Genomic DNA, 144,179 nt, shown 5'->3' with positions numbered 1-144,179 from the left:
ATGGTGAAAAAGCGATCCGACAGTATTTTGATGCCATTCAATTCGAATAATTATTCAGCGTTTTCGTAGTACCATGTGACATTACCTAAGTGATAATCTCGACTATTTACTTAGCGACATATTATTCGATAAAGACATTCTTATTATCATTCACGTTTGTTACGTAATTGAGAGACAAAGGAGTGACCCCACATAGCATGGCATCGAATCTTTTATTTAAGAGAACGTGTTAGGCTCCGTTCCAGAACTCCAAAAAAGCTCTTATTTTTTAAGAAGGCAATTTCAAGTTCAAAAATGAGAGGCTTATTGAAATATAAAAATATGCACTATGCATCTTGTTTGAAAGATCTCATTGAGATCTTTTATACGATGCAAAAAAAATTGAAAAATTATTTTTTATTTACATTATTTTTGAGTTTGAAAATATGAAATAAGCTGCTTATTTTTTAAGAGGTTTCTAGAACGGGGCCTTAGTCATTCAATTTCAATACCTAGGTACTCTATAACACATGTCGTTGAGATGAATCATTGCAATGGAGAAGTTAAGTCAGCTCCACCCATAATTAATGGCATGAATCGTGTCAAGTAACTATAGGGTTGTAGCTAGCCCTTAAATGTGGGACCGGACTGAGAGAATCATGTCACTTGAATTTTGGAGGGATTTTTTTTTTCACTCGATATATAGATGTCTAACCTACTCTTAAGAAGATAGAGAAGGAGTACCGCTAATTAAGCGGTATACTAGTAGGGAAGAAAGCTCAAAAAGTATCAATTAACCACCACACAAATAACTTGCGGTCCTAACGAGAATCGAACCATCACTTTCCTTGTAGAGTTAGATGAGCGAGGCATGCTTGATCATCAATATCATGAACAACCCATAATATGCCAATCCAATTACTTATAAATGAATTCTAATTCATGAAAAATGATTGTCGTAAACAGTCACTTTCAATTCAGGCAAATGTTCAGTATGACAATGACTGTGGAATTGCAAAGTTACTGAAGAAGCAGACTCATGACCAACCTCCCTCCAATAACAAGCTGCTTTCGCATCAAAGCTGTTACCTTATCAATGAAGAATACTGATGTATTATTAGTAACGTAAAATCGAGGAGATCAGTGGACTAAGATATGGACGAAGCAGCCGATCTTTATATTCCTCGTCAGCTCAATATGCATGTCTTTTAATTTGGTTTACCAGAGGGTTTGCACCGTTCGCCGATTGTTGTTAATTTGAAGTTTCCGAAATTAGTTGAAAGTGTGCGCAAATTAACTGGCCTGGACATTCAATTATTTAAAAAAAAAAATGTGTTTGGGTCTGGGATACTTATCGTCTTAAAGAAGCCATTAATATATCAACAAACAACAGTACTACTACATATAATTACGCCTGTAAAATTAAACTAACTTATTTTCTGGAAAATTACATAAACAAACGCTGCTCGATCTGGTACGTACGTGCTAGCTAGCTAGCTAGAGGAGTACATGAAAAACACTATATATCCTCAAATCCGAATGAAACACGAATTTCCCATGACAACAAAACGAACATTAATTGTCACGATCGAGCTACAAACAAAATTAAACTAACGTCCAAGAGTACTACGAAATGAAGAAGAAGAAAAAAAAAAAAAAAAGGTTTAATTCCACATACATAGGAAATTACTCGATAACACGATAAAGTACGTGATCGGACCAGGACCGCTTGATTCCCCCTTTCTTCGCATATCCACGAGACCTCCATCCATCGATCTCATGGCGCTTGGCTTTCGGATAGACAGGCCTCCAAATTCACCAGTGAATAACTTGATGAAGAGCCTGCTGCTCCCATCGCATTCGCATCACATAGAGAGGAGAGTACTATAAGCCTCGATACCGGCTTACGTTGCATAGCAGCTCTCGGTATTGATATTGTTGCAGATTTAAGTGCAAAAATACTCATCTTGTGAGACAAGTGAAGATCAAACTTAAAAGCAATATGCTCTACTACAACAATATCGATCTCAACTCTTAAGCTGCATAGATATATATATATATATATATATATATATATATATATAGAGAGAGAGAGAGAGAGAGAGAGAGAGAGAGAGAGAGAGAGAGAGAGAGAGAGAGAGAATGCAGTAGCAAAATTGTGGTGCACGCATATACAGAGTGGAGGAGGAGGAAGATGTTAATCTTTATATTCCCGCATGCAAAGAGAGAGGGCACGTTTCCACAGGAGAAAATGAAAGTGGGTGGGGTGAGGTGGGGTGAAAGAAAGTGGAATATACGAACCCGGGGGGTTTGGCCAAGTGGGAAAAAACAAATAAACGCTTGTTCTTCGTGAGTTTGCATAATCGATCGAATCTCACGGAGGCCAAAAAGTTCATCCGAAAAAATCGTTCGATCGTTAACTTCAAAACCCTTGAGTTAGTTGGAGCGCACAAGCTGGCCCGGATGAATAGTGGATTTGTGGAGGGGTGGTGTGGTGTTTTTTTTTTTTTCCCCGTGTGAAGGCAAGTTAAAGCGTGGTGCCCTAAAGCTGGGACGCTTTTGTGGAAAAAAGAATATATTCTCTCCCCCCCTCCAAAAGGGTCTTTATTTGTGGGTTTGAATTTTTTTTTTTCCGGATCTTGATTGTTTTCTTTTTTGCTAGCTCAAAGCTGTTTCAAAAGGGTTAGGCTGGCCAGCATGCTTGTTTGTATTGGTATTCACACACACACACAGACTAGCTTGTGCATATGGAGGAGCTAACAGATATTGTTAGACATCTTTTGGGATCGATCTTATTGTCCAATGATATCTTGACTTGTTTGGCAGATCACCAAACCAATCTCTCTTTCTTTCGACATTAACAACTTGGACTCATCATTTCGGATTTTGTGTAATGCAATAGCCAGCTAGTAGTACACTATACAAAGTATAGTACTAGCGTTTTGCCTGTTCGATGTATAAGAACAGAAAAAAAATATCAATGAGAACTTTTTTTTGACGCAGCAGAATTCACAAGAAACTAGTTGCGTACTAATCAAACGAATGATAGAACTCGAATCCACGAGCAAACCTTACGCACAAAGAAAAAAGAGAAAAACTATGGATATTGTTGATGTAAAAGTTGAATAATTGAATAGGTTACAACCCTTATTTATACTAATAGAGAAATCCTATCTTAGGTAGGAATCTAGTAAGACAATTTCTTGCTAGAAAAGAAATTATAAAGAAGAAAATAAAATAAAAGACTTATAAAATCCTAAAAGGAAAGAAAATAAAATTCCTAGAAGAAATTCTAAATCATGCCAAAACAAGAAGATTAAAAACGTGCAAAACATGTAGCACAAGTAAGATTTTCTAATAATATAATTTCAAAAATAAAATTCTAATTCTAAATAAGATTTTAGATTCTTATTTTTATAATTCTGAAATCATAAAAATAAGAATAAAATTTTTTAGAATCTTCTCCTACATCCTTTTTTTTTTTTCCTTATTGTTCTGTACATCAATGGAACGATGTGTATGACTCATGGAATTTATTCCATTTTTCTCACAAAATAATTTAGAAAATTCCACAACAATACAAAAAACAAAGAAATGAAGAAAAGAGATAGGTATAGAGGAGTATTTGTTATGTTATTGATTGAGCTTAGTTTCTTTTCCAAGCAAAATAAAGTATATTACATTTTATAAAAGTATAGAACAATTAATAAAAAAAGACGAAAAAAATGAGAAAATTCCATGTAGAAGAGAGAGTTAATGAGAAAGCTCCGTTTTATTTTAAGTAACTATATTCTTATAGTATATGTATAGTATACAAGTTCCTTGCTCCTGCTCTTATATATATGTCCAATTTTAGGCGAGTAAAAGCACATCAAAATATCTCTACAGAATCCATTTGTTTCAAACTTGTATATCAATTATCAAACTGAATATTACTTCAAAGTTTTACTCAGGTGTTTGGCCTAAATTAATTATTGGACTCTTTTTTTCATAATATTTCCATCTTATATAAATGGTTGTTATTTTTACGCGAAAGTTTCGTAAATTACTGGTTCATCTCGATGAAAGAAATTTAAAAATTAGAAGTTACAGGAAAAAAAAAACTTCAAACTGTTCACTAAACACAAAATAGTTTACCAAGCTTTAATTCTCATGACAAAATAGTAAATAATGAGTTAGTGAACTTCAAATAAGTACTTATTTTTTATTATCAAAAAAAGTAAGTACTTATTTTTTGAATTAAAAGTGATGTATTATGATAGAATAACCTATCTCGTAAAAGCGAAAAATAAGTACTTAAAAAATAAGAATCTTAACAGAACGGGACTTATTATTGTATCTTTTCAAGTGCTAGCTTGACAAAATAACCTAATAGCTTCTTGCTTAAATTAAACCCTTGACGTAATTTTACTCGAGTTTGAGTGTGCCTAATCAAGTACAGTAAAGAAAATTTAAAAAGAAAATGTTAGGTACAAAGAAAATTTATCCCGAAAGTACCCCGAAAACAGCAATCAATGATTGTGAATCACTTTGATAATTGTGTTACACATATCAAAGTGAATCTCAACCACTAGTTGATCTTTTCGGGGTAGTTTCGGGGTAATTTTTCTTTGTCCCTAGCATTTCTGGTTCTAATAAAATACTTCAAAAAAACCGTTAACCAAATGAGTAGGCCCAACGTTCTTAATATATAGTTTGTCAATAAGATGAAAATTAATGCTTGATTCCGGTCAAATTACTTGATTCCATGCTAGATTTTCAATGGTTTTTTTTAAAAATAAGATATGAAAAGACTTGTGAGCCAAAAGAAAACAGAACCCTATAATTAGAACTTTGTCCAAACCAGTGGAGGTCTAAAAACCCACACTTCTTGGTTGCAAATACGGTGCCACGTGGTACATTTCGTGCACATTCGGGCCATCCAATTATGCAATCTGATCGACAGTCTAGATTGAATACCGAACGGATTTAAAATAAGAAAAAAGTGTATTTCAATATGGACCGTCGGTTGCATTGTTAGACCGTCCGAATGTGCGCAAAGAATACCACGTCAGCCGTACTCTATTTGCAACAAAGAATTTCTCCACATTTAGACATATAATCTTCCAGTAAAGCCCTTCGCTTTCAATTATTGTTTTGCACTGGCGTTCACAATCCCCATTCTTTTGAATTTTACTCCCTCTCTTCCACAATGTAGGTTCTCTATTCCACTATGTGGGACCAACATTAAAGTCTTTCAATCAAACGGACCATTCCATTGGAGAACCACCGGAAACACACTGCGCAAGCTACACCGAAGCATTTCACCCGATATATTTGCGGGACCAAATAGGCCAGCTAGCCTTACCGGAACCGACACGTGTACCGAGAAGCACGCCCCCAACTGTTTTTTTGGGGAACACTAAAGTGCGGGCGGGACCACCGCCTTTTTCCAAATCGAAAGAAGGAAACGTCGCGTCGCGTGGAAGACAATCAAGGTGGGCCCCGGTTTACAAAAAGGATTCTTTTTACTTGCACTTTGCCCCCTCCTTTTTTCTTTTCCCCCCTTATCATACGTAGCCCCTTAAAAAAAGGAACTCCCTTTTGTGAGGAAAATTACCAAGGAAAATGCAACCTCAACTATTAGGGCACTTCCGTCCTACAGGATCCCAGGACCGTAGGCAGTTATGCAAAAAAAATATTTATATTTTTGAAAGGTGTATAACAGTATAAGTATTCAAAAAAATGCATTGAAATACGTGGGTAAGTACATTTAAACTCTTTAACTTCTTTTAAATTGAATGTAGATTATCCACTGACTAGTGAGCTGATGTTAGCAATATTGAATTACTAAAAGTCAACATTCTCTTACTAATGTTTGCTTTTTCTTTCCCCTCCAAACGGTGGGCTTCGAATTTAGATTCTCAACTTTTGTCATGTGGACGCCCACAGAGTAAAATGCCATTGAGTTTCAATCAAAGTAGTAATACGTTAAGCAGTAGTAATGACTAATAAGCTACAATTTCTGATTATGCGAAAGTTAGTTGCTTTCGGCTTTAATGTATAATAATAAGCTTCAAAGACAGGAAACATGCAAAGCAAATTCAGAGAATTAAATTACCTAAAAGTTCTGGATTAATTATTATTATTATTATTATTATTATTATTGCAAGTGATATGTCTTGTTAGCATAAATTTCACTGACCTCTCTGAAGTTTCTGATAAATACAAACACCTCCCCTAAAGTTTATGAATGGTTGTTGCCCCTTGCTTTTGAAATTATTATTAAGATCCCTCTGCACTTAAATTATGGTTGGATAGCATTAAATCTGGTCACTAAGGCCCGTTCTCTTGAACTTAACTTCAATTTGAGAATTTTGTCCTTATTTGAATTTTTTTCACATTTGTTGATTTTGCACCAAACTTTTATGAGTTATTAATTCGTCTCGACGAAATGAATCAGAAAAGTAAATTTTTTTTTACTTTTACTAAAATATTTTGAAAAATAACCACTTTTTAGCAACATCAGTTACCATGACTACATACTACTCAGCCATGCCTTGGAATTTGGTATTACTAAATTGTATGCATTTGAATTTCAAGATCCGTTACCAAAAAAAAAAAAAAAAAACCTTGAGGGCTACACCCTTCACTTCTCTCTGTTACTGACACTGTTACAACTTACAACTACCTGCGGCCAAAATTACATGCGTTGGCCAGGGCTTCTTGCACTAACGAAAGCTATTTGTCCGATCATCGAGTCAACCCTCCGATCATAATTCATTGGATATGAACAATACACCAGATTTTGCGAAATTTGCGTCCAGATCATTACTCAGGCAGCTCCGAACGTTCTCTTCTAGCAGTATCTACCATTGCACACAAGAATTTGGCAGGGTCACAGTTGTAAGGACTGGCAAAAGCCCCGTGTGCTAAGAACGGAAGCTTTCTTAATGATCTGCCACTCATCCCCTGGAAATGAAAAAAACAAAAACAAAAATAACCTCCAGTTTAACACATTTTCAATTCCTCTTTGGTAACTAAAAATTGTTCAGTTCACTGCTCATAAGGATAGGGAAAAGAATCTTGGTCTCGGACCTCACAGGCTTCCGCGGCTTCAATGAGTTGTTTTGAAAGATCTGTTGGGGCTTGAGTGTCATGTGTCGGCATATTTAACTTCTCTTTTGAGCTAGCATAATTAGGAAGAATGAGATCATTGCAATCCTACACGATCTGAGATTTGTCAGTAACGTAAAAAGTTCAAGTATTAAAGCATTCATTGTTGGTGAGAAAAAAATATGTTCCAGTTTCCTGCACAATCTTTACCGACACAAGGAACATCACCTGGGAATTTGATAAGATTCCTGTTCTTAACAGCTCCTGCAAGCAGGACCTTAGTATTTCATAACGCGCTTGAAGAGTTGGAGGACCTACATACGCTTTGATATCGGCACGATCCACAAAAGCTATATCTGCAACACAACAAATAGCACTGTGAATGATACATTCTTTCTTTTTTTTGATCGGCATGAATGATGCATTCTAGATGTGCTCATGCGCCAATATTAGCAAGATGACCTTGTCCCTCCATTCATTCATCCACGTTACGTCCAATCATCTACCAATACTGAAGGAAAATCTCTGTGTGGATATAGCAGACATTTACTATCACTGGATTTTGCAGTCCAAATGTCCAAGAAATCAGTCTTGCTTCCACATGCTGGCATCTGCAGCAATTGTACAGCTCAATAGAGCCAAAAATGGGTAACATAGGCAAACTCTGGTTGATGTATGTGCCAATGACCTGTTTCCATTGCTGCTGGTTCACAGCAGAGAGAGATTCGGGGAGCTATGTTACATGAACTCTAAAATGGTGAAGTTCTCGTGTCCCACATTAGACAATTGTGTCTGATATGCCTAGTAGGACATACATCATACTGTCTTTGGTCAAGACTTCCATTCAATTCAAACGCTCTTCTTTAGTACACTTGTATCCGAGCCTCTGTATCAAATCTGATGTATGTGCCAATGACCTGTTTCCATTGCTGCAGGTTCACAGCAGAGAGAGATTCAGGGAGCTATGTTACATGAACTCTAAAATGGTGAAGTTCTCGTGTCCCGCATTAGACAATTGTGTCTGATATGCCTAGTAGGACATACATCATACTGTCTTTGGTCAAGACTTCCATTCAATTCAAACGCTCTTCTTTAGTACACTTGTATCCGAGCCTATGTATCAAATCTGATGTATGTGCCAATGACCTGTTTCCATTGCTGCAGGTTCACAGCAGAGAGAGATTCAGGGAGCTATGTTACATGAACTCTAAAATGGTGAAGTTCTCGTGTCCCACATTAGACAATTGTGTCTGATATGCCTAGTAGGACATACATCATACTGTCTTTGGTCAAGACTTCCATTCAATTCAAACGCTCTTCTTTAGTACACTTGTATCCGAGCCTATGTATCAAATCTAAGGAGAAATGCGAATAATACAAGAATAGCCAATTTGCAACCCGAAAACCCTCAATGGAGAGCTAGTCAAATTTAAACATCTGGAGTTCAATTTAACTTATATAAACAGTATATCTGATATTCATGGACCTACCAATAGCAGCAGTGATATTGGACGTTGTGAGAATAATCACATTTGGTGAGGATTTCAATTTGTCCATCTGGGTAAGTAGAGCATTCACAACCTAAGAACCACATACCGTTTCAAGTGTTAAAAAGGTAAGCAAGTACATGGCACTCATGAAACAAATTGTTAATTCATATTTCAATGTTCAACGTTATCTCGAGTAAGCAAAGGCAAACCCGTATAGAGTCTGAAGGTTCAGAACCAGACAAGGCAGCCTTTCTAGCAGCAGCAAGGCTTTCGACTTCATCTGCAGAGTCGCCACAAATAAGTGATTGCACTTTAAGATAGGAAAGAATAGAGAAAAAATGACCACCCATGACAGTTCATACTCACCAATCAAAACAAATACCAGATTATTTTCTTCCTCAACCATTTCCTGAATTTTTTGGAAAAGCTTTGCAACCTAAGATTGAGAATTACAAGTGAAACAATAAGCAACAGGAACTGAACTCTGGTAATGCAGGTGATCAGGCCACAATGCCCAACATATATATTGACTCGGCTACACAAGAACACACATGGCATCAACGCTTGATTGGACAGTGGACTTCTAGGTCATAAGGATGCGAATAACTATTGCATTAAATAATTCCCTATCATATCTTCTGTTGTTTAAATTGCGTTAGAGTATGCAATTAAAAGTTAATTAAAAATAACTGAAAGAACTTCTCAAATAATTGAGTGCAATTGTACCTACCAACTTGCCACTTTCAGAAAACCATTTACTGAACAAAGAATGCGCATTAACTTCAACCAGTTGACATTGTGGGTATCTGATATTGGAAAGATGTAATCCAGAGCTGAATTAGCATCAGATAAATGTCATGGATGCTAACCACAGAATTCTAAAAACATACAGGAAACAAAAAGAAGGATTCAACGAATAACCTGGAGCTGAAGCGTATAGATAGTTTCTGAGCAAGTGCTTTGCACAAAGATGTCTTTCCTGTACCAGGAGGTCCATGTAGAAGAATAATGCTGCAAATGAGATGAACAAAAAGTGAAACACATTCCATGGTCAATTGAACTAGGACCTGAAAGGTAGGTATCTTTCATCCTTGAAAATGAGAAAAGTGAAGAATAGAGAAAGGAACAAATTTTTCAAGTGAACTGAGATGGACGCTCTTGTTAACAGGATTGTGATTTAGAGATACCCTTGGAGAGGATATCAAAGATGGACACATAAGGACCTTTATTTAACTTAGGAAAGAGTTTTCTTTTTGTTCTTGTCGTATGCGGTAGCTACACTTGAATAAAATTCCACCCTTATCGTACATCTAAGTGCTTCCTCACTGGATAAGCCTACTCTTCACATGATTTATCACATGTGGGACACTACGATTGAGAAAGTGTAAGCATGCCATTTACAAACACGAAAAGATGCAATTAGAAGATGAGTCGGAGTTTTATAAAGTTGTTCATAAAATGCTTGTGGGTGGGTACAAGAACAATACACCAGTTCATTGCTTGGCGCATGCACTAAATCCAAGGTAGTTACAACTTACAACATAATTGACCATATTCACTAAGTTAGTCTTTATTCCATTAACCCTCTTAATTACTCCCTCCATCCCAAATTGTTGTGCATGTTTCCTTTTTGGGACCTCTCAAAAATTTGTCTATTTCTTTTAATTTATAATATTTCTTATATTCAATATGGATCTTGTTTGATAGATCTAAATTAATTTTGTTAAACAAAGATTTTGAAATCGTAAATAACATTATATGGATCTTGTTTGTTTGATAGATCTCAATTAATTTTGTTGAACAAAGATTTCAAAAATATTATAGATTGTGAAATATAGACAAATTTTTGAGAGGTCCCAAAAAAGAAACAGGAACAACAATTTGGGAAGGAGGGAGTATTGATTTACTTTGCAATTTATGTATGATAGTGGCATATGGCTTCAAGAGGATCCAAAGCGAGTTCCTCCACACAAAGATGAGGAGGTAACAAATGAGAGAAAAAATTGCTTGAAAAGGTACTTTGATGATTCCACGGAATGCACCAAAGCAAATATGGAGAATGCCAACTTCTCAACCAAGGAGGGGCCATTTGCCAACGTTAATCTATTGAAGATAGATGGAATATAGATGCTCATAGTTGGTGGGTTGCTCATGGTGCATCCGCCCCGACTCTTCAAAGTTTGGCCTTGAAGATTGTCATTCAACCTTCTTCTTCTTTATGTTGTGAGAGAAATTGGAGTATATACTCCTTCATCCATTCATTGAAAAGGAACAAAATGACCCCCAAATGGGCGGAGGACTTGGTGTATAGCAATATACATCTTTTATCAAGGAGAAGCCCACAATATTGTCAAGGGTACACTAAGATGTGGGATATTACCGGAGACCAATTTGGCTCACTTGATGATGGTTTTTTACTTATCAGCCTCACTTGATGATGTTGGGATGCTTGAGGTTGCAAACCTCTCACTTGATCAACCCAACATGGAGGTTATAGTATTTAGACTCTTTACGGATGATGGAGATGGTGACCACGCCAATAGTGATGATGAAGTGATGGAAGTTGGGTATAGTTGAAATTTGGAGACAGTTATTTAGTTAGTTCTTTGGCTTATTAGTATGATACTATGGATGTTTTCTTTGCAATTGAGTTGCATTGAATATATGGATGTTTTGTTTTGTTTGAAGAGTATCGCTTCTCATCCATTATATTAAAACTACTTATGGTTACTGTTTATGGTTACTGTTTATGGTGACTGTTAATTGTTTACATTTTACAATTTAAGCATGAAAAAAATGTTATAGCACCATGTTCCCTGCCGAATGCGGATCCCCATTTTTTTAGAATTATCGTTTCCTGTGGCCTGGCTACACAGCATACAATGAATACTTGTGCTTACGCAAATCTAAATACCTAGACAGTTTCTTCATCAAAAAGTTACATCTGCTAAATGTCAAGCTTAAGATTTTTGAGGAGGTTTTTCCCTATTAATACCAATTCTTGATAATACACATAAAAGTCTAAAACAAGATAATCACTGTTACCGAGATTAATCACAATAACGAGTTGATGACCAAAAATTTTATCAGAACCTAGCATGGAAGTTCCCAAAGCCAAATACAGAGGGAACAGGAAAAATATGAACGAGAAGGAACAGAAAATTCTAGCAACTGAACCATAGATCTTTAACCCTTACTTCTGCAGAACATGTCCTTTAACAGCAAAGGATATCTAGTTTGCAAATACTCATCGAATCAGCAGAAAGTTCCTCACCGGTTCCATGATATAAGAAAAGGATCAACACCTTTTTCACTAAAGAGCAAAGCACTTGCTGCGTACCGCAACAACCTCTGCTTGAGACCAGATTCGTATATCAGGCTGCAAAAAGAAAACGGGACGAATCAAGCTTCTAAACTGCTCCGTTCCTATGGGAAGATAAAGAGTAAATGCAAAGCAAACCTGTCCCACATTCCGTCGAATTCTTTTGCAGGAAGAATCCATTCATTAAAGGTAGAATGTTGTCCATCTTCACTAAGTTCTTCACATGGTCCTTCCTCGCTAAGCTGAGATGGAAACAATCAATTAGGACTTAACCTAAAATGTAGCAAAAAACTTGCACAGAAAGCTCATACAACTGCTACATTTCAGGAAAACCAAGCACCTTATCAATACCTAATTGTTTTAGTTTACAAAGTCAAATACTCTAGCCACTAATCATTGGCACATGGATCGAAATATGACGAAGGATAATATGTAGTATCCTGTTCTATGTTCCTTTGGACTGGATTGGACTGCAATCATCGTAAGCTTGGTAATTCTGTCAGTAGAATTTTCTTCTCTCCCACCTCCTCCATTCAACTTAGTTATCACATGTTAAATGAACTTGGCCACACATATCAAGAGCTGGTGTGGGTGCAGGTTGCAGGGGCAAGTGTTAAGTCCTTTCTAAACTTAAATCCTAGATTCTGGTAAGTGCTTCAGACAAACACCACTGACACACCGATGTCAAATCAGTTGGACATTGGTACAGTGGGAGAAATAGGAGAGTACATGTAATTCTCAAGCTATCCTACCTTCATGGTGCCACACTATCTCATTATCAAACTGTTCGACAAAATGTGGTATAAACGGGTCCGATAGACAACAAATTGAATCCCACCTCTTTTATCCAGCAAACAAACATGCCCTTAAAGTCTAATTCGGCATGCTACAGTTTTCCTTTAAGCAAGTTAGCGGAGATCCACCATTCTGAAAGGATCCATGACTGAAAATGGTCAACATCCACCAAAGTAGATGGAAATTTTCATCATTTTGAGAACCTAGAAAGCTGATTCCTTTCTACCACATCTGATTAAAAAATTCCTTTTATTTCCAAATCCACTATAACAAGTTTTCTCAATTAATGCTATTAAAAAACATAGTGCATATAATAATGACTCATACATCATATGATTACACTCAAGGGTGCACCAACGGAAAAAGAAAACCACCTGAAAGACATGTACAACAGGTTTGACTTGCCAAAACAGAAGAATATCATGGTTCTCCACCCATTCATCTACAATGAGCAACAATTAAGACTTGTCAAACAAAGAGGAGCAACAATGAAGAATCAAACCACGGAAAATCAATAACATATGAAAGAAAAACTGTAGTTTTATGGAGAGTAATTGCATACCCGTGTCACAAATGCAGATTCTTTGTACATTCTCCACGAGGAATGAATCGTCCAGAGGGACTGGTACTGGACCGTCCACATAACTTAAACTCCGATTTTCAAGCATTCTACACAGCAATAAATCCTATTTGTCAGAACTCTTCATCAAGTACCTAATGTGTCAGAAATCAATGCAATAATCCCAGAACCAACCCATGGGACAATCCAATACTGACTATAATCATCAACTCAAAGTGACATTAACAGGGGCAGATCCCTGAAGGGACCAGGGAGTCCCGCGTACCCCTGGATTTTCAACTAGTCCCTTAAGAAAAATTACATTAGAATTCACCCCACTACAATCTTCAAAAATTATACTTTCGTGTGTAGAATGTTCTAGTTTCCGTGATCGCATTTCCAATTTTTTGTAAAAGAGTGCACTAAATTTTTTTATGCATAGTGAAAAATGTTTAAATTTGGTAATACTGAGCATTTGGTTGTGCTCTACCTGTAAAAATTTTTTTCGAGATTATAATTGAAAAGTGCCCCCTACGTCAATTTTTCAGAATCCGCCACTGCTGCACATATATGTAAGTATTCCGTACCTCTCAACAGATGAGCGAACATCTTCAATTCGAGCTGTGCTAGAGGGCTTTAAGCAAACTTCAACTGCAATTGAAATTCAAAAATATGTCAAAAAGTTCAACCTTCAAAGCATCATGAGATGATTCGACAAAAGAGTAAAAACTGAGGGGTCGTATTGTGTGTGACCTGAGACGAGAAATTTGTCTTCGCTGAAAATAGGAGAGGGAACTGCCGCCTCCGTGACGGCGCCGTTTTGCTCGGAGGCGTTGCCGCCGTTATGCTCCGAAATGTCGCCGCCGGTGGTGGGGTTCTGCAGAGAGATCTCCATTGGAGTGCTCATCGAATCAGAGTCAAAAGGGATAAATGGAGAGAGAGAGGAACCCTAGGCAGGGAGACGGGAAAGGGGGTTTCTTTGAAATTGAGCGGGAAGATGGCACCAGGGTTTTTGTCTTGTTTTGTTTAGACCATCCGCAGGGGAGAGAAGCTATAGAATATGTGTACTAAGGGCCCGCTTGAATGCTGGTAAAAAAATTGGGGTAAAAAATATGAATGGGATATTAATTTTGATAGTTTATGGAGGGAGGATAAAATAATATGTAGTTTGGATAGAATATTAAATAGGAGGATAAAATTTGATATTGTTTGGATGGTTTATAGAATGGAGGATAAGAATGGTGGATGGTGGGAAAAGCTGTCAAATAACTATTTTGTCCATATGCAGTGTTAAATTTGATTACGTATTAAAATAAGTATATAAATTCAACTTTCAATATTAAAAAATGTCTATTCTAAAAAATTTATAATAAAAAACGTTTTTACACCATTTATATATTAAAAAATATAGTTAAAAAATTAAGTGTTTCGATTTTCAATCCGTTTGAACCAGTGCGAATATCTTATTTTTCTGATAATTTTATCTTAGATGGCCATTATGAATTTTTGGTTCTAAGGCCTTTCAATGAGCATCTTAAGAGAGCTCTGAAACTAAATGAGGAATTTTCGGGTGCTCGTTGAAAGGCTTTAGAGGCAAAAATCCATTATGACCATTTAAGATAAATGATTAAAAAAATATGATTTTCGCACCGTCTCAAACGGATTGAAAATTGGAACACTTAATTTTTTAACTATATTTTTTAATATATAAATGGTGTAAAAAAATAAGTGTTCCAATTTTCAATCCGTTTGAACCGGTACGAAGATCTTATTTTTCTGATCATTTTATCTTAAATGGTCATAATGGATTTTTTGTTCTAAGACATTTTAATGAGCACCATAAGAGAGTCTTGAAACTAAATAAAGAGTTTTTCGGGTTGGAGAAAGGGCATAAGCAATAGTGATTCCGTCCAAATTCCTCCCTCTAAAGCCGGATTAAATTTGGAGAGGTCAAGGGGTGCCCAAAAATTATACCCGAGAATCTCTGAAATTGGTGAAAGAGATGAAGGGGTGAAAACTAAGACCCCTCTAATTTTCGTTCCCAAACACCGGCTTAACAGTGAGCCCCATTCCATTCACCCCCTCTTATTTTTGCCTCATGTTTTCACTCCATCCAAACAGGCCCTGAAAGAACAAGTACACTAAATGAGCTTAAATGCATTTTTTTTTATTTTATCTAAGAGAAATATAGAAAAATAGTTTGCACTAGATGAAGTAAAAGAGAAGCTAAAATGAATTTATGAACAGTTGTACTCTATTTTTACCTATTTTTATCTATGCACTATTCATACTCCTTTCTTTTTTTATTGTTTCTTTCTCTTTCTCCTCCCTTCTTTCTCCTCTCTTTAAACAATAAAGATAATAGAAAATGAGTGCAAAAATATATTTTTTAATTGGTGTCATGTAAAATAGATAGTATTGATGTAGTATTGAAAGAGATGTGAGTAGGTAAAATGAAAAAAATGCACTGTTGACCAGCATTTTTACATTTTCATTGATGTACATGCTCTAATCTCAGTTGTGCTCACGCTTTCAATCTCCGCTCTGTACTTCGACTCTCGTTCTTCGCTTTCACGAATTTTTACGTTTTAAAATACTTTTGAATACTGGCTAAAATGGTAAAGACCAATATGGATCATTTACATCCTTCCAATACTGGCTAAAATGGTAAAGATTGAAGGGTATCAAAACATTGACCTTTTAGTATTAATCGAGATGTGCGTAAACTAACCCAAATGGCTGATTATAAAAAAAAAAAAAAAAACTCAACACACATGTTTCCATAACAGTTTAAATTAGGAAGTTTTTGTTGGTTTCTTTCATGTTTAATTTTGTAGCCTTAGCTTCAAGGTTTCCCTTTTAATTAATGTATTCTTTTTTTTTCTTTCAAACTAACAATTTGGTCTCATTAGCTTGACAAATATAAGTGGAAAAAGAATATTAAAAACCTCAGGTTACCAAACAATACCTCGGGCTTTAGTTCACGCAAGCTGCTCCCAACATTTGATTATAAAAATAAAAAAAGTTTTAGTTTGGCAATTATGTGGAAATGATTCTGGGAGGTATGTTGAAAAAAAATACTAACGCACAACAAAGACAATCATGAATAAGTATGAATTATAGGTATTCTCTCTAGGAACACACGATAATGAGAAAACTATCCATTTTCATTAATAGAACCTCTAGGAACACACAATAATGAGAAAACTATCCATTTTCATTAATAGAATCATAAAACAACCCCCTTGCCCTAATGGCTACAATCTTATTATGTAATAATAGTAGCCACCTTGGAATTAAAAAGGAATAAAATATTAAGAAGCAATCCTAATTCTTGTAAAACAAGAAAACATAAAATAGGAAACTGACTCAACCTAAATTAAGAAACTATTCCTTGTTTGGATTCAAACTTGAAAAAAAAATTCCAACTCAAAAAACACTAATTACCTCTAATTTTAATCATTACTCTTATTTCTCACTCATCTCTTCAATCATTATTCTCATTTCTCTCTATCTCTCTCCACCCATCACCCATATTTCTAATCATTACTCTAATTTCTCTCTCTACTCATTACCTAAAAGCAAACCCAAAAATTTTCAAAAACTCATCCAAACAAGGCATAATAATTCTATGTTAACAATCCTACATTATAAGATTTCTAACAAAATACTAAAACTAAAGCCATAAAATAAAATACTAGTAATAAATTACTTTTTTTTTTCTAAAATCTAATATGCATCAGGAAAGAATATTAGAAACCTCATTTTGGTATGTCTAAACATTTTGAACTCCACTTTCAAAACATTAGTTCTGTTTAACAAATCAAATTAATTTTAGTCATTGAAATACTGTTAGCTGCTGCTTCTTTTTTTGGGTCAAGCAGAAATTAAGGACAAAGCTATGGTACACATGGTATACCGTATGTCTAAATTATGACAATTTGTGATTTTCATTATGACTATTTTTGGTTTTCTAATGCATATTTTTTATGCTAGTTACGACTTCTACTTTAAAATTTACCTGTTGAACAAGTCATTAGCAAGTTACCCATAGTTAAAAAATATTATTATTATGTAACCATAATTATTCGTACCAGAAACCATAATACTTGTACCCCAACTAAATATATGTGTACAATATCACAAATTAAATAATGCTAACCACAAATATTATGACAATACCATAAATTTGCATTATTTTACCACAATGAGTCGTACCAAAAATTCTTTGACACATATGGTATTCCGTAAAAAAATCAAAATATATCGTACCAGAATCAACAATTGTTATACCCAAACAAAATACATGTGTAAAATACCACAAATTCAGTAAAATAACCAAATTTGTTATGACAACACCTAAAATTGTCATTTTCTTACCACAACATGCCATATAAAAAAAATCATATTTAAATACTACAAATTATATAACAAACCATAATTGTTATGACAATACCATAATTTGGCATTTTCATGCCAACAACTGTCATAGCAAAGGAAATTGATTAAAATATTTCGTAACAAGACCAAAATACCACAAATTCAGTAATACGATCAAATTTGTTATGACAACACTATAAATTGACGTTTTCATACTCACAACGTGTCATATAAAAAAAATTCAATCGGAATGTTCAGTTAACGATAGTTATAATTAGCAAAATACCAAACCACAAATTCAGTAATATAACCAAATTTATTATGACAACACCATAAATTGACGTTTTCATACCCACAACGTGTCTTATAAAAAAATTCAATCGAAATGTTCAATTAACGATAGTTATAATTAGCAAATCATCATACCACAAATTCAGTAATATAACCAAATTTGTTATGACAATATCATAAATTGACGTTTTCATACCCACAACGTGTCGTATGAAAAAAATTCAATCGGAATGTTCAGTTAACGATAGTTATAATCAACAAAATACCAAACCATAAATCTACCTAATAAAACACAAGGGTGTGGGCCTCCACACAAGACAAGTTGATCCAAGGGCTGAAATTCATTTGATCCAAGGGTTGAGGTGAGATTTCCCTTTTATTAAACTGTCCAGACTCTTTAATTTAATTACAAAATTGCCATCAATGTGAAACTGTCCGTCAGACTCCCTCAAATCCTTCCTTCGGATCTCCAACTGCCGTCCACGATCATTACTCCCATAGGGACGCGGGGGGCACAGCAGCGTGCTGCTGTCCCAATTTTGGGGCCCACCTTGGTCTCGCTCCGATGATCTGAATCGTTCACTTTGTAGACCTCGTCGAGTAGAACAACTATGCAAAAAATCAGTTTAATTGGACATCATTAAGTACCTGATCGGAGCCCATATAACTCTCAGTCCATGGGTTACAGTGGATTTGATCTAGTGTTTCGGATCCATTCTTTTTAAGATAAAAAGGTTCCGATCAGGTACTTAATGATATCCAATTAAGCTGATTTTTTGCATAGTTGTTCTACTCGACGAGCTCTACAAAGTGAACGATTCAGATCATCGGAGCGAGATCGGAATGGACCCCAAAATGAGGTACAGCAGCATGCTGCTGTCCCCTTGGGGACAGCAGTCCCCCTCCCTCCCTCCCATAGCCCACGATTATTACTCCCACCGCTGTCCACCACCAGCTCCATCAGACTCCCTCAAACACCGTTGTCCTTTAAGCACCGCCGTTGCTACCGACAATCTCAGGTTAGTGCCCAATTGGGGTTTTGTTCTTCTGTTTCAAAACTCAAACGGTTGGTGTTTTGTTCTTCACGTACACATACCCCCCTCTCTCCTCCACATACACATACCACTAGACTTTGTCGGTTGGTGCTTTTTTTGGGGTGCTTTTATGGTTTTATTTCATTTGGGTTCTCTTCGGTTTGAAATTTATGCCCGCAACATGCAATTTTTTTTTTTTTTTGTGCTTGGGGTTCCGATACCACACATACCCATGTGGTGATTCTGGTGAATGACGCTCTTTGATTTAGGAATAGGTTTCTTGCTCAGCCCACCAAATACCACCATTGACTTACCAAAGGCAATAGCAACCCATCAACGAAATTGGGATTCTAAAAGAGAAATGGGTTAGGAACCCATTAACTTGGAAAGATGCTCTAAAAGAGAAATGGGTTTTGAGAGAAGGAAACTCTGTTGTTTGTGGGAATTGAGTGGGTGCGAGTGTGGGAGTGATTCTCAATTGGAGAGAGAGAAACAGAGAGCTTTTTTTTTTTTTTAAGTGGGAATGATGGGTTTATAGTGTTAACTTTTTATCTGCTATTTACTGGAATTCCATAAGCAAATTGATAATTCTTTGTAGCTAGCTTAAATGTATAGTTGGGGAAGTGACGGAGTGTCATAAGCACGGGTAATTCTCTTTCGTGCTATTAAGAAGAGGATCACATATTACACACTAATGTTTGAGCCACTAGCTAGCAAGTGGCGTAGGCACGGACAATTCTAACCGGGATGCGTAGTGCCGTAGGCACGGACAAACATTAGTTCAGTAATATAACCAAATTTGTTATGACAACACCATAAATTAACGTTTTCATACTCATAATGTGTCGTATAAAAAAATTCAATCAGAATATTCAGTTAACGATAGTTATAATCGGCAAAATACCATACCATAACTAAACATCGTTAGCGAGTATATTTTAAAATGATCGATCATAACTGTTAGAATATCAAGTCATACGATATTCAGCATTGTCACTAAAATTAGATATCGACAACTGCGTAATCGAAAAAATTCAATGTATCCGGATACAAGAATGAAGTTGATCTCTTATCATTAGATCCTTAATCAGACAAAAAAAAATCCTTTTACTATTGAACTTGGGTGCCGATGAAAGGGCTAGCCAAAAAATTACGTGGATTATTTAATCAACAAATATGATGAAATCAATGATTTTGATCGTCATTATTGTGTTGCGGTTGTAAGTCAACTATACATTCAGTTACAATAGAGAAATTGGTTTTATTTCAAGTATATTGAATACACAATTCTAAATGTTCTTTTGGTACGATACATTATGGTAAGAAAATGTCAATTTTTTTTGTTGTCATAACAATATGGTTATATTATATAACTAGTGCTTGCCCGTGCCTACGGCACTACGCATCCCGGTTAGAATTGTCCGTGCCTACGCCACTTGCTAGCTAGTGGCTTAAACATTAGTGTGTAATATGTGATCCTCTTCTTAATAGCACGAAAGAGAATTACCCATGCTTATGACACTCCGTCACTTCCCCAACTATACATTTAAGCTAGTTACAAAGAATTATCAATTTGCTTATGAAATTTCAGTAAATAGCAGATAAAAAGTTAACACTATAAACCCATCATTCCCACTTAAAAAAAAAAAAGCTCTCTGTTTCTCTCTCTCCAATTGAGAATCACTCCCACACTCGCACCCACTCAATTCCCACAAACAACAGAGTTTCCTTCTCTCAAAACCCATTTATCTTTTAGAGCATCTTTCCAAGTTAATGGGTTCCTAACCCATTTCTCTTTTAGAATCCCAATTTCGTTGATGGGTTGCTGTTGCCTTTGGTAAGTCAGTGGTGGTATTTGGTGGGCTGAGCAAGAAACCTATTCCTAAATCAAAGAGCGTCATTCACCACATGGGTATGTGTGGTATCGGAACCCCAAGCACAAAAAAAAAAAAAATGCATGTTGCGGGCATAAATTTCGAACCGAAGAGAACCCAAATGAAATAAAACCATAAAAGCACCCCAAAAAAAACACCAACCGACAAAGTCTAGCGGTATGTGTATGTGGAGGAGAGAGGGGGGTATGTGTACGTGAAGAACAAAACACCAACCGTTTGAGTTTTGAAACAGAAGAACAAAACCCCAATTGGGCACTAACCTGAGATTGTCGGTAGCAACGGCGGTGCTTTAAGGACAACGGTGTTTGAGGGAGTCTGATGGAGCTGGTGGTGGACGGCGGTGGGAGTAATAATCGTGGGCTATGGGAGGGAGGGAGGGGGGCTGCTGTCCCCTTGGGGACAGCAGCATGCTGCTGTACTTCATTTTGGGGTTCATCCCGATCTCGCTCCGATGATCTGAATCGTTCACTTTGTAGAGCTCGTCGAGTAGAACAACTATGCAAAAAATCAGCTTAATTGGATATCATTAAGTACCTGATCGGAACCTTTTTATCTTAAAAAGAATGAATCCGAAACACTGGATCAAATCCACTGTAACCCATGGACTGAGAGTTATATGGGCTCCGATCAGGTACTTAATGATGTCCAATTAAGCTGATTTTTTGCATAGTTGTTCTACTCGACGAGGTCTACAAAGTGAACGATTTAGATCATCGGAGCGAGACCAAGGTGGGCCCAAAAATTGGGACAGCAGCACGCTGCTGTGCCCCCCGCGTCCCTATGGGAGTTATGATCGTGGACGGCAGTTGGAGATCCGAAGGAAGGATTTGAGGGAGTCTGACGGACAGTTTCACATTGACGGCAATTTTGTAATTAAATTAAAGAGCCTGGACAGTTTAATAAAAGGGAAATCTCACCTCAACCTTTGGATCAAATGAATTTCAGCCCTTGGATCAACTTGTCTTGTGTGGATGCCCACACCCTTGTGTTTTATTAGGTAGATTTGCAGTATTTTAAAAATGAGGGAGTGGGAGAGAGAGTCAAGGAAGAGAAAATAACCTATTACCTGCTAAGCCATTTTTTTTATTTTATTAATTGATTTAATAAATGGGTGGTCTGGATTATTTACTTTTAAATCCAAGGGTATAAAATCATGATGCATATGATATACCTCATAATAAGGGGTGTGTACCATTGGACTACCCAGAAATTAAATACTGTTAGCTGCTTTGTCTACTAACCAACAACCCAAAATGCAACCTCTATCCCATTCCAGTCCAGCCCTATTCCAAGTTTCCAGTATATCTAGTACACGAAAAAGACAGGATGGTCTGGAAACAGCTATACAAAATAGCCAGAAAAAACCTTAACCTTAACCACAGCAGTATTGTGAGGCTCTCATTTGCCTAAGATAAGATGGCCCATTCACTACTTCTCCCTTTCAATCTCCGAAAGAATTACCCATGAAGAATAAGCTAGAGGTTGAAGAGAATGTCCACGACCACGACCTCGAAATCCTCAAGGCCGTGGCGCAGGCATGGTACGGGCATTCGGGCAATCCAAGGACTACGTCCAATGAATTCGATGCCCTGCGGTTAAACTTCAAGAGGAAGCCCACTCGGTTCAAGCTCGAGGCCATGAACAAGCCCAAGGACGTGACCGTGCCCAACCACAGGGTCCACTGGGACTTTGGGCAGTCGCTGCTGGACTCTTACGAGATCGTTAGCCTTTCGAAAAGGCTAGAAACAGGGTTGGTGATGGACCATGATCAGTTGGCTGAGTTGGAGAATTCGAGATTGAGCCGGAAGAGGCGGAAGGAGAGTAAGAATAGCTTGAGGAAGTTGTTTGGCAGGATGTCTTCGGGTAGGTTTAGTGATGCTGAGGTTCCACAAGAGGAGACTACTTGAATTTTGATCCATTTTTGGTTCGTCACTGCAACTTTATGCTGATTCATGTTAAATCAATTTTCACACACTTACGAGTTAAAAGTTAAAACATTCCTTCTTTCTTTTCTTTTCTTTTCTTTTTTTCCCTTTTTGGGTTTCCCCCCTTGAAAAATGATTCAAAATCAATCAATAACGCAAAATGTATTACGCTTTTGAGCCTACTCCAAGCACTTTTTCGAAATTCTTGACCCTACGACGAAAAAGTTCTGGCTCCCCCGGCCTCTTGTGCTGTCAAAATCATAAGAGAGATTCGCTTCAAGTTCTTAACAGCTGATCGAAAATTATTCGGTCATGATACCAAGTCTTGGAAAGGATATTATATATTAAAGGTTCGATTATTTGTAAAGTGTTTTGGTAGATCCCATGTAATGCTATTGAAATGTGCTTCGAAAAAGTTGCTCCAAGTATGTGATAGAAACTGTTGAGCCTGTTAACACACACACACACAAAGACAGCCATATTTATATCACAGAGAGGAAGAAAGCCAAACAAAAATATGTTTAGAGTTCAACTGCGGATAAAACCCTTGTCTGATACTGATGTATGCCTTCGAAACTTTGATAGCCTCTTGCATTCTTGCTCATGTCTTGGCACAAAAATGTGAGACCAAAATATTAGGAGCAATTCAGTTTTTCTGCCATAGAAAGCACGCGCAGGTTATGGAAGTCCTAAAAAAACAGAATCTCCAAAAGATTTTGTCAATCTCGAATGGTTTTTATGATGGTTTGGTTTTGAAATCGTTACCAAGTTCCAGTGCTAGTATCTTCAAGGGCAAACAATAGGTGGCAATTGCAGAGAAGTTTACAACTACCCGCGCTGAGACCTCACCAATTAAACCTCATCAATATCACACTGAAACTGTCCACAATGGCAAAGAAGTTGGATTTTCATGAAGATATCAAACCTTTGGTTCAAGCATTTTTTTGGATGGCACGATACTTTATGAAATCAAAATTATGTAGATTTGAGCTAATAAAAATTGAAACATATTTGGCGTGAGAGGAACACTCGAATTTTTCAAGGCATTATCTCTCTTGCTACTCAAGTGGTGACAAGAGTGGAGAATGATATTAGAGGTGTCATTAGCTCCTGGAGATCTATAAGAAGAAACTGATGCTAATAGAATAATTTGTAGTACTTGTTGGGCCATTAGCAGTAGAGTCTTTGGTCCAAGGTGTTAGGCTTTGTTTTGATGTTGCTCTTTGTTGTGCTCTCTGTTTGTTAGGGAGCCTGTTTAGTAGTTGTTGGTTCTTGTTTTTCTGGCGTATGACCTTAGATCTTGTATTCCCAGATTTGTTCAATAAATCTTTAACTTACCCAAAAAAAAAAAATTGAACCATTTGAATGGTTGCCGGATCGTTGGATGTCACTGGTATACTTCTGCTCATTTTTAGAAGAGGGCTATGCAAAAACTAGGATTGATGCTTTGAAACATCGAGGTTCGGTTTAGAGGCAGTGTTTTTATCGCGTCGACGTGAGAGAGATGGAATTCAGTTGAAGTTAATTGGTGGGTAAAATTTTTTACAGGTAGAAATCAATACCATGGTCACCAAAACAAGAAACAAAGAGATTGAGATTGACATAGTACATCTAAATATATACTTTTCATTGATAATATACGAGATTCCATTTGTTTATTACAAACACCATTTCAAGGAACTTGATTGAGCAAATACAACCAAGACAGGCAGTTTTATTTAACTAAACACACACTTGTAATATTATTTCATCAAGATACTAAACAATTGCCTGCCCATAACCGAGTACTCTAAATCTTTATAAGCTCTCAAGGTTTAAAGGTAGCCCACTTGCAAAGCTCGAAGTTCTTGCGCCTCTGCTGGATGAACCCCTCGACATCCTCGTCCATGCTCTTCTTACAAACTTCACGCTTTGCTCCGTCCTTCTCTATCTCGACCGTTTGCTCGACAAACTTAACTTTCTTATGAGCCTCCGTAGCAGGAGGTTCTTGCTGTCGTTGTTGTTGTTGGTTTCCGTTAATCCTGTTCTCTTCCTCGTACGTGGCCACCTTGGGTCTGGTGTTGAAGATCATGTGAATGTTCGGGTAGTGCGGGACGTCGGGCAGGATGCTCGGCATCCTCTCCATTCTTGAAACATGAGAGTGATAGTCAGAGGAGGTGGTGTCCCAGCCCTGCTGGCGATTGAAGTAGTCAGAGCCTCCGTACATTGTTTTTGGTTTCTGGTTTTTGCTCTTTGCTCAGTTGTTTGCACTCACTTGTAACTGGGCTTTGCATATTTATAGGGAAGGCCTTCATTTTTCCCTTTTTTCATGTATTCTCTAAGAGATAAGATTTGCATCTAATTCTCTATCTTTATGTCAACAATCGAATAGGGAATTCTTTATGATTAGTGGAGAAGAATTAAAGGAGCAAAAGAGTGGAGGGATCCCTTGATTCTTGTACAAGTTGTCACAAGGACATTTATTATTGTTTTCAATTTTGGTTTTGTATGCTCCATAATTGCCAAAAGCCATGATGTAAGGGAATCTTTAGATGCTTAAGCGTGATGGTAATATGACTCATGTGGTCTCAAGAGTTGTTGAGAAGGGAAATCGAACCAGAGGCCTTAGAAAGAAACAAAATCTCATTTAGAACTTAAGGAAATGGGAGAAAAATGGAAAGAAAATTTTACTATTCACAAAAGTTAAGTTTTATTTTCTCTCATCTTTCGCTCCCATTCAAACAATAGGAGCGGAACTTTTTTAACTTTCCCTTTTTTTTTCTCCCACTTTTCCTAAGTTCCAAACAAACGTCCTAAGTCAAGACAATCTCCTTGAATGCTTGACACAAAGAGGCATGAAGTAATGTCGAAAATAAGCTGGAATTTGAGCAGAAAAATTATCCCAGTTATGTTGATAGAAAAAAGATTACGTCATGGAGAATAAAAATTCTCTCCGCCAGGGTTGGAGAATTCCACTTTTCCTCCAATACAATACCCTGCCGCCACGGCATCAACGGTACCAAACCAAATGACAGAAGGAAAATTCTAACATCACACCCACTTACACATTCATATTCACAATAAGGGTGGGCCCACATACACTGGGTGTGTAGTGTGTGCAGGCTCCACCCTTGTTGTGAGCACCACACCCACTTACACACTCATTCACACACTCATACTCACACTCACACTCACAATAAGGGTGGGGCCCACACACACTGGGTGTGTAGTGTGCGGGCTCCACCCTTGTTGTAAGTATGGGTCTGTGAATGGGTGTATAAGTGGGTGTGATGGTAGAATGATTGATGACAGAATCACGTGCATGTGCTGTCTAACTTGGGTTAACCCTTCTACTTCTCCAGTAAAAACATAACCCTTGAAGGTTTTAAAAATTACTCACATGCCACACGTTTCACATTTTAATAGGGACAAAGGAAGTGTATGTGTTAGTCGCATGTTTCTCACTTTTTAATAGGCGAGATATAATGGGGGTGTTGTGGCATGTGGATAATTTTTGAAACCTTCAAAGGTTTACTGGAGGAATAGAATGGTTAACTCAAGTTAAACAGCACACGCCACACATGATTCTTCATTCGGTTTGGTACCGTTGATGACGTGGGGGCAGGGCATTGTATTGGAGGAAAAAACGGACTTCTCCTCTCCCTTGGCGGAGAGAATTTATTCTCACATTTGCGACATGAAATGAGGCTTAAAAAGTATCTTAAGGAGCAAATGGTGAAAATCTTTTGAGTAGAAGACAACTTTAAATACTTTTTTGTTTTTTCAAATTTTAAGAAAAAGAAGGTTGCCTCTTTCGAGGATAAAATCCCCCGAAGAAACTTGAGAACCACTGTCCACTGTCCAAATTGCTCTTTTATATTACTCCTATTTGATTTATTTCTTTGATTTAATTCAAATATTCCATTATTAACTAGTACTAATTTTTAACCAATTAAAAATTTTCATGGAGTTCGTCACTAAAGAACTTAGCTAAGGGGTTCATCCCCCAGCTCAAAAGGTCGAATCTCACCACTGCCTGGAAAAGGGGGCAAAAAAAAATACTAACTTCATGCAGTCACTAAAAGTTTTTTTTTAAATTTTTTTTTATCGTTTAAAGCCTTTTTTTTTTTGGCAAAAGGTGAGAAAATTGTTATTCATCTGATAGATAAAGCCTAAACATCAGGGAGATGAGAACCCCATGGGGGTAAAATGGATGTCCACAGACCGGACATGCCATTGGAAATGGCTTTTTGAGCACAACAGTGCGCAGCCCTATTACATTCACGTTTAACAAAGCCAAAAACACAAGAAGTGAAAGAATTCTTTAAGACTAAACAATCATGGATAACTACTGCTATATCGGAGGGAGGATTTTGATCATCACTGCAACTCCTCACAATCGCCTCCGCGTCCGATTCAATATGCACCTTAGGATACTTTAGAGCAGTCCCCAGTTTTAACCCATTGCGAATGGCAAAAGCTTCAGCAATTCTGGAAGAGTTGATCCCCTCATGAATAGCTAGAAAAATACCAATAACCTGACCATTATCCCTTCGAGCCACTGCCCTTGTGCCAATAGAATTTGAGCTCCTGCAGACCGCCGCATCGACGTTTATCTTCAGCACATTCATTTCGGATCGCTGCCACACCAAGGTCCCCATCAGAGAGGAATTCAAAGGAGGATGGGGGACCTTAGTGTTAGCGTCCTGAAACTCGTAAAAATCACCTTGCGCTTTCCTACTAACAGCATCCGTTGCCCATACTATTCCATTGAAAATAAAATCATTCCTTGCTCGCCATATCCACCAATAATAAAGTAAAGCCATACCTAGGAAGGGAGAGGGCAAACGACTTTGTGTTATACGATCATAGCTGCATTCCCACCAATCAACCATGTGTCTACAATCGAGCAGTTCTTCAGGTCTTAGCCGAAATGGAGAGTGGATCCAGACTTTGATTGCAGCCTCACACTGAAAAAGAATATGTGCGATTGATTCGTCCGCTTTACCACAACAAGTGCAAACTGGGTCAGCTCTGACTTTGCGTGATACCAATGCTGAATTTGTTGCCACCGCATTATTAAAACATTTCCAGATAAATATCTTCACCTTCCGATGGATTGAAAGTCCCCATAGCTTCTTCTACACTGTTGGTGAGACGCTTGAGGAGCTTGTTTGGCCTTCCTGAAAGTTGCGATGAGAACTTGAACTTTCCTTCGCTAGACGGTAAGCCGACTTGACTGAGAAGGTCCCATTCGGGGATAGGTGCCAAATTTTACGATCTCTTTGGCTGGTATAACTTATAGGAATAGAGAGAATCGCATCTGCATCCTCTTGATTGAAGGTCTCACGGATTAGAGAAATCTTTCAGGATTTCGTATCAGAATCAATAAGATCAGCAACTTTCTTAATGTCCTCTCTTTTGGGTGTGGTTCCATTAATTCTGAAATCAGTATTCTTGGACAACCAAAGGTCTTCCCAAACACGTATATCTTTCCTGGATCGGACTTGCCACATCCATCCCTTATCAATTAGTTCTCGGGCCCAGACTATGCTCTTCCAAGCCCATGAGGATTGGCTACTAGCGTTGGCATGCCAGAATGATGCACGAGGGAAATACCTTCCTTTAAAGATCTGTCTAAATAGAGAAAATGTACCAGAAATTAGTTTTCAGCCTTGTTTAGCTAATAAAGCTTGATTAAAAGTCTCCAAATCACGTAGCCCCAATCCACCATCACCTTTACACCTGCTCAGTTTTCCCCACTTAATCCAATGAATTTTCCGTTCCCCTTCCTTAGAGCCCCACCAGAATCTTGCAATTTCAGATGAAATTTGTTGCAAAAGAGTTTCAGGCAACCGAAAACAGGACATAGCATAATTTGGATGCGACAAAAGAACTGATTTTAACAAAACCTCACGCCCTGCATGATTAATCTTGGATTCCTTGTAGCTCCGCAGCCGCTTTGTTGTTCTATCCTTGATGTATTGAAATAGATCACGCTTGGAGCGACCAAGGAATACTGGTAACCCCAAATATTTTGCACCGTACGCCTCCATCGATATGCCCACCGTTGCTGATAAAAGATTCCGAGCCTGGACTGGAGTATTGGGACTGAAGAACACTGAGGATTTGTCTTTGTTGATCTTTTGGCCAGAGGCAGCTTCATAGGAAGCAAGGATCTGAGACAAAGCCTCGCAATCTTGAATTGTGGCACGACAAAATACAATAGAATCATCCGCAAACAATAAATGAGAGATAATAGGACAATGATTGTTAATCCGAAATCCCTGTAAAAGTCTTTTGCTTAAAAAATCATGAAACAGGGCTGTGAAGCCTTCTCCGCACAAGAGGAATAAATACGGAGAGAGAGGGCACCCCTGGCGGATCCCTCGGCTTGGATAGAAAGTATCCCCTGCTTCCCCATTGACTGTGATAGAAAAAGAAACCGTCTTCACACACTCCATCACCCATCCAATCCATTTCTAATGAAAGGCCAACTGTGTCATCACCATCTCCAAATAGCTCCACTCTATCCGATCGTATGCCTTTGCCATATCTAATTTGAATGCAGCCACCCCATGAGAACCAGAACGTTTGTGCTTAATGTAGTGTAGTGTGTGAGTTCGTGAGCAATAAGAACATTATCCGTTATTTGGCGACCCCCTACAAAAGCACTTTGGTTTTCGGAGACAATCGAAGGAAGGAAAAGCTTGAGCTGATTAGCCAAAACCTTTGCAATAATTTTGTAACTTATGGTGCATAGACTAATAGGGCGAAATTGGCTTACCTTTGTAGGAGTTTGAACCTTTGGAATGAGAACAATCTGAGTGCGGTTCACACTCCTAAGCATTCTGCCATCGTGGAAGAAACTATGCACTGCTCGACAAACATCAACACCAACTATTCCCCAATACCACTGGAAAAAACCAGCCGTCATTCCGTCATAGCCAGGTGCTTTATTTGGGTGCATCTCGAACAAAGCAGCTTTGATTTCCCTTGATGTAAACGGTTTCAGCAAGCTATTATTCATTGTAGTAGAAACTCGATAAGGAATAAAATTAGTAACCTGCTGGATGTTTTGAACTCCTTCACTGACATACAAATGCTGAAAGAAACTCTGGAATTCATTCACAATGCCTTGCTGATCCGATATCCAAGCCCCATACACATTTTCGATCCCCGAAATGTGATTACGCCTTTGTCGTTCAACTGTACTTGCGTGAAAATAAGAAGTATTGCGATCCCCAGATTGTAGCCATTTATGGTGGGATTCTGTTGCCAGTACAATTCCTCTTTCGCCCATTCATTCGCCATCTGGTTCTCTAAATTCGTGAGCCTATCATGATGGAGCTCACGGCCCTCCGATTCAAGCACCTTTATCTCCTCGCACGCTTGGTCAATCTTCTTCCTGGAATTGAGACTTTGTTTAACTCGCCATGATTTCAAAGCCAGCCTACACTTCCTAATTTTTTGATTCAAACAGAAGAGGCGAGATCCCGTAACCCCTTGCTCCCACTGGTTCTTTACAAGTGTTTGGACCTCCTCATTCTCGCACCACCGTGCATCAAAACGGAATGGTGTCACACGTCTCCTAACCTCCGTTGTAGTCTTCAAAAGTAAGGCTTTATGATCAGACCCTATACAATCAAGATGCTCCATTGAGGCTTGGTTATAATGAGTCACCCATTGAGAAGAGACCAAGGTCCTATCCAATCGAGATTCAACAAAATCTTTGCCCCTCCGGTTATTCTTCCATGTGAACGGGTACCCTCTGAAGCCCAAATCTGCCAAGCCACATTCCTCGATAAAAGATTGAAACCGCACAAAACTCCAACAGTCACGCAACACACCACCACGCTTTTCCCCTGGATCTAAAATATCATTGAAGTCCCCCCAGATTACCACTTCCGAATGCAGGTTCCGCACATGTTCAGATAAAGAATTAAATTGCTGGTAACGAATACTATCCACAGGACTCAAATACACATTAATCAAGTGCCATGAGGAAGAAGAGTTCACACACTTAACTTGCATATCAATGAAAAAACTACCAAATTTGAAAACTTCAAACACAACAGAATCATTCCAAAAAATCCCCAATCCTCCTGAGAGGCCGATTGGGTCAACCCAAAAACCATTCTGCATACGAATACTTCTACGAACAGACTCTAATTTTTTTGGTTTATTTTTGGTTTCAGAAAGAAAAACAAGATCGGGAGAGTGGAATTGTACCATCGACCTGAGTTGATGGCATGTCCAAGGCCTCCCTAAACCCCGACAATTCCACGATACGAGCTTCATGTACCCCTTTGGGGCCAATCTCGGCTGGTGTCCTCCACCGTTTCAGTAGAAATTGGGTCATCCATAATACTATCCGGATCAGCCATAACATTACCTGTAATCCGATGTCGTTTCGCAAGCGAGCAAACCTCCTTGCTATCAAGATCAGAGCTTTTTGTTTGGCCCATACTACTCGACCGTTTCTCTCCCACGCGGGGAGCTGGTGCTGTACCGGATTGATCATCAATTGGCGCGGCCGAGACACTTCTTTGAATTGTTACCCCTTTGCTCCTATCCGTTTTGGATTTATTGCCGATAGGCCGACCACGCTTCTTGTGTTGGGGGACGGAATCCTTACTTTGGGATGAAACAGGACGAACTTCCCCTCCAGCTAAGATATGCCCTTCTGACGAGGCGGAGAAGGCAAAATTATGGGTTTGGTTTTGGCTAACAGAGATGGGAAGAGTAGGACACGCCTCTCGGAAGGGGGCTAGAAGGTTAGTGATTGGATTGTCTGTGGGTGGAATGGACCGAGAAGAAGTAGACGAGGAAAAGGGATTGGTAGTATTATGGGCTGAGAGGCTGGTGTTTGGGCTGTTGAAAGGGTTGGGTTTTTTAGTAAGGGAGTGACTATTGGGGAATGGAGGAGAGAGGGGGCTGTATGGGTTAACGTGGGAGAATTTTGGGCTGTGTTTTTTGTGGTACTATCAAGCAAAGGCCCAATGCACTTTGAGGGCCCACCACTCTCGACCCCAAGGATAGAATCAAGAGATTTGGGTTTTAAAATCCCAGTCGATACGGAACTAGGAAGAGAAAGCAAAGTCTTCTGCGAATTATTCGGTAACAACATTCCATCTACACCCGTATCACCAGTCTACTCCTGCACATACGCTAAAATCAAATCTCCCGCTCCTAATCTTTCCGTCATATCCGGATTCCGATAAGAAACTCCTCCACGATATCCTTCGTGATTATCGGGCTTACTATTCCCAGACTTCACTGGCGACGCCGGCGTCCCCCGGTTCCCACCAGGTCCATACTTCCTCCAACCAGAAGATTTGCCCGGAGACGCTCGTAGCCAATTCCCATACTGTGACTCGACAGCAAATATTCCATTCCCCATATCCTTTGATTGCTTGATACAACTTTTCTGTTCATGACCAATAAAACCACAATAACAACAAAACATGGGAAGTTTTTCATATCGAAACTCCACCCAAAAAGGTTGACCATCGTCAAGTTTCAGCTTCATTCCCCGACGAATAGGGATCGTACTATCAACATTAACCAGGATTCTCATCAAACGGCCTTCGCGGTGATCGGAAAAGGGCATGTCAATCTCCAAAAACTCTCCCATGCTTCTGCCAATTTTGGTGCCAACCTCAACAGAATAAAACTGAAGGGGAAGGCCCCAAACTTGAACCCAAATCGGAGAGTGCTTAAACACCAATTGTTGTACCTTCATCTCCGCATGCCATTTAGTGAGGATCAGGAAACTATTGTTAAAGAATCAAGGTTTGCCAGCGAACACACGAACCAGATCTTCTTCCAATCCGAAAACGAACTGGTATAAGTTATCCCCAATCTCCACAACTTTAAATCCAGTCGGATTACCCCAAAGAGGGCCCATGGTGTTTCTGATACCATGCAGATTTGCCATCTTTGAGGACACCACCTTTCCAATCAGGCTTCGCCGGCATTCGGCCTCACTAAGTTTGATATCGTCCTCCACAATCGTGACTTCTGTAGATTCTGAATTCGTGAGATGAAAAAGTTTGAACCGAAGAGACAGATCGTCCCCCGGCGAGCTAGTATCATCAGACATGCTAGAAGGGTAGTATTAGAGAATAACTGTGATCTGTAAATGTTAAAAAGAAAGGTAAGTGATGGAGAAGAGAGGGTGACAGTGGACGAGAGGAGAGAGGGAAGGGGGGAAAGGAGATAACACCACTCCGCCGCCAAGGCTAAACGGAGACTGAACTTGCAGAGCAAGACGAAACCTCTCCTAGAGAGGACTTTTTATGATAGTCATCATTCATAATATGAAAACACCAAACATGCCTGAAGTGTGCTCAAATTCTTAGAATGTGCTAAAGTGTGCTCAAACTGATCCGAATACAAACACATATAGCTTATCAATTTAAAGTACGGTATGTTTCAAAACCTTTTTGTGGTAATGTTTTTGAAGTACCCAAATAGAGATTGGATCCTCTCCGATCTCTTTGTGATTGAATGATCAAGTCTGACCATTTGCAAGCTCTTTTCAAGTCAATGATTTAGATAGTTCACTTTTTAGATTTTATCCAGAACATACATCACACCCAAAATTATGTTAATCAGATATCATCTGATTCTTTTCAAAACACAATTTTTACTTTTATTTTTGAGAAAAATGAATCTCCATCCAATGTTACAATGCTTTTGGAATTCATTTTTCCTGAAAAAAATGTGTTTGTGGAAACATATTCAACATGATATAAGTGAACATGAACTTTGAAAGTGGTTATTCTATTCAACAAGGTCTAAAATATGAATGATCCTTGTCACTGGGCTCAGCTCGTAAAGTGCCAGTAAATGGGTCCGATTGAATTGTCCGGTTCCAAGAGATAGGAGATAGGAGATGATCCATTTCCAACCGAATAAAGCGTAGAATCACAACCAAATAAAGCGTAGGATTTGGGGAAAATGACAGTCAATGACGTATTTTGATAATTAATACCTATCAACAAATGTCTTTGACAGATATTAATTATCAAAACTTTGTCGTGGACCGTCATTTTCCCTAGGATTTGCCCTTACAAATTTCAAATCCTTGAGAGTGAGAGTCTACTCCGCTCACAGGCCACAACCAAATGGCCTTAACTGCTCCAACCGCAATCACCCAGTTCCCAGATAACCCTAAAACCCTAATCCTCAAACAATGCAAGAACATCAAAGACCTCAACCAAATCCACGCTCACCTCATCAAAACCCGCCTCATCCACAACCCGAGAGTGGCCGAAAACCTCCTCGAATCCGCCGCCATACTCATCCCAAAACTACCTATGGACTATCCTATCTCCATCTTCAAAAAACTCGAAGAACCCGATTCGGCTGCTTATAATCTCATGATCAGGTTCTTCACATTGAAGCAATCACCCAATGAAGCCATTCTTTTGTTCAACGAAATGCGCGAAAGATCGGTTCATCCCGATGAATTCACCTTCCCCTGCATTTTGAAAGCTTGTTCTAAGCTACATGCTTTGAAAGAGGGAGAGCAAATCCATGCCCTGATTATGAAATATGGATTTGCGTTTGATGGGTTTGCGGTGAATGCTTTGCTTGGTTTGTTTGCTAGTTGTGGCAAAGTAGAGGTTGCCCGCCACTTGTTTGATGGAATGCCTGAGAGGAGTGTTGTCACATGGAATTCGATGTTTTCAGGGTACACTGGGAGTGGTTGTTGGGAAGAGGTTGTGGGGTTGTTTCGGAAAATGCTGGAAATGGAAGTTGGGTTTGATGAGGTTACGTTGTTTTGTGTTTTGAAAGCCTGTGGAAGGTTGGCTGAAATTGAACTGGGTGAGTGGATCCATGAGTACGTGGAGGCAAATGGGTTAAAGGGAAATCCCTCTTTGGTCACCTCGCTCGTGGATATGTATTCAAAGTGCGGTCATGTGGATACAGCTCGAAGGCTATTTGATGAGATGCCTCGAAGGGATTTTGTTGCATGGAGTGCTATGATATCCGGATATGGCCAAGCAAGCCGACATAGAGAGGCACTTGAACTGGTTCACGTGATGCAAAAAACCAATATAGAGCCCACTGAGGTGACTATGGTTAGCATACTTTTTTCTTGTGCTGTTCTTGGAGCTCTAGAAACGGGCAAATGGGTGCATTCTTATGTAATGAAGAAGAGGATGAAGCTCACGGTCACTCTTGGAACTGCGCTGATGGATTTGTATCTGAAATGCGGGTCCGTTGGCAGTGCAATCGAAGTGTTTAGAAACATGCCTTCAAAGAATGTCTTCTCTTGGACAGTGTTAATTCAAGGCCTTGCAAATAATGGACAAGGGAAAAAGGCTATTGGGTTCTTCCATGCAATGGTGGAAAGGAACATTGCACCGAACAATGTAACTTTCGTGGCTGTTCTTTGTGCTTGTAGCCATGCAGGTTTGGTGGATGAGGGTAGGGGATTCTTTGTTAGTATGAGTAGAGATTTTGGTATTGAACCGATGATTGAGCATTATGGTTGCATGGTTGATATCCTTGGTAGAGCAGGCTGCATAGAAGAGGCTTATGAGTTTATAAACAACATGCCCATCCAACCCAATGCAGTTATTTGGAGAACATTGTTGGCTTCGTGCAGAGTTTATAAAAACGTTGAAATTGGTGAAAGGTCGCTCAAAAATGTGGTCAGATTGGAGTCTGCGCATAGCGGTGATTACATACTTCTGTCAAATATTTATGCTTCTGTGGGTAGGTTAGAGGATGCGGTAAGAGCGAGGAATCAGATCAAAGAGAAAGGAATAAAGAAAATGCCAGGCTGTAGTGTGATTGAGATGGATGGAATCATTCATGAGTTTTTTTCTGAAGACAATATACACCCTGATTCGGAAGAGGTTTATAATGCAACTGAAAACATGATGAAGAAGATCAAATTGGCTGGATATGTGCCCAACACCACGGGGGCAAGGCTAGATGCAGAGGAAGATGACAAGGAATCTTCAATATCTCACCATAGTGAGAAGCTGGCAATTGCCTTTGGCCTTATTCGGACTTCTCCAGGTACTACAATCAGAATAACGAAAAATCTCAGAGTGTGTATGGACTGTCACAACGCTACGAAGATGATATCGAAGGTTTTTGATAGAGAAATTGTTGTTAGGGATAGAAACCGTTTTCACCATTTCAAGGACGGGTCTTGTTCGTGTAACGATTACTGGTGAACCCTTCGCAGCCTGTCATATATATTGATATATGCAAGTGAATTCGTTTTATATTTATATATAGGTATATCCTTCACATAAATTAGACATGAAAGGATGTTTAGATCCTCATTCCAACGTGAGTCCGAAATTAAAGCCAGGTATTGTGGAAGGTCATCCAAGCTAGGTCGCATGTTCTGAATAGGAAAAAAGACATTTTAGTGTAGCTTTTTCGAACTTGGTTTACTTTTTACATGAATTTTACGATTACTTCTTGACAATAAAAAAATAAAAAAATCCTGGTAGTGTGTTTTTCCTAACATGGTCCAGATGTTATTCTGTCATTGTTTTCCTCATCAAGATCACCGAGAAATATTGAAATTTTTTTTGTTTAAATCTCAGATTTGTAGAGAACAAAATTAGATAAGAAAGTAAGATAAAATCTTGTCTTTAAGTTACTCATTTTTGGTCTCAAACAAAATTCATTACCATTTCGATTTTTGTATAGATGAGGAGAATGAATGAGAAATACGTACTGGAGTAGTAAATATCTGGTCCAGCAAAAGAATGTACACCAACGATAAAGAAAACACAAAAAAATGTCTGAATTTTCAGTATTGCTTCTATTACTTTTGCATTTGAACAATGAAATTAATTTTATACTTACGATATGTTAATAGAGAAAATTACCTTTAAGGATAGAAAAGTGCATGTTATTAATACTAGTACAATACGTGTTAATATAAAGAAAGGGTAGGTCAATACAATTTGAACTATAATTAGTGAGGGTGTAATGGTCTTTTTAGTTATCGAATTTAACATCGCTAGTGCATTATTAACCTTAGCAAAGTTCTATGAGCACGTAGAGATTTAACTTAGAATAATACAATGCCGTTACTGACATAAATAAACTTCTAAATGCGAATGAATGACTCGAGCAAAGATTTATCCATGAATCAATAACTTTTCTTGTTTCATATTTTATTTACTTTTTTTGAATTCCTATATAAATTATTTATTATTCCTCGTATATTCCGTGAATAATTCTTATAAATAAAAACTCAAAGGTGTGGGTTGTATACGAACTTAACAAGAAGGGATTTATTCTCCAAGCTCGCATCCATTCTCATTGTCAACCAAAAAAATAATAATAATGGAATCACACTAAACGTTTATATCTATCACTCACTTTGAGCTCTAAGATTAGTACGCGCAAGCTGCTATCGATGTCCAGTTATACAAAAAAAAAAAAAAAAAAACTCTATCAATTAAAATACGTATGTTTCAAACTTTTAACCACATTTTGTAGGGTTGAGAAAGAAGAATCATCAAACCGTGAAGTCAGTCCAAGCTGAATGGTTTAGTTTGATTTTGTAGTGGTGTAGTTTGGTCTCGGTGTTAGGGCTTGTTTGATAATTTAAATTCAGCATTTAAAACTGAATCAATTAAGTAATAAGTAATTCAGTAGGTTTGATAACCACATTTTACATTGCTTAACAAATTAAGTACCAACTTAAAATATAGTCCAAAAAGTTGAAAAAAATTAAGTAGCTTTGAGCTACTTAATTTTGACTGAATTTTTATATATTTACATTCAACTATCAAACTACCACCACAACCACTCAAACCAACACCTCCACCATTCCACCACCACCATTACCACCACCTCCACCACTCCACCACCATCACCACCACCACTACACCACCACACCACCACCACTACCCCTCCACCACCACTCCTCCACCACCACCACCACCACTCCACCACTACCACCACCCCCACATCACCACCACCAACTCCACCACTCCACCACCATCACCACTTCCTCCACTACTACCACCACCACCAGCTTCACCACTCCACCACGACCGCTCCACCAACACCACCATCATCATTACACCACCACCACCGCTCCTACCACCATTTCACCACCACCACCACCACCACCTACACCACTCCACCACCACCACTTCCACTTCTCCACCACCACCACCACATCACCACCACCACTCCACCACCACCACCACCATTCCACCACAACCATCACCACTACTATCACTACACCACCACCACCGCTCCTACCACCACTTCACCACCTCCACCGCCATCATCACCACTACCATCACTACACTACCACCACCACCACTCCAACACACCACACCACTCCTCCACCACCACCACTACCAGCACTACACCACCGCTCCACCACCACCACCACCACTACCAGCACTACACCACCGCTCCTACCACCGCTCCTACCACCACCACCTCCACCAGCACTACACCACCGCTCCTACCACCACCACGACCACCTCCACTACCAGCACTACACCACCGCTCCTACCACCACCTCCACCATTACTAGAAGTATATTATGACTGTTAGTAAATTAAGAGAGAATTGGAACAAAATTAATTCATCATTTTTTTAATTCAGTACTTAATATATTTATCAAACAACTTTTTAGCTTAAAATTTTCAACATTCAGTCTCCAGTACTTAATTTTTCAGCTTTCAGTTTTCAGTTTTATCAAACAGCCCCTTAGTATATTAAAAACCAAATTTAATAGTTTGGTTTGTCTATTTACGTTAAGGGCAAATTTCACTTACCTCCCCTGAGGTTTCTGACAATTACAGACACCTCTCCTCAAGTTACTGAAATTGCACTTACCTCCCCTCTGGTTTAGCTGTCGGCTGCAGTTCAGCCCATCCGTTTGTTTGACGTAACGGAAAAGCAATAAAGGTGATGATGTCAGCATAAAGACATTTTTCCATGACAAATCTACCCTTGGCTCAACTTTGAGAAATTATTCGTTGCCCCAAGGGCAACACGTGGAATTTGCCAGGTGGTGCCGTGCCTCCCACCAATAAAAATTTGCCCCACTGACACACGCTTCTTCTCTCTTCGGACACAGCTTTCTCTCTAAAATCAAGTGTTCCAAATTACAATCCGTTTGAATGGGTGAGAAGATTTTATTTTATTTATCATTTAATTCTAAAGGGTCACAATTAAATTTTGACTATAGGGCTCTCGTTAATTAACCCTAAGAAATCGTAGAATCAAATATCTCTTAGGACTAACCAACGAGAGCCTTAGAGTCAAAATTTAATTATGACCTTTTAGAATTAAATGATCAGAAAAATAAAATCTTCTCACCCATTCAAATGAATTGAAATTTGGAACACTTAATTTTTCAACCTGCAGTTTATATATTAAAAAATATGGTTAAAAAATTAAGTGTTCTAAATATCAATTCGTTTGAACCGATAGAAAGATTTTAGTTTTCTGATCATTTTATTCTAAAAGGTCATAATTAAATTTTGACAATAGGGCTCTCGTTGATTAACCCTAAGAAAATCGTTGAATCAAATATCTCTTAGGACTTACCAACAAGAGTCCTATAGTCAAAATTTAATTATGACCCTTTAGAATTAAATGATCAGAAACATAAAATCTTCCCACCCATTCAAACGGATTGAAATTCGAAACACTTAATTTATTTTCGTTAAATTTGGTTAAGTGTTCCAAATTTCAATCTGTTTGAATGGGTGAGAAGATTTTATTTTTTTTATCATTTAATTCTAAAAGGTCATAATTAAATTTTGACTCTAGGGCTCTCATTGGTTAGTCCTAAGAGATATTTGATTCTACGATTTTCTTAGAGTTAATCAACGAGAGCCCTATAGTCAAAATTTAATTATGACCATTTAGAATAAATGATTAGAAAACTAAAATCTTTCTATCGGTTCAAACGAATTGAAATTTGGAACACTTAATTTTTTAACCATATTTTTTAATATATAAACTGCAGATTGAAAAATTAAGTGTTCCAAATTTCAATCCATTTGAATGGGTGAGAAGATTTTTTTTTTCTGATCATTTAATTCTAAAGGGTCATAATTAAATTTTGACTCTAAGGCTCTCGTTGGTTAGTCCTAAGAGATATTTGATTCTACAATTTCTTAGGGTTAATTAACGAGAGCCCTATAGTCAAAATTTAATTATGACCATTTAGAATTAAATGATAAATAAAATAAAATCTTCTCACCCATTCAAACGGATTGTAATTTGGAACACTTGATTTTAGAGAGAAAGTTGTGTCCAGAGAGAAAAGAAGCGTGTGTCAATGGGGCAAAAACAAGAGTTCTGAAAAAAGAATGGGCTGAAACAGAGTTTTCTACGAAAAGTTATAAGCGAAACAAAAATAGTCCAAAAACGATTCAAAGGCTCGTTTGGAGGCCCAAACGGTCTCAAAAAGCTAAAAAACACGCGGCACATGTAAACTTTTCCCTTACACATCACAACCCTACACTTCACGTGGTGGGTAGGTAGCTGAAACACTGTATACTTTTCCCTTTTATTTTTTGCATTTTCTTTATTCTTCCTTCTTCTTTTATCCGGCTTTCTTTATTCAGTATAAGACCATGGGCAAATAAGTATTTTTGCTTCCCCCGTTAGGTTCTGTAACGCCCCGAATTTTGGGTACGTTAAGAAGACAATTTATTGATAAAAATCTATAACGCCCTGAATTTTGGGTACGTTAAGAAGACAATTTATTGATACAATCAAATGGAGTCTGGCTCTTATTACAACAACTACTCTCACAAGAGTTCAATATTTTACACCAATGGAGGGGGATTCTAGGGTTCCTAACTACAGCTCCTCAGCTCCTCTATTCTTGCCAGCTCCTCAGCTCCAAAGCCTCCACGGTGATCTGCTAACCCTGATTATCTACAAAATCTGACACATTATACCAGCGTCGCCACCGATATAATATGTCAGGGTCACCAAAAGGCAACACCGTGAGCTACAAAGCTCAGCAGAGTAATCCCATACCCGCTAACCCATAACTTATAAACAAGCTATAATACAACATCAATTTCCACATGATAAGTATATACACAGTTAATCAATGACACATCCACATTCATTAATCAACTATCGTTGGTGTCCAAGATTTCAGAGTTTCTCCTACGCGACTCATCGTAGACCGTGTCAACATTTTCATTTACAAAACAACCTTTCAAAAATCATTTGTTTACACAAAACATTTGCATTGGCTCCGTACCGCGGATAACCAAGCTACACACTTTCAAAATCATTTGCATTGGCTCCGTACCGCGGATAACCAAGCTACACACCCAACCTTTTTAAAATCATTAGCATTGGCTCCATACCGCAGATAACCAAGCCACACACTTTACAAAATCGTTTGCATTGGCTCCGTACCGCGGATAACCAAGCTACACACCCAACCTTTTTAAAATCATTAGCATTGGCTCCATACCGCAGATAACCAAGCCACACACTTTACAAAATCATTTGCATTGGCTCCGTACCGCGGATAACCAAGCTACACACCCAACCTTGGTTCCGCCGCGCCGGGTTCCCATTGGCACACAAAAATATTTGCATTGGCTCCGTACCGCGGATAACCAAGCATACACACCCAACCTTGGTTCCGCCGCGCCGGGTTCCCATTGGCACACAAAAATATTTGCATTGGCTCCGTACCGCGGATAACCAAGCTACACACACCCTACCTCGGTTCCGCCGCGCCGGGTTCCCGAGTATCCTCACAATGGTTCCGCCGCGCCGGGTTCCCATTGGCACACAAAAATATTTGCATTGGCTCCGTACCGCGGATAACCAAGCATACACACACCCTACCTCGGTTCCGCCGCGCCGGGTTCCCGAGTATCCTCACAATGGTTCCGCCGCGCCGGGTTCCCATTGGCACACAAAAATATTTGCATTGGCTCCGTACCGCGGATAACCAAGCATACACACCCAACCTTGGTTCCGCCGCGCCGGGTTCCCAAGTATCCTCACAATGGTTCCGCCGCGCCGGGTTCCCATTGGCACACAAAAATATTTGCATTAGCTCCGTACCGCGGATAACCAAGCTACACACACCCTACCTTGGTTCCGCCGCGCCGGGTTCCCAAGTATCCTCACAATGGTTCCGCCGCGCCGGGTTCCCATTGGCACACAAAAATATTTGCATTGGCTCCGTACCGCGGATAACCAAGCTACACACACCCTACCTCGGTTCCGCCGCGCCGGGTTCCCGAGTATCCTCACAATGGTTCCGCCGCGCCGGGTTCCCATTGGCACACAACCTCACAATGGTTCCGTTTTTCCCGGATCCCATTGGAACACACACAAAACACACACCACACAATGGGCTACCATGTCCGGCCACATTGTGGTTTTCACAATCCACGCAATGGGCTTCCAAGTCCGGCCACATTATGAGTTTTCATACACAACGGGCTACCAAGTCCGGCCACGTTGCGGTTTTCATAACAGTTCAACCTTTTCAAACGTTTCTTTTACACACGACTCACATAATGTCTCCCAAAATCGGTCATTATGTAGTTTCAAAAATATTTCCTTCCTCGGAAAACATTTCTTTTAATTAACCACACCCTAGGTGTCATGTTTCTATTTTCTCGGTTATCGTGTCTCGTTTACATACAAAGACTCCGCGGTAGGACAAACGTAAGCAAGAATCATCCTAACAAGATCATCCAATTCTATATTACTATTCACGCTCAATCATTATTTATAGCATAACGCCACATGTACGGACGCCTTTGGAGTGTATCACTTATGCTTTATTCAAAGCACAACGCCACATGTACGGACGTCTTTGGAGTGAAATCACTTATGCTTTATCACATACCACAAGTAATACAAGCAATTCATGTACGCATACTCATAACTATCTTAAAGATCAAAATACGAATACTTCTAATTCAAACGATAAGTACGTAAATAAAGATAACCTACTTTATATCATACGGTTCTATACGTAGAGTTAGGGTCAAGGGGTTCTACATTATACTTTCCAACATACAGTTCTACGTTATACGTTGAGTTAGTGGACGAGGGACTCTACCTTACTTCTTGGCGATAGTCGGCTACGGAAAGTACGTCGGTGGTCGGACGGAGTAACTTCCTACGGTGGTCTCCGGTAGCTTCGAAAGAGAAAGGTTTCTCTCGAAACTTCTACTTGACTAACACTACTACTACTTTTGGATCGATAGGGTGGTCGAGTGGCGGTTTAGTGGCGGCTTAGGTTGAGTTTCTCGAAGAACACAAGAACACTCAAGAACAAAGGAAGAACTAACAAGAACAAAGAAAGAAACAAAGAATTCTAGAGAGAAGGAAGAGCAAAGCTTGAAGGTGTGAGTTGAATGAGAAACATGGGGTGCTATTTATAGGCAAAACCTTAGCTGTCCCCCTCTCTCTATGGCCGGCCCTCTCTCTCTCTGTATCTCCCATGGATTTTGCTCCATCAAGTCATCAAATCAACCTTTCAACCAAGTCATAGCTTGTCCAATCTAAATCTTAGGTGTAAGGCTATGTAATCAACTAAGATCTTAGGCTTTTTAGGTAGTCATAACCTAGGTTTAGCTTGTAGTCAAGGTCTAAGGCTAATAAAAGCTAGGATTATGTCATAAAGGTCCATCATAGGTTGTCATTAGGCATAAAAAGACTAAGGCCTAATATGGTAGCTTGCAAGGCTAGTTTAGTCCTTGGATTGAACTATGGGAGATTTGTTGGAAGGATAGGAGACAAGGGGTACAAGATTTGTCTTGAACAAATCCTAGAAGTACAAATGGAAGTTAAGTTTGGTTAGGAAAGAAAGATTCACCAAGGATTGGAGAAAGATCAAGGAAGGATCATGGAAGTACAACAAAATCTCTCCCTCTCTCTCTCCTATCTCTCTCTCCTCTCCCTCTCTCTCGGCCTCTCTCTCCTCTCTCCCTCTCTCGGCCTCTCTCTCCTCTCAAGTACACTCACACACACACACACACACACACACACACACATATATATATATATATATATATATATATATATATATATATATAAACAAGGAAGAATAAGAAAGTACAAGATTCACAAAATCAAATATCAAATAAAGAATTACAATTTAGGCACATGTTGATTAAATAAATAAACTAGGGTACTTTGTAATCTAGGTAGATCACACTTCCCAATAAATTAATCCAATTGGGTACAAAACCCCAATATAAAATAATATAGGAGTACTTAGGAAAAAGATTTGGGCTTTTACCCAATGGATAATAAATCCCCTAACTTTTATTGTCCAATGGACAATAGCTACAAGGAAAACTTTTATATTAAAATAATCGAGGAGTACTTTTTAAAGTATGTGACAAAAGCCCTATATTAAATATGGGTGTGGTACCAAGTACCCCAATTAAATAAAAATGCTAGGATTCTCCCCATTAAAATAATAATAAAGTACAAGTCAAATCAACTTTATTTGGAAGGTTCACTAGTCACATCGGTACTTTGTTTTGGTCAAAAGAGTTATTACCCAATGGTTACTAACTTCCCTAATGGTTATTACCCAATGGATAATGATTTCCCTTGCGGTTAATAACCATTGGACAAAAGAGTACAAGTACCTTTCATTAAAATAATATTTAAAAAAAAAGACTACATGTACTTTTTGGAATAAAAAGTTTATTATCCAATGGACAAAAATTACCCTTGTGGTTATTAACCAATGGATAATGGAGGGGTGGAAGAATCCCCAATAAATAAAGCATACAAGTACTAGCACATGTTTTATAAACCATTAAAATACTATATTTTGTACTTTACCAAAATATTTAAATGGGGGGCCTATTGTCCAATGGACAAAGATTACCCTAACCATCATGGACCAATGGGCAAAGGCAAAAGGTTCAAAAGGTTCATCTAGTAACTAGGTAAGTCGGTTGCTTGGTTCCTCCAAGTAGTCGGTTGGAAATTAACCAAATTGGCCAAGTAGGGTTTCTAGTTGAGACCAAAATCTAACTACAACGAATTTTACAAGAAAACATATAGTCACTCAAAAGAAAATAAGTAAATTAAATAAAATTCAAATTTTTAACGAAATTTTTATAGACCAAAATTCAGGGTCGTTACAGGTTCTGTTACCTGTTAACCCTGACAAGGGAGGTAAGTGCAATTTCAGTAACCTGAGGGGAGGTGTCTGTAATTGTCAGAAACCTCAGGGGAGGTAAGTGAAATTTGCCCTTACGTTAATGATTTCGATTCCAAACAGATCTAAGCTATTAGCCATATGTGGGGGCAAGCCATACTCAATTAACCTAAGAGCATCTCCAAGAGAACCTTTAAATAAAGTCCCCTTTGGCTTAAGTAGCTAGTAAAGACTTCATTTTGGCACCCCAAGAGACTCTATTCTCCGGACTTTGAGTTGGTATCGTGCTGCACACCTTCGAGCCATCGGATAATGCATTCGACGGCTCGGATCTCATTTCTGCAATCAACGATTAAGAGTCGTTCATTGTTGAGATGAAATCAGAACTGTCAGATACACAATCTGGCGGCTCGGAGGTGCGTAGCACGGTGCTACGCACATCACTGCACAGCACCATCCCTAGTTGCTATTCTCCACTATCTTTTTTTACCTTGGGCTATTTTCCACATTTTAATGAATCCATGCTCGCCCCTAAAGTTATTTCCCTTTTTTTTAGATAACCAAATAAAGACTAGGAATGGACCAATGTAAGCAAGTGAGACTCCCTTGTGGCAAAACGAAATTTTGTTGAGTAAAGAATTGTTGTTTAATAAAGGGAAAATTTCACTCAGATCCCCTGAGGTATCTGACAATGACAGAAAGTACCTCTAAGTTTTCAAAAATGATAGAAACCTCCCCTATTTCACAGTTTGGGTTTCATTCCGTTAGTTCCGTTAGTAAAGTGGACGGAAAATGTACAGAAAATGAAATCTTCAATTTTATTTAGTTCTACAGCTATCTTAGGGCTCTCATTGAAAGTCCTAGAGCTAAAAATTAATTATGACCATTTAGGATAAAATAATTAAAAAAATAAAATCTTCGTACCGATTCAAACGAATTAAAATTTGGAGCATTTAAAATTTTGCTCTTTATTAGATTTTAGGGCTTTCAATGAAGAGCAAATACTTAAAGTGCTCCAATTTTCAATCCATTTGAATCGGTGCGAAAATCTTATTTTTCTGATTATTTTATCCTAAAGTGCAATAATTAATTTTTAGTTCTAAGATTTTCAATGAGAGACTTAAGATAGCCGTAGAACTAAACGAAGAGGAGATACTTAAGTGCTCCAATTTTTAATTCGTTTGAATCGGTGCAAAGATTTTTATTTTTTATCATTTTATCCTAAATGGTTATAGTTAATTTTTGGCTTCAAAGCTTTCAATGAGAGCCCTAAGAGAGCCATAGAACCAAATGAAGAGAAGATACTTAAGTGCTCTAATTTTTAATCCGTTTGAATCGGTGCAAAGATCTTATTTTTCTGATCATTTTATCCAAAAGGGTCATAATTAATTTTTTGCTCTAGGACGTTCAATAAGAGCCCTAAGATAGCTGTAGAACTAAATAAAATTGAAAATTTCATTTTCCGTACGTTTTCCGTCCATTTCACTAACGGAACTAACGGAATGAAACTCAAACTGTGAAATAGGGGAGGTTTCTATCATTTTTGAAAACTGAGAGGTACTTTATGTCATTGTCAGATACCTCAGGAGGTCTGAGTGAAATTTGCCCTTTAATAAAATATATCATTCGTCCCGATTTGTTTGTCTCATATTTTACTTATACAAATTCTAAATTAACTGTCCAATTTCAAAATCATTAGATTCTTATATAAATTTTCAAATCAATAAACCAGTCTTTAAATTGAAAACTCGAGATTGAACAAACAGAAAATTATATGTTGAGACAACAAAATATAAATAATTAAATATATAAATCATCCCTTTAGCAAGGCCACAACAAAGAGAATAAATTCCCTCCGCCAGAGGAGGAAATGTGGCCTTTTCCTCCAAACTAATAACTTCCTGCCATGTCATCGAAAGTACAAACCCAATGGATTACGTGCTGTGCTTAACTTGGGTTACTTCTCCAAGCCAAAACTTAATCCTTAAAGGTTTCAAGAATTACCAACATGCACACCCTATTATTGGAAAATTGCTGCTATGTGAGTTTCGGAGGAAATTTGTTTCTCCCATGCAAAATTAAGTGTTCTAAATTTCAATCCATTTGAACCGGTGAAATTTTTTTAATTTTTTGATTATTTTATTTTAAATGGCCATAATTAAATTTTGACTATAAAGCTCACGTTAATTAGCCCTAAAAAAGTCATAGAACTAAATATCTCTTAGGGCTAACCAACGAGAGTTTTAAAGCCAAAAATTAATTATGACCCTTTAGGATAAAATGATCAGAGAAATATGATTTTTTTACCGATTCAAACAAATTGAAAATTAGAGCACTTAGTTTTTTAACTATATTTTTTAATATATAATTGTAGGTTGAAAAAAAGTGTTCCAAATTTCAATCCGTTTGGATGGGTGAAAAGATTTTATTTCTCTGATCATTTTATCCTAAAGGGTCAGAATTAGTTTTTGGCTTTAGGGCTCTCGTTGGTTAGCCCTAAGAGATATTTGGTTCTACGACTTTTTTAGGGCTAATCAACGAGAGTCCTAGAGTCAAAATTTAATTATGACCATTAAGAATTAAATGATCAGAAAAATAAAATCTTCCCACTCATTCAAATGGATTGAAATTTGGAACAATTAATTTTTTAACCTACAGTTATATATTAAAAAATATGGTTAAAAAATTATGTGCTATAATTTTCAATCCGCTTGAACCGGTACAAAAATCCTATTTCTCTAATCATTTTAACCTAAATGGTCATAATTAATTTTTGGCTTTAAGGCTTTCATTGGTTAGCCCTAAGAAATATTTGGTTCTACGGCTTTCTTAGTGCTAAATCAACAAGCGCCCTATAGTCAAAATTTAATTATGATCATTTAGGATAAAATGAACAGAAAATTAAATTTTTTTTCAATTTAAACATATTGAAATTTGGAACACTGAATTTTGCATGCGAGAAACAAATTTCCTCCGAAACTCACAGATGAGCAATTTATCAATAATAGGGTGTTGTGGCACGTGGGTAATTCTTGAAACCTTTAGGGATTAAGTTTTGGCTTGGAGAAGTAAGTTAAGCACAACACGTAATCCATTGGGTTTGTACTATCGATGACGTGGCAGGAAGTTATTAGTTTGGAGGAAAAGGCCACATTTCCTCCTCTGGCGGAGGGAATTTATTCTCCACAACAAATGCCCTTCTCTCTTTCCCTCGTCCCAGCTAAAACCCTAACTGCTCCGACTACCATCCCCCAGTTCCCAGAGAACACTAGAATAATTCTTGAACAATGCAAGACCATCAAAGACCTCAACCAAATCCACGCCCATCTCATCAAAACCCGCCTTATCCACAACAGGAGAATGGCCAGAAACCTCCTCGAATCCGCAGCCATACTTATTCCAGATATACCCATGGACTATCCTATCTCCATCTTCGAAAAACTCTAAGAACCCGATTCGGCATCTTATAATCTCATGATCAGAGGCTTCACATTGAAGAAATCACCCAATGAAGCAATTCTTTTGTTCAACGAAATGTGCGAAAGATCGGTTCGACCCGATGAATTCACCTTCCCATGTATTTTGAAAGCTTGTGCAAGGCTACATGCTTTGAAGGAGGGAGAGCAAATCCATGCCCTGGTTATGAAATATGGACTTGGGTCCAATGGGTTTGTGTTGAATGCCTTGATTGGTTTGTATGCGGGTTGTGGTGAAGTAGACGTTGCCCGCCACATGTTTGATGGAATGAATGAGAGGAGTGTTTCTGCGTGGAGTTGGATAGTTGCAGGGTACTATGAGATTCGCTGTTGGGAAGAGGTCGTGGGGTTTTTTAGGAAAATGCTGGCAATGGAAGTTGGGTTTAATAAGGTCACGTTGGGTTGTGTTTTGACGGCCTGCGGAAGGTTAAATGACGTAGAAGTGGGTGAGTGGATCCATGAGTACGTGGAGGCAAATGGGTTAAAGGGAAATCCCACTCTGGTCACCTCCCTCGTGGATATGTATTCAAAGTGCGGTCGTGTGGATACAGCACGAAGGCTATTTGATGAGATGCCTCGAAGGGATGTTGTCACGTGGAATGCGATGATCTCCGGTTATAGCCAAGCAAGCCGACATAAAGAGGCACTTGAACTGTTCCACGAGATGCAAAAGGCTGATGTAGAGCCTGATGCGGGGACGATGGTTCCCATACTTTCTTCTTGTGCAGTCCTCGGAGCTCTAGAAACCGGCAAATGGGTGCATTCTTATGTAATGAAGAAGAGGATGCAGCTCACTGTTACTCTTGGAACTGCACTTATGGATTCATATCTAAAATGCGGGTCCGTGGCCAATGCAATCGAAGTGTTCAGAAAATGCCTTCAAAAGATGTCTTCTCTTGGGCAGTGTTAATTCAAGGCCTTTCATATAATGGACAAGGGAGAAAGGCTATTGAGTTCTTCAATTTGATGGTGGAAGAGAACATTGCACCGAACAATGTAACTTTCGTGGCTGTTCTTTGTGCATGTAGGCATGCAGGTTTGGTGGATGAGGGTATTGGATTCTTTGTTAGTATGAGTAGAGATTTTGGTATTGAGCCGATGATTGAGCATTATGGTTGCATGGTTGATATCCTTGGTAGAGCAGGCTTCATAGAGGAGGCTTATCAGTTTATAAACATCATGCCCATCCAACCCAACGCAATTATTTGGAGAACATTGTTGGCTTCATGCAGAGTTCATAAAAATGTGGAAATTGGTGAAGAATCGCTAAAAAATGTGGTCAGATTGGAGCCTATGGATAGTGGTGATTACATAATTCTGTCAAATATTTATGCTTCTGTGGGTAGGTTGGAGGATGCATTAAGAGTGAGAAATCAGTTGAAAGAGAAAGGGATTAAGCAAATGCCAAGTTGTAGTGTGATTGAGATGGATGGAGTCATTCATGAGTTTTTTTCTTAAGACAATATCCACCCTGATTCGGATGAGGTTTATAATTCAACTGAAAACATGACGAAGAAGATCAAGCTGGCTGGATATGCGCCCAGCACCACAGGGGCAAGCCTAGAGGCAGAGGAAGATGACGAGGAATCTTCAATATCTCACCATAGTGAGAAGCTGGCAATTGCTTTTGGCCTTATTCGGACTTCTCCGGGTACTATAATCAGAATAACAAAAAATGTCAGAGTGTGTATGGACTGTCACAATGCTTCGAAACTGCTTCCACCATTTCAAGGATGGGTCTTGTTCGTGTAATGATTATTGGTGAACCCTTCGCAGTCTGTCATGTACTGTAATGTTTTGAGGGATGTAGCCTTTTAGCGGTTAAGGTTATTTAGCAAAAGAAAGCTTGGCATGATTATCTAGTTTGATTTGTACTTACGTTTGGATGTCTAGAATAAAGAGACGAATGCAAAGGAAGTTCATTTGCTTTGGTACGTCGGGGACAATTTGTTCACCTAAAGTATTGAGACTGGCATCCATGATTGATTGACATATTTTAAGTGCGGTGGAACCGCTAGATCACCCATCAGTTTGTATTTTCTACATTTACCGTATAATTCATCTTAAATTTTATTCTTCAACTGAAACCCTTAAAGCTTTTTTCCCCTTCTGGTTTTGGCATCTCTAAACACTTTTCAATTTTTTAATTCAGCAGTGTAGAGGTAGCTTTACTGATGAATGTAGTAGTACTTCAATCTGTTGAGATACGGCGAGAAATGAAGATTGGAAAGTTCTAGCATGATGGGGTCAAAGAATTTCATGGAGGATTTGTATGTGAAGCACCTCTATGTTACTGCACACACACACCCACAAACACACCCCCTCCCCCCCCAGAGAGAGAGAGAGAGAGAGACATTTTGTTTGGTTCCCGTCACTGGTCACAAAGGTTCCTGTGGAGGTGGTTCTTGCAGGTCAGGATGTGTAAATGGGTTCGGGTGTTCCCATCTTTCTGGTCTTTTCGTGCACTGGAACTCAACACCCATCTAACAAGCTCCAATCCAACAGAACAACAAAAAGGCAACCTCAAAAGTACAGAGTAGAAATTATTTGATTATAGAACCATGCCATTAGAACTAAGGTCCTACAACTGATTTAATTTGGAGAAACAAGACTGCAAGCATCTCATCTCGCAAATTGAAGTGAATAAAAGAAAAAGAACGTGGTAATTTTACATTTAACGTGTTACCAAAAAGTACATGCGGACTAAAGCCTATTTTTGCACCGAGCTTCATTTGCAGTACTAGTATACCCCTTGGGTGGACAGAACCTCTCCATCTCCCAACTCTCATTTGTCATTGAACAGTTAATAGCACTGGCTGAAGCATAAGAAGATACCTTTTGGTTTGTTTTCCATCTCTCCTCTGGGGGTATCCCCAGAGTTATTACATAGAGCAATCAAAGAGCTTGTGCCTGGAGATTCTGGAGGCAAGACTGCATTCTCAGACATGAAAACACGGGAAGGGATCATGGGCTCGGGAGGCGAGATGATCGAAAGATAATGTAGGAGCATCTGTACTATTTGGCTGAAGTTGGGGCGAGCATTTGGATCCTCATTCCAACATGAATCCAAAATTAAAGCCAGGTCTTGCGGGAGGTCATCCAAGCTAGGTCGTGTGTTCTGAATAGAAAAAAAGACATGAGTTCACAATAGATAGAAGAAGACTCGGTAGAACTTTCCTGTATTAGATCGACCCAAGAAGAAATTATGGATGTATCTGGATTAAGGAATGGTCAAGGAAAAGGAAATAAAAATTTAGATTGATCTAGCCGTTTGTGAGCTGCTAGATCCTTTCCCTTATTTCCTTTTTGTTTTCCAAATTCTCTATCCAAATACAGCATAGTAATGTTGCAGGGAAATGAGGAAGATTACTACCTTAAAGGCAGCTGCATATGCTGCTTGCAGATTTGACATGCCTTCAAATGGCAACTTGTTGTGTAAGAGCTCCCACAGCACAATGGCAAAGCTATATGCATCTACTTTATGGTTGTAGTGCTTCTTCTCTCCATGCCTCAAGGTAACAGTGCTGTACAACTATCACCATACAACAAGCCAAGTATGTACATAGTGGTCACACACACATATACCAAAGAGCAGCAGATTGGAGAGAGGATTATGTAGTCTCAATGAAATACCTCAGGTGCCATCCATCGGTACGTCCCTGTTTCAGCAGTCATCATCTCCGTTAATGACTCTTCTCTTGCTAAACCAAAATCCACGAGCTTAACTGTTTTTTGGTCTGCTGTCAAGATCAAGTTTTCTGCAATAATATGTTCAATCTTCGGTGTCAGTACTTTCTCCCTTTTATGTAAAGCATTATATTTTCCTCAGTCGAAACTCCAAGGAAAAGGATAGAGGTGCCTTTATTCGTACATTATTTCCCAACAACAACGCCATTTCTGTTATGTAGACAATAGAAATACCATAAAATATGTTGAAAGATGGGAACAAGATAATTCAAGCCAGAATGGAGAGGGAACCGTTAGGATTTTGATGGGGCAAACCAAACTAGAGCACAAAATGGCATTTTAGTCCTCCCTTTATTGAAGTACTAGCTTACTTTGCAGATGAGTACTGCATGTAGTTGGAAAACGTTCCATAACATCACCATAATGTGGTCTGAACACGATTATGAGTCCACTGTTGATAATCTATTCTCATATAGAAAGGAAATCTCCCTTTTGTTTTGAACATTTTTGTGAAGCTGTGTCACACAAGTGATTTTCTAAATAAAAAAAGTTCTGAGAACTAGTATACTTTTGATGTAGCATAAATTACCTGTTGGGTAAAAAATTTACAAGGAACACTATCACATGCTAGGCCCTGCCCAAAGAGTTTTCAGGAATCAAAATTCTCATCGGAGGGCTCAGCAATCCTAATCCTACATAAAGTGTCAAGATACAGATACATATGCTCCCGTGAGGCCGTTCTAGCTTTCCATAAGCAGGAGTGCCAATAGGGATTATTTTGTGATCGGAAAGCTTGTTCAGCAAAACCGTGAACAATAGTACAGACATGACGTGAAGCGGAGATGTTCCATGTTCCTCTTATAACATCTAGATTTCAGGAATCTTAACAACTTGAGACATAAAAGCATGTAAACCATCACTTTGTACCCTCAAGACAGAACCAAATGGCAACCAGCCAACCACTGCCCAAGAATTTTAATCACCAGATCTCTGAACCAAACCCATACACATAATGATGGAAGTCTGCGACTCTGCATTCTAATTAGGCAGAAATCATCATTTCATCTGACTATTAGCTTTAAAATACTTTGACAAAGGAACACCAAAGTTTCTTCACTAAATAACGTTCCATAACTTCCAAACAGTTTGTATTTTCATAACCATGCTTCAGCACATTATTCTTTTACCTATAAAACTAGGAGAAAAGAGACTCTACAAATTTGGAGTCCAAAGGATCAGGAGCTGAGGGGCGAGCGAAATGGCCCAGGGCCTCTACAAATTTCCAGTAAATAGCACAGGTGCGCTAGATTTTGCTTCTTAATCCTCCAAGGTAAAGAAACTACTCAACCCCAAAATTCTAGTAAGGTGGCCCTTGCAAGGACCATAAGACCTTCAACACTCACACTAGCCTTCCTCTTTCGTATGTTTAGATAGGAAAATTAAGTCCACTTCTCTTTTGCTATGGCATACTTGTAAGAAGCCTGTGGTGTACGTGCAAGACTCGAACCAAGTAATTAAGTAACAGTTGGAGAACCAAAGATAGAAATAATCAACAGAATTGAACCAACATCTAGAGAAATAAAATCTCCCATTTTCAGAAATACAGACTCTTGCACTAGGTATTCAGACTAAATGCTATCCAACACCCTGACTCATGTGCAACTGCACGTACCCTGCACGTGGATATGTGAAGTCCCAAAATTATGTGAATAACTCACTACTTGGTTTAACTAGGCTTGTTCCCAACCCTGTCAAAGTGAAGTGGTGAATTCAAATAGTAAGGTGATTCAAGAGGAATAGAATATCAGCACAACATATGGTTATGTCAATACGTAAATATGGCACGGCCTATGCTGTATCCCAGGTTAAGGACACAAGAAAGAACGCTCAATGCAGAAAGAAAGAAAAACAGCACTACGTACTAGATCTTGCTCCAAAACCCAATCACTACTGCAAATATATCCTCATTCACAAAACGCCTTCAGACTTATGGATTTAGTAATCTTCATATTCTTTTTGGGGAAGCCTATAGATAATTACTTACTCATTCAACTAAATTATGGTCCAAAAGCGAAGTAATGTTTTCTTCAACAGCAAGCTTATGAAGATACAGAACAATCTGTAATAAAAAGAATTGCATTCACTCCTTGGATGTTTTCCTCGTGACTCATGCACCAAGTATCCAAAATGTACCAAACCCTAAAAATTTGTTGACCTCTTTGGCAAAAGGTTCTACCTAAGGTTGGACTGCCTACGAATATTGGCCCACCGATAACAAAAGAATCGGCAATTACCAAAGGTTTAAAGTGTGTATACTTGCAAGGACTAGGAATATGAGACATGAGAAAAGAAAGATTTCAAACCCAGAAAAAATATTTCCATTCAACTGTAGTTACTCTGAAGGGCCATATTGTGCAAGATAAATTCTTATCATATGACAAATTCTATCCAGTAGGAATGGTGACCAGGGGTGATCACTTCTAACTGAAATGGCAAGAGTTATGCACAAATACAAGAACCAAAAGCAGCGCATTAATGGCCTAGAGAGGAATTGATGGCTGAAAACTTGTGCTTGTGAATTAAAGAAGTTTAGGCTACCAAATTGTTGGAAACCAAGCTGGAAAATCGTGTTAACAACCCCAAACATGTAGGTCACTAAATAAATAAATGATTGGTGCATAATAAGTAAGGAAACGCCCACGGCATATATCATGACCAGAAATTTGGAAAGTGCGTCCTCTAAACAAGGTGTGTAGCCATAACAATTCGATAATGATTCAATTACATGAAGATTCGAACACCCCTTATCTTTCTGCGGGTTATATCTGCTTCAGACTTCAGTCATAAACTACGTAGACAACTTTTCAATATGCAGTAAAGTACAAATTTCAACTGTAAGAATTACCGGGCTTTAGATCGCGATGTATGATCCCATGAGAGTGCAAACACTCAACCGCACGAGCAATGTCAAGTGCAAAACCAACTGCAACACGTGTATCCAAGCACCTCGGACGCATGTTCAGCAAATATTTACGCAATGTGCCCCCCAATAAGAGCTCAGTGACTATCACCATCACAGGCTTGTTGCACGCACCAATAAACTGTTGCACAACAATGGAATAATCATCATCAGATGATATAACTACGTTGTTGCAATCAAATGCATGAAAGATCCAGCAGTGAACAATCGTAACAAGCTCAGAATCACAACCCACCTTTGCCAAGTTTTTATGTTGAACTCTGGATAACATGGCGACCTCCCTTGCAAAACGTCCTTCCCTCTTAGCAATTTCCTCCTGCGTATCTCCTCTATGAACAATTTTAACAGCGACACTATGATTCCTATATCTGAGGGAAAGCCAATAAATCAAATTGTGAGACAACTGCACGAAAACTAGACAAAAAACCTGTCAATGGAAATCCTGTCCCCAATCAGTAATACACCACTTTGAAGGACATATTCCCAACATTATTCATCAGGAAATCAGGCTCTAAATGCCCATAAAATGAAATCTAAATCCCCAAGGAACAGAAACCTAATTGACCCAATTAAAGATTGGGAATGCAGCACAAACAAAGATAGGGCTTCTGTATCCTTGCATAGTGAACACCAGAATTGGAAACCTGAAGTTTAACAAATAATAAATCCAAATACAGTAATGGTATTGCTATCCATAACTGACATGACCTAAGAAAATGAAAAAGCAAAACATAGTTTTTGGTAAGTTAAAATAAACCTGAAATTAACAAAGTCGAAGTATTAGGGCTTACTTTCCCTCGTAGACTTTGGCATGAGCTCCCTCTCCAATCCTTGGCCCAACAAATAGATACTTGGGATCAATTAGCCACTTGGCATCTAACCTAAACTCATCAATAGAGTAAAACCCATCTCCAGATTCCATCTTTATATGACAGGAAAGAGATCACAATCAAATTCACAAACAAACCCTAGTACCCATAAAGATCATTCACAGTAAAAACATCTGATTCAGAATTCTTAAAACAAATTGAATAGCTTTAATCACTCTCTAGGGTAAATGGATAAGCTGACATTTTTAAGGCAGAACTATAAAAGGACAGGCCATGTACTCTCTTGTACTGGTACAATGGTAAGCTACCCAACACAACCACTTCTCAAAATTATGACCCAGAGATCAAAACTAGCAGTGGAGGAGGCAGAAGCATGAAGCCCCACATGCTCTGGAGAGAGAGAGAGAGAGAGAGAGAGAGAGAGAGAGAGAGAGAGACGAAATAGCTCAAAGCCCAAGAAAGGTGAGTTGATAAATTTATTGGGGTCAGAGCCAAATCCCCAGAAAGGTGAACACAGGAAAGGGAACCAATCAGCAGCAAAAACTCTGAATAAGTTTTTTTTTGAACTGAACAAGACCTGAAATTTGAAGATCAAGAAATTCCAAGAAAAATCAGCCCAACCCTTTTTGGAGTTTTTTTTGTTTTTTTGATCGGTCTTTTTGGAGTTGTATTGAACAAGTGATGGGTCTGGGTTTATTTTAATCTCCGAATTCGGGAACCCACTCTTGATCTGCAGACAAAATAATTGAAGGGATTCAGTTTCTGTTTCTAGAGAGAGATGGGGGAGGAGAGAGAGATATTTGAGATGAATAGGAGTATAATTGAACTCAATAAAGATTGTGGGAGCCATATAAATAGTAATGAGATGCACATGGTAAACTGATATTGTCAACATGGGGGAGGGGTACTTGAGGACAAATCCCACTCCCACTTGTTTAAAGAAGAGAAGAGAAATGCCTTGGACAAGTTCCTACCCTTTTCCTACTTGTATTTATTTTCTCTTCTCAAAAAAGTCTTCAACTAAAAGCCTTAACCCTATCTTTCTAGGTATATCCACCTTCTGAATAAGTTAGCAGACTCATTTTGCGGTTTGACCTTTTGAAAGGTTATCTTGTTTTTTAAGGGTAGCCCTAATCTCTGTTGACTTTGACAAGAGTAGTACTCAATATAAGTTAGACAGAAGATAGTGTATACCATTGAAGTTCTGAGCATTTTTGTGAAGATCGAAGAACAATATGTGGTTAAAAATATTTTCTTGAAATGTTTTTGAATCACGTTTGTTCTTTCGTTTCCTTTTCTATATTGAGAAAATATAAAATTAAATGACAAATGAATTTTTCATCCTATTTTCCTTTTTAATTGTAGAATAATTCTAGAAAATTGATTTTTGCATTCTACTTTTAGTCATTGAAACTCTACTTTTTGTCTTTTTCCTATTTGAAGTTACAACAATACTCTTTAAAATAGATGAACACTAACAAAATAAAGAATAATTTGGTAATTGATTACACATGGGATAAAGACAAAAAATGGAGTGCCAATGATTAAATGTGAAGTGCCAAAATCAATTTTTATAATCCTAGATTGGGTCTAAAAACTATCGAGCCTATCAACACGAATAGTAATACACTAATATTGTGTGTAGATGTGGATAGTTCTGGTGACTGGTGAGGTCAACATTATAACTCTTCCTCCATCCAAAGGCACAGGATTTATTTCTTTTCGTTAACTAGTTACCATTAGGAGGAGGGTATTTTTTTTAGAGTCGTGCTATTTGCACCGACACTAACCTACCGACGGTGTACCGACGGCCGCGCGCGGTACACTTTTGGTCGGTACACATAGGATTTCTGTTTTTTTTACATAGATATCTAGCTTACTTCTAAAGTGACGAGAAAGGAGTACTGCTAAGTGGCATATGAGTGGGAAAAGTCTAAAGGCCATCAACTACCACACTAAGCACTAGTACTTTTGGCGAAAATCGAACCCTCACATTTCATGTGTAAGAGGTAAGAAAGTGTCATTGAACATTTGAACTACAAATCCGTTGGCTAGAAGAGGGGCATATGAAAAGAAAAAGTTGCAACTCATAATGTGAGCATCTCATCTGACTAGACGAACTCTAGCATAAATAACTGTCTTATAATTTTTTTTTTTTTACGTGACTGTCTTATAATTTGAGTGGAGTGATTTTTGTACTCTCCTAATTGTTAACTGCACTCTCAAAGGGAGTGAAAAATCAATTCCGTATTGATTTTTGTATTTCTGTTAAAGGTACAGTTAATCGTTAATAATTTGACGAGTGCAAAAATCACTCCCTAGATTTGAATGAAGAAAAAGTGGAAGTAGTATATGGACAAAAGAGAACTCCAAGAAATGCGGAAGCGGGGGGCTGCTCAGCCGCGTGCTGCTGTGACCCATTTGCGGGTCCACTCCGGTCTCGCTCCGATAATTGGAAATGTTCATTTTGTAGAGCTCGTTGAGTAAAACAATTATGCAAAAAATCAGCTTAATTGGATATCATTAAGTGCCTAATCGAAACCTTTTTATCTTGAAAAAAATGGATCCGAAACACTGGATCAAATCCATTGTAACCCATGGACCGAGAGTTATATGGGCTCCGATCAGGCACTTAATGATATTCAAATAAGTTGATTTTTTGCATAGTTGTTCTACTCGACGAGCTCTACAAAGTGAACGTTTCCGATCATCGGAGCGAGACTGGAATGGGCCCGCAAACGGGTCACAGCAGCACGCTGCTGCCCCCTTGGGGCAGCAGCCCCCCCGCTTCCAAGAAATGCAGACTCTTCTATCATCCAGCTGTTTTAGGTATTGACAAGAGAGAGCTCCCATTACAAGGACTTCAATTCTGTCCAAAAAAACACTCATAGAAGGAGAAATCACTTGTCTTATTGGAAATTCGCAAAAGACAAAGATGAAGTAAAATGGGCCTTCATATTGAAAGGCCCGTTCCAGAACGTGAATAAAAATTTATTTTTTATTCAATAATAAGATTTGTTCCACAAAATAAGAAGAAGGTACTTATTTTTTCAGAATTTATATAGGTACTAATGGGCGCCGGGGAGGGAAATCGTACCGATGGCCGCACCGGGCCGTCTCCGGCTACCGGACGGCCGATCCGAGTCGTCCAAAAATTCTATAAAAAAAAAACCAAGAGGGCCGATGCGGAAATCAACGGCATCCGAGGTGTGTAGGATGCTTGATCCGAGCACCCCTTTTTCGTGTATATGATTTCACACGAAAAAGGGCTGCTCGGATCAAGCATCCTACACACCTCAGATGCCATTGATTCCCGCGAATGCTCCCTCGGTTTTTTTTTTTTTTAGAATTTTTGGATGGCTCGGATCAGCCGTCCGGTGCCCGGAGATGGCCCGGCGCTCCATCGGTACGATTTCCCTCCTCGGCACCCATTATTCATAGCACAACTCCTTATTTTTTAAGAAGGCAATTTCAAACTCAAAAATCATATGTTTACGTAAATAATTTTCTTATCAATATAGATCTTGTTTGATAGATCTTATTAAGATCTTTAATACGGTACAAAAAAAAATTGAATTTTTTTTTCATTTACATTATTTTTGAGTTTGAAAATGTGAAATAAACTTTTTATTTGAGTTTTGTGGAATGACCCTTTTTATTTTTCTTTGAGAAGTTTCAAAATAAGTACTCATTTTTTAAGAAGGTTTCCGGAACGGGGCCTAAATCATTTGATTAAGACGTTCTTCCGTATTGCTTTTCACTTACACGAGTTTCGTCTAATTCTGGAGATCAATCTCATTGTCTACTAGCAGGGTTCCATTTTAAGTTAGAGCAAAACTCTTTATGAGGTGACCCAAATTCTGGAAATCAATTTCACTGTCTATTAGCAGAGGCTCCATTTAAAGTCAAAGCAAAACTGTATATAAAGGTAACCCAAAAGAGTTAGTAACGTATGAGAAATTTCGAACTTGAGATGCTATATAAATGAGCAAACCACTCCCAAATTTGACCACCAGGGAAATCCCATGGGGTTGACCTTACAGATTGTACACTAAAAATATGGAGTATTATAGTTGATCTACTTGTGTGTTTGTATTTGGCTTTTGGCGGTTTGGCCACACTTGAAATGGTTTCTTTAGGGCGGAGAGAATCTCCTGATCTTTCTCTCCAAGTTTTAAAACTCAAGTTTACTTTTTCTAATTGCATGAGAAGATAATAAATTATACTCCTATTTTCTAATGTCGTACTTCATCTACAAATTATATTTTCTAATGTAATACTTCATCTACAAGAAATAGTATTGTTTTTATTGGCTAGCTGAATTAATAAATGATGATACGTGCACACTACTAGTGTCATTTGTTGTAGAGTTCTGTAACCTCTCTTTCATCTTCTTATTTGATTTACAAATATTCTCATGTTATTTGCTCGACGACTCAGTTAACTACTTTCATTTTGATGCATTTTTCGAAACTTGTGAAAGATTAGTCAAATCTCAAACTCTTAATCAAACACATCTTTGATTTTTGCTTGGTTGATACTATGAATGATATCTGCCTTGTGACGTACATTTATATGTCAGTAGAATAACAAAGCAGTAAAAACCATGTGTATATTTTTATAGAAAGCATTCTAAAACAATTTTTGGTTAACATCGTGCATAGCACGGGTTATATGCTAGTAGTATTTTACATAAATAGCTTTATAATATTGTAATTCCACCATACCAACAGTGATATTATATTTGGTTAAGAGTTCTTATTCAACCACCCCCCCCCCCCCCCCCCCCTTCAATTCCATTGCAAAATTTGTATCCTGGTCCATAACCTCTAGAATTTTTTGTTTCAGCTACATAGCTGAGTTTGTTTGTTTCAGAAGTATGCCTGCCTTTGTACAGAGTATTATGCAAGATTGATCTTGTCACAATAATTCTTTGGGGGAGGGCAAGAAGATAATTCCACGTACCAACTCATCTAGGCAATTGCTTCGCAAGAATTCTTATTCACACTAAATGAGACTAATTTCCCAGCTCATCTATAACCTGTGCCCAGAATTGTGGCGATCGCCATCAATAGTCTAAATTGCAATCTTCTGAAACTAGTAAACCAATCTCATGCCTAACAAGTAGACACAAGTGACTTCAATCATCATACTTCTCCAAAGCACCTGATGCATTAAACATATAAACAAAGCTCTTTATGCATATAGGTCCATAAGCCACAAGTTCACCATTTTGTGATCTATGATGAAGTACCCAGAAAAACACAAGAAAACCAAAACGTTTCATAGTTTCTGCTACCCTTTGATTTTATTTAGCATATACCATCTACTATATATAATATTGATCATAAATAAGACACTCTCAGGCTATGCCTTCTCTCCAGTAATGAGGTCCATGACCACACGCTTGATGCTTCCAAAGTTCTTCTTCAGCAGCTTCTTGTTCATTTCTTTATCACAGAAACCCTGGAAACAACAAAGCGAAAATCTTTAACACTGTGATCCAATGGTAAGAAAAGATCTAATGCTGGAGAGAGAGAGAGAGAGAGAGAGAGAGAGAGAGAGAGAGACTCGTGCATCTCAAATGTGTAAAGCGTAATGCTAGACAAACATGGCTTAAGTGCTATTGGAGCATCTCTGGCCCTTATCCACAAATTTACTCAATTAACTAAAAGCTCCATGTGATATGAAGCAGCCAAATGAAAGAAAAACTCAAAATGAATTAATTTGAGTAAGAGCTTCATTAATAACACAGTTGTGAACTTGACGTTCTTACTCAGTAGTAGAGATTTAAGTCTTTAGTGCGAATAAGTTGTAGATTTGTTTGTCCAATAATGAGTTCCAGAGTTAGTAAAAAAGGGTGAAGGCTAGAGATGCTTTTACGTGTTGAACTAAGGAGTAAGCAACTATTGGCCTCGGAGTGCTGACGCAAAACCCACTTTATGTCCCAATCATACAGAAGTTCCGGAAAGTAGTCGAGTTGAGATCGGCAAAGATCGGGAAAAACACTCACTATTTCAACTCATAAATTATGTGGCTTTTCTGAAGTGTTATTTTATCGTAAAGGAAAACACTCACTTTCAAAAAAAAAAATTGCCACGTTATCCTCTGGAGTTTAAGTTTCCACACAATTTATATTTGTAAATCATTTCCAATCTCAAAATCATTAATCAACAACTTACCATCTCCCGCAGCTCCTCAAGGATAGGATTCCACTCAGCAATACCACAGAGATCATCCAAAGACCGCTCCAAGTTATATCCATTCAACCTCAAAATCTCCTTATTTAGATCAATCTGCTTGAAACCCATCTCCTCAAGTTCCTTAAGGAGGCTCTGCTCAACATCATTGTTTTCACTAGTCCCTTGAACTGTTTTAGGCACAATTGTACTTGGTGATGACACATATGTCCCAGAAGGCACTGCTGATGCTATCTGAGTGATGGGAAACGAAACTGATGTACAAGCCTCTGGAAGAACAGTGTTTGAGACACCACTACCACTACCAACTAGCAAAGTATCATTTGTGGGGAAATCCAGCTCCTGGTTCTTATATGGGTGTGCATCAACTAAAGGCTCCACCATCATGGGTTCCACATTTCCATTTACACTTTCGGGGTCTGCAATACCACTGTCTTGAGGTGGCAAATTTAAGTTCAGACCCCGAAAGCTCACAAACGAGTCTTTCAAAGAGGTATCAACCTGCAAAGATGAGGAAAAATTAACAGAGAAGAGGGTCAATATTATTTCAATGTAATAGATACATAACGTACATGCAATAATTCCACCAAGAAGGGACAGAGAGATGTTAGAATATACAAAATAAAAAAGAAAGATATACGTAATGAAAAGAGAGACCTGGATAAGAACCCAAACACGTTGCCCAAACTTTTGGCCAGATGGTGAGGCCATCCTCCAGTATGAGACATAGCGACCAGGAAGCTCAGGAGCGGTAAAATCAGCGGAAATATCAAGCTCATTTTCCAGGGGTATACCATCAGCTGAGATCTACCATGGTTTAAGAAGCATTACAACAAAATTCCTCAAAGAAGGAAGACAAATAGATGTGACTAATGACAAATAAGAAGATATCCAAGCAATGAATGAAATCAATCAGGAATTCGAAATAAGCACCTGCAAATCAATGGAGAGTGAAGCGCTCAATTTATCTCCACCGATCCACGATAATTTTGTACCCTGAGGCCACACAATGGTTCCACTGTTCCTTAACCGCCAAATCTTAGTGAATAGGGTTGACGGAGCCATAAGAGTACCATCCATGACATTAACATCCATAATGAAGCGACTGTCCAACTTCAGTTGTCTCGGTTTCATCTCAAAACCTCTCATGTTATCTGGTAGTGTGGAAGAACGCGCCCAGGGTTGCTGCATATGGCAAAATAACATTAGGTAATGAAAGCTTGTATAACAAGCATCTAAATGAAAGAGGTCAATAAAAAGACATAATAGACATGCTGGGAAACCACATACAGGATCACACAACCCCTTGAAAGACTGCGGCTGTTGAGAAGGTGCTGGACGGTCAAGTCTGACGTAATCAGTTGCTACTCCCATACATGAGAAGCAGACGCTGCATAGGTCATAGTCCTCTTTCCTGCATGAAAAGAATACAAAGTTACATAAATCTATTTGACAGCTAAAGACCAGATATTTTGCAAATTTGTATACTTCATATTTTATCTTACACTATGGACTTAAAGCGGAATCCAACTATGGGATGAACACCACAGCCATCACACTGAACACCTCTATGGAATGCAAAGCCCATGCCATCATTATGAGTATAGGTCCTTTTAAATGGATGCACACGCAAATCATTATGGGTATATGACACCGCTGAATCATATGCTACAGGAAATGGACATTTGCTGGCAAGCTTCATTGGAGGCACTTTGGCATCTACCCTGCCACCCAAATTAGCAGTAGTACCCATGACAGAATGCCCCGTAGTATCAGAAGTACTTGGGAAAGAATCATTACTGGCGGAATTCCAGCCTTTGCTTGACTCCTTAACATCTTTAGTATTGTCACAAGTAGGGACGCTAGAAAAGAGTGCCTTAGGGTCCACGCATCCTGAGTTAACAGCCTTCTCAAATGTACGACAATCAACAAATTTCTTCAACCATCCCTTGTTGTCACCAACGCTGTTGTGAGATGCAGCCGGAGCAAGAATTTCAGATACATATTCAGAGAGGGAAGAATCACTTGGGAGTTCAGCATCGAGATTTAGGGAACCCAAACCTCCTACGCTTTTTACACTATCCACCTTCTGATCGGCTTTGGAGGATGGCTCTTCAACTTTGGCATTTGGAAACGCATATGATGTGAGCCCAGCATCCCTCGAAGTCTCTGCTTTTTTACTGGTCATTGATGCACCCATTGCGCTTCCTGAAGCCACACTCTGTGAGCTAGATTCAGTGCCAGCCTGGAACTCGGAAACAGGATTTGCATGGGATAGTCCCATCTTTGAGAAACAGTCAGCAACTTCTGCGAGCACTGAAGATGGGGATGCATTAGAGGCCATGTCAACCCCCATCTTAGAGAGTGTTTCACGGAGAGGCTCGAGAACAGGTATCAAGTATCCAGAAACACTGCTATTCAAGTTTGGCAATGGATACTGAAGTCTAGGTGATGATCTCATAGGAGTAGAATTTCCGCTTGACCTAGCATGAAATCTACCACCACTTTCAGCTTTCAACTTAACAGTGATCCTCAAAGGATTCAGGGATTGCCTCACCACGTCACATAGATCCTCCTCATCAACAAGTGTCACCACGTCACCATCTTCATCGATGTACGTGAGTGAAAGATCAGCATCAGGGGCAAAATTGAAGAACCCAATAACCTTGCCCCTCAATCCGCCAATGTCAAGGTCAAGTTGTCCAACTTCATTAACTCGTGCATTGAAGCGGCGAAGAGTTTCTCCATACTTAACCTGAAGTGTTTAGAAAAAATAATGATATAAAGGGGATCTATAGCACCAGCTGAGATCATAGTAAAAGGGATTCAAATGATTAAATCATATTAAAAAAACCCCAATAAAATGCAAAGGTGATGCACAGATATGAAGGCGAAATTTAGCATGCAAGTTATAACAAGAGATTTTATTCTCTATGTAACCACAAAATTGTAGCCACAACTAGCAACAACCATGGCCCTCAAATCTACACCCTTCCCCACCAACCTAAGCAAAAGGGAATAACTATTATTCTTTACATCTTAAGGAAGTTACTGCTCCATCTATAAGAAAAGCAAGGCCACGTCTATCTTAAGACTTCACATTCTAAGCTTCTTTTGCTAAATTTTCCTTTTCTTACTACTGATGCAAGTGAATCAAGAATCATAGAACATTAAAACCCTGTCCAGCAAATCTTAAGCAGCATGGGGCAGAAAGTGCACATTGCGACAGATTTCAAACACAAATCTTGTCACAACAGCTTAAAAAACTAAAATTTGTTGATAAATTCATAGGTTAGCAAAAATAACTACCAAAACAATGTGTATGAATCATATTTTTGCCAAGATGATCTCAACTGATCACATCCATAACCAGAGAAGTAAATTGAGAACGTCACAGGTTTCACAAGCAAGTAACCGAGTAAATGAGCCTGTTCATAACCCAATCGATTCTTACAAAACAAACTTATGAAGGTAATAGCTTAACAGATTACCCATATATATCCAGTAAAATGAGAGAATTCAAATGTAGATGCTCACAACTCACCAAATGTATCTTATCAAATTCCTAACGCAAATACCAGAATAAGTACGTTTATACAGTCAATGCTACATTGATACATTTTACTCTACACACCAGAAAGAAAGCATTCATAACACGTAGCCTAAGATTTACAGTGCAAAGTTATGTAGCAACATCTAAGCAGGAATGCCCAAAATTGTGATGGTGAAAAAGTCTGCCACGACAAAAAAGCCTAATGATCTACACCATGGCGGGGAAAAAAACTCTACATTTCCACTTGCCCTAAAATGTCATAACCCAGAGACTATTTATAGCACAGAAGGAAAAATAATCATAGTAAAGCTCAACCCGTATCACAAATTTGGGGCTTGTAACACTTGATAACAGAGAAACCCAAATGCAGGAACCACTTTTGCCGTAAAGTACCGTCGCGTCAAAAGTGTGTCTTTTTCCCTGCTCGCTCTCGGATAGACTTTTCGATGTTCACTTCCTTGTTTTTTTTTTTTTAACGAAATTGTTTACAACTGATCCCGTTTTACCAATTTAAGGAGACTGTTTGCCGTTGGTAATTCCCTCAACTTTCTAGTCAAATCACGACATAATTATCAGGCTAAGATGGATTTAAACCAACCCAGAATTGACATCAGTCGATCGTCTCATAAACCAAAAATCCATATCAAGAAAACAAAAAATCATTTCACACACGCACGAACACACACACACACAAATAATAACAATCCTTTTCATATCGTAACCTAAAAAACACGTTGAATAAACAGATGAAGGATTGGACTAGAAAAAAATCGAACCTTGATCACTATAGTGGATTCCATGTCAGTAAACCAAACCCTAACCCTCGAAAGAAGAATTGGTCAATGTTGAGAACGATTTTTTCGATCGGTTGATAATGATTTCTGGAGATGAAAACTAACGCAACGATATTCACGCACCCCAGGCGTCGCCGTGAGCCGCGATCGTTTCTGATTCTCTCTCTGCAGTGCTGTGTGGGTGTATATATACGTACAGCTGTGGATGGGATAGGGGAATTGAAAGGGTCTGTTTGGGTCGACGTGTTTTCTTGTTTGCAAAGAAAACTAACTGGGTTAATTTCACTGACCCACCCCGTGGTTTCTGACAATTTCAGGAACCTCCCCTGAGGTTTCTGAAATGTCACTGAGCTCCCTTACTTTTAAAAGTATTATCATGATTCCCCCTCCTACTAACATCCGTTAGTTGAATGGATGGGAATTGATGATGTCACCTGTTTTTGACCTTTTGATGCCCATATTACCCCTAAAGCATTTGTAATTCTTTCCAATAACAAATTATCCTTGTAAACAGAGATCCCTCATCACCTCTTGTTACCATTAAGAAAACCAGTTATAAGTTATAGGATTATAAACCATTCTCTCCAACTTTAGTTTGCTATATTTGTCTTCACAAGCACAAATATGCTAACCATACCAGTTTAATTAATGACTCATTCCTATTTTGGTATTTTTTGTCTTTTCTGAATTTCATTTTAGATACACGTTATTTTTTGGATTTATCATTCATCTCAATGAAATGAGTTTACAAAGTAAAATTTTTTGACCAAAAGCAAAAAAAATACGAAATACAAAAATGATTGAAATAGTCGGTATTTTTTTCTTTAGTATTGTCCTATCTATTTTTTTTTAAATTTCGGCCTACATAGTTATTCTTTTTTAAATTCCTCTCATCGAGACAAATTATATATTAATCCAAAAAACTATGAAAAAAAGCTAAACAACAAATTACGCAAGGTAAATAACACGAGAAAATGCATTTTCATCACATATCTTCCAAACACTACTCCTGTTGCATATCTCCCAAAAACTAAGTTATAATTCATTTTCATCACATATCTTCCAAATACTACTCTTGTTATAAAATGCATCATATACATATCATTCAAATACTCTGTCGATCTCAAAATACATTCTGTCCATAATTCAAAAAGCTAAAAAGTACGCTCCCAAACACCCATAATAGTCGCCCATGCTACCAACCCCACCCATCGCGGCCGACGACTCCAAAAACCAAAAGCTCACCCACGCCAAACATCACTATGTAAAGTGGGAAAGAATTGGTGCTTAAGAGAGAAATAGAGGGGAATTTTTGTGTACGCTATTTTTCCAAAGAAATCGCCCATGCACCCCGACATATCACCATGGAAGCTATGTTGTGGTGAATCCGACCCAAAAAAATGGAGGATTGTCTTGCCGATCAAAAATAAAAAGTGGAGGTTTCGTCCATTTTTGTTGGGTCTTTAGTGGTAGATGGAGGAGGGTTTGTTTTTTGTCAAGTGATGTGCCTCCATTGTGAAAATTGGAAAGAAAAGTTCACAAAAATCAGAGAAATAAATTCGGAATACCGAAAACCATCCCGATCAACCAATACCGTGATTTGTTTCATTACTTTCTGTAATTGAGGTGTGAAATTGGTAATTAAAAGAAAAAAAAAAACCTTGAACTGGATGGGTTTTGTGCAAAAATTAGTTGTTGTTTTTTGAGGCTTTCGTATTGGGGTGGCGGTGTAAACGGCGATCACCGGCGAGGGCAGAAATAGGGTCAAAGGGGAAGCACTCAAAACGGTTTTTATTGTGAAAAACGAACATTAAAAAGGGTATTCAAGTCTTTTACTCCTAAAAACTAACATCGTTTAAACTACAGTGATGGACTGGGGGAATCGGGATAATATTTTCAAAAGTAGGGGAGGTCAATGATATTTCAGAAACGTCAAGGGAGGTTCTTGAATATGTCAGAAACCAGAGGGGAGGTCAGTGAAATTAACCCACGAACTGGACGAAGGAAACAAAAGGTCGCGGGTCTTGCCCGAGTTCAAGTCAAACCCGTGGATCTCCGGCGGGAGGCAGGATGTTCTGTGCCAAAAAACTTGTGCCAATGGATAAAAAAATCACATAATCCAATAGTTGGAATATCCTTCGGCACAGAGACACAAGAGTTTTTGGAATAGGAAAGATCAGACCCGCTTTTCGGGCAATGATTTTCACACTCCTTTATTTTGCATGGACTCCTTTTCTTATCTTTTACCGGAAGAATTCCATACTCTCACGATTTTGATAGTCTCCTACGAGCAAGGCTGTAAATAAACTGAGCCGTTCGCCAACTATTTGAATCAACTCGGTAAAGACTCGTTCGAATTCGATTCGTATACTAAATGAACCGAACCCAAACATCAATTTTAGGCTCGTTAATTTCATAAATGAACCGAACATGAATGTAGCAGTATTCGGCTCTATTAGGCTCCCAAATTTGGAGTATATGTATATCATGAGAATTTTAGATAGTTACATAGTGAAAATTTAAAAACTTGTACAAGTCTAAACGTTTACAATTACTAAAAACTTACTTTTGTATATGTTTTTATCATTTTATATGTCTATATGAATGTATTTATGTACATGCTAAAAATTTTAATTGCAGTTTTAGATCTGCATGAGAGTATAAATATATGATATTATTGGGTCAGTAAGTTCGATCCAAACCTAGGCAAGCTCAGTTTGAGTTCGGCTCGAGCTTGAGTTCACTAAAAAATATAATGAACGAATCTGAACATTCTAATATTCGACTCGATTCGGTTCGTTTACAACCCTACCTACAAGAAGATATGCATAAAAAATGGAGTGTAAAAATTATTTTCCTTGAATCAAAGGAATAACCCATAATAATTACTTAGCTCATCAAGAAAATAAAAATCAAAACAAATACAAACTCTGAGGGGAAAATAAATAATCAATCTTTGCTTTGGATAAGTATCAATTGAGCTAACCTCAATTAATTTTTAATAGTTTTTTTTTTTTGATCCGCAATTAATTTTTAATAGTTTCTTACTTGAAAAGTTGTGCATGGAAAACTGTGTCTTTAATTTCTTTGGGATAGGAAAAATATAAATTATAAGTCTTTTCTTTTGGTAGGATTTATTTCTCTAGTAATTTACTACGGCATTAATTCCATCCAAGTTTCTAAATACTATATCGATAACATTATCATTTTTTATTGGTACGATAAATATCGTTATAGTTGTAATTTTGGTTATCATTTCTGATTTTGCGCGATTAATAAAATATATTTATATGTATGCTTAAATAGCTCAAAACATTGATTATTTATGAAGATATCTATAGTAAAAATAGTGATGGTATCAATAATTATGAAGATCGTGTATTATGAGACAAAAATATACTGTAATTTCTAGTACAAAACTACTAATTATGGAATTACCTCCTAAAAAACGAAAAAAAGAAAAAGAAAATATAATACAATTGAGATTGTCCAATATATAGTCACCTGGTATCTACCGATACCGGCCAGTTTAATGTATCGATATTGTGCTAAAACGGTATGTACATACCGACTAGTATGAAACGATACTCAAAACGTTGATTCCAACTCTTCAATAAATCTTTTTATGTTGAAGCATAGAATTAGGGAAATGATATTGGCACTCCCAAAATTGATGCAGGCACTCCAAAATCAGTGTAACTCCAAAACCACTTTTCTTTGTTTTTTGGAGTGCCTGCATCAATTTTTGGAATGCCAATATCATTTTCTTAGAATTAATTCTAACTCTTTATTAGCGGGATGTATAGAAGTATATATATGCTAAATGTAGTCGAACGCTTGTATAATTAGGCTGAATACATATGAGTATGAAGTATAGTAACGGAACTTTTAAAGAAAAAACATCTCTTTCAACAAATTCTCGAGGGTCATATTGAGTACATAAATATATAAAAAAAAACATGTTACGTAATCAATCATTATCATTATTAGAAAAAGAAAGCGAATCCTCTCCGTTTAGAGATTGCATATCATTTTTGGGGGTCCCACCCTGCAACCTTCATTTTTAATAGTTATTGTCGAGGACATAGGCTATGTAAAAAATATGTTGATCACTAAGATCAAATATCGATCAATATTTTTTGAATACATTTATCATGAATAAAAAAAATAAAAGGGACATCTTTGGTCAAAACCTTATTATCTCATAATAGATATGCTTGCGATCATGTATGTATGGATAACATCGAATTAACTTATTTTTGGTATGGTGGATGTAATAGAAGAACTCTAAAGCACGGAAAGATTTGATTACCAAAGTGGGTTTGGAAAAAGCCCACAAACATATGTTATGCCTCCTCGAAGCTTAGCCGAAGCTTCTTCAACCTTTTCTTCAGCGAGATAAGTTTGACTGTTAGGTTTTAGATATTTTTGGATATTTAAAATTGGAAATCTGTGGACTTGTTAAACGAAAGAGAACAGAGACACGATCAAGATAAAAGTCATGAAGCTAAAAATTATTGAGTGCTCCTTGTGATGCCGTCCCAACGCCCTTGGTCAGCACATGTAAGGTCGTGAAAAATAATTATGTGGTCGTTAAAAATATTGGAGTGTCAAAATGACCGTTTCTCTTAATAATTCCTGAAGATCTCAAAGAGAGCTCTACTAAATCCAATTTTATTTGGAAAAATGATAGTCAATGACGTGTTTTGATAATTAATACCTGCTAAGGATATTTTCAGTATTAACAAATATTCTCGGCAGGTATTAATTATCAAAACACGTCATGGGTTGTCATTTTCCTGTTTTATTTCAGGAATCGAAATAGATTTTTTGTAAATGTTTTGATGAAAACTTGGATGTGGCTGTCAATTTTAATTGAAACTTTGGACAGTTTTCTACTCCAATTTGGTGAATGGAAGATCCATCAGGCTATGTGGGCCATCTTCCTGAAAAAGGTTTCCCATCGTTGTTGGGCTTAAAAACAAAAGGCTAAAGGTTAAAAACCTCTAGCATCCACAGTTGACTCTTAAAAAAAATGTTAAAAATGAGACCCAAAAATTGTGTTAGAGAGTTAGGTATAGAGGGGAAAAAAAAGGCCCATTTGACGTTTTTAAGGATTTTGTTAGTGTCAAATGTGGGCCTTTTTAAGGATAAGGAACACCAATTCCAAAAATTCTAAGGTTTCGTTTGTTTGAACGTAAAATATTTTTGGATAAAATATTTTTACCTATTTTTTAGTATTTGGTTGCACAAAATATGAGTATATTTTCCATCAATTGATGTAAAACGATTTACCGGCAAAACCTTCGTAAGTCATTTTACCGTTTCCGTTGATCTCCTCTCTGAAACCCAGCAGTTAACAACTCCTCTCCCTCTCTCTCCAATTTCGTTCCTCTCCCCCCTTACATGAATTACCTCTCTCCGATCCTTTCACTCTTTCTTCACCTGAAGCCAATCAGAGATAAGTTCTCTCTCTCTCTCTCTCTCTCTCTCTCTCTCTCTCTCTCTCTCTCTCTCTCTCTCTCTCTCTCATATGTACACCCATATCCTTTACTGAAGAGTATGGATTAAAAAACTACTCCAAACCCTCCCATTAATCGATTGGAGTAAAAATAATTGTATTCAAAAAGTATTTACAACTACCAACCAAACATTGAAAAACACATACGAAAACTTTATTTTTGTAAAAATCATTTTACATGGAAAATATTTTTAAGCATAAAACATTTTCCGTTGAAACAAACAGAGTCTAAATGGAAGAAGATTTCACCAGCAGTCGCTTAGAAAACCATGTTCGCAATGATTGATATGTTCTCAGTGCGTTTATGTTGCAAAGAATAAGTTCCGACCCAGTATTTCAAATTTTAATTTTCTCAATTTTGCATCATAAATATATTTTGAAATACATTATCCGATGAATGAATATTTTTGAAATGATTTATGGTCTTAATGAGTTTTAAAAATAAACGATTTCGACTTCGAAATTACCTTGAGAAGGGCCCACAAAGGACTTGGACAGATAAATGGTTTCGACTTTGGAATTACCCTGAGGAGGGCCCACAAAGGACTTGGACAGGTCCGTTGGAGAGGATCCCTTCCTTTACCAGCAGGCAACATCAACGGAATCGGAAACCTTGCAAAGCAGCTCCATATGGAGTGCATTTGCAGGGTGCATCCGGATCATCCATCTCGATAATTAATAGTTCGGATTAAAAACAAACTCTTCCAAAAAAGAGTAAACTTTTCCTGAAAGAGTTCATTTTTAAACCCGTAGAACATGCCGCTCTACAGGATCTCCAGATCCAGCACCAACAACACCACACTATAAGTACGTATGTGCTGCAAAATCTTACAATCCAGAGTAATGGTAGTAATAATGGTAGTATTATGTTTCCTGATATAAGTACATCATAGTCCACAGTTCACACAAAACAGACAGTCAGAGAGGGACCAAAAAGTCACCCAAAAAAAAAAAAAGAAGGGAAAATCCCAGCAAATGAGAAGGAAAATAACTAACAAAAAAAGATCTCTATATTTGTCAATCTAGTCTAGTATAACTGTAGGACCAATATACCATGCATTTCTGAGGAACCTCATGGCCATTAAGCTTATGACAGTGGCACAAGCAACGGCAGCCACACCAGACCTTTCTTTGATCACAACCTTAACCAAATACATAGCAACTTCAGTGGTGATTTTCCTCCCCTGAGCAACAAGTACCCGGCGACGGTTCCCCGCGAAGGCCAGGAGCACCAGCACCGTGATCCAAGCCACCACGGTGGCGCGTGCGGCCACGACTACCAATGCAACCAAGAAGAAAGCACCGGCGACCTGTACAAGGGATGTTATGACGACAGACGACCAGTCGGTGGACCGGCCGATGTAGGAGATGAGGATGGAGGAGGAGATCAAGAGGGAGAAGAAGAATGTTTTGGCTTTGGATCTGGTCAGGTTCAAATGTAGGAACCTCATTTGAGTGTGAGGGGGAGATTTGAAGGGGAAAAGGAGGAGATGGTGGTTTGAGGTTGTGGGGGTCTTGTTTGGTTCATTGAATCGGTTGGTTGAATGGATTGAGGCTTGGGTATGGGAAAAAGAATGAGAAGCCACGTGCTGCACATGGGTTTGTCTGCAGTTTTACTGAACCTTAAATATTATATGTTATTCTGGGATGTTTGGGATGATCATAATGTATGAATCTCCTTGTTTTGTTTTTAAAATGTTAAAAACTACTTACCAGTAGATTAGGATCACAATTTTCAAACTGTAAAACTCACTAATCATTGACCACAAAAAGTCTAGGAACACAACTTCGAGACACAGCTCCAGACATAATTGCGTTCGGAGCTGTCCGATGTATAGGGATCCGCATGCATTAAATGGTTCCAATTTTAAAGTTGTGGTCCTAGCATTGCTCAACTCACTAAGCTTGTACTGTAAAAAAGAAGAAGAAGAAAGAAAAATCAAGTACTCGAGCACCTCGAGTAAGGCTTGTGATTGGCTCAACTGAATTTCATTTGATATTTGATTGAAAGATGAACAACCCAAGCTTTTTACAATATTTGAAACTCGATAAGTTTTCGAAACCAAATTCGAATAAGCAACTCTGCCTTTTTTGGTTAACCTATGAAGACCGAGTTAGAGATTTTGCTTTGCATCATTGCATGCAAAATTATTAAGCTTCAAATGGTCTTTCACTTGAGAAAGTAGCGTTGGATAAACTTGTTTGCAACTCCATCCCTAGCCTTTCTTGCCTGAAAAACAACAAAGACATGATCAGTCAATGGAAACCAGATCCATGTAACTCTTCATAGTGGGTCAGTTAGAAAGATTGCTTTAGTTAACCTATGGGTTGGCCTAACTTAGGGGTTTGCTCTCTTCAAAGAGTTTGCTATTTCCTAAATCTAAAGTATGAAACCTCCTAGGTCCTATCCAGTATACACTAGTGAAACCTGTCTATTCAAGACATTGTCCCCACTTTTAATGGGCGCCACCTTAGTGTACGGTGAGATTGAACCCCAACGATAAGTCGAAGGCACATAAACTGGTCTGTACATCCAGAGTTATAAATCACTTGACGCTCCCAATCTGCATGTGTAAATGGTAAGGACCAACAGAACTAGTGCTTGTGAAGCACTCCCACTTATGATACCCATCCACAGGCCCTGCAAAAGAAGTGGATCCAATGACACCAAGACTAGAACAACAAACAATACATGAACAACGAAGCAAAAGAAAATAAATTTCTTGCCTTTGCTCCGAAGTGGAGGACAAAAGTTAGGAAGTTTGCGGAAGGGAGGCCGATAAGGTAATAAGCTCCTAGATTCACAAATGCACCAATCTTCTGCCACCCACATCCTCTCGCGGTACCTTCAATTTTTAACACAAGGGGTCCATTAGAACATGAACTTATTATAACGTTACGACAGATAGAGAGGAGGAGGGGGGGATGGAGTTCTAACCAAGAGACAAATTTTGGTTTCGTTTCATCAGGACGGCCAAAACGTTTGTTTATGTTTCCTTTTCTGGGAGACCGAAACTAAACACTATTGGAATCCCTGAAATTCCAATGTTTCTACCAACACATACTGAAACACATCTAAATATGTCCAACGCATGAGTTTGAACAAACAAAAAATGTATGCAAATGGTGCGCTTTCCATTGGTGAACGTTCGGTCAAGGTACTACAATTAAGAACTGCCCCTGGTGGAACGGATGACAAAGTGTTTGAATGGTTCACTCGCAAAAAAAAGATAATGTTTTCACTTCCTTCGAAAAAAATTTAACACATAGTCCAGAAAGCTTTTTCCAAACAAATCAACGAGGGGTAGGGGTCAAACGTGAAAAAATTTCTACACAAGGTAAGCTCATGTTTTCACTTTGGAACGAAATTGCCAACTGAAGTTCAACAATCAGAATAAGCTTAGAACTACCATCTGCTATTTTCAGCTCACAAACTGACAGGAATTGTAAAAAAATCAAACAAAACATGTAAAAGAAATAAACTACAATAACAAATGAAAAGTTTTGCACGTAGCAAACCCAAACTCAGGAAAAAATCATGGGCTCAACCAATCCTAGTAATATAAATACTTGCAAAACCCCTTGATACCAAAGACTCTACCAAGTCAATAGCAGCAATCTTCCCAACACGTCGTGTCTTTCAAGCATTCCTCTTTCCTAGCTACTAACTACACCAGCCAACCAATCAACCGAAATCTCCACATTTCTATTTACATGCCAAACTACTAAATGCATACGAATTACCCTGATCCATAGTCTCTCGTTTTCACTCACAGTAGCAACCACAAAGATCGACCCAATCTTGGTGAACAACGAAGATCACCCCTGACCTTCGGAAACCACAAAGATATATTGAACATAGGAAAGTCTATTAGAGCTAGGAAAGAAAATCCAAAAGTTTTTGGCAAGGATATGCATTAGGAATTAGTGTACCAAGTTACCAACATGAGTTTGAACAAACAAATAATGTGTTCAAAAGGTGAATGTTCCGGTCAAAGTACGATAGTTAAGTAATAAGTACTGCCCCTATTGGAACAGACGACAAAGCATTCGAATGGTTAACACGCTGAAAAATATTATGTTCTCACTGCCTTGGAAAAATTCTCAACACAAAATTTTCCAAACAAATGAACGAGGGATTGGGGTCAAAAGTCAAGTTCAAGAGGTAGTCTAAAATTGCTTTAGCTATGGTCAACAATACAGCAAGCTAGACCCAACCCAAATAACTAACAATGATAGAAACTCTTAGTGATTCCTATATGTATCGCGTGAGTTTTACCTCTTCCAAGAAGTTTAACAAGCCAATGATGCTTTAGAATGCCTTCAACTTTGATTCTGTAATGCGAAATTGCTCAAAGACTCACCTGGGCTATAAGTAAAAATTTTCTTTGGAATAAAATTGCCAATATGAAATTGTCTAGACTCAAAGAGGGGCTTCTAACGTTTTTTCCTTCCACAAGATCATCAGTTTCCACTGTATCGTAATTTGTCTTAATCTTCTTAATTAAGACCAAAAAACATCCATCCTGGCCGAAACTTAATTGTTAGTTGTACAGGATTCTTGAAGTTGATCCGAAACGAGACCTCAAATTCCTCAAACATACTGTAGAAAACATTAATTATTGCATAGCGATGAGAAATTGGTAAACCTAAAATCAAAAGTCAATGGAACGCGAAGCACATGATCATTTTTTTTTAATGAACACGCCTCCCTAAACAGAAAACAAAAACGGACCAGCACTAACATACACATCCGAGCTCTTATTCTATACGTATCATGTCTACCTAACCAACCACCTTACCTCACCGAGCTCACACTCTCGTCTATTCTATAACGATGTTTTGACGGAATCTCGCAAACTCGATGATAGTCTTCCTGCATGAGATCCATGAGAACTCGGATTGGTTTGTTGAGATCAAGAGACATAAGAAAATTCTACTCCTCGATGTTTGATGCAATCATAGTTTGGACCTCCGACCTTGTTAACAACAGTTCTTTCAATCCTAAATTCAAGCTTAGCCACACGATTAGCAGCTTTTCTAACTGATTCAAGGCCTCATTGAGTTTTACCTCTTTCTTCGCCTCGATCATCCTTCGAAGGTGCGTCAAAGCTCGATCCCTTCTGCTCAACCGAGCTTTGACACACCTTCGAAGGATGATCGAGGCTTCTTCTCATGTTGAGAAGAAAGAGGCAAAAACTCAACAAGGCCTTGATCCAGTTGGAAAAGTTGTTAATCGTGTGGTTAGGCTTGAATTTAGGATTGAAAGAGATGCTGCTAATAAGGTAAGAGGTCTCAAGGAGAAAAAAGAGATGCTGTTAATCGTGTGGTTATGTCTCTTGATCTCAACAAACCAATCCGAGTTCTCATGGATCTCATGCAGGAAGACTATCATCGAGTTTGCTAGATTCCGTCAAAACATCGTTATAGAATAGACGAGAGTGAGAGCTTGGTGAGGTAATACCGGTTGAGGCAGAAATGATACATATAGAATAAGAGCCTGGAGATGTAAAAGAGACCTTCGATTCATAGTTTTCTGAATTTCATTACCAATTCGTTTCAGTCTAATTTGAAAATTCTCGCGTACTTCTCACTTTCACATTGATTTTTTTTTACAGTCTCGCATTGCAAAGGAAGAAGGAAGACCTATTAGTTTCCAACTGAAGTTTATGTTTATTTTGAGAAGCGGAGACATGTTGAGTATACCATTGAAGACTTAATCATGGCGAAGTTAATTTTGTCACAACACAAGTCTACTAGACCCCATCACAAAGGACTTGTCTGCTGCTATGAGCTAGGTGTTGGAATTTTTGGGGGCAGCGGAAGCAAATAATAAAAGAAATACAAAGATGCTTTTTGGAGATGTAGGGGCGGAGCCCTACAGAGCTCCTACAGAACTATAACTTTACCAAAGAGGGCTTGATTGTAGAGAATATGACTCTAATAGTATTTCTGATTGTATTACCATTTTATTAAAACAATAACATAGAGCGTCCTTTTATAGGACTACATGGATTAATCTAGAGGATGAATCACTAGTCCATAGATGACTTTACATCTCCCAATGTGATAAAACTAAACATTATCATGTATCTTACTTGAGATACATGCATCCCCAATTAATAAGAAAATTATGGATTACTATTTCCAACACCCCCCCTTAATTCATAATTTTCGCATCCTTTGCCTTTGTCTGGATTTTTGCAATTTCATCCTTGAGAGCCTTGTTTTCTTGAAGTGCTTCGACCAACGCGAAGTCAACTTGTTCGAGATGTTGACGATACATTTCCTTGTCATGAAGGTTGAAATCATAAACTTCAAAATTGAACATATCCTTCAAGTGCTCAATAGCAATTTTAGCCGCCTCTTGCTCTGCATCAATCTTCTTTGTGTGAGGAGAGCTGTGAAGTATGATTGAACCGCCTTCAACAGCATTATCTCGAATCTCAACACTTGCCAAGAATTTTTTCCCTACAGTTTGGTAGGTTTTCCACATTGGTGGTGCGATGTGGAATTTTTCCACAATCTCGTTCAAGAGATTCTTGAATGAAATTTTGACGACGACGGTCGTATTTTGGTTCTCCATGATCCTGCAAAATAGTTGAACACTCAAACAATTTTTCAATTTGGCTGCGGCCCATTTTTTGTTGTTGGGAGATTGGCTCCCTTTAATTTTTTGGGTGTCATTTGACAAGCCCAAATTTCTTTTTGGAGAAGCAAAAAAAGATCGACTTCCCAACATGCTCATTGCCTTTTGGCATTTTTTTTAAAAACTTTGTAGCAATTGGCTACCATGAAATTTTTGATTTTTCTAAAAAACTTTTTGCATTAGATCATGGGAACATTTTTTTTTTAAATTTTCAAAATACAGATGATGCAGGCAAAAAACATTTATGAGGTTGAGCACAAAAAGTAATAGGGGGTAGGAATGGAATCACTTGATTATGCCCAGATAATGAACGCAACCCGCTCTGATACCATGTTGGAATTTTTGGGGACAGCGGAAGCAAATAATAAAAGAAAAGAAAACAAAGAAGTTTGTGGAGATGTAGGGGCGGAGCCCTACAGAGCTCCTATATAACTATAACTTTACCAAAGAGGGCTTGATTGTAGAGAATATGACTCTAATAGTATTTCTGATTGTATTACCATTTTATTAAAACAATAACATAGAACGTCCTTTTATAGGACTACATGGATTAATCTAGAGGATGAATCACTATTCCCTAGATGACTTTACATCTCCCAATGTGATAAAACTAAACATTATCATGTATCTTACTTGAGATACATGCATCCCCAATTAATAAGAAAATTATGGATTACTATTTCCAACACTAGGGACCATTTCTGGTAGGCAAGGTTTCTTACAAGATTGGTTTCTTACAAGATTGAGTTGCCACCCCGACTCAAGATTCAATCGGTGTTCCGAGTGAGTTGCTTGAAGTCTTACCACGTAGACAATGGGGATCCAAGTAGAGGCGAGTCAAGCCAAGCGCCAATAAAGATCACTACATCTCACCACAAGGAGGTGGAGTACATTATGGCCGGTTGTATTTTTACAAAGAAATGCTACACTCCTCGTCATGAGTACTTGGTGAAATGGAAGGGACAACTGGAGTGCGAGACGACTTAGGAACCGAATGAGAAACTATGGCAATTGGGGATCTAGAGGTTCCATGAAGATGCCACGATGAGGGCATCACCGCAATACGTGGGGGAGAACATCACCACTTAGGCATTTTGGCAAACACCTAGCATGCATCCCACCAAAACTTAAGAGGTTTTTCTAGAACTTTTTTGAGTTCTCTGGAGCAGTGTGGAATCCTGAAGGATTCTAGAAACTTTTGTAGAACTATCTCTTAGAATAATCTGGATTATTGTATACAATTCTAGACTTGCATAGATATTTTTATATAATTCTATATTGGAATAGTTGGAAAGCATGAGAGTGTTCTAGACTTCTCGATTGGTGCATAAATAGGTGAGGGCCTCATTTATATTTTCTTTTAAAACAAATGTTATGCGATAAGGAGGAAGTGAAGAAGTTGGAAAAATAGGTGACTAGAAAGGAGAAGTACTTGGAGATTTGAAAATTTTCAGTTGCATGATTTTTTTAATTTTTTTTTGCTTAGAATGTTCTTTGTGCTTGCAGTCTCAAATTCAATTGTTTACTCTACAAATGGAGCTAGATACTGCAGAGGCTCTAAAGGCCAAGAGCAAGCTAACTTCAGCCAGAAATGATGTCTTAGATTTGGAGTACATGATTTCTGAAGTTGAGGATAATGTAGGACAGCTTGGAGAGAAGGTAAAGTTGCACTGAGTTCTCTCAAATCCATTTATCTATATTTCCTTATCCTCTATTCATTTGTTGACGTACTTTGTTAAGCCTTATCTGTTGAGATGAGGCTCAGCAAAGTAGTAGCTGTGGCCAAGGCAAAAAATAAGGTTGTGAAGAAGTTGACAAAATGATAAAGGTCGAGCAAAAGGAGGTTAAGCTTGGGCAAAGACTTCATACCTGCCAAGTTGTCATAGTCAATGACATGGAGGAATTGAATTTTTCTGTTTCTGTTGGGTTGAAGAAAGAGGTTGAGAGTTTTGACCTCGCTGGAAGGGGAGGACATTAGGAGGTTGATGTTAGCTAGGGGTGGAGAGCAGGGTCTGAACGTGAAATAAGAGAGTTAGAGCCTCCTTAATGTGTAGTGTTTTCGGATACATATTGCTTTGCTTTTTGTTTGCCCTATTGAGTACTTGTTACTGTGAGTGTTTAGCATGAATCAATGTTCCTGTGTTCATTGACTGTACTTTACCGATTTTTTTTTGGGTAATTTACTTTACTACTTCATGTCCATCTTTGGGAGTACAAGAGCTCTAAATACATAAATTTGAATTACGCGGAAGTGATCACTAAATGGGATATGTAGGGCCATAACCTCATTTACAATCTACCCTTTTCCATTTGGAAGGGGAATTTTTATTTTTTGTTGTGTGCAGGTAACTTCCCCTCCACAAATTGAGAACTGACAGTTAAATTTGTAACATATACATCGAGACATAACTCAAGCAACCACACTTGCCCATCACTTTGTACTCCAAGTGACCTCCCTTGAACATTTCCATCAGTGATTTCATCTACACGATAGTTCCCACACAGTCTCTTTGATTTCAGTCTCTAATTTCTATTATTATGTTTTTTCAGTTTGTTTCTCTATGATGGATGGATTTGAAATTCAACTACATTTATGGCCCGAAGCTCCAATTCGAGGGTTAGAGGTGAAGTTGCATGATCTAACTTGGAAGAGGTGGTTGAAGTCGTTGCGCCTTCAAATACTTGAACAGTGCCCTAGCCACCGCAGAATCAGAGGTCAAGGAAGCCAAGAGGAGGAGGAAAATAGCCAAAGAGGAAGTGAAAGAAATTGAAAAAACAGGCGACTAAATTTGAAAATTTCCAGTCGCATGGTTTTTTTATTTTTGCTTAGAATGTTCATTTTTGATCTCAAATTCAATTATAGTTGGAGGTAGCTGCTACAAAGATTGTGCAAGCTAAGACGAAGCTAACTGAGGCTAGAACATATATGTTAGTTTTGGAGTCTGTGATCAAGAGAGAGGCAGATAATCTAGGAGAACTTGGACAGAATTTGAAGGAGCACCGAGTGATTGCAGTGAATAACTTGAAGGAGATTGAAGCTCTGGAATCTATTTGTTTTGATAAGAAGGTCAAGGTGTGTGGAAAGGGGAAGAAGGCTAAGAAAAACCTAGTTATGGAGGCCAACTATAGGGGTCTAAAAATAGAGTAGGGGTGTGAGTTGATGTGTGTAGGAGCCTCCTGGTTATTAATTGTGGATTTTTGGTGGTTACCTCTTGCTTTTTGTTTGCCCTGTTAAGTGCTTGTTAATGCTTGTAAGAAAGACATGGGGAAAGGAGGCTATGGTATTGTGGTTAGAGATTATAGAGGTCTTTTTGTTGCTGCTTCTATGGGTTTTTCACAGTGGTGTGCAAGTTCATTAGTTGCTGAAGCTTTGGCAATTCGACAAGGTGTTCATCTTGGCTTCCAACTTGGTTTGGGGTCTATTTTCGTGGAAAGTGATGCTCAATTGCTGGTGAAGATGCTCAATGGCCAGGTTACAACCAATCAAGAGGTGGAAATGATCATTCATGATATTCAAGCCTTAAGCAAAAATTTCCAATGCTGCGGCTTTTCTTTTGTTCGTAGGACTGGTAATTCGGTTGTTCATGTGTTGGCAAGTAAGGGTTTGAGTGGTTCGGGATATAGTCTTTGGACTGAATCCCCACCGTTGTGGTTACTTGGTCCCCTTTCGAGGGACGGGTCTCCCGTCTGATGTATCGTTCCTGACGTATAAATAACAACAGTTATCATTGTGACAAAAAAAAAAAAATGTTGTAAATGAGTAGCCATTCTATGAATCAATTTTCCAAGAGTAGTGCTATTGGTACCGACGGTACCATAGGGAAAATGTACCGACGGCCACCGGACGGCCGTCTCCGGCCACCGGACGGCCGATCCGAGCCGTCCAAAAATTTTAAAAAATAAAACCGAGTGGGCCCACGCGAGAATCAATGGCATCCGAGGTGTGTAGAGTACTTGATCCGAGCACCCCTTTTTCGTGTATATACACGTATATACAAATATACACGAAAAATGGGTGCTCGGATCAAGTACCCTACACACCTCGGATGCCATTGATTCTCGCGTAGGCCCACTCGGTTTTATTTTTTAAAATTTTTGGACGGCTCGGATCGGCCGTCCGGTGGCCGGAGACGGCCGTCCGGCGGCCGTCGGTACATTTTCCCTATGGTACCCGTCGGTACCAATAGGATTTCTGATTTTCCAATCAGTAATGTTAACCACACAGACAATTGGAACAGATCTTGCACAGCATATCCACATGGCAAAGAAAAGGGCCCCCCTCCCCAACCCCATCTCTCTCCTCTCGTTTTGTCCGGGAAAATTGAAAATTTTCGTATATTTTGATTCAAGAGCCACAACAATTTTGCTCCCAAATTTTCCCCAAAACCCATTTCTGTTCCACGCACCAGCACCCACCGGCCACCGCCACCAACAACTGCCAGACAGTTTCAGCCGGTCCGATACCCACACCATTTTCTCTCACCTTCCGTTCTAAACAATTGGCGCACAAAAATTTCAGTAAATGGCCTCACCTTTTTTATTACTCTCCCTCTCGCCCCCTCCCCTACGATGTCTCTGGTTTTCACCACCAACAGCCGGTCCGATGACCATCCCCGGCCACGCCACCGTTACAGCCGTCCCTCCTACGCAAGGTGATTTTTTTTTGTTTCTTCTCAGTTGGGGGAAAAAAATGGAACAAGGATTGAACATTGTAACCCTTTTTATTTTGGACATGTTTTTCTTGTTCTCTTTTCCAGCCTACATGTTCTTAGGTTGGGTGAGGAAAGTCCTAAATTAGTTTGCCCTAATTTTTCCAAAATCCCCAAATTAATCTACGTTTAGGGCTTGATTTTTCTTGCTGCTGCTTTTTTTTCTCCATATTTCGTTCTTTTTTTTCTCTAAATAAAATTGGAGGAAAAAGGTTTCAAGAAGATAATTTTGTCAAGGCATTAAGGGTTGTTTGAGATTAGTAGGGTCTAGTTTCATGAGGTGGTTCAAATGGTTAACTAATTGGGATGTTGATCAGTGACTTTTCACTTCATGCTCTGATATTTGCTTGGTTATGCTCATCTGATGGCAGAATTTCCAAGTCTTTGTGTTCCTGTGGCAGATCTAGAGGAATGTGTATGCAGTGGAGGTGGTTTGATGGGTTTTCAAATATGCAATTTTGCTCAGGTCGGTTTGGGCCTTTGGGGGAACCTTTGTTCACCAACAGTGGAGTTCTTCATTATGTAAGCAGTTTGGGCGTGAAGTGTTTGGTTAGGGCCTTTGGGGGAATCTTTGCCCACCAAAAGTGGAGTTCTTCATTACGTAAGCAGTTTGGGTTCAGAGAAGGTTTGGGTAGCATCTTGGGTTTTTGTAGCATTAAGGAACCACGGGATTCTCGGTTTAAGTCTTCATTAACTCACTGCTATTCTTGCTTCACCATAGGTGTGCCTATTTGTCTAATGGAATTTTTAAATTCATTCACAGTAACAATTGGACTGTTATACACTGCTGTTCGAGTTCCTAACGCTTCCTAGTTGTGTTTGTCAGTGGAATGTTGGTAAACCATGCAAATATTTTGAATGGTACGATGAATATAGTTGTAGAAGTGCAAAGATGGTGATACCTAGATTGCGGGCTGAGGAATTGAAGTTGGCTGGGGGAAATTTGAAACTAGCAGTGGGAAAACTAAAGTTGACAGAGCAAAGTAAAAGCCCACCAAAGAAATCAATTTTATGCTTCGTTGGTCATGTATTATATTTTTTGTGCCCTTATCATGTGCTTATGGCTTGTTAGCTATGTAGTGTAATAAGTGTATGTCATTGATGGATGGTGTTTAGTCGGTATAATTGGAATGTGTTTTGTAATAGGTAAATTATGTAATGAATGTGTTATAAACAAAGTGGACAATGTGTTGTCGTGTTTCCGTTGAGATATGTCATGCCTTTGAATGAGATTTTCTGTTTTCTTTTGTCCAAGGCTTGCAAAGTGATTTGGAGTTTTAGTATTTGGTCTTTTGTTTTGGTTGTAATTCCAAGTTTTCAGAGAAATGTGAATTCGCCAAAGGTTTGGGGCATTTAGATCCAAATTATCTTTTCATTTTTTCGAGATTTTAATCCCACAACTTGTAATTTTTTTCCAGCCTTCACCAAGCCAAGATCTAATGGAAGTTTTTGGGCATTGAAAGAAAACCATGTTAAATACCAAGGCGCTTATGGCTAGGCATAGCTCTACCATGAGTCTGCACATCAGATGGAAATAAGAAAAATCTCTGCTTGACATAAATTCCAATTGGTTGCTTAATGCACACAAAAGCAAATATCAAATTACAAGCAAATTTCCAATAAATCTGAATTAGTGTAGCATTGCAATCAAACTGACCACAAAATCCAAGTTCTTAAAATCCTCATGGGAGTACAAAACTCAAGCAATAGTTCGATTTAAATGAGGCCCCTTCTATATTTTAGGATTCATCTTGTTCCAAACTTCCAATCCATACCATAGCTGGAATTATAGTTTTTATGGACTTCATCACTTCTTCGGCCTTCGCCCATCTCCTTGCATCTGACCAATTTCTGAAGGAAAAAATGAAGTTAGCATACCCATGTAACATCAATGAAAAAAGTTTATATGCATTTCAAATGAAAGAAATTCAGTACCCACTACAAAAGTCCCTATGTTAATTCCACTATTCTTTTCCTTCATTCCACCGGAGTATAGTTCAAGATGTAGCTAATACACCATCCTTATAAGTTTCCACATAAGGAAAGATGATGAAGTATTACGGTCCAAGTTTAAAATGATTTGGTTGTTATACTCTTGAGATCTCCACAAGATTAGGGCAAATCAATCTGGGGATTTCCTCACCCAACCCGTATGTGGGAAAGAGAACGAGAAAACATGTCAAACAAAAAAAGATCACATTGAGACAACAATAAATTCAAAGTGCTGATGCTAACATTCGATGAATGGGTGAAAAATCAAAGTTTTTAGCAAAATCAAAAGTGGAACCCTCGGTTTCAATGAGATTTACGAAGAAACCTCCAGGAATCCAGCACGATCTAACTAAATCAGATTTGGGTAATTTCAAAAAAATTAGGGCAAATTAATTTGGGGTTTTCCTCACCCAACCTCAGAAATGAAGGCTGGAAAAGAGAACTAGAAAAATATCTCCAAAATCAAAAGGGTTACGTTCAGTCATTGTTCCTTTCTTTTCTTTTCTTTTTTTTTGCCAAAGCGAGAAGATGTAAAAAATTACCTTGTTACGGCGAGAGGCATGCGACGGAGGGACGGCGGCTATGGTGGCGTGGACCGTTGTAAGTGGTGTGGCCGGGAATGGGCATCGGACCGGCTGACACTTGCGGTGGATGGTGCTGAGACGGTGCTGAAACTTATGGTCGATGGCGGTTGAAAGCGTCTCGGATGATCGGCAGTTGTTGGTGGCGGTGGCCGGTGGGTGCTGGACCTGCTGGTGCGTGGAGCAGAAATGGGTTTTGGGGAAAATTTGGGAGCAAAATTGTTTGTGGCTCTAGTATCAAAATATACAAAAAATTTCAATTTTCCCGAACAAAACGAGAGGAGAGAGAAGGGGTGGGGGAGGGGGACCCATTTCTTTGCCACGTGAACGTGCTGTGTGAGATCTGTTCCAATTGTCTGTGTGTGGTTAGCATTATTGGTTTCCAATGCTCATCAACTGCACTGTACTACATTTTTTTTTTTTTTTTGTAATTTACCTTACTACTTCATGTTGCATAGTTCCATCTCATGGGAGTACAAGAAGCTCTAAGTACATAAGCATATCAAGAGGGACGGACAATGGCCACAGATATTTCAGTTCCATTGCATTCTCTTCTTCTCAAAACATACACACGCTCGTGCACACATACACACACAAGTAAATGTGAGGCTCTTTTCGGTCTGAGGAGCAAGTAGAGCTGCCATCTCATGCACTTGGTCGTGCTTAGTATTGTTCTCCATTATCTATTGAAAGAGAATAAATCATTACTGCTACAATGAACGAGAAGACGAATAAGTAAAATGTTAAAGTTTAACTTTTCCTCCCAAAATTGAGAACTGACGGTTAAATTTGTTACATATATATCGAGACGTAACTCAAGCACCCACACTTACCCATCACTTTCGTACTCCAAGTCACCTCCCTCCACCATTTCCATCAGTGATTTCATCACACCTAGGTAGACATTAATTGAAACAAAATTCTACTCATACAAAAGAGGAAATATGTACACGCATTACACAGTCAACAAGGAAAGACACGGAATCAACGATGCTCTCTTCCTCTTCCTAGTGCAAGCAGAGAGAGGATATCCAACACCAATACTGGTAAAAATGTCTAAATGAGAGGTATCATCTAAAGTTGGCATCTATAACAAGAGGACTAGACCCATTGGTGAACAAATTAAGCAGCGATCGCTTAATCTACAGGAAGTTCGACGGAGTAGACCCTAGACATGTTGGCATCTTCAATAACCAAACAGGACACATTGTCTCTTCAAGCGAAACTGACTTTCCATCTTCTTCCTGCCGCTCTTCTGCAATTTGGGCTTTCCGGTCGGGACTCACTTCTTGTCCGGCCTCCACAAACCCATGACTGTCCTGTAAGTACAACGCAACAATCCAATCGCTTTCTCAAAAATTATGCATAAATGTTAAATGGTCAGTCATCGTCTCTTCTCGATGACTGGTAATGTGAGGCTCAATTAATAGTCTCTAAATCCATACCTACTGGCTACATTGAATGAGACGAATGATTTAAAATAGAACCGAAGCCTTCCTTCTTCATCTTGAGACTTTGCGCCTTGTGGCATACAGACCTCGGCTTTCCCCCAACAAAAGGGTTCCTCGTCATAAAAAACCATTCCGCAAGAATTCATACGTTTTTGCTTAATTAGTTCTGGTAACAATCGGTTAGATCGAGGGAATTTGAGATTAGTGATTGAGGGAATTTATTTGAGATTAGTAAGAGCTAATATCCCTGCGCATTGATTGCCTTTGCGCTCTCGCACCTGCACGCGCTTTATGTGACTTAGCTCATTGTTACGGGTTAAACAAAAACCGGTCAAACCGGGGAAAAAAAAACTGGACCACGAGGGAAGACAACCTTGATGCTGACAATCCAGATGAATCAACAGGCGACAATGATCAGTTTGAGCAAGAAAAGAAACTTTAACTTGTTCGGCCTAATAAGTCAAATGGCTTATTTTTTTTGTCATTATTAAATTTTTTTTCGCATTTGTTAATTTTTCATCAATTTTTTATGGATTATTGCTTCTTCATAAAGAGAAGAATCTAAAAAGTAAAAAATTACGATCAAAACGTAAATTTTTTGAATAAAGACAAAAATAAGCCAATTTTTTTTGTCATTATTAAAAAAATTGAATTTCGATTATAACTTTTTACTGTTAAGATTCCTCTCATTATGACGAAACAATAATCCAAAAAAAAAATTAAATAAGAACAACTTATCTTTCCATCCTCAAATTCAAATAAATCCTAAACTACCCTTTCTCTCTCCTAATCTTCCAAATCTCTCTCTCCTTATCTTTTCTAATTATAACAATAAACGCATAGTGGGGTTCATAATGGGTGGCGGTGGAACAATTCTCTGCTCCCCTCTCTGAATGTTTTATGAAGGTATAAAGCCTTTGGGTATTTTTCCTTTCTTCATGATTTTGCGTGGTCTAGAATTTTAAGGTCTTAACATTTCAAGATCTAAGTTTCATAGATTTTTCAAAATTTGGTTTTAAAATTTTGTAAAATCACATATAGTTGAAAAAAAATCTCTCAAATAAAATGCATACGTCTCCTATTCGGTCGCAATTAGGAAAATTGCCCACAAAGGTAATGACTAGACTACTCGCCAACCTATCAAACCCAGCTGTCTTAGTTGGTGTGCGGCATAGGCTTCTCCAGTGGAGGCCTTGGTTTGAGCCCCACGGAGGCGCGTTTGGGGTTCAAGGCTATGGATAGCCTCTGAACCCACTGTTGACTAATCTACTAACTCTTCTAATTTCACTGATGTAAATCATTGTGAAAAAAAAAGAAAAAAAATAAGACTACTTGCGAACCTTGGAGCCACCGCACCTTAATTAATTCTGCTCCTCTAGATTCCCAAACTCTTGTGCGCATGGAATTAATGTTCTGAACATGCTTAATTAATGGACCTCAGTGGGGGATCCCAAATTGGTTTGTTTAAAAAATGGATCATGATCGATCTTTTTTCACTCTCTCTTGGCCAACCAACAAGGGCAAGTCATGTGTTTTTCTTTGGAGAGAAAAAATAATAATGAGACCATGGTGGCAAGAATAGGGTTCCCTCTCTGAAAAAGATATATCCATAAAGCCTTTGGGAGGGACAAAGAAAATTTATCCCGAAAGTATCTTGAAAAAAACAATTAGTGGTTGAGATTCACTTTGATGATTGGGTCCCACACGTCAAAGTGAATCTCAATCATTCGTTGCACTTTTCAGAACACTTTCAAGGTAAATTTTCTTTGCCCCTAACATTAATGTTTTTATGGCCAGGGGTCCAGGAGAATCATGATGTAATTTGCAAATTCTGCGTGCATCAACATCTGTAACCCTTTAATAATGCAACTTTCTACCAGAACAATCAAAGAACGAAAAGCAAAAAATGATGAAGTTTTCCAATATGGGTTTGTCCCTAACTACCACTAAAGTAGTTCTTTTGCTAGCTATTTAAAGTTTGAAGCTAAAATACAAATGGCGAGAGGTTTTTGGCTCAACGGCCTCAACGACATCAAGAATGCATTTAAATGCTAGGAGAAAGGATTAAGAGTTTGAAGCACAAATTCATTGCAATGCATGGTTATGACGTCATGATATTGCACTATAGATAGGTGCTCCGAAAGAAGCCTTCGAGAAATGATCATTTTATAAGTTTTATTAGAAACTTTACTTTTATAGAAATTCAAGTTGAGATCCGAGACTCATGTCTTTTGGGTTAAATAGTACGGAGTACTGATTATGGACCAATGCCCCAAGAGTAACCTCTCCTTATACAAAACTAGGACCAATAGGTCATATAGGGTAGATACGGGCCATCCATCCCAGTAGTGGATGATTTATACTTTAATTCGATCAATGGACGGTCCAAACTAATAGGAATTTGGATTAAATTTGAGTTGATCATACCGAAATGAACAACCAGATCAGCCATATAGGGCTGTAGGGTGGAGTGTCCTACAAGATTTCCCATTCCCAAAAAACTAGGAATCCATCGATGTCCAAAAAGCTAAGGAAGTACTTCAAATATAATGCCCATTTCCAACCTTTCATTTTTGCAACCTATCAAAGCAAATTACAAAATAAAATCAACTCAATTAGATAATAATTAAGATAAGAAAATCTTTTGTGGTAAAAAAAAAAAACCCAACAATACTAGGATTCCCGAAAGAAAAATCAATGGTTCATATTCACTTGGATGTGTGGTTTCTATAAATCCAAGTGAATGTTAATCATTAGTCTCACTTTTGAAGAGCCTAGAATTATTGAAAAAAAAAAAAAGAATCATTTTGGCATATTGCTTCTCAAACGTGTGACAAAAAGAATAAAGCTGGTCACTGGGACTCTGAACGCGTAAATGGCTTTAATTAGACACCTAACGGATTAACCATGATGGAATTAAAGATTAGGGCCGAGCAACACAAGGGAAAGAGACAGATAACCACGTATAAAGAAGCCCACAGATAACGGCGTTTATATGAAGCGCTAACAGCAAAATCGTCTCGTACCCAATCAAATTTATCAATGATATGGCCGCAAAATCCAACAGAGATGAACCAACAAATTGGAGTGAACAAACCTTTGGCAAATGGTATATCTGTATATTGGGAGAGAACAAACCAACGAATTGGCAAAACTGGCTTTCGAGTATAGTAGAACTCAATTGAATCAAGAACGGAAAAATCGGCTTAAACTACGATGTACAGTCCAGCCACACAAACAAATATCAACTTCTTCTGTCTTTAGTCCTCAGATATTTGGTACATGTGGATGTATATCTATATAATCAGTCGAAGTCAATTACCGGCACCGCCAGTAATTCTGATGCGGTACAAAGCAGGGATGCCTAGTGTTTGCTAGTTGATCATAACAACGGAATCCGCTGCCGCCTTTCCTCACACCGGCCGGAAATCCCATCGCCGGCGAAGGATTCCGACACCGCAGTCCGGTCGCCAGAAACGACGACATAGCTGCAGAGAAATCGAGGCTGGAAACGGTGGACGGAGGAGGAGAGATTGTTTTGAGAGATTCGCGTGGGAACAGCACGGCCGTAATCTTCAGGTCTTTGCGCGCAGACGACAAGAACCGATCGTATTCGCGGACGATCGTGACGAGGTCCTCGTCACAGGTGATCGTAACCAAGACGTCTAGGTCTTCGGTAGGTAATTTGCACTTCAAAGTCATGGAGGATCCGCATAGCTCTACGAACCTCACCATCAGCTCCGCGAAGGTGATGGAGCGGTCGGCAGCGAGGACTCTGGTGTGGCCGCCGGCGTATCGGAGCTTGCCGTCGGTGGGACGGGGGAGGATCTTGCCGCCGTAGCTGTAGAGGAACTTGATCTTTTGGGTGCTGGTTGCTTTGTCGTCGGTTGAGTTCGAAATTCTGGTCATGATCCGGAGGAGAGAGAGAGAGAGAGAGAGAGAGAGAGAGAGAGAGAGAGAAGAGGTGGAGACTTGAGAGTCAAGTTGAACCTTGAAGAATCTTTGGAATGTGGAAGCTGCGTATATATAGAGCTTTTTAGTTTGGTGGCCCTAGGAGAGAGAGAAAGTTGGAGGAAGGAGCGAGGGGGTCTGCGGAAAAATTATATACTATGGTATTCGCGCAAGGTTACGTGGCACTCCAAGTATGTTGAGATTGGTGGATGCTACAGGATCCATGACTCGAAGAGCACTCAATACCCAATACAGCCTCTCGAGTCTACGTAATACTTCGAAAATCCGAGAAATTTTTGGGTGTTGGGTGAATACCCCGTAACCGTGTCCATGTGGTGCTTAAAAAGTCTATCCGTTAAAAAATGTGTTAGACGATATGGATTAAAATACTTTCTCTCCTCTTATCCCATCACTCTCTCTGTTCTTTCTTTTTTTCTCTTTAAATCCGAGCCATCCAAAACTGTAATGGATTGCTCGGGCACCACGTGACGCCCAATCAGCACCCAAATTCTCTCAAAACCCTGTCTTGAAAAACGCGTGTGAATAAAAAAGTGGAGTGCGAAAATATTTCTCAAATTAAAACCCAACAATCATTGTAATTTTTGTTTATCTGGGATACTTGCGACTTGGAGTGAGGAGAAATTTTATAATGCGGAGCGGGCATTACGGGGTGTCCAAACGATGCATCCCAACTGTCCATTCCGATTTTGGATGGCTTGAATTTAGAGAGAGAAAGATGAGACAAAGTAATCGGGTGAGAGGAATGATAGAATTTCAATTTGGACCGTCCAACACTATTTTGAACAGTCCGGATGCGTTGCTCAGACATCACGTAAGCACGGCTACGTAATACTCATTCGACACCCAAAAATTTCTGAAGAGTGGGGCATAACGAGGGAAAGGCGGTATGAAGATGGCATTCATATAGTGAGTAGTGACAGGAAGGAACCGCCGTGCCATGCGTGACCAAGTCACAATTAATTCCTTGGTTACTTTATTCGGATATTCGTTTCTTGTCCTTCCTTTTAGCTGGTTGGAAGGAGTTAGGATTTGGTCATTTGTTGGTGCTAAGGTGGACCCCCTTGATATGGCCCGTGGCCTCAAACCGTGTGGAGGTGTTAGCCCAACCCATACGTGGCCAAACTGATCAAAACGGCCCCTTTTGTTTCTATTTCCCGATCGGGGGAAGCCCAAACAAAACGTACAAGAGGATCTGATGCATACTCTATATTTTCAAATCTCTTTCCATTCCTTCATGTTGGAGGAATTAATCAATTCAATTCATCTTCCATATTTGTCTCCATTTTGGAAGATTGGTTTTGATCCTTCATATATGGAGGATCAAAAATTTATGAATTATTGAGGCAAAAATGAAGTATATTGGATTGGAGAGATTGAGTAAAAAATTATGATCAAAACGTAAATTTTTTGAATAAAGACAAAAATAAACTAATATGCCAATTTTTTTGTCATTAAAAAATTTGAATTTGAATTTTAACTTTTTAACTTTTTAGATTCCTCTCGTCACAACGAAACAATAATTCAAAAAAAAAAGTACAAAAAGATTAAATAAAAACAACTTATCTTTCCATCCTCAAATTCAAATAAATCCTAAACTACTCTTTCTCTCTCCGAATCTTCCAAATCTCTCTCTCTCCAAATCTTTTCTAATAATCACAATTTTCTCTCCAACCTTTCAAACCTTTCTCTAACGTAATTTTTTAATTATCTCTCTCTCCACATTGAATGGCTAGTATTTCTATACTAACTACTCAACGTAAAATACTTAGAGCATCCACATTAGAATCTCTACTTGCCCCATTTAGCTAAAGAAGAGAGGAAAGTTTCATTTACAGGCATGCATCAGCCTTGCCTTTGCTTCACTCCAAGTTAACATTGCTACAGTTCCACGCTGAACAAGACGAGGAACTATTCAAATGTTATACATTATTATATTATTATCTTGAGCTGGCACACTCCCAGAAATAGGACCTGTTTGGTACATGAAAGGAAAGTTTGATTTTGCAATTTTTGCGGGGCTCATTACGGATTCTACAAAGATGATCCAAACCACAAGTCATTCTTAAAATATTTTTTTATGAGTTCTCAAAAAGTATTAGCTTAATTCGATATCGATAAAAGCTGTTTCAGAATTCATAGAGAACACCCTACAAATTCTGAAACACCCTACGAATTTTGAAACAGCCCTTAGAGCTAATTTTTTTCAGGAACCCATAAAAAATACATTTGAAGAATGACTTGTGGTTTGAATCATCTTTGTATAATTCGTAATGGGCCCCGAAAAATCATCAATTTCTTGCACATTTGTTCTGCTCCAAACAAGGTCTTTGGCAAGAAATATTTAATTGAGAAGAGAGTGAGAATAAATAATAATTTTAATGGAATAGCTTTAATATAGAGAGCCTGATGCAATAGTCATTTTAAAAGTGAGTAGCTAAAGTAATAAAGTGACTTTTTAATGTGTAATTTGGTCCAAAATTTAAAGAGTCTGGTGCGAATGCTCTTACCACTTCTTATGAAATAATTACAACTCAATGTGGAATACGTACCAATAAAGTGATTTTTTGGGTACCATAAAAAAAACATAAATAAATAATATGTGTGCCATAGTTGGACTCGTAAGTATAATTGTCTTTTAGTCTTAAATTAGATTAGCTCCATAGATTAAGATAATAAAAATATGGGCCTTCCCATTAGTTTTGAGAAGCGGTGGGGGCCCAAAGCAAAGTAGGTATAAAACTTGCTTTGGGCGTGAGCCGGCAGAATTCCTTTCCACAGCTATTGCACACAAGCTTACGGGAAGAAGAATTGAAAATTACCCATAAAGGCAATGACTAGGTTACACGCAAACCTTGGAGCCAACGCAGCTTAATTATGCTCCTCTAGATTCCCAAACACCCGTGCTCATGGAATTAATGTTCTGAACATGCTTAATTAATTAATGGACCTCAGTGGGGGATCCCAAATTGGTTTGTTTTAAAAAATGGGATTATGATCGATCTCTTTTCACTCTCTCTTTCTAACTTTAAAGCTGGCCAACCTGCCAGGAAAATGTTTTAAGTTTTGGGGGAACAAAGCGACGTAGTGTGGCCAAGCAACCAGGACAAGTCATGTGTCCATCTTTTGGAGAAAAAAAATAGGGCCCAGCTAAATACAACTGCGAATTTACCATATGTAGCCAATTCATAAAAGAGAATCTAAAAATTTCTTTTTATGAATTGGCTACATGTAGTAAATTCGCAGTTGTATTTAGCAGCACCCAAAAAATATGAGACAATGGTTGCAAGAATAGGGTTCTCTCTCTGAAAAAGAAAGCTGGTATCTATAAAACCTTTAGGAGCTACAAAGAAAATTTGCTCTGAAAAAAAAAAAAACAATCAGTGGTTGAGATTCACTATAATAATTGGATCTCATACATCAAACTAAATCTTAACCACTAGTTGCTCTTTTTAGAGAATTTTCGGGGTAAGTTTCCTTTGCCCCTAACATTAATGTTTTTACGGCCATGGGTCCAAGATAATTGATTAATTTGCAAATTCTGCGTGCATCAATTTCTGTAACCCTTTAATAATGTAACTTTGTACAATATTGGTTTGTCCCTAACTACCACTAAAGAACGAAAAGCAAAAAATGATGAAGTTCTCCAATATGGGTTTGTCCCTAACCACCACTTAAAGTAGTTCTTTTGCTAGCTATTTGAAGTTTGAAGCAAAAATAGAAATGGAGAGATGGAGGACTTTGGCTCAACGGCATCAGGGATGCACTTAAGTTCTAGGAGATAGGAGTTCAACTCCTTTTCTAATGTGTTAATTTAATTATTCTAACGATGCCGAATTTATAAAAAAAAACAAATGAAGTTTGAAGCTCAAATTCATTGCATGTGCGTAGTTATGATGTCACGATACTGCAGTACAGACTTGTAAGCACTTCAAAAACGAGAAATGATCATTTTATGAGTTTTATTAGGAACTTTATTTTTGTAAAAAAATCAAGTTGAGATCGGAGATTAATAGGCACAAATGGCTCATGTCTTTTGGGTTAAATAGTGTGGATTATGGACCAATGCCCCAAGAGCAACCCCTCCTAATCAAAAACTAGGACCGAGGGATCTTGTAGAACATATTCAGGACGTTCATCTTGATAATGGATGACATGAATTTTAATTCGATCAATAGAAAGTCCAGATCAATAGGAGTTCAAATTAAAACCAAATCAATTGTGTCAAAATAAACGGCTGAATCGACCGTCATTTAACCCCTATGGGCAGAGCTAGCGCCCTACAAGATTTCCAATTCCCAAAAAACTAAAGAATCCATCGATGTCCAAAAAGCTGAGGAACTTCAAATATAATCCCCATTTCCAACCTTGCATTTTCCCATGCAACCTGTCAAAGCAAATTACGGAATAAAACCAACTTAATTAGATAATAAGCAAAATCTTTTGTGGGCAAAAAAAAAAAAAACTAGCAATACTAGGATTTCAGAAAAATTTTCCCGAAATTGTTCCCTGAAGAGAAATCAATGGTTCATATTGACTTGGATAATAAACAAAATCTTTTGTGGTAAAAAAAATCGAGCAATACTAGGATTCCCGAAAAAAATTTCCAAAAAAGAGATCAATGGTTCATATTCATTTGGATGTGTGGGTTCTACACATCTAAATGAATCTTAATCATTAATCTCACTTTTCGGAGAGTCTAAATTCTTGGAAAAAAAAAAGGTAAACCTTTTTGGCATAGTGCTTCTCAAACGTGTGCCAAAAAGAATAAAGCGGGTCACCTGAACTCTGAACGCGTAAAGGGCACAATTTGACATGTAACGGATTAACCATGATAGCATTAATTAAAGATTAGGGCTAACCAACACGACAAGCGACGCAAAGGGAAGGAGACAGGTAACCACGTATAAAGAAGCCCACAGATAACAGCGTTTATACGAAGCGCTAACAGCGAAAATCGTCTCGTCCCCAATCAGATTGGTATCATGGTATGGCCGCAAAATTCAACAGAGATGAACCAACAAATTGGAGTGAACAAGCCTTTGGCAAATGGTATATCTGTATATCGGGAGAGAACAAACCAAAGAATCGGTAAAACTGGCTTTCGAGTAGAGTATAGTTGAACTCAATTGAATCAACAACGAAAAAATCAGCTTAGAATTGTCCTCAAACTACAATGTACAGTCCAGCCACACAAACAAATATCTGACTTCTTCTGTCTTTAGTCCTCAGATATGTATGTGTATGTATATCTATATAATCAGTCGAAGTCCATTACCGCCGGTAATTCTGATGCGGTACGAAGTACAAAGCAGGGATGCCTAGTGTTTGCTAGTTGATCATAACAACGGACTCCGCTGCCGCCTTTCCTCACACCGGCCGGAAATCCCATCGCCGGCGAAGGATTCCGACACCGCAGTCTGGTCGCCAGAAACGACGACATAGCTGCCGAGAAATCGAGGCTGGAAACGGTGGACAGAGGAGGAGAGATTGTTTTGAGAGATTCGCGTGGGAACAGCACGGCCATAATCTTCAGTTCTTTGTGCGCAGACGACGAGAACCGATCGTATTCGCGAACGATCGTGACGAGGTCCTCGTCACAAGTGATCGTAACCAAGACGTCTAGGTCTTCGGTAGGTAATTCGCACTTCAAAGTCATGGAGGATCCGCATAGCTCTACGAACCTCACCATCAGCTCCGCGAACGTGATGGAGCGGTCGGTGGAGAGGACTCTGGTGTGGCCGCCGGCGTATCGGAGCTTGCCGTCGGTGGGACGGGGGAGGATCTTGCCGCCGTAGCTGTAGAGGAACTTGATCTTTTGGGTGCTGGTTGCTTTGTTGTCGGTTGAGTTCGAAATTCTAGTCATGATCTGGAGAGAGAGAGAGAGAGAGAGAGAGAGAGAGAGAGAAGAGGTGGAGACTTGAGATTCAAGTTGAACCTTGAAGAAAATTTGGAATGTGTAAGCTGCGTATATATGGAGCTTTTTACTGTGGTGGCCCTCGGAGAGAGAGAAAGTTGGAGGCAGGCAGGAAGGAGCGAGGGGAGAAGTTTTTAGGGTAATTTGCACTTACACCTCCTATACTGTCACAGTTTTGACGATACACCCCATGTATTTCAAATTTAAGCACTTGCATCCCTGTACTTTGAAGTTAAAGAAGGGGAATTTGCACTTACACCCCTATATTTTTACATATAAGGGGTGTAAGTGCTTAAATTTGAAGAACAAGTGGAGTACCTTCAAATCAGCGATAGTACAAGAGGTGTAAGTGCAAATTACCCTTTATTGGGTGCCGAGCAATTACCTCATGACGGTACTCATAGGCGATCCGGACCGTCCAAACGTATTTTAAATGATCCAGAATTATTCTCTCTCTCTCTCCTCTCATCACACCATTCTCTCCCCTCTTTTTCTCTCTCTAAAATATGGACCGTTTAAAACACGTTTGAACAGTCTTGATCGCCAAAGGATATCACGTGTGTGGTGCCCTACCGGCACCCAATAATTTCTCGAGTGACGAGGTCTATGGGAAAAATATACTATGGTTTTGGAGCAAGGTTATGTGGCATTCCAAGTATGTTGTGATCGATGGATGCTGGAGGATTCATGACTCAAAGAGCACTCAATTACCTCTCGAGTCTATGTATTCGCTCTCAATTTCAGTTTTGAATTCCTAACTCTTCCAATGTCTGCTTGTTTGTGATATTTTTGAAGAATGCTTTCAGGCTCACATTTTTTGATAATTTGGTATTTGAATCAGTTTACGCGTAGATCGACTAATCATGAAGAACCAATACCATCGATCACATTTTTTCATGCTCACATTCGCGTTCTCACTAAGACGCAAACGAGCATTTAAACAAAATGAATTGAACAATAGATTATTTAAAATTTAGGATTGAAAACCAACAATTTTGCAAAATATGATCAAGTTTGGTCTTTTGTTTATGACACAAGCTAATCCCAAACGAATTTTAATCAAGCGAATTTCAAGTAACTTGATTTTTTAAACATCATAGTTTACTCCAACTAAACATTGATTTGTTAAAGCTTCATAAAAAAAAAACTTAAGGAGCTTTAATTAGTAGTATTTCTCAAATATTAAAACCCAATAATGAATTTAATTAAGGCTCCGTTCCAGAACGATAAATAAGTACTTATTTTTTAAGAAAGTAATTTCAAACTCAAAAATCATGTTCTTACGCAGATAATTTTTTTATCACTATGGATCTTGTTTGATAGATCTCATTGAGATTTTTAATACTGTATAAAAAAAAATTGAAAAATTATTTTTTATTTACATTATTTTTGAGTTAAAAATATGAAATAAACTACTTATTTTTTAAGAAGATCTTTAAAACGGAGCCTAAGTATTTTATGGGGGATACTTGCGACTTGGAGTGGGGCATGAGGGAAAGGTGGTATGAAGACTAGGGCTGCAAACGATCCGAGCCGCTCGCGAGCGGCTCGGCTCGGCTCGGTTCGAGACAAAAACGAACGAGCTCGAGCTCGAGTTCTGGGCTCGTTTCATAAACGAGCCGAGCTCGAGCTAGTCGAAACTCGGCTCGAATTGGCTCGCGAGCTCGATTATATATATATATTTATTTATATATATTTGTTTCATAAACGAGCCGAGCGAGTCAAGCTTGAGCTCCGTAAATACATCTCGAGCCGAGCTCGAGCTCGAGTCCTGCAGCTCGTCACGAGCTCGAGCCGAGCTCGAGCCAACTAAATTTTTGATGAGCCGAGCTCAAACACTTTAAAACTCGGCTCGGCTCGGCTCGACTCGTTTGCAGCTCTAATGAAGACGGCATTCATATAGTGAGTAGTACTAGTGAGTAGTACCAGTGGAAGGAAGGAAGCGCCGTACCATGCGTGACCAACTCACAATACTTTATTCGGATATTCGTTTCCTCGTCCTTCCTTTTAGGCTAGTTGGAAGGAGTTAGGATTTGGTCATTTGTGGGTGCTCAGGTGGACCCCCTTTGATATATATGGCCTCAAACCGTGTGTAGGTGTTAGCCCAACCCATACGTGGCCAAACTGATCAAAACGGCCCTTTTTGTTTCTATTTCCCGATCGAGGGAAGCCCAAACAAAACGTCTAAAAGCATTTTCAATACATACTCTATATTTCCAATTCTCTCTTTATTCTTTCATTTTAAAGGAATTAATTAATTTAACCCATCTTTTACATTTGTCTCTATTTTGGAGGATTAGTTTTGATCCTCCATATTGGAGGGATCAAAAATTTATGAACGAATAGAGGCAAAAAAAAGAATATATTGAATTTGAGAGGTTGAGTTTGGTCCTCAACTTCAAATCTTTCTTTTTTTTTTTCTTTTTTTTTTCAGTTAAAGAAATGGAAGAATAAAGATGTGTGAATTGGAGTAAATAATAATAGTAAAACCCTTCAAAATCATTTTTTCAATATAAAATTATATTTTCGTCCTCCAAAATAAATGAATAAAGATTGTTGAATTTGAGATGCTTTGAGAGCATCTACATCAGGCTGGTTAAACCAGCTTTTGTCAGTATTGTAGCGAGAAAATCGTTCGCGTATGCATCAGCCTCGTTCACAACTCACCGGAAAGTAAAGTAATTAACTACAGTTCCTCGTTTCTCTTGACAAGGAAATGTTCACTCGCGTCCCTCATTTTCCTCCTTCCTCCGCCCTTTCTATTAGCTTTACCTGATCGACGGCATGAACTTCACCGACGGCATGGCCTTCTCCAATTAAGCAGCCCGAACCCGGCTCCGTTTCCTTCACTGACGGCATGCCCGTGATCGACGCCGTCGAAGCCTTCGAGAGGGTGAGGTCGGCGTTATTGGGGTTTTGTTTCCTTCACTGTCGCTGCCTCGCTGGGTTGGGTTAAGAAGGTAAAGAGAGAGAGAGAGAGAGAAGTGTTTGTTTTTGGTAGAGATAGAGAGAGATGGTAGGTTTGGGGTTGGCAGGTGTTTGCTTTTTTTTTTTTTTGAAATATAAAAATAATATTTTTAAATGTGATAGTTTTAATATAGAAAGTCTAATATAGTAAACATTTTAAAAATGAATAGCTAAAGTAATAAAATGACTTTTTACTTTTTAATTTGATTCAAAATTTAAAAATACTGGTGTGAATGCTCTAAGATAGTACATAGACATTGTCTTTCGGCATCTATTCGCTTACCTGCAGTACTTCGATTGGAGGGCTCATCTGTGTACATGATGATTGATGAGTACTCCTACTTGTTTTGCAAAGAGCGCTTTCTGGAGGGCTAGCAGGCGACACCATCCCCCAGGTCCTTTTTTTTGTTTTTGGTTATTTCAGTTGATCACTTTAGCACAATCTGGTAATTGTCAAAACGGGCATTTTTTCTTTTTAAAAGTTCCTTAAATAGATTCTTCAGGCAAATCGTGGTTTGGTGTTAATTTGACTCCTTTCGCCGTGAGAAAGTCTGTGTACATAGATTTGTGTGCGCAAATCCAAATGCGGTGTGTCAAAGAAATCGTTAAATGCACATATGCCCTCACAAAATATGTAGCATTGCTCTTTGACCATGCTTGTTGGTTGAGTAGACATTATAGCAAGCAAACTTTTATCTCTGCATTTGAAAAGAGGATTGCAAAATACTCTAAAGAAAAAAATCATTTCAGAGAAGTACAATTTCTTTGTCAATCCATAGAAGAAAAACTATTTACAAGTATCCCTAATGGCACGTGGCAGAAGCGAAAAATATCATATAGGTGCAGCAAATTCTACATCGTTGATCAGGGCCGGCTCTGAGATTTTGGGGGCCTAAGACGGACGTAGACAATGATGCCCTTAATAAAATTTATGACAATAAAATAACAAGTAGTTAAATGATTTTTTCAAAGCCAAATGCATGTATTCGACAAGGAAAAAACTCATACAAATACTAATTTCTGATCTTGTTTTCTCTTCTTTGATCTCTAATTCATCTTCTTCCATTTTATTGTGTGTTCAGGAGATTAGAGCTGTTAAGGGTAGACTATGCATAAAACTTATATAGGAATCCACCACATGGGATCATTTTCCAAGGGGCTCTACATGAAGACAGCCGCCCGTGATCTGCATTTTCTTTTTCCTTTTTTGTTTCCTTTGATTGAGCAAGTCAGGTTGGGCCCAACCATTAGGCCTGTGTCTCTTAAGCGTAAAATAGGTGGTTTGGGTATTAAAATGGGCCTCTAGTGTTGCTATACCCAAAAAAATTGAACATATAAAATGGGTACCCAAAATAATAGGAGACTCTAATTTTTACACATTCTTGAGGGGCTTAAGGCGCCGGCCTCTTGGGCCTTAGCCCAAAGCCGGCCCTGTCGTTGATGAAGATAGAGTGATCCTGCCAACCCGGATCGATACCATTCGACCATACGGGGATGTATCAACTTTTTTTTTTGTTTCAAAAGTCTGGGTGTCCGGAACAATTTATCCGCACCTTGACTATTCCCCTCCAGGGTATGTATGAACTTAGAACTCTTGTATTTGTCCACTTAATGTTTTAATCCAGCAAGTTGCACAATATTCATGGGAGTGCAAAGGTCGTATATTGCCTCTGTTGGATGCATTCTATCTTAAAATACATGTGATTTCCTACTTTGGCAAGGCATCCTGGTTTGCAATCTCCACTCCCATCGACTCCCGAAGCACAACATGGCTGCACTCTATCCCAAGTAAAAAAAGTACATGTATCAGTTCATTCCCAATGACAGGCCCTTCTCCTCCAACATGAATTGATCTCCATCTCACTGCCAGGGTTGTAAATCGCGATATTGAGAAACGTAACGATATCGGTGATATGGTCATATATCGTATTAATTCTATCAGTCCGTTTTAGCCGATACATAAGTAAATAACGGTATTAGAGGTCCAAAATTCCATTACGTAACAGACTAGTGCTTGCCGTACCTACGACACTACTCACCCCGATTGAAATTGAAATACCCTTTGAATCTTGATAGTGGTTCAAAACATTATTTCAATTTTTAGATAGTTACAAATTGCTAGAAATTAACCTCTCTTTTTTTGAACGGCGAAGACTTTTATTTTTTTTATTGAGATATGAAGTGAATACGCAAACAGTGTAGTGAAGAAATTAGCAACTCACGAAATTATGCAGAAACGCCGTTCAAAAAGGGAAAAAAAACCCCACAAAGTCTCTACAGCTCTACAAAACAGAAAAGAATATTTAACAAACACATGGTAGGCAACAGAAAATACATCTCCAGATTTTGGAGAAAATGTATACAAAATAGAAGACAGCATTTTAACAAACACATGGTGAGTAACAAAAAATACCTCTCCGGATTTGATTTCTCCCGAGGGGTTTGACTGTCGAGGAGGAGTGGACAGTCCCAGTGCTCGGCAGTCCAAGGGGAGAACCCCTTCCCCAAAGACAGTCAACCCGTAGGGGAGGAAAGGCCTCGTAGAAAGGAAGCAAGAAAAATTGCTTTCCCCCCTTCTTTGTTTTCACACACACACACACACACACACATTCCGATTCTTTTTTTCTCTTAGACAACAGATGGCATTTATGTAATATGATAGGCAAATGTGGATACTTTCACAAAATATGAAAAAATGCATCTCAACCCTCGGATCAAATAAATCTAAGCCGTTGCAACAACTTGTCCCCACACCCTTTTGTTTTATAATAGAGATGATATAATACGTAACGGCCTTTATTTAAAACTCTGCTCACTACAAACACATAAGTGGGACTACTATCAACACCCTGACAAAAACAACAAACAAAAAGGTTTTTGCTCTTCCCAAATTGGTTCTTCTCTAAAATGTTTTGTGAACGCAGTGTAGACAGTAATCGCCAAGATGCCTTTGGCCCAAGATGTACATTTAGGTGTAAAAAAAAAAGAAGAGATAAGGAGTTCTACTCCTCTTTCAATGTGTTACTTTAATTATCCGGTTGTTACTCTGTTAAAGCATCCAACTCCAAACCAATTGGCAAAGAGTGGAGAGGCTGCCCAGGCTCATATACTAGTACTGGAGGAGATAATTAACTGATGTGGGACAAATCCCAACACTCCCCCGCACGTGCGACCCCTGATTCGCACGTGGAGAGGTTAACAAAGGATCCGGAACACACGGATCACAATGAAACAAAGTGCAACTATGGCACAAACAAAGGGGAAAAGCCTCCGAAACTCTAGCTCTGATACCATGTTAAAGCATCCAACTACAAACCAATTGGCAAAGAGTGGAGAGGCTGCCCAGGCTCATATACTAGTACTTGAGGAGATAATTAACCGATGTGGGACAAATCCCAACATACTCTCTTTTTTCTTGATCGGCATCCGGTTTTGCAAGGGACTTAGAGGTTTGTGTTGGGTTTTTTGCTATGTGGGAAAAGCTGTTGGAAAAAGAAAAGAAAGAAAATGCTGGTTAGTTGTGTATTGAATGTCATTAGTTTGCATAGAATGTGCAGATGGTTCGGTGGAGTTAATTGGCTCTTGGTGGTGCATTCCAACAAGTCCCATGGAGCATTTGTTGTGTTGGGCTCCAGATTCTTCTTCTGGGCAGTTCAAGAGACTTTTATACTAGCCTTAAGTCATGCCTATTTATAGAGGCTACTGTGCCATTTGTGAGGTGTGTGTGGAAAAGGCAGTGAACAACAGAGAAAAGTCAATACTTTCTTGGGAATGACTTCGGTGTCCCCGGTCATTTTGGGGATACCGTAACTTTTGGCATAACAAAATCATTATGAGTATAACCAAAACCCATTACAAGCATAACAAAACCATAGCAAGGCATAACCAAAACCATAGCAAGACATAACTTATTTGTTATGCCTTGGTTGGGTTTAGTTACGCATTGATTGGTTTTTTGGATATTCCTTGGTTACGCCTTGTTTGGGTTCTGTTATGCTTGTAATTGATTTTAGTTATGCTCCTAATGGTAAAGTTATGCCAAAAATTACGGTGTCCCCAAAATGACCGGGGACACCATAGCATCATCCTTCTTTCTTTGTGCATGTGTGAGTTACTTAGAGAGAAAATTGTGAGTGAGAAAATTGTTTGAGTTTGAGGGAGATAAAAATACCGAGAGCTTGAGAGCTAGAGTAGGGTATTTTGTATCTCATTGTACTCATTCAATATTAGTGGAAGTTATTCTCTCTCGTTGACGTATCCGAGTTTGGGGAACCACGTAATCTTGTGTCTCTTTTGTGTGTTTTGTTTTTCGTTACGCTTCCGTTGTGCGGGTGAGATCGGGTATTGTCCCAACAAAGTGGTATCAGAGCTACAATATGGCGGAGAAAAGCACCGGGTTCGCGGTTGAGCCTTTCAATGGGCACAATGATTTTACTCTTTGGCAACAAAGGGTGAGGAATATTTTGGTGAGAGAAGGTTTGCTGAAGGCACTCAAGCCGAAATCCGAAAAGCCGGAAGAAATGAAGGAAGATAAATGGGAAGAGATGAGAGAGCTTGCAAATAGCACCATCCAATTGTATCTCGGGAATAACACTCTCCGAGAAGTCATCAATGAAACGGATCCGGCAGAACTTTGGGCGAAATTGGAGAGAAGGTACAAGTCCAAGTCTTTGACGAATAGGTTGTCGTTAAAGAAGCAATTGTATGCGTTAAGTATGCCTGAGGGAGGAAATATTAATGAGCACTTGGATGAGTTCAATCGGCTAATAATGAGTTGGAAGCCATTGGTGCAAAGATTTAGGAAGAAGATAAGGCGATCATTTTGTTGGTTTCCTTGCCGATATCGTATGAGCATCTCCAAACTACATTGTTGTTTGGGAAAGACACTCTCGGACTTGATGAGGTTATTGCTACACTCCTATCCCATGAGTCAATGCGAAGGAAGGAGAGCGAGAGGATATCAGAGGATCGTGCCATGGTTGCATCTTCCGGTAGTCAAGCTAGAGGGCAGACGACCGAAAGGCAAAATGGGTCCAAGCCAAGGGGGCGTTCACACTCACGAGGTGGCGAGTCGCGGGCCGTTGACAAAAGGAAATGCTATTTTTGTAACGAAGAAGGCCATATATTGAAGTTTTGCCCAAAGCTCAAAGCGAAGATAGATGAAGAGAAGGAAAAATCCAAAGCGGTGGTTGTTGAGAGCTTTGCCGAAAATGAAGGTGATTTGCTCACGGTGACTTCGGAAGGTATAGAGAATTTTGATTGGGTTATGGATTCCGGTTGTTCTTTCCATATGTGTTCAAATAAAAAATATTTTTATTCGTATGAGGCTTTTGATGGAAGTACTGTTAGAATGGCAAACAACACAGTGAATAAGGTTGTTGGCATAGGAATGGTACGTTTTCGTATGGCCGATGGAAGATTTGTGAGGTTGACCGGAGTTTGACACGTGCCGGGACTAAGGAAAAATTTAATTTCTTTGGGAATGTTACATTCAAAGGGTTGTAGTTTTGCGACAAGGGATGACGTTCTTGAGGTTTTCAAGAATGATAAAGTGACGTTGCAAGGAAAAATGGCGGGCAATTTGTACAAGCTTCAAGGTCAAGTTGAAGTGTGGCATGCAAATGGTGGACACCGAGCAAGCAAAAATTATGGGCGTCGGGTTACACAAGTGTGGCGAGTAAAGGTGCAAGCAAATGAATCTTTATTTGTGGAGAGCAACGTCGAGAAGGATGTGCCTCAATTGTTGATTTTGGAACAAGTTGAAGAAAAATCGTGCACAAGGAAGATGGTCTCTTTCGCACCAAATTTGGTTTCCGATATTTTCGATTAGGCACCTCGGTGAGAGGGTGCGAGGCGCCCGAGTGGGGGGTGCGATATCACATGAGCAAAAAGGGGGTGTTTTTTGGGTTTTTTGCTATGTGGGAAAAGCTGTTGGAAAAAGAAAAGAAAGAAAATGCTGGTTAGTTGTGTATTGAATGGCATTAGTTTGCATAGAATGTGCAGATGGTTCGGTGGAGTTAATTGGCTCTTGGTGGTGCATTCCAACGAGTCCCATGGAGCATTTGTTGTGTTGGGCTCCAGATTCTTCTTCTGGGCAGTTCAAGAGACTTTTATACTAGCCTTAAGTCATGCCTATTTATAGAGGCTACTGTGCCGTTTGTGAGGTGTGTGTGGAAAAGGCAGTGAACAACAGAGAAAAGTCAATACTTTCTTTGTGCATGTGTGAGTTACTGTAGAGAGAAAATTGTGAGTGAGAAAATTGTTTGAGTTTGATGGAGATAAAAATACCGAGAGCTTGAGAGCTAAAGTAGGGTATTTTGTATCTCATTGTACTCATTCAATATTAGTGGAAGTTATTCTCTCTCCGTGGACGTATCCGAGTTTGGAGAACCACGTAATCTTGTGTCTCTTTTGTGTGTTTTGTTTTTCGTTACGCTTCCGTTGTGCGGGTGAGATCGGGTATTTTCCCAACAGTTTGCTCTCTCTTGAGGTCTCAAGTTCGGAATCTTCTAGGTGCTATTAACTCTTTGAGTCAGTCCATATGGCTGAAGCTTTGCAGTGGATAGTGGAATTGAATCTTAAAATTAGTCGGCGTACGTACAAGTTGGCCTAGACACTTGAATGTAAAAAAAAAAAAGGAACTATTTACTCGTAAGAGAGTACCGGAGGAGTAAATGTAATCGCCAATTTCGATTCAAAACAGCAAAGAAGAAGAAGCTGTTAACTATTCCATTATTCAAACAAACCCTTCGATGACTTATTGGCTGCCTTGCTTGAGGAATAGTTACTACTGTACAATAATATAAAAAGATCACACCGCTCTATTCCAGAACACCTTCTTAAAAAATAAGTATTTATTTCACATTTTTAAAATCAAAAATAATGTAAATAAAAAATTATTTTTTTATTTTTTTTGCACTGTATAAAAGATCTCGATAAGATCTACTCCTATCAAACAAGATTCATATTGCTAGGAAAATTATTTGTGTAGACACATTATTTTTGAGCTTGAAATTGCCTTCTTAAAAAATAAGTACTTAAAATGACTTCCGGAATGAATCAAAAAAAAAGAGAGGAGGTTTACAAAAAAAACAGTTTCAGTAAAAGCGTGATAAAGAATTAATGTAGTCGAAGTTTTTAATCTCACTTTAAGTCAAAAGCTGAGACAAAAAGTGGTGCTTAATATTATCTCAGTTTTAATCTCACTTTAGCGAGGAAAAGAGCGAGATAAAAGACCTCACTTTTGCGTCGAGATAAAAGTAAAAAAACCTCACTTTTGCGGCATGATAAAAGACTTTGGACGGAAAAGAGTGAGATAAAAGATCTCACGCGCTATTGTGACGAGATAATTAAATTAAGACTGAAGCCTACAAAAGACCTCAATCTTGCGGCATGATAAAAGACTCCACTCGCGCTCCCGCTCGAATTGTTGTAGTATTAGTAACGCTTTTAAAGTATTCTATCATGGGTAAAAACTGTGATCGAAATGAATTTGTCTCAAAAAAAAAGGTGTGATCGAAAACTGGAAGTAATATTTTTTTCAATAGAAATTAATCGTTAACGATGCCAATCTAATTTTTCATAAAGGTTATTGTTTGAATAAAAATATTTTTAAAGACATGGTAAGAAATATCTTATCCTATAGCAACAATGTGAATCAAAAAAGAATATGCATTTTGAAAAGACTGCAGGACATATGGTGTCACGCCCCGCCCCGGAACGACACCCGAAGTGGGCCCGAACCGACACGGCCACGTGGCATTCCACACAAAAGACAAACAACTGTACGACAACTAAATAAGAAATAGAGTAAAACCCCAGCGGAAGACTTAACATTAATAATAAACAAGGTGTCTACGATAATTACAAACTTGCATTGTACGAACGACACCCAACATATTTACAAACTCGAAGTCAAAGAGTACTTGACAACATTAGTCACAAATGAGTTTAGCAAAAGTACGAGTTTGACCCAATACAACCAATTCGACCAAAAATACCAACACTCGATACTAATACAAGTGTCCCCAAAACGTCGACTGACAGTGGACCAACTCTACGGCCACGTGTGACCTGGCAATCCAAAAAGGAAAACCAGAGTGTGTGAGATATAAAATACATTCAATAAAATACCACACAACCCGAAAGAATATCTCACTTGAATGTAATTCACATAAACTCAACACAAGTACTCAATTATATGACCACATGTATAAACATCACACATGCAATGGCACGTCTGCCACATTCCCATGTAACCAAGGCATTGTGTCCCACACACCACATTTCCATTCACCGTTAATTAGACGGCATGGCCCACGACATGGTGTGACTCACTCCACAACCCTTTAGCGGTTACAATCAACACCCAATAAACATATATCATTAGCTAAATCTCTAATAGCATGATATACAATCACCACCTTGTAACATCTCATTGAACATTACCATATCAAACACACTCACCTTCGTATCGACCAAAGTATGCCAAACTAAGATTTCGGCACCTCCTGAAAGACCGGCTCTTTACCTAGCCACAAGTTAACTCATATTAATTACGAATTCCACGAATACTCAGCACAAAGTTACAAAGCTAACAAGAAGCTAAACGATGACTATCGAATACAAATATGTCCATGTCAACACCTAGAAGTGTCTTGAAACAAGCATAAAGTTCAAATATAAAATAATTCTTGAAATCGGTTTGAAAACTTATGATCAACTTGTCTTATCTTAACCATAACTTCTTATTGGCCTTGAGCTAGCTCTTGAGACCACCACCAATGGAAAGTACACTTTCGGTACACGAATTTTGATATATAATTTGCCCAAAACGGAGTCCGAATGAAAAAGATATGATCGTCCGAAATTCCCCAACAATTGCTGAAAAGTTACCCGAGAGGTACGGGTACCACAAAACTCAGTACCGGTACCCACCCAAAATCAACCCAAAAGTTTCAGCACTGATCTGCCGGTACAGGTACCACCAAAAAGTGGTACGGGTACCAACTGGGTTTTTCAGCGAAAATCCAGCACGACTTCCTTCCGATTCCCAACCTTTTTCTCTACTCAAACCACATCTAAAACTCCTCAAACTACACCAAATCATGCTTTAACTCATGTATATCAAAGAGCTACTTAAGAAACTCAAACCCCATGAATCAAAGAAGCTTAAAACATAAAAACACGAGATTCAAGAGGTATTCTTCTCATACCCAACTTAACTTGCATCATCTAATTAAAGCATGAACCCAACTATTTAAGCATGAAATTAGACTTACCCAAACATGAAATTCAACAATTAAAATATGAAATTACCTAGATGATTAACAACCTAGACAACCAAGAACCTTCAAGCTCTCCTCTCTTCTTTTCCTTCTTCTTCTTCTTCCTCTTCCTCTTCTCTCTCTCTCTCTCTCTACGTTGGAAGCAAGATGAGAATAGGGGAGAAATATCCCCCAAAATATCCTCCAGGATATTTGATAAAGGCTATGGGAAAATTATTGTATGCAATTGAAACATGAACTTACTTATGCTCCACCCATGAATCACATACAAGGCCCTCGAACTTCCGTCATAAACAAATCAACCCCAAAAACATATAATTCAATTAAAAGATGAATTAAATACTCTAATATTCGGGACGGGTATTACATATGGATTCCTTTCTAGAGATAATTGTTTCATAATAAAAAAAATGTTAATAAAAAGCTCAACAAAAAATAAAGTTAAAAAGATTTGAAAGTGATGTCGGATTGAAAAATATCTCGAAGTTAAGATCATAACAAATCTATTTTCAAAATATCTACATTAACTCCATCTTAAAAAAAAAACCTTACCAAATACTGTATATTATTTTTCAAAAGTTGTTGATCAGTACCAATTGTTAGTGTCGGCAACCGTGGTTTGTTGCGTGGCTGGTGAATTAACGTACGGGTCGTCTTCCAATTCGAAGATCTTTACTTATGATTTATAGACAATATTCGATTGTCCATGGATTCCATGGATTGCCAGGTGGTTTTGGTTTGAACCAAATATCTCAGGTTTGATTCCCTTTCCTTAATTGTCAGTAATAAGCATTGCCCGGTGGTTTTGGTCTGAAATTTGAGGGTTTGCTTTCACCAAATATCTCAATTTTGATTCTCCTTATTTGTCAATAATTTTTCGGGCCACCTTAATTATCCGTATGTGTAAGCATGTGAAAAGACTGAGAGAGAGACTGAAAGAATTAGTCCGAAGCGTGCACAAGCAGACACAGGACACCCTGCATAAAAAAAGGGGACAAGAGAATTGACCTGTTTCTCATTTAGCCCCAAAAATACTAGTCCGTATTTGTTTAAGGCATCCAAACTTATGAATGTCATTTTTTCATTGCCATTCTCATTTATAAACAATGAATAATGTCTTTTTGTCAAAAAGATAGCAAAGGAATTGCACCCATATTTTGCTATTTCTTTCGGTTCTCTCTCTCTTAATCTCAAAAATAGCAATTTGCCGAAAATTTTGCCATAATATGACAAAACAATCATCGGCATTTGTCAAATTTGAGAGAATTTTGATATTGTGGGTGTGGCACCCAATTTGTCCTTTGTGCCATTTAAAAAAAAGGAAGAAGCTATGGTATACAGGGTATACCGTATGTCTAAATTATGACAATTTATTATTTTCATTATGTTGATTTTTGGTTTTCTAATGCATATTTATGACTCTAGTTACGACTTGTACTTTAAAATTTACTTGTTAAACAGGTCATTAGCATGTTATTCATAATTAAAAAATATTGTTATTATATAACCATAATTATTCGTATCGGAATCCATAATACTTGTACCCTAACCAGATATATGCGTACAATATCAAAAATTAAATAATGCTACCCACAAATGTTATAACAACACCATAAATTGGCATTATCTTACCACGATGAGTCGTATCAAAAATTCTTTGACTCGTATGATATTCCGTAACAAAATCAAAATATGTCGTACCAGAATCAACAATTGTCATACCTAAGCTAAAAATATTTGTAAAATGCCACAAATTTTATAAAATAACTACAATTATTATGACAACACCTAAATTGTCATTTTCTTAACACAATGTGTTATATCAAAAGAAAATATATTTAAATACCACAAATTATAAAATAAACCACAATTGTTATAACAATACCATAAATTAACGTTTTTTTACCACACTGTGTCGTATCAAAGGAAATTAATTAAAATATTCCGTAATAACATGTCTAAAATACTACAAAATCAGTAGTATAACCAAATTTGTTATAATAACACCATAAATTGACGTTTTCATACTCTTAACGTGTTGTATAAAAAAAATTCAATTGGTATGTTCAGTTAACGATAGTTATAATTAGCAAAATACAATTCCAAAAAAGGGTGATGCTAATGCCACGATAGGATTTGCTGGAGCCACGACAAAGTTGTATTACAAACCTGAACAATTCCTTCACTCTACCTCCGTCCCATTAAAGTACAAAGTGCTCAATCTTCAGTCAATACAACTCAGGTCCATTCTAAAAACTCACACAACTATCCTACAAAAATGGGCAAAACAAAATGCTTCTCGATTTTGCGAGCATCAGATCTACCCCCGGCTCTCCGACAGAAAACCAATTGCTGCTCGATTTTGTTAAATAATCATTGTATTACGATGCTTACGTTTAGGTTTATCCAGAAAAGTGGGTCTTGCGGCGGTCCGATTGCAAGATGGAAATACAAGTCAAAGGGGATTTGAACTTGATCGATGAACAACAGTGAATTCAGTTTTCAAGAAAGAAGAAAAGAGGACATAGCATAGAGAAGTGCAGTATTCCGATGTGAGTGAAGGGGAGAGAGATTGCAGGAATTGTTGTGGTCTAGGATGAGGGAGGAGAGAGAATGAAATTGAAGGGAAAGTGGGTATAATGTCCTCAGAGGGATAATGAAACGACGAGAGAAAATTGATTGAAGGGTAGAAGTGTCAGAAACTAAGCACAGTCGTGGCTCCAACAAATCCTGTTGTGGCATTAGGGTCACCCTTCCAAAAATTGAGCATAAATTGACGTTTTCATACCCAGAACGTGTTATATAAAAAAAATTCAATTGGAATGTTCAGTTAACGATAGTTATAATTAGCAAAATACCATTCTACAAATTGAGTAATATGACCAAATTTATTATAACAACACCATAAATTGACGTTTTCATACTCACAACGTGTCGTATAAAAAAAATTCAATCGGTATGTTCAGTTAACGATAATTATAATTAGCAAAATACCATTCCACAAATTGAGTAATATAACCAAATTTGTTATGACAACACCATAAATTGACGTTTTCATACCCACAACGTATCATATAAAAATAATTCAATTGGTATGTTCAGTTAACGATAGTTATAATTAGCAAAATACCATTCCACAAATTGAGTAATATAACCAAATTTATTATGACAACACCGTAAATTGACGTTTTCATACCCACAACGTATCGTATAAAAAAATTCAATTGAAATGTTCAGTTGACGATAGTTATATTCAACAAAATACCATAACATAAATTTAGTAATATAACCAAATTTGTTATGATAACATCATAAGTTAGCGTTTTCATACCCACAACATGTTGTATAAAAAATCGAAATGTTCAGTAAACGATAGTTACAATTAGCAAAATACCATACCACCAATTATTTTTAATTCCCGCCACATTATTTTTTCAGAATTTGAAAATTTCACCATATTATCTTAATTTTTGATTCCCTCCGCACTATTTTTTCAAATTCTTATTTGTCCCTATACAATACCTCAATAATTTAAACTAAAAATAAAGTTCTCGCTCAAAATTTTCATTCAAGAAATTCACCAAAAAGTAAGTACTAAATTTTCAAATGTAACTACAATTTCCTCTCAAAATATTAGTCTAAATTAAGTTCTTTCTCTAAAAAATTTAATTCAAAAAATCAAAATTGCTTCAAATTTTCTTGAAAAAATGAGAGGTCACTAAAACAAATAATTATTCAACTGTCTCAAGATACGGATATTCAGGGCAGTGCACTTAACAATTGGCACTATATATTTGACAAGCAGATCGGTGCCAAACCTTCACCCTATACATACAAATCCAAATTTAATGGTGGTCCTTGGAACTAGGTTATGAAAGTACAATCTAAATAATTTTGTAAATTTATTGTCATTGTACTTTCTTTTTAAAAAAAATTATTATAGTCAACATACTAATTTACACCAATGACATAGGCCATAATATGATCTACAAGTGCAGACCCAGCACTAGGACAAAGGCATTTGAGGCCACTACCTTCTCCATTTTTCAGCCAGAAATAGGGCATTTACGTTCAAGAAAGTATTATATAATTAATAGCCTTCAAATTTTCAATTGTGTACCACAGTGATAAAGTGTTGGAGTTTGGACATTTATCTAAAAGATCAGGGGTTCAAGTTTTGCACCCTTCATTCATTTTTGTTTTTTAAAGAATGTTGTTTTTTAAGGTTGAATTACATAATTAGTCCTTGTAGTTTCATACTTTGACAAATCTAGTCGTTTAATTTCAATACAACAATAAAATCTAAAAATGCACCATCTGAGCCTCACGTAAGGTTTTTTATTTTATTTTATCGAAATCGTCTATCTTTTACATAATATCAATTACATCATTCGTACTAAGAATGAAGTTGATGGCTTATAGGTAGACACCTAATTGGATGGAAAATATCATTCTATTATTAAATTTGCGTGCCGATGATGGAGCTTCCTAAACCAGATCGAGGCAAAAATTTATGTAGGTGACTTAATCAACATACATAAAAAATTCAACGGAATTGATCGTCATTATTGTGTCACGGTCGCATGGCTACCTTACATTCAACTACAACATAGGACTAGGTTTCATATCAAATATAAATTGAATGTGCAATTTAAATGTCGTTAGTGAGTGTATTTTTAGAATGATCGATTAGTACTGTTAGGATGTTAAGTTATACGATATTCAACATTGTCGCCAAAATTAGAGATTATCGGATATCTACAATTACGTAATCGAAAGACTTTTAATGTATCTAGATGCAAATTAATGTCTAATAATACAACAATTGATCCCCGTGTAAGCCATTTTTTTCAATCGGACCCGTCTATCTTTTACAGAATATGAATTAGATTAAATGTACCAAGAATGAAGTTCATCGCTTATCGTTAGACCATTAATCGAAATTTCCTTTCTATATCACTGTGTCACTTTTTTTTTTTTTAACATTTCTAGCTACTTGTATACAATGTTTTCAATCACTGTCTCTTTTTCTTTTTACTTTTTTGATTCTTTCGTTGAGACAAACTAAAAGGGATAAAAAATTTATCGCAAAATGAACAAATACAAAAAAATTTGAATAGAGAAAAAAAAGTCACTTGACTTTTTAATCCAAACCTAAGCGGTGCCGAATTTCAAAGAAAATTTAAATTGCACTCAACGGGATTAATCATAATATGTCAAAATAAATACTCCCTCTGTCCCAGACGGAGGGAGTATAAACTAAAAAAATTGGTAACAAAGATATATATATATATATATATATATATATATATATATATATATATATAGAGTAAAAAGAAGCTGGCTTTTGTGGGGAAAAAAAACTAATGGGAAATTTTCTTAAATGAAATGTAATTAGACAAAATGATTTTTAATCTAAATCTTGCTTAAAAATTGGAGAACTCCAGCAAAGGAGAACTCCCAGTCCTTTTGTCTTATTGCATGGCTCAGTTCTTTTCTTCTTGTGCTCTACCATGGAGTTCTCCTTTGCTGCATTGCTGGTTTAATTTTTATCCTACTGCTGAACTCTTTTTGAGAAAACAAACCCGAGGTAGAGAAAATTCATTGGGTGGTCTTGGTGCCCCAACACTCTTTTCGGTATTCATGTGGAGCCCAACACTAGCTTTATAAACCCCACATGAATTTGCGGTGGAATAGGGTGTTGGGAGATCATGTGGCAGTGTCCAAAGACCATTGAAAAAATTACTCCAAAGAAGGACATGGACATCGTCTTTCAGCATCTATTCGCTTACCCGCAATTAGCTAGATCGAAGGGCTGTTTAGTGTACATGATGAGTACTTGTTCTGAGAAGAGCGCTTTCGGAGGGCTAGCAGGGGACACCATCCCCAGGCCTGTTTTTTTTTGGTTATTTCAGTTGATCACTTTGGCACAATCTGGTAATTCTCTAAACGGACATTTTTCTTTTTGTAAAAGTTCCTCAAATATATTCTTCAGGCAAAGTGTATTTTGGTGTTAATTTGACTCTTTTCGCCATGGGAAAGTTTATGTACATAGATTTATGAGCACAGATCCAAACGCAGTGTGTCAAAAACCGTTAGATGCACATATCGCAAAAATACGTACTCATGTCGTGTAGCATTGCCCTTTCACCATGTCGGTTGGTACTTGAGTAAACATTATACCAAGCAAACTTTATCTCTGCATTTGAAAAGAGGGTTGCAAAATACTCTAAAGAAAAAAATCATTTCAGAGAAGTACAATTTCTTTGTCAATCGATCTATAGAAGAACATTATTTACAAGTATCGCTAAACTACATTTCAATGGACATAAATCCAATGGCACATGGCAGAAGCCTAAAATGTCGTAAAGGTGCAGGAAATTCTGCATCGTTGATGAAGATAGAGTGATATATCCTGCCAACCCGGATGCCATTCGACCACATGGGTGTGTACAAACTTTTTTTTGGCTCAAAGGTTAAGGGTGTCCAGGACAGCTTATGCGCACCTCGACTATTCCTTTCTCTGGTACGTATAGACTTAGAACTCTGGTATTTGTCCACTTAATGTTTCCCAGCAAGTTGCACAATATTCATGGGAGTGCAAAGGCCTTTTCCATTGAAACATTCACTTGCAATGCGCTCGTATATTGCCTCTGTTGGGTGCACTCTATCCCAAAATACATGTGATTTCCTACTTTGGCAAGGCACAATTCCTGGTTTGCAATCTCCACTCCCATCGACTCCAGAAGCACAACATGCCTGCCTTGCATCGCTAAACCCTAGACAAAATTGATCCAAAATTAATAAGTATTTTGAAGATAATTTCAATCAACCAAACAAAGATTAAAAAGAGAACATAACAGTTAAGTTTTTTCTCACCATGATGAAGGGGATTGTATATGATGTCGTGAATAAGTCGATAAGATTTTGCAGTGACGAATGTTGAGCCATTAAGCACGGACTTAAGTTTGTTCAGTTTTACACCTAGATTGGTATTGAAAACTGATACCAAGCCATTTATGTGCTCGTCGCATAATGTTGACGGTTTGGTTTTGTCAAGAACATCCGGCAAGCAACCAAGTGGGGCGACTTCAAACACCACAAATTTCCTGGCTCCCAAATTGTACAATTCCTGCATAAAGTACATTACCATCAAAACATTAATACGTAAATCGGCTGTCAGAAATACAAACCATGCAAAGGATTTTGTTTATTTCAAAAGCACTGTGAGATTGAGTTACCTGCAAATGGTTTCCTAATTCTTTCACAAGGAATTCCCCAAATTGCTCTGCATTGTACAATTTGCTTGTGTTGGACCCGGGTTGTAGATAATTCATGTAGTCATTGCTGCCCATACAAACAACAAAAATAGACTTTGACAAGGCATTTGAGAGCTTGGTTCTGTTATTGTATGCTCCCAGAGATGGCAGGTATTGCTCAGCAGTCTCCTTAAATAACTTGACTTGTCGCCCCAGTGGCAAGTTCTCCCCCTGCAAATGGAACATAATAAGAGAATGGAAAATTGCCTAGGCATACAAACTGTAGGAATCATGCACATTTTTCTAGAAAGATGTCTTAGATTTCAGTCTTATCATTTCGAACTAAAAGACCCAGAATTTTGTTTTAAAAACTATCGTGGCCTCAAGTAGTTCAATATTTTTTTTGGCAATTTCGCTTTGGAAAAATAGGATTCTTGTTGGCAAGGCAATGTTTACTTACAATGCTACGGCTAGTATCATGGAGGATGCCGGCTGTTCCAGATGCATAGTTGAAACCTTTGGTATTTGACTTTAACTTACTGAGAGGATGCAAGTATGGCAACGGGATGGGTTCGTGAGACCGCTTATTGGACCATTTATCTGCAATTCATGAGAACATAGAATCATAAACAAATTGTTTTTAGAACCAATATCAACATATAAATGCTATTAGATGGCCTATTTACTTTCATTTATTGGGGAGTCAATATACCAGCATGCCATTCAAATTTCCTTAAATAAATCAATGACTTTTCCGTATAGAAATTACGAGCGAGCACTTACACCAAAAATCAGCAATAGTGTAGCCGTTGGTGAATCTGCCCGTAGGTCCACCAGGAAAATCAATGCCATAAGGCGTGAAATTTACTTTCACAAAGGTATTTAGGAAGATGTTGTTGCCAGGGTCCATGACCGAGTCCCCAAAAACATACAAGGCCGGTGCAACCCGACGGATGCCACGAGCTTGTGACTCCACGAAGAGAAAGAAGAGAGCTGTGAAGAGAAAAGACATGGTATTCTTCACCATCCAGTCCCCTTGTCAAATTAGTCGTACCAGGTCGATTGTGTTGTAGACAGGTAGGTGTATAAATAGTTATACTGTGGTGAGATGTATTGGGAGCGAATTCAGGAAGAGATAGGTACATAGAATAGTTGGGGAGATGTATTTAAAGGGTGGGGGTAATGCGTGTTAATTTCTTACTACAATTTATTGCGGCTAACGTGTGAAACAACGTAGTTTTCCTTAACTCTAGTCCTGGGTGGCCACAGCCCGGCCCCCCATTGGTCTGTACACGGTATAATGATAGTATAATCGAAGATTTATTACCCATTAGAATATGGATGTACTCCACAAACATAATTCCCTCTAAGGTAACAGGCCCTTCTAGCTCTTCCTAACATGAATTCATCGATCTCCATCTCACCATCAGGGTTTCAAATTGCGGTATTGGAAAACATAACGATATCGGTGATAGGGCCATATATCGTTTCGTACCGGTCTATATCGGAGGTCCAAAATTCCATTACGTAACAAATGATACAATACGTAACAGCCTTTATTTAAAACTCAGCTCACTGCAAACACATAAGTGGGACTACTATCAACACCCTGACAAAAACAACAAATGAAAAGGTTTTCTCCTCCCAAATAGGTTCCTCTCTAAAATTGTTTTGTGAACGTAGTGTAGACAATAATTGTCGAAATGCTTTTGGCCCAACGTCATCAGATGTACACTTAAGTGTAAAAAAAAAAAAAAAAAAAAGAGAGAGAGATCCGGAGTTCTACACCTCTTTCAATGTGTTACTTTAACTATCCGGTTGTGACTCTTTTTTTTTTTTTTTTTTTATCGGCATCCGGTTTGGCAAGGGACTTAGACATTTGCTCCCTCTTAAGCTCTCAGGTTCGAAACCTTCTAGGTGCTATCAATTATTTGAGTAGTCCATATGGCCGAAGCTTTGTGCGGGTTAATGGACTTCCTGCCAGTGGATAGTGGAATTGGTACGTATAAGCTGACCTGAACACTTGAATTTAAAAAAAAAGGGAACTGTTTACTCGTAAGAGAGTACCGAAGGAGAAAATGTAATGATTCAAAGCAACAAAGAAAAAGAAGCACTACTACAATAATAGATAAATGTCACACTAAGGAGATTCACAAATATCACAGTTTCAGTGAAAGCGTGATATTTTATTCTCAGTTTCAGTCGAAAGCTGAGGTAAAAAGTGGTGCTTAATATTTTTTATCTCAGTTTTCTCACTTTAGCGCGGAAAGAACGAAATAAAAGACCTCACTCTTACGCCGAGATAAAAGTAAAAAAAAACCTCACTTTTGAGGCGTAATAAAAGACTTTGCACGGAAAAGAGTGAGATAAACTATCTCGCTTTTGCGGCGAGATAAAAGACTGAAACCTAAAAAAGACCTCACTCACGCTCCCGTTCGAATTGTTGTAGTATTGGTCACGCTTTTAAAGTATTCTATCATGGGTAAAAACCGTGCTCGAAATGAATTTATCGCAGGAAAAAGGTGTGATCCAAAACTGAAAGTCTGGAACATAAAATCTGCACATTCACTTTTTTTCAATAATCGTTAACGATACCAATCTATTCAAATTTTCATAGAGATTATTGTTTGAATAAAAATATTTTTAAGGACATGGTAAGAAATATTTTGTCCCATAGCAACAATGTGAATCGAAAAAGAATATGCAATTTGAAAAGACGACAGGACATAAGGATTCCTTTCTTAGAGATAAACTGTTTATTCATAAAAAAAGTTAATGAAAAACTCAACAAAAGATAAAATTAAAAATATCTTGAAGTGATGTCGGATTGAAAAATATCTCGAAGTTAGATATTTTCAAAACATTTTGATTAACTCCATCTAAAAAGATAAACATAACAAATATTATTTTCAGAAGTGGTTGAATAGTGTCGGCAACCGTGGTTTGTAACGTGGCTGGTGTATCGTGTATTGACGGGTCGTTCTCCAATTCGAGGATCTTTACTTATTATATATAGGAGTAGACAATATTAGATTGTCCATGGATTTCATGAATATTTAGGAGAGAGACATGGGGAAAGTGAAAAGATAAATGGCGTTGGCCCGGTTGTCTGGTCTGAAACCTGAGAGTTTGCTTTCACCAAATATCTTCTGTTTGATTCTTCTTAATTGTTACTTCCTTCATCCTAATTTAAGTCTCTACTAATGATCTGCGTGTCATTTTCAATGGTTTATATCTCTCAATGTATATTGCTAAAAATATGCGATATGAATCTTGCAATATAGATTTTGTCTGAGAAATATAAACAATTGAAAATGGCATGCAAAATCGTAGTGAACTCTTAAATTGGGACGGAGAGAGTAATAATTCTTGGAGCCATCTCACCCCGTATGCGTAAGCGTATGAAAAGACTGTGAAAGAGATTAAAAGAATTAGTCTGAGGTGTGCATAAGCAGACACAGAACGCCTTGAAAAAAAATAAAATAAAATAAGGATTATTACTCTTAAAAGAAAAAATAAAATAAAATATGCGATAATCCGATCCGGATCCGTATTGAATTACCGGATCCGGATTATCGGATTATCGGATCGATGTTATCGGATCCGGATCCGGATCTGGATCGGATTTTTCGGATCGGATCCGGATCGAATCCGGTCCATTGACAGGCCTAGGTTCTTGTCAAGGCATTCAAACTCCTGAATGTCATTTTTCATTGCAATTCTCATTTATAGATAATGAATAGTGTCTTTTTGCCAAAAAAATGGCATGGGTATTGCACCCATATTTTGCTATTTCTTTTGGTTCTCTCTCTCTCTTAATCTCAAAATTAAAATAGCAATTTGCCGTAAATTTTGCCATAATATGACACAACAATTGGCATTTGCCAAATTTTAGAGAATTTTCACACTATGGGTGTGGCACCCAATTCGTCCTTTTTTGTGCCATTTTTAAAAAAATTACAAGAAATTATGCCAAAAAATGCTAGCGGTGTGAATGCTCTTACATGGCTTTGCCCAAACAAATATGTCAAGTTAAGCAGTTACTATCGGTTTGCCCAAAGTATTGTTTAAATGGGGGACGAATCACTGTTTAATATTGCACTCTTGTAGAGGAAAGATTTCCTAGGGGAAGCCCGAACAAAAGGGGTTGGCGTCGTTATTTATTGTTGAGCAATGAATTTTCTACTTCACTTTTTTATGAACGCACCTCTAAAATTTATCATTTAGTGCCTCAAATTTCACACAACACAAGCACTAAAAAATAAACTTTGGTGTGCATTTATAAGAAAGTGGAGTGCAAAATTTATTTTCCTTCATATTTCTGAATCGTTATGTATTTTAGCTTATTTATTCCCTCTCTTGGACAGATTGTTTATCTTAATGGAAGCAAATGAAACAAATATGATTCTGGGAATATTTCATTTAGGAGATATAAACGGAAAAAATCCAACCTAGGATTGAATTTAAATTACCCTCGAGACGGATCAAATATGTTTAAAAAAATTATAAACTAAAAAATTCGGTGAAAACAAGTATATTTCAAAAAGAAGCTGTCTTTTTGGGGGAAAAACAAATTGGAATTTGCTTAAATGAAAAGCAATAAGACAAATTAAAGGGACTGAGAGGTTTTGTCGTGCTCGATCTTCATATAAAATAGGCTCAAAAATGATTAGAACCGTGCTCTTTTTTGGCTCGTTGAGTAGATAATAACTATAGAATTTGGTTGATCGACTATTATACATTTGTTTTGAAGTTTATTGACTCATACCAGCTGTTACTTGACAAACGTATTTCGTTCTTGTTAATGTCATTATCTGATCAACTTTATTTTAGCAAATGTTTACCTTTCCAGGAAGCCAAACAAACAGAACGAGACTCATAAAACCAAGATTAAACATCACTGTATTAAGTGGGTTCATTCACAATATATAGCAAAACTGCCTCCCAAATGATAATTAATGCCGCCAACCACCGAGTAAATATTCAGTGATCTTGGGACACCATGCGTATCTTTTACCTATTTCACATAACCATATTAGGAAATCTTGTTCAACCAGGAAAACGCAATGACCTTTTTTTTCCAGACTTCAAGATTGGAACGTTCAATCCCCAAAAGCTCGTACATTCCTTGCCTAATGCTTGCGCTCTCAAAATGGCATCGAGATCTTCTCATGTCTTAGTCCTTTCATGTAACTTCACGGGACGTACAATAAGATTCATCACCAGCTACTCATTTGAACGAGTCATATCCGTCTTTAAGAGCTATAGACTGCTTAGTAACGGACTTTGCCACCGTCTTTCCTCACACCGCCGGAAACCCAAAGGCCGGCGAGGAATTCCGACACCAAAATCCTGTGACAGGAGGCGGGTGTATGGCCGAGGAGAAATTGAGACTGGAAGCGGTGGACGGAGGAGGAGAGATTTTTTGGAGAGATTTCAGGGGAAACAACACAGCCGTTATCTTCAGGTCCTTATTTGTAGACAGCAAGAATCGACTGTATTCTTCAAAGAGGTTAACGAGTTCCTCGTCACAGGTGATTGTAACCAGCACATCTAGGTCTTCAGTCGGCAATTTACACTTCAAAGTCATCGAGGATCCGCATAGCTCTAAGAATCTCACCATTAGCTCTGTAACAATAATCCAAAATTCCTTACCCCAAAAAAAAAAAAAAACAATAATCCAAAATTCTCTTCAATTCATCAGAAATTCGATCGAGAGATATAAACATACAACGCACATGCGTGTATAGATATTTGTAAATTAAGATTTCATCAAGCAAGTAAACCAAGAGTACAAGGACAGTGATGGACGTAGGATTTTAAGATTGGGTGGGTGACCCTTAAAAGAAAAAATCTCTAACACATAAGAGGCAATATGAATGTAATTTGCTAATATAAATTGCAAAAATTGTACCAAAAAGATGGTTATATATATATATATATATATTTTTTATTGTTTTTTTAATCAACATATTCAATTACTATGATATGGTGATCTATAATCATGCAATCTTGTGTCTATTTTAAAATCAAAATAATATTTTCTTAAAAAAAAAAAAAAACACTTACTGATAAAGTTTAACATTATTTTTTCAAAAAAGTATTGGTTGTGCATGTGTTGAATTCTTCAGAACAATATAACGATGGGCGAATGAATCTATATAATTCTAAGCTTTTGAGAGAGAAAAAACTACTACGATTTTAATAAAATTTGAAACGTGTGTATATGGGGCGATTCGTGCTCATTAATTCGCTCCTTGGTCCGTCCTCGGGAACACATGCCTACACAGCTACACACCACCCGTCCAAATTTTCTGGCTAGAGAAACAAAGCAACCAAGACAGACAGACAGGAACAGACAGTCCAAACGTTGTAGTAGGAAACTTGAAAGGAACTGGAGAACGAACCTGGGAATGTGATGGACCGATCAACAGAGAGAACTCTGGTGAGGCCGCCGGCGTAGAGGAGCTTGCCGTCGGTGGGACGAGGGAGGATTTTGCCACCGTAGCTGTAGAGGAACTTGATCTTTTGGTTGCTGTTTGCGTTGTTGTCGTCGTCGTTTGAATTCACAGATATTGGCGTCATAATATATATATAGTGTAGATGAGAGAGAAAGCGGACCTTAAGTATTGTCTAATTAAGCTGCGTATATATAGAGCTTTCTAAGTGGGGTGGCCTTAGGAGAGAGAAAGTTAGAGGAAGGCGAGGGAGGGCGTCTAATTATTCAATTGTTTTGGGAGTACTGCAACATGGTACTTCGGACCACTTTACAATCACATATTTCTGTGGCGTTTATACACTTAGTGAGTTAGTGGTATATATCACATGAAATATGTGGTTGTAAAGTAATCTGAAGTATTATGTAGCGGTAGGGAGTACTGCAACATGGTACTTCGGACCACTTTACAATCACATATTTCTGTGGCGTTTATACACTTAGTGAGTTAGTGGTATACATCACATGAAATATGTGGTTGTAAAGTAATCTGAAGTATTATGTAGCGGTAGTCTCGGATTATTGTATAATTTCACGCTAACTCCAAGGACTTAGGTGGTCGGCATGCAGTTCAGTTATCCCTATTAGCATGCAGTTTGCCCGTTTTTAGGCTTCTGCTGGTCCGTTTTAATGATTTGAAGTTTTGAACAGCTTTGTGGACTAAGTAATGCTAGGTACACGGAAAATGCAACTCCGAAAAGATAAATTCATGGTACAAACACTTCAAAAGATATCAAAGGTACAAATTTACTTTTTGCGTAATCTCGAGGTACATTTTATGTTTACTTAGAAATGTTGTGGACCTCATCGAAAACTATAATTATTGCCAAAAATTATGTTCTTCGCATTTTGTTATAGATTCGTTCAAAATACATTTCTCTTGAGAAAACCGGGTTAAAATGGATTTGATCCAGTGTGCCTCGGTCCTTAACAAAACTGTACATGTTCAAAATTGTTATGATTATAGTTCCTGACGACATTTACAAAGTGAACAGTTCAAGTCATCAAAACGACCCAGCATAAGCTCGAAGATGTACAGCCCAAGTCCATTACCCAAAACCGTTTGTCTTCGAATTCGCTCTTCTTTTTCTTTTTTTTCTAGACTAGTGTTTACCACTGCCTACGGCACTACGCACTCCGGTTGGAATTGCACGTACCTATGGCACTTGCTAGCTAGTGGTTCAAACACTAAATCAATTTATTAGTGTGTAGTATGTAATCTTTTCCTTAGTGGCACGAAAGAGAATTACACATGCTTACGGTACTCCCCCAATTAAACTTTTAAGCTAGTTACAAAAAACTATCAATTTGCTTATGGAATCCCAATAAATACCAAGTAAAAAAGTTAAAATAGTACTACTATTGATCCCCCACCGCATCTATTAAACTCATTTGTAGAAAAAAAAAGAAGAACATATTAGAACCCAGAAATCAAAAACTTCAATGTAACTTTAATCACTAATAGTTATCAAACACCATAAACTAACCATATAAAGAGTAAAAAAAAATTAGTTCGGACCGCAAGAAAAAAACTGGCTATCGAAAAAAGCTACAAAGAACTCAAGCTTTGGTTGAAATACCTAAGTGTAAGCGATCACCGGAGGCATAGTGCTTGCCCGTGCCTACGGCATTACCCACCCCGATCGGAATTGGCTCAATTTGCTGAAATTTATGTACCCATAGAGTTACTATTTTGAAATTCAATTTCTGCCAAGAATTGCATCAATTTCTACTCATGCAGACACGAGCAACCCGATGATAATAGAAAAAGGAAGGGAGAAAAAGAAGGGTCTAAAAACACATGGACCTGAGCGCGGACTATACTATTAAACTATCATTCAAAACGGAACGTCAAGAGGAGTCAAAATAACAAAACTCGATTATGTGTAACATTTAACAACACACCTACCCACCCACACCAAAAAAATCACCCAAATTTCTTAAACATTTAGAACATGCACAAATTCCACTCGGAACAGCAGTTAGATTGAAATTTAAACACTACTTGCATCCTGGAAAGAAACAGGCACCAAAAACTTTCCCAAAAAAATCCCGAAGGAATGTTTCACATGGCTTTCAAAAAATGATTTTTTTGTTAGACCCATTACATTAGCTTTCTTGGCCCAGCTTTTCACGCAACTTTCTTCAACCAGCTTCGTTGGAATATATAAAAAATCCCAAAGAAATGTTTCTTTTTTTTTTATAATCGAAATGAATGTTTATTGGCCTAACTTCTGACGTAATTTGTAGCTGATAGGAGAGGGAGAGGGAGAGGGGGGGGGGAACCCAGATAGGAGAGGGAGAGAGAGAGAGAGAGAGAGAGAGAGAGAGGGGGGGGGGGGGGGGGAACCCAAACGATAGGAGTTGAAATTTTTTTTTTTTATCATGCCAACAACAGAAGCTGGGTAAAAAAAGAGATGGCATTTTAGTGAAATATTTGAAAGATTGTGGGCATTTTCTTAAGAGAGTTGGAAAGCACATGTCAACCCTTAAATCAAACAAATCTGAGCCGTTGTAATAACTTGTTCCCACACCCTTCTGTTTTATAATAGAGATGTTCCCCCTCAATTCTCAGTTTTGCTAATTCTCAGTAATATGGGAAATCAGTTTTGCTAATTCTCAGTAATTTGTGGGAAATTGGGAGCTTTGGCCAGGAGTCCATAATGCGATAAGGACAGCTGTAATTTATGTACTGGCGCAAGGACTTTTGTCACCCGCTTTCCACAAAATACCCCCATTCTTAAAAACAAAACACGTAATAAGGGGGAAAAACCATTTCAAACAGAGCTGGGGTGTAGGATCCGCCGCACGAGACGCACCGCCGGTTGGGTGGCGCGGACGGCGATGATGGGCGTTAGTGTCGGGGACTAGGAGGGTATCGTGGTTGGGGAGGACGATGAGGTTGGGGTGTGGATCAAAGATGGGGCAGAGGAGTGTCGGAGATCACGACGAGTGCTGCATCTCCATCACGATCTCTCTACTGAATATCAACGGAGTATGGACAATGGAGGAAGAAAGTTCGCGAAGGACGTCGGAGGAAGTATGTACCGAAGCTGGTAGTATTTTTTGAAGGCAAAATCTAAAGTCAGCCCTTTGGGCTGATTATTTTGTGGTACACGCGCCGAACTTTTTGTCTTCTGACATGAGATGTCAATTCCAATGTTTGATTGTGTATAGATGACTGCAACGAATAAAGCAAAATGACAAGCTTGAAGGACGAAAGACCCATCTTTATGCCACGTGTCAAAATCTTATACAGGTTCACAAAATTCAAATACTCCTCTCTCTCTCTCTCTCTCTCTCTCTCTCTCCCTTGAGAGCCTGTATAGCGGACCCGGGGACCTTGCCGAGCGGGTGTCGAGTGGTCAATCCGGCCGTTCATGTCAAAATCGACGGCCTAGATCGAAACATCTTTTCCTTTTTCTTTTCTTTTTTTTTTAAATTCATTCGGTATCTTTGCATCCGAACCGTCCAAAATACTTTTGGACGGTCGAGATGCGCTCGGCACCCCTGCCGAGCACCCCTGCTTGGCAGGGTCTCCCGGTCCCTGTATAGCTAGCTACCAATATTTCGAGCCAAAATTGCTATTCAACAGTAAACTTATTTAACTTTACTTGCTTCAACTCCATACCAATAATTTCTATTTTAACTATTTTCTACTTTTATTATAATGTTAATTTTTTATACTATTTATAGTTAAATATCTACTCTTTATTTGAGATCCTATAGAGCACATACTTGTAGATTATTGATTCGTTTTGACAAGAGAAATCTGAAAATTAATAAATTAAGAAAATAGAAGGAGATTATTTTGTAGGTCTATTTCAAAATCTTTAGGCCTATTTTGGCCAAATAATCCAAAATGGATTTGTTTTGGTCTTTATTTAATTTTTTTTTCGCATTTGTTAGTTTTGCGTCAATTTTTTATGGATTATTACTTCGTCATAAAGAGAGAAATCTAAAAAGTAAGAAATAAAATTCAATTTCAATTTTTTTGAATAAAGACGAAAATAAGGTGCTTATTGGATTTTTTGTTATGGGTTTCGAAGCAATAATTCACAAAAAAAAAAAATTGACTCAAAATTATCAAATGCAAAAAAAATTTATCAATGATATGATAACAAAAAAAATATTTGGCTAAAATACGCATTCAAAAAAATTTGAGTTTGGATCACAATTTTTTGGTTTTTTCTATTTCTCTCGTCAAAACGAATAAATAATTCATAAAAATTTAATACAAAACTAAAAAATACAATTTGTTTTAATAAAAAAAAAAAACCTCTTGACTTGTCTAGCCAAAGGCTGTTCAGTTAAATAAGCCGAATGACTTTTTGTCTTTATTCAATTTTTTTCGTATTTATTAGTTTTTCGTCAATTTTTTAGAGATTATTGATTCGTCATGACGAAAGAAATTTAAAAAGTAAAAAATTACGATCGAAACTTAATTTTTTTGAATAAAGAAAAAAATAAGCCAATAAGCCAATTTTTTCATCTTTGTTCAAAAAAATTAGATTTCGATCATAATTTTTTACTTTTTAGATTCCTCTCGTCATGACAATGCAATAATTCTTAAAAAATTGATGAAAAACTAATAAATATAAAAAAATTTAAATAAAAAAATAAAAATAAATCAATTAACTTATTTAGTAGAAGGGGTAGTGGGGTACGACTTTAGTAGAGAGAGAAGGCAGAAAGACGAGGATTTGAGTTCAGTGAGCCTGTACAAAATTTTGACACGCGGCAAAGTACAAAATGTTGCGCGCGTGTATGATACTATAGTCAGCCCTCTGGGCTGATAGTAGAAGAACCCTTTTTTGAAACTCGAAGCTGGTAGTATATTTATATATCCAACAAACAAGGGGTTTTCGGATCAAAAAACAAAAACAAGGGTTTTCCTCTTCTATTTGATGATGATGACAACAATTGTGGACTGATTTTGTATCAGCCTCCATTGCTTTCCATTTCAAGGCATTTAAGAGGGAGGATGTCAGAAGAATTAAAGAACCAAGCCTCTTTTTTCGTCTACTGCAATTTGATGGCAGATCAAATCATTTTTGGCTCTCTTTTTTTTTCTTTTTTAAAAGGTCTTACTATTGTCAGCACAATGGGTTGACGATAAACACACTAAAAGACAAGAAAAACATATATTTTTGCGAACCTTTTACACCATTTAATAAACATTTACTTACTTACTATTGTCAGCCCATTGAACTGATTTTAGAATTTTTCTTTTTTTAAATCTTTTTTGGTTGTAAAAAGCTTACTATACAGGTCCCATTAACCATTTTAATATTCCTTAAATTTACACATTTCACCTTGCAAACAAAACCTTTTAGCACACAACAAAAATATCAATTAACAAGCCAATAAGAATTCTTTTTTTTATTTTTTGGAAAATTGTCATATGCAAAAACAAACATATAACTTTACACGTGTTATTTTGTTACACGAATAAACACATGCAGATAACGTTGTGTAACACAAAAGAAACAGATAACATTATATGTGTTATTATTTGTGTTACTTTATCACACAAATAAACACATACAAACAACATAATATGTGTGACACTAAACAAACAAATTATCTTATATGTGTTGCTCATCCTAATAACTCAAATAAATACACAGATAACCTTCTACTAACTTTATGGGACGGAGGGAGTATGCGCTAGTTTATTCTCAGTATAGTCTAGAAAAACAAAAGATATCAGTGCCAAATCTATTTTTTACCTCTTTATAAAATAAAGTAACAGAGATATTGCTATTTGTGGCAATTTTATTTCTTCCTATTGTTGTGTGTGTAATCTTATTGTTTTATGCTAATTTTTTCCCCCATAATTTAGGAGGTGTGTGCCAAATGTATTAGTATTTTAAGTATATTTCCATCAAAATGTGAATCTTTCAGTATTCTTGCAAGTATGTGTTACTTTGTCATTCTAATAACACAAATAAACACATACAGATAACGTTATATATATGATATACAAAACACACAAATAAAAACAAATATAATTATCTGTTCAAGTCTTTTCATTATCATAAAATGACAAAAGATATGGTTATCTTAGTAAAATATGCACTATGTATATTCGCAATAAAATCAACATATGTGGTTATCTGTCAAACTCTATACTCTGTATTGTTCCCAAATGACCAACATAGAAGGATATCTATGCAAAATATATACTCTTTATAATCGCAATAAATTAACAGATTTGGTTATCTGTACAAATCCAAACTCTTTATAATTTTTTCCACTCTTTTTAATATTTTTTCAATTGGCAAAAGAAAAGATTTCATTAATCATCAAAGAAGATTACAGCAATTGAAGGGAGCAAAGGGAAAAGAAAAAAAAAAAAAAAAAGAATCACAACAAAGGCCTAGCATCCCAACTATGTTAGTTGACACACACATACCTCAACAATCATCTACCCACCTAAAACTACAGGGGAGAGACAGCAGATGGCAAGCTGCCAACCACAGAACTCAACCCCAACAAAGAACATAGAATAAAGTAGGGAATTGATTTTTCCACTCTCCTTTTTGTTAATGTCACTCTCATTCTCTCACAAAACAAATCATCTAATCAGAACACAAAAGAGACTGACATTAACAAAAAATTGAGTGGCAAAATCACTCCTCATAAAATAATGCAAGTTGTTACATTATGGAGTGAATAACTGAGCATCAAATTGATCCAAATAGGACACCTGGAATTCTCAAAACCAAAAAAAAGCTTGACATTTTGCTGAACCTTCAAAATAAAATAAAATGGAGTAAAAATCACCGTAAAGTAGTCTTGAAGTGTCCAAGTTTCCATTTGAAATACTAGTATTATATTCCTACACTCATTTTATGTTCACATCACTCATAATAATGTTCCTACGCTATTACTCCGTATTATATCTGAGTGGTAAAAAACTTCAACAAGAGCCACGTTGCCTCTTGAATTCCTACGTTGCAGCCAGGTAAGTTTCCTCTGACGTTCCATGTGGTGAGCATTAGCCAAAGACCCGTCCATCCTCATCTGTTTCAAAGAGAGAGAGAGAGAGAGAGAGCGCAACGATCCTATTAGATCGGGGACATTTTTGTCCATTTAAGGACCCAACACAGTAAAACTTATAAAATAATGGATTCCGGTTCTTACAAAAACTTAGCCCGGATTAAATGGCCCAATAGGCACTGTTTTTGTACTTTAGCCCAATATTTTTAGTAATTTTTTTAGGGGATTTATCTGGCCGGCCCTATTTCGTCTTCTCCTATCCATTCAAACCCACCTCTTGTCAAACTTATTCTGCATAAGCCCTGTTTTAAGTGATATGTCCAAAATACCCCGCTCTCATCTTCTCCCCTCAAATTGAAAGCCGCACGATTTTATGTCCTTCATCATACAGTGAGGTCGTCGGAGTTACAGCGAAGTCTCCGTGTCGACCTGCCCACGTTCCCCACCGTCTTCCTCCTCCAAATCGCTTGCCAACCCGCCGGCAGCGGCGGCAACAACAAATCATCGGTTTTTATACTCGACCTTTCAGCGATTCCTCTCCCGTCAATTTACGGACTGTTGAAGGACGTGTTGGTCTCACCAGATGTACTGAAAATTGGGGTTTAGGTTCAAACAAGATCTAGTTTACTTGTCTTCCATTTTCTGCCCTAGTTCAAGGCGGCGACCCTGGCTTGGATAGGGTGAGTTTTGATTTTTGATTTGGTGAGGTCAGTGGAGCCGCCGCGGTGTTGCTGCTGTTGTTGTTGTTGGTAGCGCTGCTCTTGGTCATGGCGGTGCTCGGCCATTGCTGCGTGTGTAGCTTTTACTATTTTTATCTATTTATGTTGGGATATATGGGGGTATATTAGTTTCCTCACTGAAAATCCGAAACTGCTGAGAACCTCCTTCTTTGTTAAATTTTGCTGTTTAGATTTCACAGGTGAACTGAACCACTGGTTGTTTGTTTGGGGTGAATTGTGTCTTTTTTTTAAAGGTGTGAATTATTTATTTATGTGTGAATTTTTAGGGTGTGAATTTTGTATTTGGGCCAAATTCACACCTCACACCAAGAATTAAACTGATTATACTCGGAGTTAGCATTGGTGCATTAGCATTTGGGTGGAAATTATGAGGGTGTGAATAAGGTGATGTGAATTCTTTTTTTCGAAAATATGAATTTTTAATTTGGTAATGTGAATTCTGTCTTTTTCAAATATGTAAATTCTACAAGAAGGGTGTAAAATTATAGGGGTGTGAATTCTGCAAAATGTGTGAAAATGGTTGTTTGTTCAAGAATTCACACCCACCAGAGGTGTACGAGGCTGAATTCACACACCAAGAATTCATCCGAAGGGGTGTGAATTTTGCAGATGGGTGTGAATTTTGTAAATTGTGTAAATTATGCAAAGACGTGTGAATTCTGGGATGTGTGAATTCTTGCAAAGGGGTGGTGAATTCTGCAAATGAGTGTGAATTTTGAGGGTTGTGAATTCTGTAAACGGGTGTGAATTTTTGAGAGTGTAAAGTGCTTAAACCTTAGGGGTACCTCTATTAAAGTGCCTAAAGGTGTGAATTGTTAAATTGTGAGTGTGAATTCCTTCTTTTTCGAAGGTGTGAATTCTTTAAATTTGTTAAATTGTGAGTGAGAATTCTACCTTTTCACACATCATAACTCAATTCCCAAAATACAAAGTTCATGCACCGAAATGAGAGAATTCACATCCCTTAGATGCAGAATTCACACCCTCTAAAATAAAAGAATTCACATACCTAAATGCAAAATTCATACATAATCTACACAACTCACTCTCCAAAATACAGAATTCATACCCCAAAATGAAATAATTTACACCCTTCAAAGGCATAATTCACACCCTCCAAAATAAAACAATTCACACCCATAAAAATGCAGAATTCACACCCTCAAAAATTATTATTATTTTCTGCACATAACCCATCGCCGATTCTAAATCTCAGGTTCAGTTTCTGGATTATCCGAGTAAAAACCCACCTTGATTGAATTATGTTATTTTCTTCTTTAATGTATTTGCTTTAATCTAGATTCATCTCAGTTGGGTATATCCTGGTTCCGTACTTGGGTTTGGGTCGAATTTTACATTTAGGAATTAGAGTAACTCGTTTCAGATTTTGTAAGTAGCAAGCTCATTAGGGCTGTGAATTGTGTAATTTGGAGTGTGAATTGTGTAGATAAGATATAAATTGTGAAATTTGAAAGGTATGAAAAAATACAAGAAAAAAATTTACACATCAAAAATTCATCCCAAAAATTCACACCCCCAATACTTTTGGTATAAGAAAATGTGAAGCGGTAATACTTTTAAAATTGCATGGGCAAAAATTCACACCCCCTAAACTCATGTTGTGCACAATTCACATCTCTATGCAAAAAATCACACAACCTACTTGTTAATCTAGTGTAGCCGCACACACTCAAATACACCCAATAGTGTTTTTAACAGCAGAAAAACTTGCCCACAAAAAAAAAAAAAAATTCTCGCATACTCTTCAGCTCCGACTTACGATTTTCAGACCCCTCCATTTCTCCCTCCCTATTCTCATCAGCCTTCAACTATCTATTTTCTCTATCTAAGCTATACATGTTGTAAGATCTATAAAATTATGGAGTTAAAGCAAAAACTAGGGGAATCGAGCCAGCTCATCGCTGCTCAGCAACAGAAAATCGCAGCGGCACCGAAGAAATCACCGGCGGGAGCGCAACCCTCCACCGCCGCTTAGTCCAAGCCTCTCCCTCCGTCCCGGGCTGGTAATCTCTGTAATTGACATGTATTTTTATTCTTGTAGATGATTTCAATTTTACAGGAGAATAAATTTGTCAGTTCAGTAACTATATGTATTTATTCTCGGGCACAGAACGTGGATCGACGATGTTCGGCGGGATACAAAGAAGACCGGAAAAGATCCACCAGTGGCGACGACGCTCAGATCGACGGTGATCGGCGACGGGAGGGACGGGAGAGAAGGGTGATGGTGGTGGGAGGTTGAGGTTTAGGAAATGACCTGAACATAGAGAGAGCATTTGAGGGCAAAATGGTAAAAGTATCTTTTAAAAGGGTTTGGACGGGAGGTCTTTGACAAAAGAGGGTTGGCACAGAACCCATTAAAAAAATGGGACCGGCCTCTAATTTCCCGATTTTTTTATGTACCAAACTAATTTCTAACTAACTTTTGACAAATACCTCTCAACTCGCATAGTTTGATTCGTATTGTACGCGCAATACGCGACTTATAGTCAGACATTGGCGTTACAACGTTAGTTTTTTTTCCCTTGATCTTTTCGACACTCAGTTTTATGCACACCTCAATTCATCTTTTTCTGGTCCGGTCGAAGACAAATCATTTCCGTCAGTACTAAAAAATTTACAAAAAATTACTCCCTTTGTTCCATATTTGAGAGTCCATTACGAAAAATTATGTCATTTTTCAAATAAAAAAGTCAATTACTTCCATGTATTATTTTTTGAATTTTTTTGCACTAAATTAAAATACTAATTGAGATTTTTAATATGGTGCGAAAAAATTCAAAAAATTATATATATATATATATATATATATATATATATATATATGAAAGTAGTTGATTTTTGATTTGAAAAATGGCAAAAGAGAGTATGAAACTCTCAACATATAACAGAGAGAGTACTTTTTTGCGATCTTACCCAAGAATCAAACTCTCATTAATTGTGTAAAGAGCAAACCTACTGACCAAAACTACTGACCAAAACTCACGGAAATGCGTTACTGCGTTAAGCGTTAGCACAACAAGCCAAAGGCAGTATATTTAACCCAGTAGTGAAGTCAGGATTGGTCATTACTCATTAGTGGTGCTGAGGTGGAACCCCGTGCAATGGCCTCAAACGGTGGCCACTCTGGAGTGAAAAGTAAACCGTAGGTAACAAGGGCGGTATTAGGAAAGGACGAGTCATTTCAAAAATTTCGCAACTTTCCTTTTTTTTCAACAGGGGGTTTCCAAGACAAGCTTACGTGTACTTCAATAATTTTCCTTTCCTCTCTGGTACAATCAAAATATCAAATGTAGGTAGATTATTTACGTCGAGATTAAGAAATTAACAAGAAATTTTTCTTTTGCGGCCTAACCCCGTAAATTGCCGAGTTAAAATTTCTCAACTTTTACTCATGATTTTTTATAGGTTTTTGGGAATTGCCCTAGATCAAATTTATGGAAATTAATTACTGCTTTATGTTTTCAATTTGCCTCTTCCCCTTAGAGTTTTAGTTCCTAAATAAACTCCTAGAGTATATGGCTATCGGCATTTCTAATTTTCTTTCAACCATGCTTTGAAAACTCGAGAACGACAGTAATAACGGAACAGAAGGAGCTGTGCTACTTGCACAATTTTTTTTACCCATATCATGAACAAATATTTTTGTGTGGCTCATATCAGGTCCCACGAAGATGATCCGGATTCCAAACTGCTCTTCTTAAAATATTATATATTTTGAGGATTCTTATAAAAAATCAATTCCAAAGGATATTGGTAAGGCTAGCTATATCATAAATCGTAGGGCAAAACAAAATATCGCCCTATAATTTCTGAAAAAGCCCTTCCCAATATTCGTTGGAGGTGATTTTTTACAAGAATCCTCTAAAAAATATTTCTAAAAAGATAAGCGGTTTGAATTATTTTTGTAAGGCTCGAGATAGGTCCCACAAAAATGTATGTGCATGATGCCATGATCTGTGTTAAAAAATCTGTGGTTTCATCTTCTCCCTCTCCCCCTATTGTTTTTTTTTTCCAACCCCAACCCTTTAGTTGTTTGTTCTACTTCTCCTACAGTTTCTCTCCCTGCCTCCCCCTTCACGACTGTGACCTCCTCTCCCGTTCCGTTCTCCGATCGATTTTCCCCTAGTTTTACCGATTTAGGCCTAACGACAAGGGGATCAGGGGGTTGAGAGGCACGGTCAGCGTGGCTACCGCCGGTGTCATTGTTGGGTACCCCGGTCCTCGCCTAACAGTCGGGTTGAGCAACTGCGGCAGTTGGCCGATTTGGTTGGTGCACCGTGTTTTCTCTCTGATGAGGTGGCCAATGGTGGGCTTGGTGGTTGTTGGAGGCGTTTGTGCGGTGATGTTGGTGGTTTCTATCTAGATGGCGGGCGGTGGTGGTGGGCGGCTGTGGTAGAAGTTTTTCAAATGCTTAGGGTTTTCTTGGGATGGGCCTAGCCCACTTTTGTGGGTTAGGTTTCTTTTTTGGCTTTGTTCCCACCTGGATGTGTTTTTCAACCTTAAGTCGGAATCCCCTCCTCCTTTTCCCTTTCAATAAAATGTCACTTTTGTCGATCAAAAAATCCGTGGCAAAAGGTTTTTCGTAATGGAAGTGTTTAAAGAAATTTATGAGAAGTCACCGAGTCCTTTATAACATGTGCTTCGAGGGCACATAGTAACAAAACCCTTCTTTTAATTATCAAAAAATTACAATGTGATGCAAGAAATTAAACTTGATATAAGCTCAAGCCATACTACCATAGAGATCTGGTGTTGCTTGGCTATGTAAAGAGGGGGATAGTGGTTTTGTATACCTAGTTTACCTACTTACCCTTGGCTTTTTCTTCTCATCCAATAGCAAATTTCGATGCTTTGAGGGATCAACAACCATCCACTAACCCAAGGGGTTGGCTAAGTGGTCTTAGCCTAGGACTTAGGTGTTTGTTTCATCTTAAGATCTCAAGTTTAATTCTCCTTACAGACGATCCTTGGGGCAACCTCATCCCCACGTATAAGTGTCAAACGATTGTGGAAGGAATTGTAGGGATTAATGTGCGCGCAAACTAATCCGAGACACCATGCATTACCAAAAAACAAAAAAAAAAAAACCATCCACTAGCGTGGAGTGACCACTAAAATTGACTTATGCCGTATGTGGTTAGAAATGCAAGTAGTAATATTTGATAGTGGTGACAGATTGTTTTTCTATGGCCTAGGATTGGAGATGACAAAGGCCCGGGGTGAGTGCATGGCTCCAAACTCCCTGGATATTTCTTCTTGAAAGGGGAAAATGTATCTGTTGAACGTCAAACATGGTCTGTTCGGCTAAATAAGTCAATTAATTTATTTTTTTTATTTTTATTCAAATTTTTTTTTCATATTTGTTAGTTTTTCGTCAATTTTTTTGGGATTATTGTATAATCATAACAAGAGGAATCTAAAGTAAAAAAATTTCGATCATAATTTTTTACTTTTTAGATTCCTCTCGTCATGATTATGCAATGATCCCAAAAAATTAACGAAAAACTAACAAATACGAAAAAAATTTGAATAAGGACAAAAAAAAGGGAGAATTAAAGAATAGTCCTCGGGTTCTACTCTTTGCAAGTTTTCATCCGGCACTTTTTGAACAGTTATGTTTTCATCCTTTTAGATAGTGAATTACCTTTATTACCCTTTTAATAAAATATTCATATGTAGGTGTCTATTTCCTTCCTAAATTAGTGGGATTCTAATAATTATAGTTACCTAAAATCATGGGTTGATTAATGGATAGAAATGGGGGGAATTTTCAAATTTTAAAATCTTTAATGGATATATTCTAAACCATTATTCCTCCTTAATTTTGTGAATTTTTAAATCCTTAATTTTCATGAGTTTTGGTAAATTGGTCGTATTATATTATAAACTTATGCGAATATGGTTCGACCAATTTCACGAAAATTCGTGATTTATTTTTAAAATATGAATACAACATTTTTATTCTTGAAACACATGAATAAATTAATTGAAAAACACGGAAAAACATGAATACAAACATCTTTTTAATTGGCCATGAAAAACATAAATGAATTAATCGGCCATGTTTTTCATGAATACACCATGAAAACCATGAATACACCATGTTTTATCCATGAAAATAGAAAAAACATGAAAATCATGGAAATTATGAAAACACATAAATACACCATTTTTTTCATGATTCACAGCCCCTTATTTGAATCCCAAGATTATTTTTTACCACAACAGTATTATTGTACACATGAAGAATTTACGACAAAACATGACAAATAAGTTACTTATATACATGATTGGAAGCACTGAATAGTTTCTCTTCTCTCTGTTCTTTACATTTGGAAGCACTAGATATACCCCATTGAGGAAGGCAGGCGACAGGCAGATCAAATTGACGGCGGTGGCGTGGTGTCGACACGACTGGATCCGAATCGGCGATGAAAAACAGATCAAGGAAGGGTGTACAACAACAGCAGCAATGACGACTAGTTAATCGGCGACGTGGTAATGGGAGGAGTGAGGGACGGAGGTCGCCGGGGGATGCGAAGGGGTCCCGCTCGCCTCTCGCCGCTGCAAATTGAAATGGGTGCCGCTGCAAATTGAAGGGGGGGAGGGATTAATTGTGCCAAAATTTTGGGATTCTAATTAGGGGTGGGTTGGTTTTAATTCAATGCCGAGATTTTTGGTATTCAAATTAGGGATGATTATCCTAAAATTAGGCTAGAGGACCTTTAAGATTATTTTGTAGTCCCCAAAATCCCTGCCTATATATACATATATTATATATGTAAAGGGCAATCCGGAGATTATTTAAAAGTGGGGATGGAAATATAATTGTTCAAAAAGTGCCGAATGAAAACTTACGAGGGATGAGGTTTGAGGATGGATATTTAAAAACTCCCAAAAAAAATAAGCCAGCTGGCTTATTTAGCCGAACGGGGAGATCTTAGAATAGAGAAAATCTTGTTTACGGCAGCACTCAATCATGACCTTCCAAAAGTGTTTTGGACAGTCGGGAGATAATAAAACTTTACAGGGGAATAGTTAAACTTTTCTCCTGAAAAATTCATTGAAATCCGAATCTTCGAGAACACTTTTGGATAGCTATAATTGGTTGGTTTTGTAAACAGGTTTTTTACTGCACCTCCGTAAGTAAGTATATCTCCTTAGGATATTTAGCTACAGAAATCAGTGGATAAGAAGGTGACCCTCAGTTGTGTTTTTTCCATTTGTCTTACAATTAGGATTACTGGAGATTGAGTGGATTACTGTTATTACACTCTCAGGCCCCGTTCCGCTAAGATTTTAATTTTTTAATTATTTATTTTTTGTTTTACGAGACAAATCATTCTCTCACAATATTGATCATTTAATTCAAAAAATAAGTATTTATTCAAATAAGTATATACTTATTTTAGTTTCCACGAGTTGAAGCTTAGATTATGTGAATCCATTTCACATGAGGCCTTTGGCCCGACAGTATTAGGGGTGCACTTAGATGCTATGAGTAAAGGAGGTCAGGAGTTTAACTCTTTCTTCAATGTGTTAATCTAACTATTCTAACATTATTAATTTTTGCCAAGCAAAAAAAAAATTCCATTCATTTGATGCCTCCCATACTTTGATGCAACACTCCGGTCTACATCAAAAGTCTAAATAGATAAATCCTAGGTATACAAGGAATCATATAAGCTATTACTAGTAACTAAGGCTTACATATTTTGGGTCATGTAGTTAGGCCTGTCCAATTGCATGCGACCTCAGGTCAGACGAGAATACCCGCTGAGTTTAAGCATATCAATAAGCGGAGTTGGGCCTATCCGACATCGAGAGTCTACATGAATAATCTTAGACAAATAAAGAATAACATAAGCTATTAATTAGTAATTTCGAAATGTACGTTCTCCAATAAGTTACTGGATCAGTGTTGATCTTGACGCGGCATTCAATTTGCAGCCGAGGGTCCTATATCAGGCTCCTTTTTCTGAGTACATGGTGATCCATTCATATAGTTAGAGTAGCCACCTCAATTGCACCTTTCTAAGTGAAATGTCAAGCCTACCCCTATATAACTGCCTTATATTGTGTACCAAATTGTCTTAACAACCCTAATATGGTAACCAAAGGAATTAGCATGCTATTACTCCCTCCGTTTCTATTTTATAGTTCAATATTTTATTTTGGGCTGTCCCTTAATAAATGTCCATTTTGTAAAGTTAGTGGGTAAAAGTTGGTGAATTTTTCATTTTGCCCCTAAAAGTATATTCCATTTTGAAAAGTTAATGAGTAAAAGTGTAATGATGATGGGTAGGTAGGAAAAATGGAGGAAAAAGTTGATGTGAAAGATATAATGATGATGTCTTTTTAATAAGTTGGAGTTACGAGACAGGACACTTAAAAATGGACAGAGAGAGTATTATGCATGGAGTGGTGCTATTTGCACCGACCGTTTTCTACCGACGGTATACCGACGGCCGCACGCAGATCATAGCCTTGGCAAACCATTATTACTTCCACAATCCAACCGACCTTATGGCCAGATCATGAGGATCGAATCAGTGCGCTCCGTATTTTCGATCTGACATATTGTTTCCTTGTAGCTGACCGCAAATCTTTTTATGAATCTCCGCAGACCATATATATTGTACTACTTCCAGAAACCCACGCGCCGCATCCCATATAAAATCTGTAGTTATTGTCGATAATCATCCGCTTTAGCGAAGTATATAGCAAACTTCCACAAATAAATGGCGAAGTCAATATTGTCCCAAGCGCCAGAAAAGCCGCCAATGTGCACCTCTACGAGGCGAGTACTAAGATCTTGAGGGGGCTCCATCATTCTCTCGCGTAGGTCAAGACGGACGGAGGGAAGAGGCATCACCGCATTCAATTTCTGCAGGAGTGGACAGGCTCTTAAAAGGGGAGCGATAATGAATACCCCAAAAAAAACCCATCTTGAATTATAAACAACTGCACTTGCTTGAGAGCGCAAAACACTTACGGATTGTCAAAATTTCTCTAACCCAGAATGCAGTAGCGGATATCCGTAGGGTCTTCAGCTGGGGAAGATTGCTAGCTGCTGCCTGCTGGAACAAAATAACCGGGCCAAGCAAGGCTGAGGTTCCGAGAAAAGAACATCTTTTCCAGCTTGGGAACACAAGAGAATGAAAATTTCTAGAATCGCAACATTCAAAAGTGGTGAGATTTATTGCATTAAGCTCAATCTCCTCCAGCCCAGGACAAGTATCTACTACCAAAAATTCCAGTCTTGCTGCACCAGAAACACATAATATACTAGGAAGCCTACAATGCCTCACCCTCTCAACATCTTGAGGTTCAAGCAACTATGGAATATGTGCTGCAATTCATTGTGAACTAAAGGTACATGACTCAGATCAATGGTGATCAGACCATTAATTTTGCATCTTGAATCAGGAATCACGATGATGCACGAGTCTAGGCACAAATGCTTCAAGTCAAATGCTCCCGAAAGATGGTCCCAAAACAACAAATAATACTTCATCATTGCAAAGTGGATCAGTGATCGACATCTGAGGTGAAATCAGCGTCAAAGCAGAAAGAAACAGCGAGGGAATGTAGCTTTGGACCCAGGTAGCGGTTTAGGAAATGATTCACGCCCATTACAAACGCGTGCTTGTTCTTTCGGCAAGTGTCTTTTTTGCCAAGAATGTCGATTTCCCGTTCATTAGGAATGTCTGTGGTGTTGCCATTCGGGCCAAACATCACTTCTATATCAAAGATGATATCAGATACTGCTGCACAAAGATATCTCCATTTACTTGACAATATGCTCGTCTTAACAGAATCTCTGAAGGTCAAACGTGAGATAATAGAAGACAAAACATCATCAGGGAGCGTACTGATTCGATCCTCATGATCTGGCAGTACTATGATGTGATCTTCCTCCACATTAATTACTAGTTCCCTGGCCAAACAGTTGTCCTTTGTAGTCTACCTTTCCAAATCCCCCCGCACCCAAGAAGTTATCGGCGATGAAACCTCCAGTTGCAGCAACCAAATCTGCAAATGGAACTTCAATTTGTTGGAATTTTTGGGGGGCAGCGGAAGCAAATAATAAAAGAAAAGAAAAACAGAGAAGTTTTTGGAGATGTAGGGCAGAACCTACAGAGCTCCTACTCAACTAGAACTTTACCAAAGTGGACTTGATAGTAGAAAATATGATTGTAATGATCTATTTGATTGATTGATTGATTTTTAAACAATAACATAGAGTGTCCTTTTATAGGACTACATGGATGAATCTAGAATATGCATCACTTTCATCCATACTATGAATCACTAGTCCCTAGATGACTTTACATCTCCGAATGTGATAAAACTAAATATTATCATGTATCTAATCAAAGATAATGCATCCCCAATTATTAAGAAAATTATGGATTACAAGTTCCAACACAATTGCCCCAGTTGGCTCAGCAATGAGATGCAGGTCGTCATCTCCGTCAATTCGAGTCTCTGTTCGTTCCCTTTCTCTTTCTCCCTCTCTCGATCCTCGTAAAATCGTCGTCAGATTCGTCGTCAGATTCATCTGATTGTGGCTTGGAACGTAACCCATCTCTCTCTCGATCGATCGAAATAGTATGAGAGCTATAAGATGTTAACCTATTAGAAAATATTATGTTACCATAGTTTTTACTGATTCTATTATTATGTTTCCTGTTTTTTCTAGGCCAATATTCATGTTTCCTATTTAGTCTAAGTTTCCATTTCACATATATTTTCCTAATTTGTTTAGGGTTTTTGGTGGTCAAGTTTTCGCTTTTCTTCACACGTTTGAAGGAATTGGTTCTCTTATTTGATTGGCTTTTTTTGACCGAGTATAATCTCAAATAGTTAAAGAACGAGTACAACATTGGATTCGTCATTTAAGACTTTTGCATTCAGCTGCTAAGGGGATGAAAGCGCAGAAGGAATTTTCGAACGAACAAAATTAACAGTTCACAAAAGCATATTTCGGGACAATGTAAAACCATGCCAGTTACAAGAACAGAACCTCCCTAGATGTTAAATCTCTATTATAAAACAGAAGGGTGTGGGGACAAGTTGTTAGAACGGCCTAGATTCATTTGATCCAATGGCTGTAGTGCATCTTCTCACTTCCCAATTAAGTGCACATGGTTTTCACCTAAATCACACAACTGCCATGCCCTTCCAACCGGGATGCGTAGTGCCGTAGGCACGGGGTAACACTAGTAATATGACAAGAAACAAAAGTTTGATGCACTTCAAACAAAGTACTCAAAAACAAACAATGGACCGTTCAAATTTGAAAATCAAAGGCAATCAAATGCTAGCAATGAAGAATTCTGATGTCACGAATTCTCTCTCTCTCTTTTTTTTTATTTAATATATATTTTGAAGATTTAAAGACGACAACATGAGCAAACTAATAAACTTCTGTTTCTGTTTATAAGAGAAAGAACTCGCTATGTGCTTAGAGGTACACAGAACATCCCAATAATTCCGCTGTCTATTGAAGCCCTTATAGAGGGTGAAATTGAGTGAGTGGAAACTGAAGTATGGCTTCTTGCTTTGAGCACCCATTCTGATACCTTGAGACTTCATCTGGCACAATGAGGCCACTGACTCTTTCATTCCTTCAGTTCCACACACAAAGACTCCAACATCCGAACTGCCTGTTTCATTTGGAAACTGCGAAAACACGTCTGCACAATTCACCACATGATAAGAAAACCATGTTCTTGAATTTCGTAATGTGCCTAGTGGGTTAGGAAATGGAAATGGAAGAATTCATGCAAAAAGGAGTGAACAAAATGGTTACCTTTAAGCTTAGGCCTTCCTCCGAAATGAATTTCATGTTCTCAAGAGCACGACTTGATTCCAACAAGCTTGGTTTGATTTCTTTTACCCATTTTTGAGAGCTTATTGGAAGCCCTTTTTGTAGCTTCCTCCAACTAAGAACAATAGCTACGAACGTTCCACACATAATAGCTATAGAAAAAGAACAGATTAGCAAAAGGTCAATTACCGAAGAGGGATACTTTGGTTTAGAGGCCCTTTTAACGGGATGAAAGAAGGCATCATTGAAACAACAAAGAACGATGAGAAACACGATTGAAGAAAGCCCAATAATGGCAGCCATCCAGAGTGGTCTCTCAAGTCCAAACGTGGTGTACTTTGAACGTTGAGTGTCAAAGTTTACTGTTTCCGCTCGAGAAAACTCGTTCACTAGTTCCCGTATTGTTGCGCTAGATAGCTCTTGGGTCACAAACACTTTTAGTTTGAGGTGGAACTGTTCCGATTTCTGGTTTAGCAGTGAAGGCAATACTGACTCTAAAAGGCATGTCTTGGGACTTCTTCACTACATAAATGAGTTGTATTTGTGAAGGGATTCTCTTTTTTCCACTGCTTTGGACAAATTCAACTTCATGCAAAATGCCAAGGAATGGTGTTATCCCTATTCCTCCGCAAACCAAGAGTAGGCTGTCCTACCTGCAAAACAAAAATCAATCGTAAAAATCATACCCATTTGAGAATTCCTAACTCCAATATGTTGTTGTTGCAGGTTTTTATGTACCTAAGGAAGTCGAGTGAAGTAGGTCCATAAGGCCCTTCGACTGCAACTGGAATACACTTCATCGATCAGCTTCTGAGCCTAGCTCGGTTTGTACCATGTTGTACAGAGAGCTTGTCCATCCTCCTTCACATATGACTATCACAGACATAGTGTTGTCATCTACACTCGAGCTAGACGATACACTAAATGAGTGCCACTATAATTTAGATATGCTCGGTATTTTCATATATACCACGCTTTGCTTGCTCGACCAAAGTGCGTCGTAATAAAGAGCGCCCCAAGCGTAGGGTTAGGTCGGTTGTAGCATAATAAACTCGGAAGTCCGAGGTCGAATCCACAGGGAGCCAATGGAGCTAGGCCGGAAGGTTTGCTTTACGAAGGGTTTTTTTTTAGCGTTAGGACCGCCAACCAAAGTTCGGCGTTGAGACGGCCAACTGAGCGATTTAGAAAGTGGCTACTTAACCTAACTACGGCTTTTTGATTGGAGATTAAACTAAAGGCTAGGTTTAGGGATAATTAACACCCATAACGTAAGGATAAACTCGATTCTTCTCTTCTTAACAACGGTGTTAAACATAACTAGGGCTCTTTTGATTCATTTTAACAAACACAAAGAGGGACATA

At 38.1% G+C, this 144,179-nt stretch overlaps 10 protein-coding genes, 2 long non-coding RNA genes and 2 pseudogenes across 16 annotated transcripts; 4 read left to right on the top strand and 10 right to left on the bottom strand.

The window, feature by feature from the left end:
• Positions 1-6,531: 6,531 nt before the first annotated feature.
• LOC131335906 (pachytene checkpoint protein 2 homolog) lies at positions 6,532-14,281 on the bottom strand. Of its 2 annotated transcripts, XM_058371462.1 has the most exons (14): positions 13,994-14,281; positions 13,828-13,891; positions 13,244-13,350; positions 13,056-13,123; positions 12,025-12,128; positions 11,839-11,943; positions 9,486-9,575; positions 9,295-9,370; positions 8,931-9,000; positions 8,774-8,844; positions 8,565-8,655; positions 7,303-7,430; positions 7,057-7,182; positions 6,532-6,930 (listed from the first exon to the last, which is right to left on the bottom strand). In XM_058371462.1, exons 1-14 carry the CDS (start codon positions 14,145-14,147, stop codon positions 6,790-6,792), a joined length of 1,395 nt encoding a protein of 464 aa, XP_058227445.1. In that variant the 5' UTR covers positions 14,148-14,281; the 3' UTR covers positions 6,532-6,789. The 2 variants fall into 2 exon arrangements, with proteins under 2 accessions (XP_058227445.1, XP_058227446.1); XM_058371463.1 differs by lacking the exon at positions 6,532-6,930 and having other exon boundaries at positions 7,071-7,191.
• Positions 14,282-22,303: 8,022 nt separating this feature from the next.
• Positions 22,304-22,747, top strand: LOC131298731 (uncharacterized). Its single transcript, XM_058324205.1, has one exon. It carries the CDS (start codon positions 22,304-22,306, stop codon positions 22,745-22,747), a length of 444 nt encoding a protein of 147 aa, XP_058180188.1.
• Positions 22,748-26,916: 4,169 nt separating this feature from the next.
• On the bottom strand, positions 26,917-28,264 carry LOC131298729 (uncharacterized). Its single transcript, XM_058324204.1, has 4 exons — positions 28,211-28,264; positions 28,023-28,107; positions 27,853-27,927; positions 26,917-27,800 (listed from the first exon to the last, which is right to left on the bottom strand). The coding sequence occupies exons 1-4, from the start codon at positions 28,262-28,264 to the stop codon at positions 26,917-26,919; spliced, it is 1,098 nt and encodes a 365-aa protein (XP_058180187.1).
• Positions 28,265-33,806: 5,542 nt separating this feature from the next.
• LOC131335902 (pentatricopeptide repeat-containing protein At1g08070, chloroplastic-like) lies at positions 33,807-36,003 on the top strand. The gene has a single exon (XM_058371459.1). The coding sequence runs from the start codon at positions 33,877-33,879 to the stop codon at positions 35,944-35,946; it is 2,070 nt and encodes a 689-aa protein (XP_058227442.1). The 5' UTR covers positions 33,807-33,876; the 3' UTR covers positions 35,947-36,003.
• A 12,080-nt stretch (positions 36,004-48,083) lies between these two features.
• On the top strand, positions 48,084-50,406 carry LOC131335903 (pentatricopeptide repeat-containing protein At1g08070, chloroplastic-like; annotated as a pseudogene).
• Positions 50,407-50,900: 494 nt separating this feature from the next.
• On the bottom strand, positions 50,901-56,823 carry LOC131335904 (serine/threonine-protein kinase STY13-like). Of its 2 annotated transcripts, XM_058371461.1 has the most exons (6): positions 55,829-56,823; positions 55,273-55,405; positions 54,963-55,158; positions 52,004-52,128; positions 51,744-51,902; positions 50,901-51,488 (listed from the first exon to the last, which is right to left on the bottom strand). In XM_058371461.1, the coding sequence occupies exons 1-6, from the start codon at positions 55,957-55,959 to the stop codon at positions 51,174-51,176; spliced, it is 1,059 nt and encodes a 352-aa protein (XP_058227444.1). In that variant the 5' UTR covers positions 55,960-56,823; the 3' UTR covers positions 50,901-51,173. The 2 variants fall into 2 exon arrangements, with proteins under 2 accessions (XP_058227444.1, XP_058227443.1); XM_058371460.1 differs by having other exon boundaries at positions 54,963-55,405; positions 55,829-56,780.
• A 4,197-nt stretch (positions 56,824-61,020) lies between these two features.
• Positions 61,021-66,644, bottom strand: LOC131335901 (protein JOKA2-like). Its single transcript, XM_058371458.1, has 7 exons — positions 66,397-66,644; positions 63,573-64,822; positions 63,358-63,481; positions 63,001-63,252; positions 62,725-62,874; positions 62,050-62,568; positions 61,021-61,333 (listed from the first exon to the last, which is right to left on the bottom strand). The coding sequence occupies exons 1-7, from the start codon at positions 66,418-66,420 to the stop codon at positions 61,235-61,237; spliced, it is 2,418 nt and encodes an 805-aa protein (XP_058227441.1). The 5' UTR covers positions 66,421-66,644; the 3' UTR covers positions 61,021-61,234.
• A 6,132-nt stretch (positions 66,645-72,776) lies between these two features.
• LOC131335900 (uncharacterized) lies at positions 72,777-73,581 on the bottom strand. The gene has a single exon (XM_058371457.1). It carries the CDS (start codon positions 73,384-73,386, stop codon positions 72,958-72,960), a length of 429 nt encoding a protein of 142 aa, XP_058227440.1. The 5' UTR covers positions 73,387-73,581; the 3' UTR covers positions 72,777-72,957.
• A 9,275-nt stretch (positions 73,582-82,856) lies between these two features.
• Positions 82,857-84,545, top strand: LOC131335899 (uncharacterized). The gene is made up of 2 exons (XR_009202678.1): positions 82,857-84,014; positions 84,120-84,545. It is a non-coding gene; the product is annotated as an uncharacterized LOC131335899 (long non-coding RNA).
• Positions 84,546-84,824: 279 nt separating this feature from the next.
• Positions 84,825-86,210, bottom strand: LOC131335898 (uncharacterized). The gene is made up of 2 exons (XR_009202677.1): positions 85,828-86,210; positions 84,825-85,144 (listed from the first exon to the last, which is right to left on the bottom strand). It is a non-coding gene; the product is annotated as an uncharacterized LOC131335898 (long non-coding RNA).
• Positions 86,211-90,415: 4,205 nt separating this feature from the next.
• LOC131335897 (protein PAL OF QUIRKY-like) lies at positions 90,416-91,308 on the bottom strand. Its single transcript, XM_058371456.1, has one exon. The coding sequence runs from the start codon at positions 91,224-91,226 to the stop codon at positions 90,636-90,638; it is 591 nt and encodes a 196-aa protein (XP_058227439.1). The 5' UTR covers positions 91,227-91,308; the 3' UTR covers positions 90,416-90,635.
• Positions 91,309-100,945: 9,637 nt separating this feature from the next.
• Positions 100,946-117,801, bottom strand: LOC131335896 (GDSL esterase/lipase 7-like). 2 transcript variants are annotated; one of them, XR_009202676.1, is made up of 6 exons: positions 117,500-117,801; positions 117,177-117,316; positions 116,699-116,947; positions 116,337-116,589; positions 115,786-116,236; positions 100,946-100,973 (listed from the first exon to the last, which is right to left on the bottom strand). XR_009202676.1 is itself a non-coding variant. In XM_058371455.1 (5 exons), the coding sequence occupies exons 1-5, from the start codon at positions 117,741-117,743 to the stop codon at positions 116,019-116,021; spliced, it is 1,104 nt and encodes a 367-aa protein (XP_058227438.1). In that variant the 5' UTR covers positions 117,744-117,801; the 3' UTR covers positions 115,703-116,018. The 2 variants fall into 2 exon arrangements, 1 of the variants encoding a protein (XP_058227438.1); XM_058371455.1 differs by lacking the exon at positions 100,946-100,973 and having other exon boundaries at positions 115,703-116,236.
• Positions 117,802-121,420: 3,619 nt separating this feature from the next.
• On the bottom strand, positions 121,421-123,329 carry LOC131335895 (uncharacterized). Of its 2 annotated transcripts, XR_009202675.1 has the most exons (3): positions 123,124-123,329; positions 121,689-122,344; positions 121,421-121,513 (listed from the first exon to the last, which is right to left on the bottom strand). XR_009202675.1 is itself a non-coding variant. In XM_058371454.1 (2 exons), exons 1-2 carry the CDS (start codon positions 123,299-123,301, stop codon positions 122,019-122,021), a joined length of 504 nt encoding a protein of 167 aa, XP_058227437.1. In that variant the 5' UTR covers positions 123,302-123,329; the 3' UTR covers positions 121,645-122,018. The 2 variants fall into 2 exon arrangements, 1 of the variants encoding a protein (XP_058227437.1); XM_058371454.1 differs by lacking the exon at positions 121,421-121,513 and having other exon boundaries at positions 121,645-122,344.
• A 19,018-nt stretch (positions 123,330-142,347) lies between these two features.
• LOC131335894 (ferric reduction oxidase 8, mitochondrial-like) overlaps positions 142,348-144,179 on the bottom strand; it is a 5,223-nt pseudogene continuing 3,391 nt past the window's right edge.

Source organism: Rhododendron vialii, chromosome 8a, assembly GCF_030253575.1.
Source record: "Rhododendron vialii isolate Sample 1 chromosome 8a, ASM3025357v1".
Lineage (NCBI taxonomy): Eukaryota > Viridiplantae > Streptophyta > Magnoliopsida > Ericales > Ericaceae > Rhododendron > Rhododendron vialii.
Note: the sequence above shows the minus strand (reverse complement) of the source record. Positions and strands in the feature narration are given on the sequence as shown.

Coding starts and splice junctions, on each gene's coding strand:
- LOC131335895 (XM_058371454.1), bottom strand. CDS start 123,301: ATGACGCCAATATCTGTGAATTCAAACGACGACGACAACAACGCAAAC. Junction 122,345..123,123: donor TCGGTCCATCACATTCCCAG/GTTCGTTCTCCA, acceptor TTATTGTTACAG/AGCTAATGGTGAGATTCTTA.
- LOC131335897 (XM_058371456.1), bottom strand. CDS start 91,226: ATGACCAGAATTTCGAACTCAACCGACGACAAAGCAACCAGCACCCAA.
- LOC131335904 (XM_058371460.1), bottom strand. CDS start 55,959: ATGGAATCTGGAGATGGGTTTTACTCTATTGATGAGTTTAGGTTAGAT. Junction 52,129..54,962: donor ACATCGCGATCTAAAGCCCG/GTAATTCTTACA, acceptor ATATTATTGCAG/AAAACTTGATCTTGACAGCA. Junction 51,489..51,743: donor CATATGCAGCTGCCTTTAAG/GTAGTAATCTTC, acceptor TTTTCTATTCAG/AACACACGACCTAGCTTGGA.
- LOC131335896 (XM_058371455.1), bottom strand. CDS start 117,743: ATGGTGAAGAATACCATGTCTTTTCTCTTCACAGCTCTCTTCTTTCTC. Junction 117,317..117,499: donor CACTATTGCTGATTTTTGGT/GTAAGTGCTCGC, acceptor CATGAATTGCAG/ATAAATGGTCCAATAAGCGG. Junction 116,948..117,176: donor ATGATACTAGCCGTAGCATT/GTAAGTAAACAT, acceptor TTCCATTTGCAG/GGGGAGAACTTGCCACTGGG.
- LOC131298731 (XM_058324205.1), top strand. CDS start 22,304: ATGAAGAATAAGCTAGAGGTTGAAGAGAATGTCCACGACCACGACCTC.
- LOC131335902 (XM_058371459.1), top strand. CDS start 33,877: ATGGCCTTAACTGCTCCAACCGCAATCACCCAGTTCCCAGATAACCCT.
- LOC131335900 (XM_058371457.1), bottom strand. CDS start 73,386: ATGAGGTTCCTACATTTGAACCTGACCAGATCCAAAGCCAAAACATTC.
- LOC131335901 (XM_058371458.1), bottom strand. CDS start 66,420: ATGGAATCCACTATAGTGATCAAG. Junction 63,482..63,572: donor TTCCGCTTTAAGTCCATAGT/GTAAGATAAAAT, acceptor CTTTTCATGCAG/GAAAGAGGACTATGACCTAT. Junction 63,253..63,357: donor TCAAGGGGTTGTGTGATCCT/GTATGTGGTTTC, acceptor TGCCATATGCAG/CAACCCTGGGCGCGTTCTTC.
- LOC131335906 (XM_058371462.1), bottom strand. CDS start 14,147: ATGAGCACTCCAATGGAGATCTCTCTGCAGAACCCCACCACCGGCGGC. Junction 9,576..11,838: donor TTTCTTATATCATGGAACCG/GTGAGGAACTTT, acceptor TCTCATTTGCAG/CATTATTCTTCTACATGGAC. Junction 8,845..8,930: donor TCTGGTATTTGTTTTGATTG/GTGAGTATGAAC, acceptor GCGACTCTGCAG/ATGAAGTCGAAAGCCTTGCT.
- LOC131298729 (XM_058324204.1), bottom strand. CDS start 28,264: ATGGATGTGGCAAGTCCGATCCAGGAAAGATATACGTGTTTGGGAAGA. Junction 28,108..28,210: donor CGTGTTTGGGAAGACCTTTG/GTTGTCCAAGAA, acceptor AAATCCTGAAAG/ATTTCTCTAATCCGTGAGAC. Junction 27,928..28,022: donor TTATACCAGCCAAAGAGATC/GTAAAATTTGGC, acceptor CGCAACTTTCAG/GAAGGCCAAACAAGCTCCTC.